Source organism: Drosophila serrata, unplaced genomic scaffold, assembly GCF_035046125.1.
Source record: "Drosophila serrata isolate PLE 108 unplaced genomic scaffold, ASM3504612v1 contig_240, whole genome shotgun sequence".
NCBI classification, from domain to species: domain Eukaryota; kingdom Metazoa; phylum Arthropoda; class Insecta; order Diptera; family Drosophilidae; genus Drosophila; species Drosophila serrata.
The window spans coordinates 5,546,513-5,668,408 of NW_028257138.1; the positions used below are offsets into that span (position 1 = coordinate 5,546,513).

At 37.3% G+C, this 121,896-nt stretch overlaps 6 protein-coding genes across 9 annotated transcripts; 3 read left to right on the forward strand and 3 right to left on the reverse strand.

Annotated features, from left to right (window-relative positions):
* Positions 1–37,473: 37,473 nt before the first annotated feature.
* On the forward strand, positions 37,474–39,165 carry LOC110183346 (lipase 1). Its single transcript, XM_020951600.2, has 3 exons — positions 37,474–37,706; positions 37,766–38,437; positions 38,491–39,165. Exons 1-3 carry the CDS (start codon positions 37,593–37,595, stop codon positions 39,082–39,084), a joined length of 1,380 nt encoding a protein of 459 aa, XP_020807259.2. The 5' UTR covers positions 37,474–37,592; the 3' UTR covers positions 39,085–39,165.
* A 1,129-nt stretch (positions 39,166–40,294) lies between these two features.
* On the reverse strand, positions 40,295–121,634 carry Trim9 (E3 ubiquitin-protein ligase Trim9). 4 transcript variants are annotated; one of them, XM_020951517.2, is made up of 10 exons: positions 120,150–121,634; positions 48,965–49,060; positions 48,757–48,888; positions 48,597–48,698; positions 48,371–48,530; positions 47,572–47,604; positions 45,963–46,102; positions 45,525–45,663; positions 43,126–43,359; positions 40,295–41,749 (listed from the first exon to the last, which is right to left on the reverse strand). In XM_020951517.2, the coding sequence occupies exons 1-10, from the start codon at positions 121,068–121,070 to the stop codon at positions 41,460–41,462; spliced, it is 2,247 nt and encodes a 748-aa protein (XP_020807176.2). In that variant the 5' UTR covers positions 121,071–121,634; the 3' UTR covers positions 40,295–41,459. The 4 variants fall into 4 exon arrangements, with proteins under 4 accessions (XP_020807176.2, XP_020807178.2, XP_086686915.1 ...); XM_020951519.2 differs by lacking the exon at positions 120,150–121,634 and adding an exon at positions 49,449–49,558; XM_086830789.1 differs by lacking the exon at positions 120,150–121,634 and adding an exon at positions 49,184–49,302.
* On the forward strand, positions 79,982–82,698 carry LOC110183291 (acylphosphatase-1). The gene is made up of 3 exons (XM_020951523.2): positions 79,982–82,247; positions 82,311–82,420; positions 82,482–82,698. Exons 1-3 carry the CDS (start codon positions 82,095–82,097, stop codon positions 82,594–82,596), a joined length of 378 nt encoding a protein of 125 aa, XP_020807182.1. The 5' UTR covers positions 79,982–82,094; the 3' UTR covers positions 82,597–82,698.
* On the reverse strand, positions 83,389–83,912 carry LOC110183292 (uncharacterized). Its single transcript, XM_020951524.2, has 2 exons — positions 83,753–83,912; positions 83,389–83,683 (listed from the first exon to the last, which is right to left on the reverse strand). The coding sequence occupies exons 1-2, from the start codon at positions 83,767–83,769 to the stop codon at positions 83,482–83,484; spliced, it is 219 nt and encodes a 72-aa protein (XP_020807183.1). The 5' UTR covers positions 83,770–83,912; the 3' UTR covers positions 83,389–83,481.
* Positions 85,083–87,068, forward strand: w-cup (world cup). The gene is made up of 2 exons (XM_020951520.2): positions 85,083–86,418; positions 86,485–87,068. Exons 1-2 carry the CDS (start codon positions 85,712–85,714, stop codon positions 86,804–86,806), a joined length of 1,029 nt encoding a protein of 342 aa, XP_020807179.2. The 5' UTR covers positions 85,083–85,711; the 3' UTR covers positions 86,807–87,068.
* On the reverse strand, positions 95,807–99,637 carry LOC110183290 (uncharacterized). The gene has a single exon (XM_086830791.1). The coding sequence runs from the start codon at positions 96,518–96,520 to the stop codon at positions 95,879–95,881; it is 642 nt and encodes a 213-aa protein (XP_086686917.1). The 5' UTR covers positions 96,521–99,637; the 3' UTR covers positions 95,807–95,878.
* Positions 121,635–121,896: the final 262 nt, after the last annotated feature.

The following is a 121,896-nucleotide window of genomic DNA, read 5'->3' on the forward strand; positions in this document are numbered from 1 at the left end:
TTTAAAATTAATGCATTTTTGGCCAAGCTATGAATTTTTTAAATTTTGATTTGTTGTAAAAAATTATCATTTAAAGATATGGACAAAGAGAATGGTATTACACTTTCAGGCAGAAGCTTGTAACTTGTGAAGGAGTCATTTCCGACCCCATAAAGCATATATATTCTTGATCAGTATTAAAAGGGGAATTGATCTAGTTATATTTTAGAGAAAAAATTTTTTTTTAATTTTTGTCGATTTTTGCAAAAAAAGGAAAGGGGTTACATCATTAAAATTGTTAAAAATTGGCAAAAAATTGAATTTTTAAAAATTTAAAATGGAGTATGCAGATTTGTTAACCTGGTAACAAAGAACACAGTAAAGCTTTCCGATTTAAAATTAATGCATTTTTGGCCAAGCTATGAATTTTTTAAATTTTGATTTGTTGTAAAAAATTGTCGGTTAAAGATATGGGCAAAGATATCTGCTCCAAGAATGGCATTATAATTTCAGTCATTTTACGTTTCTTAAATCTTAAACGGAGTATGCAGATTTGTTAACCTGGTAACAGAGAACACAGTAAAGCTTTAAGATTTAAAATTAATGCATTTTTGGCCAAGCTATGAATTTTTTAAATTTTGATTTGTTGTAAAAAATTATCATTTAAAGATATGGACAAAGAGAATGGTATTACACTTTCAGTCAGAAGCTTGTAACTTGTGAAGGAGTCATTTCCGACCCCATAAAGCATATATATTCTTGATCAGTATTAAATGGGGAATTGATCTAGTTATATTTTAGAGAAAAAATTTTTTTTTAATTTTTGTCGATTTTTGCAAAAAAAGGAAAGGGGTTACATCATTAAAATTGTTAAAAATTGACAAAAAATTGAATTTTAAAAAATTAAAAATGGAGTATGCAGATTTGTTAACCTGGTAACAAAGAACACAGTAAAGCTTTCCGATTTAAAATTGATGCATTTTTGGCCAAGCTATGAATTTTTTAAATTTTGATTTGTTGTAAAAAATTGTCGTTCAAAGATATGGGCAAAGAAATCTTCTCCACGAATGGCATTATAATTTCAGTCATTTTACGTTTCTTAAATCTTAAATGGAGTATGCAGATTTGTTAACCTGGTAACAAAGAACACAGTAAAGCTTTCCGATTTAAAATTGATGCATTTTTGGCCAAGCTATGAATTTTTTAAATTTTGATTTGTTGTAAAAAATTGTCGTTTAAAGATATGGGCAAAGAAATCCGCTCCAAGAATGGCATTATAATTTCAGTCATTTTACGTTTCTTAAATCTTAAATGGAGTATGCAGATTTGTTAACCTGGTAACAAAGAACACAGTAAAGCTTTCCGATTTAAAATTAATGCATTTTTGGCCAAGCTATGAATTTTTTAAATTTTGATTTGTTGTAAAAAATTGTCGGTTAAAGATATGGGCAAAGATATCTGCTCCAAGAATGGCATTATAATTTCAGTCATTTTACGTTTCTTAAATCTTAAACGGAGTATGCAGATTTGTTAACCTGGTAACAGAGAACACAGTAAAGCTTTAAGATTTAAAATTAATGCATTTTTGGCCAAGCTATGAATTTTTTAAATTTTTATTTGTTGTAAAAAATTGTCATTTAAAGACATGGACAAAGATATCTGCTCCAAGAATGGCATTATAATTTCAGTCATTTTACGTTTCTTAAATCTTAAATGGAGTATGCAGATTTGTTAACCTGGTAACAAAGAACACAGTAAAGCTTTCCGATTTAAAATTGATGCATTTTTGGCCAAGCTATGAATTTTTTAAATTTTGATTTGTTGTAAAAAATTGTCGTTTAAAGATATGGGCAAAGAAATCCGCTCCAAGAATGGCATTATAATTTCAGTCATTTTACGTTTCTTAAATCTTAAATGGAGTATGCAGATTTGTTAACCTGGTAACAAAGAACACAGTAAAGCTTTCCGATTTAAAATTGATGCATTTTTGGCCAAGCTATGAATTTTTTAAATTTTGATTTGTTGTAAAAAATTGTCGTTTAAAGATATGGGCAAAGAAATCCGCTCCAAGAATGGCATTATAATTTCAGTCATTTTACGTTTCTTAAATCTTAAATGGAGTATGCAGATTTGTTAACCTGGTAACAAAGAACACAGTAAAGCTTTCCGATTTAAAATTGATGCATTTTTGGCCAAGCTATGAATTTTTTAAATTTTGATTTGTTGTAAAAAATTGTCGTTTAAAGATATGGGCAAAGAAATCCGCTCCAAGAATGGCATTATAATTTCAGTCATTTTACGTTTCTTAAATCTTAAATGGAGTATGCAGATTTGTTAACCTGGTAACAAAGAACACAGTAAAGCTTTCCGATTTAAAATTGATGCATTTTTGGCCAAGCTATGAATTTTTTAAATTTTGATTTGTTGTAAAAAATTGTCGTTTAAAGATATGGGCAAAGAAATCCGCTCCAAGAATGGCATTATAATTTCAGTCATTTTACGTTTCTTAAATCTTAAATGGAGTATGCAGATTTGTTAACCTGGTAACAAAGAACACAGTAAAGCTTTCCGATTTAAAATTGATGCATTTTTGGCCAAGCTATGAATTTTTTAAATTTTGATTTGTTGTAAAAAATTGTCGTTTAAAGATATGGGCAAGATTTCTGCTCCAAGAATGGCATTATAATTTCAGTCATTTTACGTTTCTTAAATCTTAAACGGAGTATGCAGATTTGTTAACCTGGTAACAGAGAACACAGTAAAGCTTTAAGATTTAAAATTAATGCATTTTTGGCCAAGCTATGAATTTTTTAAATTTTGATTTGTTGTAAAAAATTATCATTTAAAGATATGGACAAAGAGAATGGTATTACACTTTCAGGCAGAAGCTTGTAACTTGTGAAGGAGTCATTTCCGACCCCATAAAGCATATATATTCTTGATCAGTATTAAAAGGGGAATTGATCTAGTTATATTTTAGAGAAAAAATTTTTTTTTAATTTTTGTCGATTTTTGCAAAAAAAGGAAAGGGGTTACATCATTAAAATTGTTAAAAATTGGCAAAAAATTGAATTTTTAAAAATTTAAAATGGAGTATGCAGATTTGTTAACCTGGTAACAAAGAACACAGTAAAGCTTTCCGATTTAAAATTAATGCATTTTTGGCCAAGCTATGAATTTTTTAAATTTTGATTTGTTGTAAAAAATTGTCGGTTAAAGATATGGGCAAAGATATCTGCTCCAAGAATGGCATTATAATTTCAGTCATTTTACGTTTCTTAAATCTTAAACGGAGTATGCAGATTTGTTAACCTGGTAACAGAGAACACAGTAAAGCTTTAAGATTTAAAATTAATGCATTTTTGGCCAAGCTATGAATTTTTTAAATTTTGATTTGTTGTAAAAAATTATCATTTAAAGATATGGACAAAGAGAATGGTATTACACTTTCAGTCAGAAGCTTGTAACTTGTGAAGGAGTCATTTCCGACCCCATAAAGCATATATATTCTTGATCAGTATTAAATGGGGAATTGATCTAGTTATATTTTAGAGAAAAAATTTTTTTTTAATTTTTGTCGATTTTTGCAAAAAAAGGAAAGGGGTTACATCATTAAAATTGTTAAAAATTGACAAAAAATTGAATTTTAAAAAATTAAAAATGGAGTATGCAGATTTGTTAACCTGGTAACAAAGAACACAGTAAAGCTTTCCGATTTAAAATTGATGCATTTTTGGCCAAGCTATGAATTTTTTAAATTTTGATTTGTTGTAAAAAATTGTCGTTCAAAGATATGGGCAAAGAAATCTTCTCCACGAATGGCATTATAATTTCAGTCATTTTACGTTTCTTAAATCTTAAATGGAGTATGCAGATTTGTTAACCTGGTAACAAAGAACACAGTAAAGCTTTCCGATTTAAAATTGATGCATTTTTGGCCAAGCTATGAATTTTTTAAATTTTGATTTGTTGTAAAAAATTGTCGTTTAAAGATATGGGCAAAGAAATCCGCTCCAAGAATGGCATTATAATTTCAGTCATTTTACGTTTCTTAAATCTTAAATGGAGTATGCAGATTTGTTAACCTGGTAACAAAGAACACAGTAAAGCTTTCCGATTTAAAATTAATGCATTTTTGGCCAAGCTATGAATTTTTTAAATTTTGATTTGTTGTAAAAAATTGTCGGTTAAAGATATGGGCAAAGATATCTGCTCCAAGAATGGCATTATAATTTCAGTCATTTTACGTTTCTTAAATCTTAAATGGAGTATGCAGATTTGTTAACCTGGTAACAGAGAACACAGTAAAGCTTTAAGATTTAAAATTAATGCATTTTTGGCCAAGCTATGAATTTTTTAAATTTTTATTTGTTGTAAAAAATTGTCATTTAAAGACATGGACAAAGATATCTGCTCCAAGAATGGCATTATAATTTCAGTCATTTTACGTTTCTTAAATCTTAAATGGAGTATGCAGATTTGTTAACCTGGTAACAAAGAACACAGTAAAGCTTTCCGATTTAAAATTGATGCATTTTTGGCCAAGCTATGAATTTTTTAAATTTTGATTTGTTGTAAAAAATTGTCGTTTAAAGATATGGGCAAAGAAATCCGCTCCAAGAATGGCATTATAATTTCAGTCATTTTACGTTTCTTAAATCTTAAATGGAGTATGCAGATTTGTTAACCTGGTAACAAAGAACACAGTAAAGCTTTCCGATTTAAAATTGATGCATTTTTGGCCAAGCTATGAATTTTTTAAATTTTGATTTGTTGTAAAAAATTGTCGTTTAAAGATATGGGCAAAGAAATCCGCTCCAAGAATGGCATTATAATTTCAGTCATTTTACGTTTCTTAAATCTTAAACGGAGTATGCAGATTTGTTAACCTGGTAACAGAGAACACAGTAAAGCTTTCCGATTTAAAATTAATGCATTTTTGGCCAAGCTATGAATTTTTTAAATTTTGATTTGTTGTAAAAAATTATCATTTAAAGATATGGACAAAGAGAATGGTATTACACTTTCAGTCAGAAGCTTGTAACTTGTGAAGGAGTCATTTCCGACCCCATAAAGCATATATATTCTTGATCAGTATTAAAAGGGGAATTGATCTAGTTATATTTTAGAAGCTATGAATTTTTTAAATTTTGATTTGTTGTAAAAAATTGTCGTTTAAAGATATGGGCAAAGAAATCCGCTCCAAGAATGGCATTATAATTTCAGTCATTTTACGTTTCTTAAATCTTAAACGGAGTATGCAGATTTGTTAACCTGGTAACAGAGAACACAGTAAAGCTTTCCGATTTAAAATTAATGGATTTTTGGCCAAGCTATGAATTTTTTAAATTTTGATTTGTTGTAAAAAATTATCATTTAAAGATATGGACAAAGAGAATGGTATTACACTTTCAGTCAGAAGCTTGTAACTTGTGAAGGAGTCATTTCCGACCCCATAAAGCATATATATTCTTGATCAGTATTAAAAGGGGAATTGATCTAGTTATATTTTAGAGAAAAAAATTTTTTTTAATTTTTGTCGATTTTTGCAAAAAAAGGAAAGGGGTTACATCATTAAAATTGTTAAAAATTGGCAAAAAATTGAATTTTTAAAAATTTAAAATGGAGTATGCAGATTTGTTAACCTGGTAACAAAGAACACAGTAAAGCTTTCCGATTTAAAATTAATGCATTTTTGGCCAAGCTATGAATTTTTTAAATTTTGATTTGTTGTAAAAAATTGTCGGTTAAAGATATGGGCAAAGATATCTGCTCCAAGAATGGCATTATAATTTCAGTCATTTTACGTTTCTTAAATCTTAAATGGAGTATGCAGATTTGTTAACCTGGTAACAAAGAACACAGTAAAGCTTTCCGATTTAAAATTGATGCATTTTTGGCCAAGCTATGAATTTTTTAAATTTTGATTTGTTGTAAAAAATTGTCGTTTAAAGATATGGGCAAAGAAATCCGCTCCAAGAATGGCATTATAATTTCAGTCATTTTACGTTTCTTAAATCTTAAATGGAGTATGCAGATTTGTTAACCTGGTAACAAAGAACACAGTAAAGCTTTCCGATTTAAAATTGATGCATTTTTGGCCAAGCTATGAATTTTTTAAATTTTGATTTGTTGTAAAAAATTGTCGTTTAAAGATATGGGCAAAGAAATCCGCTCCAAGAATGGCATTATAATTTCAGTCATTTTACGTTTCTTAAATCTTAAACGGAGTATGCAGATTTGTTAACCTGGTAACAGAGAACACAGTAAAGCTTTCCGATTTAAAATTAATGCATTTTTGGCCAAGCTATGAATTTTTTAAATTTTGATTTGTTGTAAAAAATTATCATTTAAAGATATGGACAAAGAGAATGGTATTACACTTTCAGTCAGAAGCTTGTAACTTGTGAAGGAGTCATTTCCGACCCCATAAAGCATATATATTCTTGATCAGTATTAAAAGGGGAATTGATCTAGTTATATTTTAGAAGCTATGAATTTTTTAAATTTTGATTTGTTGTAAAAAATTGTCGTTTAAAGATATGGGCAAAGAAATCCGCTCCAAGAATGGCATTATAATTTCAGTCATTTTACGTTTCTTAAATCTTAAACGGAGTATGCAGATTTGTTAACCTGGTAACAGAGAACACAGTAAAGCTTTCCGATTTAAAATTAATGCATTTTTGGCCAAGCTATGAATTTTTTAAATTTTGATTTGTTGTAAAAAATTATCATTTAAAGATATGGACAAAGAGAATGGTATTACACTTTCAGTCAGAAGCTTGTAACTTGTGAAGGAGTCATTTCCGACCCCATAAAGCATATATATTCTTGATCAGTATTAAAAGGGGAATTGATCTAGTTATATTTTAGAAGCTATGAATTTTTTAAATTTTGATTTGTTGTAAAAAATTGTCGTTTAAAGATATGGGCAAAGAAATCCGCTCCAAGAATGGCATTATAATTTCAGTCATTTTACGTTTCTTAAATCTTAAACGGAGTATGCAGATTTGTTAACCTGGTAACAGAGAACACAGTAAAGCTTTCCGATTTAAAATTAATGGATTTTTGGCCAAGCTATGAATTTTTTAAATTTTGATTTGTTGTAAAAAATTATCATTTAAAGATATGGACAAAGAGAATGGTATTACACTTTCAGTCAGAAGCTTGTAACTTGTGAAGGAGTCATTTCCGACCCCATAAAGCATATATATTCTTGATCAGTATTAAAAGGGGAATTGATCTAGTTATATTTTAGAGAAAAAAATTTTTTTTAATTTTTGTCGATTTTTGCAAAAAAAGGAAAGGGGTTACATCATTAAAATTGTTAAAAATTGGCAAAAAATTGAATTTTTAAAAATTTAAAATGGAGTATGCAGATTTGTTAACCTGGTAACAAAGAACACAGTAAAGCTTTCCGATTTAAAATTGATGCATTTTTGGCCAAGCTATGAATTTTTTAAATTTTGATTTGTTGTAAAAAATTGTCGTTTAAAGATATGGGCAAAGAAATCCGCTCCAAGAATGGCATTATAATTTCAGTCATTTTACGTTTCTTAAATCTTAAATGGAGTATGCAGATTTGTTAACCTGGTAACAAAGAACACAGTAAAGCTTTCCGATTTAAAATTGATGCATTTTTGGCCAAGCTATGAATTTTTTAAATTTTGATTTGTTGTAAAAAATTGTCGTTTAAAGATATGGGCAAAGAAATCCGCTCCAAGAATGGCATTATAATTTCAGTCATTTTACGTTTCTTAAATCTTAAACGGAGTATGCAGATTTGTTAACCTGGTAACAGAGAACACAGTAAAGCTTTCCGATTTAAAATTAATGCATTTTTGGCCAAGCTATGAATTTTTTAAATTTTGATTTGTTGTAAAAAATTATCATTTAAAGATATGGACAAAGAGAATGGTATTACACTTTCAGTCAGAAGCTTGTAACTTGTGAAGGAGTCATTTCCGACCCCATAAAGCATATATATTCTTGATCAGTATTAAAAGGGGAATTGATCTAGTTATATTTTAGAAGCTATGAATTTTTTAAATTTTGATTTGTTGTAAAAAATTGTCGTTTAAAGATATGGGCAAAGAAATCCGCTCCAAGAATGGCATTATAATTTCAGTCATTTTACGTTTCTTAAATCTTAAACGGAGTATGCAGATTTGTTAACCTGGTAACAGAGAACACAGTAAAGCTTTCCGATTTAAAATTAATGCATTTTTGGCCAAGCTATGAATTTTTTAAATTTTGATTTGTTGTAAAAAATTATCATTTAAAGATATGGACAAAGAGAATGGTATTACACTTTCAGTCAGAAGCTTGTAACTTGTGAAGGAGTCATTTCCGACCCCATAAAGCATATATATTCTTGATCAGTATTAAAAGGGGAATTGATCTAGTTATATTTTAGAGAAAAAAATTTTTTTTAATTTTTGTCGATTTTTGCAAAAAAAGGAAAGGGGTTACATCATTAAAATTGTTAAAAATTGGCAAAAAATTGAATTTTTAAAAATTTAAAATGGAGTATGCAGATTTGTTAACCTGGTAACAAAGAACACAGTAAAGCTTTCCGATTTAAAATTAATGCATTTTTGGCCAAGCTATGAATTTTTTAAATTTTGATTTGTTGTAAAAAATTGTCGGTTAAAGATATGGGCAAAGATATCTGCTCCAAGAATGGCATTATAATTTCAGTCATTTTACGTTTCTTAAATCTTAAATGGAGTATGCAGATTTGTTAACCTGGTAACAAAGAACACAGTAAAGCTTTCCGATTTAAAATTGATGCATTTTTGGCCAAGCTATGAATTTTTTAAATTTTGATTTGTTGTAAAAAATTGTCGTTTAAAGATATGGGCAAAGAAATCCGCTCCAAGAATGGCATTATAATTTCAGTCATTTTACGTTTCTTAAATCTTAAATGGAGTATGCAGATTTGTTAACCTGGTAACAAAGAACACAGTAAAGCTTTCCGATTTAAAATTGATGCATTTTTGGCCAAGCTATGAATTTTTTAAATTTTGATTTGTTGTAAAAAATTGTCGTTTAAAGATATGGGCAAAGAAATCCGCTCCAAGAATGGCATTATAATTTCAGTCATTTTACGTTTCTTAAATCTTAAACGGAGTATGCAGATTTGTTAACCTGGTAACAGAGAACACAGTAAAGCTTTCCGATTTAAAATTAATGCATTTTTGGCCAAGCTATGAATTTTTTAAATTTTGATTTGTTGTAAAAAATTATCATTTAAAGATATGGACAAAGAGAATGGTATTACACTTTCAGTCAGAAGCTTGTAACTTGTGAAGGAGTCATTTCCGACCCCATAAAGCATATATATTCTTGATCAGTATTAAAAGGGGAATTGATCTAGTTATATTTTAGAAGCTATGAATTTTTTAAATTTTGATTTGTTGTAAAAAATTGTCGTTTAAAGATATGGGCAAAGAAATCCGCTCCAAGAATGGCATTATAATTTCAGTCATTTTACGTTTCTTAAATCTTAAACGGAGTATGCAGATTTGTTAACCTGGTAACAGAGAACACAGTAAAGCTTTCCGATTTAAAATTAATGGATTTTTGGCCAAGCTATGAATTTTTTAAATTTTGATTTGTTGTAAAAAATTATCATTTAAAGATATGGACAAAGAGAATGGTATTACACTTTCAGTCAGAAGCTTGTAACTTGTGAAGGAGTCATTTCCGACCCCATAAAGCATATATATTCTTGATCAGTATTAAAAGGGGAATTGATCTAGTTATATTTTAGAGAAAAAAATTTTTTTTAATTTTTGTCGATTTTTGCAAAAAAAGGAAAGGGGTTACATCATTAAAATTGTTAAAAATTGGCAAAAAATTGAATTTTTAAAAATTTAAAATGGAGTATGCAGATTTGTTAACCTGGTAACAAAGAACACAGTAAAGCTTTCCGATTTAAAATTAATGCATTTTTGGCCAAGCTATGAATTTTTTAAATTTTGATTTGTTGTAAAAAATTGTCGGTTAAAGATATGGGCAAAGATATCTGCTCCAAGAATGGCATTATAATTTCAGTCATTTTACGTTTCTTAAATCTTAAACGGAGTATGCAGATTTGTTAACCTGGTAACAGAGAACACAGTAAAGCTTTAAGATTTAAAATTAATGCATTTTTGGCCAAGCTATGAATTTTTTAAATTTTGATTTGTTGTAAAAAATTATCATTTAAAGATATGGACAAAGAGAATGGTATTACACTTTCAGTCAGAAGCTTGTAACTTGTGAAGGAGTCATTTCCGACCCCATAAAGCATATATATTCTTGATCAGTATTAAATGGGGAATTGATCTAGTTATATTTTAGAGAAAAAATTTTTTTTTAATTTTTGTCGATTTTTGCAAAAAAAGGAAAGGGGTTACATCATTAAAATTGTTAAAAATTGACAAAAAATTGAATTTTAAAAAATTAAAAATGGAGTATGCAGATTTGTTAACCTGGTAACAAAGAACACAGTAAAGCTTTCCGATTTAAAATTGATGCATTTTTGGCCAAGCTATGAATTTTTTAAATTTTGATTTGTTGTAAAAAATTGTCGTTTAAAGATATGGGCAAAGAAATCCGCTCCAAGAATGGCATTATAATTTCAGTCATTTTACGTTTCTTAAATCTTAAATGGAGTATGCAGATTTGTTAACCTGGTAACAAAGAACACAGTAAAGCTTTCCGATTTAAAATTAATGCATTTTTGGCCAAGCTATGAATTTTTTAAATTTTGATTTGTTGTAAAAAATTGTCGGTTAAAGATATGGGCAAAGATATCTGCTCCAAGAATGGCATTATAATTTCAGTCATTTTACGTTTCTTAAATCTTAAACGGAGTATGCAGATTTGTTAACCTGGTAACAGAGAACACAGTAAAGCTTTAAGATTTAAAATTAATGCATTTTTGGCCAAGCTATGAATTTTTTAAATTTTTATTTGTTGTAAAAAATTGTCATTTAAAGACATGGACAAAGATATCTGCTCCAAGAATGGCATTATAATTTCAGTCATTTTACGTTTCTTAAATCTTAAATGGAGTATGCAGATTTGTTAACCTGGTAACAAAGAACACAGTAAAGCTTTCCGATTTAAAATTGATGCATTTTTGGCCAAGCTATGAATTTTTTAAATTTTGATTTGTTGTAAAAAATTGTCGTTTAAAGATATGGGCAAAGAAATCCGCTCCAAGAATGGCATTATAATTTCAGTCATTTTACGTTTCTTAAATCTTAAATGGAGTATGCAGATTTGTTAACCTGGTAACAAAGAACACAGTAAAGCTTTCCGATTTAAAATTGATGCATTTTTGGCCAAGCTATGAATTTTTTAAATTTTGATTTGTTGTAAAAAATTGTCGTTTAAAGATATGGGCAAAGAAATCCGCTCCAAGAATGGCATTATAATTTCAGTCATTTTACGTTTCTTAAATCTTAAATGGAGTATGCAGATTTGTTAACCTGGTAACAAAGAACACAGTAAAGCTTTCCGATTTAAAATTGATGCATTTTTGGCCAAGCTATGAATTTTTTAAATTTTGATTTGTTGTAAAAAATTGTCGTTTAAAGATATGGGCAAAGAAATCCGCTCCAAGAATGGCATTATAATTTCAGTCATTTTACGTTTCTTAAATCTTAAATGGAGTATGCAGATTTGTTAACCTGGTAACAAAGAACACAGTAAAGCTTTCCGATTTAAAATTGATGCATTTTTGGCCAAGCTATGAATTTTTTAAATTTTGATTTGTTGTAAAAAATTGTCGTTTAAAGATATGGGCAAAGAAATCCGCTCCAAGAATGGCATTATAATTTCAGTCATTTTACGTTTCTTAAATCTTAAATGGAGTATGCAGATTTGTTAACCTGGTAACAAAGAACACAGTAAAGCTTTCCGATTTAAAATTGATGCATTTTTGGCCAAGCTATGAATTTTTTAAATTTTGATTTGTTGTAAAAAATTGTCGTTTAAAGATATGGGCAAAGAAATCCGCTCCAAGAATGGCATTATAATTTCAGTCATTTTACGTTTCTTAAATCTTAAACGGAGTATGCAGATTTGTTAACCTGGTAACAGAGAACACAGTAAAGCTTTCCGATTTAAAATTAATGCATTTTTGGCCAAGCTATGAATTTTTTAAATTTTGATTTGTTGTAAAAAATTGTCGTTTAAAGATATGGGCAAAGAAATCCGCTCCAAGAATGGCATTATAATTTCAGTCATTTTACGTTTCTTAAATCTTAAACGGAGTATGCAGATTTGTTAACCTGGTAACAGAGAACACAGTAAAGCTTTAAGATTTAAAATTAATGCATTTTTGGCCAAGCTATGAATTTTTTAAATTTTGATTTGTTGTAAAAAATTATCATTTAAAGATATGGACAAAGAGAATGGTATTACACTTTCAGTCAGAAGCTTGTAACTTGTGAAGGAGTCATTTCCGACCCCATAAAGCATATATATTCTTGATCAGTATTAAATGGGGAATTGATCTAGTTATATTTTAGAGAAAAAATTTTTTTTTAATTTTTGTCGATTTTTGCAAAAAAAGGAAAGGGGTTACATCATTAAAATTGTTAAAAATTGACAAAAAATTGAATTTTAAAAAATTAAAAATGGAGTATGCAGATTTGTTAACCTGGTAACAAAGAACACAGTAAAGCTTTCCGATTTAAAATTGATGCATTTTTGGCCAAGCTATGAATTTTTTAAATTTTGATTTGTTGTAAAAAATTGTCGTTCAAAGATATGGGCAAAGAAATCTTCTCCACGAATGGCATTATAATTTCAGTCATTTTACGTTTCTTAAATCTTAAATGGAGTATGCAGATTTGTTAACCTGGTAACAAAGAACACAGTAAAGCTTTCCGATTTAAAATTGATGCATTTTTGGCCAAGCTATGAATTTTTTAAATTTTGATTTGTTGTAAAAAATTGTCGTTTAAAGATATGGGCAAAGAAATCCGCTCCAAGAATGGCATTATAATTTCAGTCATTTTACGTTTCTTAAATCTTAAATGGAGTATGCAGATTTGTTAACCTGGTAACAAAGAACACAGTAAAGCTTTCCGATTTAAAATTAATGCATTTTTGGCCAAGCTATGAATTTTTTAAATTTTGATTTGTTGTAAAAAATTGTCGGTTAAAGATATGGGCAAAGATATCTGCTCCAAGAATGGCATTATAATTTCAGTCATTTTACGTTTCTTAAATCTTAAATGGAGTATGCAGATTTGTTAACCTGGTAACAGAGAACACAGTAAAGCTTTAAGATTTAAAATTAATGCATTTTTGGCCAAGCTATGAATTTTTTAAATTTTTATTTGTTGTAAAAAATTGTCATTTAAAGACATGGACAAAGATATCTGCTCCAAGAATGGCATTATAATTTCAGTCATTTTACGTTTCTTAAATCTTAAATGGAGTATGCAGATTTGTTAACCTGGTAACAAAGAACACAGTAAAGCTTTCCGATTTAAAATTGATGCATTTTTGGCCAAGCTATGAATTTTTTAAATTTTGATTTGTTGTAAAAAATTGTCGTTTAAAGATATGGGCAAAGAAATCCGCTCCAAGAATGGCATTATAATTTCAGTCATTTTACGTTTCTTAAATCTTAAATGGAGTATGCAGATTTGTTAACCTGGTAACAAAGAACACAGTAAAGCTTTCCGATTTAAAATTGATGCATTTTTGGCCAAGCTATGAATTTTTTAAATTTTGATTTGTTGTAAAAAATTGTCGTTTAAAGATATGGGCAAAGAAATCCGCTCCAAGAATGGCATTATAATTTCAGTCATTTTACGTTTCTTAAATCTTAAACGGAGTATGCAGATTTGTTAACCTGGTAACAGAGAACACAGTAAAGCTTTCCGATTTAAAATTAATGCATTTTTGGCCAAGCTATGAATTTTTTAAATTTTGATTTGTTGTAAAAAATTATCATTTAAAGATATGGACAAAGAGAATGGTATTACACTTTCAGTCAGAAGCTTGTAACTTGTGAAGGAGTCATTTCCGACCCCATAAAGCATATATATTCTTGATCAGTATTAAAAGGGGAATTGATCTAGTTATATTTTAGAAGCTATGAATTTTTTAAATTTTGATTTGTTGTAAAAAATTGTCGTTTAAAGATATGGGCAAAGAAATCCGCTCCAAGAATGGCATTATAATTTCAGTCATTTTACGTTTCTTAAATCTTAAACGGAGTATGCAGATTTGTTAACCTGGTAACAGAGAACACAGTAAAGCTTTCCGATTTAAAATTAATGGATTTTTGGCCAAGCTATGAATTTTTTAAATTTTGATTTGTTGTAAAAAATTATCATTTAAAGATATGGACAAAGAGAATGGTATTACACTTTCAGTCAGAAGCTTGTAACTTGTGAAGGAGTCATTTCCGACCCCATAAAGCATATATATTCTTGATCAGTATTAAAAGGGGAATTGATCTAGTTATATTTTAGAGAAAAAAATTTTTTTTAATTTTTGTCGATTTTTGCAAAAAAAGGAAAGGGGTTACATCATTAAAATTGTTAAAAATTGGCAAAAAATTGAATTTTTAAAAATTTAAAATGGAGTATGCAGATTTGTTAACCTGGTAACAAAGAACACAGTAAAGCTTTCCGATTTAAAATTGATGCATTTTTGGCCAAGCTATGAATTTTTTAAATTTTGATTTGTTGTAAAAAATTATCATTTAAAGATATGGACAAAGAGAATGGTATTACACTTTCAGTCAGAAGCTTGTAACTTGTGAAGGAGTCATTTCCGACCCCATAAAGCATATATATTCTTGATCAGTATTAAATGGGGAATTGATCTAGTTATATTTTAGAGAAAAAATTTTTTTTTAATTTTTGTCGATTTTTGCAAAAAAAGGAAAGGGGTTACATCATTAAAATTGTTAAAAATTGACAAAAAATTGAATTTTAAAAAATTAAAAATGGAGTATGCAGATTTGTTAACCTGGTAACAAAGAACACAGTAAAGCTTTCCGATTTAAAATTGATGCATTTTTGGCCAAGCTATGAATTTTTTAAATTTTGATTTGTTGTAAAAAATTGTCGTTCAAAGATATGGGCAAAGAAATCTTCTCCACGAATGGCATTATAATTTCAGTCATTTTACGTTTCTTAAATCTTAAATGGAGTATGCAGATTTGTTAACCTGGTAACAAAGAACACAGTAAAGCTTTCCGATTTAAAATTGATGCATTTTTGGCCAAGCTATGAATTTTTTAAATTTTGATTTGTTGTAAAAAATTGTCGTTTAAAGATATGGGCAAAGAAATCCGCTCCAAGAATGGCATTATAATTTCAGTCATTTTACGTTTCTTAAATCTTAAATGGAGTATGCAGATTTGTTAACCTGGTAACAAAGAACACAGTAAAGCTTTCCGATTTAAAATTAATGCATTTTTGGCCAAGCTATGAATTTTTTAAATTTTGATTTGTTGTAAAAAATTGTCGGTTAAAGATATGGGCAAAGATATCTGCTCCAAGAATGGCATTATAATTTCAGTCATTTTACGTTTCTTAAATCTTAAATGGAGTATGCAGATTTGTTAACCTGGTAACAGAGAACACAGTAAAGCTTTAAGATTTAAAATTAATGCATTTTTGGCCAAGCTATGAATTTTTTAAATTTTTATTTGTTGTAAAAAATTGTCATTTAAAGACATGGACAAAGATATCTGCTCCAAGAATGGCATTATAATTTCAGTCATTTTACGTTTCTTAAATCTTAAATGGAGTATGCAGATTTGTTAACCTGGTAACAAAGAACACAGTAAAGCTTTCCGATTTAAAATTGATGCATTTTTGGCCAAGCTATGAATTTTTTAAATTTTGATTTGTTGTAAAAAATTGTCGTTTAAAGATATGGGCAAAGAAATCCGCTCCAAGAATGGCATTATAATTTCAGTCATTTTACGTTTCTTAAATCTTAAATGGAGTATGCAGATTTGTTAACCTGGTAACAAAGAACACAGTAAAGCTTTCCGATTTAAAATTGATGCATTTTTGGCCAAGCTATGAATTTTTTAAATTTTGATTTGTTGTAAAAAATTGTCGTTTAAAGATATGGGCAAAGAAATCCGCTCCAAGAATGGCATTATAATTTCAGTCATTTTACGTTTCTTAAATCTTAAACGGAGTATGCAGATTTGTTAACCTGGTAACAGAGAACACAGTAAAGCTTTCCGATTTAAAATTAATGCATTTTTGGCCAAGCTATGAATTTTTTAAATTTTGATTTGTTGTAAAAAATTATCATTTAAAGATATGGACAAAGAGAATGGTATTACACTTTCAGTCAGAAGCTTGTAACTTGTGAAGGAGTCATTTCCGACCCCATAAAGCATATATATTCTTGATCAGTATTAAAAGGGGAATTGATCTAGTTATATTTTAGAAGCTATGAATTTTTTAAATTTTGATTTGTTGTAAAAAATTGTCGTTTAAAGATATGGGCAAAGAAATCCGCTCCAAGAATGGCATTATAATTTCAGTCATTTTACGTTTCTTAAATCTTAAACGGAGTATGCAGATTTGTTAACCTGGTAACAGAGAACACAGTAAAGCTTTCCGATTTAAAATTAATGGATTTTTGGCCAAGCTATGAATTTTTTAAATTTTGATTTGTTGTAAAAAATTATCATTTAAAGATATGGACAAAGAGAATGGTATTACACTTTCAGTCAGAAGCTTGTAACTTGTGAAGGAGTCATTTCCGACCCCATAAAGCATATATATTCTTGATCAGTATTAAAAGGGGAATTGATCTAGTTATATTTTAGAGAAAAAAATTTTTTTTAATTTTTGTCGATTTTTGCAAAAAAAGGAAAGGGGTTACATCATTAAAATTGTTAAAAATTGGCAAAAAATTGAATTTTTAAAAATTTAAAATGGAGTATGCAGATTTGTTAACCTGGTAACAAAGAACACAGTAAAGCTTTCCGATTTAAAATTAATGCATTTTTGGCCAAGCTATGAATTTTTTAAATTTTGATTTGTTGTAAAAAATTGTCGTTCAAAGATATGGGCAAAGAAATCTTCTCCACGAATGGCATTATAATTTCAGTCATTTTACGTTTCTTAAATCTTAAATGGAGTATGCAGATTTGTTAACCTGGTAACAAAGAACACAGTAAAGCTTTCCGATTTAAAATTGATGCATTTTTGGCCAAGCTATGAATTTTTTAAATTTTGATTTGTTGTAAAAAATTGTCGTTTAAAGATATGGGCAAAGAAATCCGCTCCAAGAATGGCATTATAATTTCAGTCATTTTACGTTTCTTAAATCTTAAATGGAGTATGCAGATTTGTTAACCTGGTAACAGAGAACACAGTAAAGCTTTAAGATTTAAAATTAATGCATTTTTGGCCAAGCTATGAATTTTTTAAATTTTTATTTGTTGTAAAAAATTGTCATTTAAAGACATGGACAAAGATATCTGCTCCAAGAATGGCATTATAATTTCAGTCATTTTACGTTTCTTAAATCTTAAATGGAGTATGCAGATTTGTTAACCTGGTAACAAAGAACACAGTAAAGCTTTCCGATTTAAAATTGATGCATTTTTGGCCAAGCTATGAATTTTTTAAATTTTGATTTGTTGTAAAAAATTGTCGTTCAAAGATATGGGCAAAGAAATCTTCTCCACGAATGGCATTATAATTTCAGTCATTTTACGTTTCTTAAATCTTAAATGGAGTATGCAGATTTGTTAACCTGGTAACAAAGAACACAGTAAAGCTTTCCGATTTAAAATTAATGCATTTTTGGCCAAGCTATGAATTTTTTAAATTTTGATTTGTTGTAAAAAATTGTCGGTTAAAGATATGGGCAAAGATATCTGCTCCAAGAATGGCATTATAATTTCAGTCATTTTACGTTTCTTAAATCTTAAATGGAGTATGCAGATTTGTTAACCTGGTAACAGAGAACACAGTAAAGCTTTAAGATTTAAAATTAATGCATTTTTGGCCAAGCTATGAATTTTTTAAATTTTTATTTGTTGTAAAAAATTGTCATTTAAAGACATGGACAAAGATATCTGCTCCAAGAATGGCATTATAATTTCAGTCATTTTACGTTTCTTAAATCTTAAATGGAGTATGCAGATTTGTTAACCTGGTAACAAAGAACACAGTAAAGCTTTCCGATTTAAAATTGATGCATTTTTGGCCAAGCTATGAATTTTTTAAATTTTGATTTGTTGTAAAAAATTGTCGTTTAAAGATATGGGCAAAGAAATCCGCTCCAAGAATGGCATTATAATTTCAGTCATTTTACGTTTCTTAAATCTTAAATGGAGTATGCAGATTTGTTAACCTGGTAACAAAGAACACAGTAAAGCTTTCCGATTTAAAATTGATGCATTTTTGGCCAAGCTATGAATTTTTTAAATTTTGATTTGTTGTAAAAAATTGTCGTTTAAAGATATGGGCAAAGAAATCCGCTCCAAGAATGGCATTATAATTTCAGTCATTTTACGTTTCTTAAATCTTAAACGGAGTATGCAGATTTGTTAACCTGGTAACAGAGAACACAGTAAAGCTTTCCGATTTAAAATTAATGCATTTTTGGCCAAGCTATGAATTTTTTAAATTTTGATTTGTTGTAAAAAATTATCATTTAAAGATATGGACAAAGAGAATGGTATTACACTTTCAGTCAGAAGCTTGTAACTTGTGAAGGAGTCATTTCCGACCCCATAAAGCATATATATTCTTGATCAGTATTAAAAGGGGAATTGATCTAGTTATATTTTAGAAGCTATGAATTTTTTAAATTTTGATTTGTTGTAAAAAATTGTCGTTTAAAGATATGGGCAAAGAAATCCGCTCCAAGAATGGCATTATAATTTCAGTCATTTTACGTTTCTTAAATCTTAAACGGAGTATGCAGATTTGTTAACCTGGTAACAGAGAACACAGTAAAGCTTTCCGATTTAAAATTAATGGATTTTTGGCCAAGCTATGAATTTTTTAAATTTTGATTTGTTGTAAAAAATTATCATTTAAAGATATGGACAAAGAGAATGGTATTACACTTTCAGTCAGAAGCTTGTAACTTGTGAAGGAGTCATTTCCGACCCCATAAAGCATATATATTCTTGATCAGTATTAAAAGGGGAATTGATCTAGTTATATTTTAGAGAAAAAAATTTTTTTTAATTTTTGTCGATTTTTGCAAAAAAAGGAAAGGGGTTACATCATTAAAATTGTTAAAAATTGGCAAAAAATTGAATTTTTAAAAATTTAAAATGGAGTATGCAGATTTGTTAACCTGGTAACAAAGAACACAGTAAAGCTTTCCGATTTAAAATTAATGCATTTTTGGCCAAGCTATGAATTTTTTAAATTTTGATTTGTTGTAAAAAATTGTCGGTTAAAGATATGGGCAAAGATATCTGCTCCAAGAATGGCATTATAATTTCAGTCATTTTACGTTTCTTAAATCTTAAACGGAGTATGCAGATTTGTTAACCTGGTAACAGAGAACACAGTAAAGCTTTAAGATTTAAAATTAATGCATTTTTGGCCAAGCTATGAATTTTTTAAATTTTTATTTGTTGTAAAAAATTGTCATTTAAAGACATGGACAAAGATATCTGCTCCAAGAATGGCATTATAATTTCAGTCATTTTACGTTTCTTAAATCTTAAATGGAGTATGCAGATTTGTTAACCTGGTAACAAAGAACACAGTAAAGCTTTCCGATTTAAAATTGATGCATTTTTGGCCAAGCTATGAATTTTTTAAATTTTGATTTGTTGTAAAAAATTGTCGTTTAAAGATATGGGCAAAGAAATCCGCTCCAAGAATGGCATTATAATTTCAGTCATTTTACGTTTCTTAAATCTTAAATGGAGTATGCAGATTTGTTAACCTGGTAACAAAGAACACAGTAAAGCTTTCCGATTTAAAATTGATGCATTTTTGGCCAAGCTATGAATTTTTTAAATTTTGATTTGTTGTAAAAAATTGTCGTTTAAAGATATGGGCAAAGAAATCCGCTCCAAGAATGGCATTATAATTTCAGTCATTTTACGTTTCTTAAATCTTAAACGGAGTATGCAGATTTGTTAACCTGGTAACAGAGAACACAGTAAAGCTTTCCGATTTAAAATTAATGCATTTTTGGCCAAGCTATGAATTTTTTAAATTTTGATTTGTTGTAAAAAATTATCATTTAAAGATATGGACAAAGAGAATGGTATTACACTTTCAGTCAGAAGCTTGTAACTTGTGAAGGAGTCATTTCCGACCCCATAAAGCATATATATTCTTGATCAGTATTAAAAGGGGAATTGATCTAGTTATATTTTAGAAGCTATGAATTTTTTAAATTTTGATTTGTTGTAAAAAATTGTCGTTTAAAGATATGGGCAAAGAAATCCGCTCCAAGAATGGCATTATAATTTCAGTCATTTTACGTTTCTTAAATCTTAAACGGAGTATGCAGATTTGTTAACCTGGTAACAGAGAACACAGTAAAGCTTTCCGATTTAAAATTAATGGATTTTTGGCCAAGCTATGAATTTTTTAAATTTTGATTTGTTGTAAAAAATTATCATTTAAAGATATGGACAAAGAGAATGGTATTACACTTTCAGTCAGAAGCTTGTAACTTGTGAAGGAGTCATTTCCGACCCCATAAAGCATATATATTCTTGATCAGTATTAAAAGGGGAATTGATCTAGTTATATTTTAGAGAAAAAAATTTTTTTTAATTTTTGTCGATTTTTGCAAAAAAAGGAAAGGGGTTACATCATTAAAATTGTTAAAAATTGGCAAAAAATTGAATTTTTAAAAATTTAAAATGGAGTATGCAGATTTGTTAACCTGGTAACAAAGAACACAGTAAAGCTTTCCGATTTAAAATTAATGCATTTTTGGCCAAGCTATGAATTTTTTAAATTTTGATTTGTTGTAAAAAATTGTCGGTTAAAGATATGGGCAAAGATATCTGCTCCAAGAATGGCATTATAATTTCAGTCATTTTACGTTTCTTAAATCTTAAACGGAGTATGCAGATTTGTTAACCTGGTAACAGAGAACACAGTAAAGCTTTAAGATTTAAAATTAATGCATTTTTGACCAAGCTATGAATTTTTTAAATTTTTATTTGTTGTAAAAAATTGTCATTTAAAGACATGGACAAAGATATCTGCTCCAAGAATGGCATTATAATTTCAGTCATTTTACGTTTCTTAAATCTTAAATGGAGTATGCAGATTTGTTAACCTGGTAACAAAGAACACAGTAAAGCTTTCCGATTTAAAATTGATGCATTTTTGGCCAAGCTATGAATTTTTTAAATTTTGATTTGTTGTAAAAAATTGTCGTTTAAAGATATGGGCAAAGAAATCCGCTCCAAGAATGGCATTATAATTTCAGTCATTTTACGTTTCTTAAATCTTAAACGGAGTATGCAGATTTGTTAACCTGGTAACAGAGAACACAGTAAAGCTTTCCGATTTAAAATTAATGCATTTTTGGCCAAGCTATGAATTTTTTAAATTTTGATTTGTTGTAAAAAATTATCATTTAAAGATATGGACAAAGAGAATGGTATTACACTTTCAGTCAGAAGCTTGTAACTTGTGAAGGAGTCATTTCCGACCCCATAAAGCATATATATTCTTGATCAGTATTAAAAGGGGAATTGATCTAGTTATATTTTAGAAGCTATGAATTTTTTAAATTTTGATTTGTTGTAAAAAATTGTCGTTTAAAGATATGGGCAAAGAAATCCGCTCCAAGAATGGCATTATAATTTCAGTCATTTTACGTTTCTTAAATCTTAAACGGAGTATGCAGATTTGTTAACCTGGTAACAGAGAACACAGTAAAGCTTTCCGATTTAAAATTAATGGATTTTTGGCCAAGCTATGAATTTTTTAAATTTTGATTTGTTGTAAAAAATTATCATTTAAAGATATGGACAAAGAGAATGGTATTACACTTTCAGTCAGAAGCTTGTAACTTGTGAAGGAGTCATTTCCGACCCCATAAAGCATATATATTCTTGATCAGTATTAAAAGGGGAATTGATCTAGTTATATTTTAGAGAAAAAATTTTTTTTTAATTTTTGTCGATTTTTGCAAAAAAAGGAAAGGGGTTACATCATTAAAATTGTTAAAAATTGGCAAAAAATTGAATTTTTAAAAATTTAAAATGGAGTATGCAGATTTGTTAACCTGGTAACAAAGAACACAGTAAAGCTTTCCGATTTAAAATTAATGCATTTTTGGCCAAGCTATGAATTTTTTAAATTTTGATTTGTTGTAAAAAATTGTCGGTTAAAGATATGGGCAAAGATATCTGCTCCAAGAATGGCATTATAATTTCAGTCATTTTACGTTTCTTAAATCTTAAACGGAGTATGCAGATTTGTTAACCTGGTAACAGAGAACACAGTAAAGCTTTAAGATTTAAAATTAATGCATTTTTGGCCAAGCTATGAATTTTTTAAATTTTTATTTGTTGTAAAAAATTGTCATTTAAAGACATGGACAAAGATATCTGCTCCAAGAATGGCATTATAATTTCAGTCATTTTACGTTTCTTAAATCTTAAATGGAGTATGCAGATTTGTTAACCTGGTAACAAAGAACACAGTAAAGCTTTCCGATTTAAAATTGATGCATTTTTGGCCAAGCTATGAATTTTTTAAATTTTGATTTGTTGTAAAAAATTGTCGTTTAAAGATATGGGCAAAGAAATCCGCTCCAAGAATGGCATTATAATTTCAGTCATTTTACGTTTCTTAAATCTTAAATGGAGTATGCAGATTTGTTAACCTGGTAACAAAGAACACAGTAAAGCTTTCCGATTTAAAATTGATGCATTTTTGGCCAAGCTATGAATTTTTTAAATTTTGATTTGTTGTAAAAAATTATCATTTAAAGATATGGACAAAGAGAATGGTATTACACTTTCAGTCAGAAGCTTGTAACTTGTAAAGGAGTCATTTCCGACCCCATAAAGCATATATATTCTTGATCAGCATTAAAAGGGGAATTGATCTAGTTATATTTTAGAGAAAAAATTTTTTTTTAATTTTTGTCGATTTTTGCAAAAAAAGGAAAGGGGTTACATCATTAAAATTGTTAAAAATTGGCAAAAAATTGAATTTTTAAAAATTTAAAATGGAGTATGCAGATTTGTTAACCTGGTAACAAAGAACACAGTAAAGCTTTCCGATTTAAAATTAATGCATTTTTGGCCAAGCTATGAATTTTTTAAATTTTGATTTGTTGTAAAAAATTGTCGGTTAAAGATATGGGCAAAGAAATCCGCTCCAAGAATGGCATTATAATTTCAGTCATTTTACGTTTCTTAAATCTTAAACGGAGTATGCAGATTTGTTAACCTGGTAACAGAGAACACAGTAAAGCTTTAAGATTTAAAATTAATGCATTTTTGGCCAAGCTATGAATTTTTTAAATTTTTATTTGTTGTAAAAAATTGTCATTTAAAGACATGGACAAAGATATCTGCTCCAAGAATGGCATTATAATTTCAGTCATTTTACGTTTCTTAAATCTTAAATGGAGTATGCAGATTTGTTAACCTGGTAACAAAGAACACAGTAAAGCTTTCCGATTTAAAATTGATGCATTTTTGGCCAAGCTATGAATTTTTTAAATTTTGATTTGTTGTAAAAAATTGTCGTTTAAAGATATGGGCAAAGAAATCCGCTCCAAGAATGGCATTATAATTTCAGTCATTTTACGTTTCTTAAATCTTAAATGGAGTATGCAGATTTGTTAACCTGGTAACAAAGAACACAGTAAAGCTTTCCGATTTAAAATTGATGCATTTTTGGCCAAGCTATGAATTTTTTAAATTTTGATTTGTTGTAAAAAATTGTCGTTTAAAGATATAGGCAAAGAAATCCGCTCCAAGAATGGCATTATAATTTCAGTCATTTTACGTTTCTTAAATCTTAAATGGAGTATGCAGATTTGTTAACCTGGTAACAAAGAACACAGTAAAGCTTTCCGATTTAAAATTGATGCATTTTTGGCCAAGCTATGAATTTTTTAAATTTTGATTTGTTGTAAAAAATTATCATTTAAAGATATGGACAAAGAGAATGGTATTACACTTTCAGTCAGAAGCTTGTAACTTGTGAAGGAGTCATTTCCGACCCCATAAAGCATATATATTCTTGATCAGCATTAAAAGGGGAATTGATCTAGTTATATTTTAGAGAAAAAATTTTTTTTTAATTTTTGTCGATTTTTGCAAAAAAAGGAAAGGGGTTACATCATTAAAATTGTTAAAAATTGGCAAAAAATTGAATTTTTAAAAATTTAAAATGGAGTATGCAGATTTGTTAACCTGGTAACAAAGAACACAGTAAAGCTTTCCGATTTAAAATTAATGCATTTTTGGCCAAGCTATGAATTTTTTAAATTTTGATTTGTTGTAAAAAATTGTCGGTTAAAGATATGGGCAAAGAAATCCGCTCCAAGAATGGCATTATAATTTCAGTCATTTTACGTTTCTTAAATCTTAAACGGAGTATGCAGATTTGTTAACCTGGTAACAGAGAACACAGTAAAGCTTTAAGATTTAAAATTAATGCATTTTTGGCCAAGCTATGAATTTTTTAAATTTTTATTTGTTGTAAAAAATTGTCATTTAAAGACATGGACAAAGATATCTGCTCCAAGAATGGCATTATAATTTCAGTCATTTTACGTTTCTTAAATCTTAAATGGAGTATGCAGATTTGTTAACCTGGTAACAAAGAACACAGTAAAGCTTTCCGATTTAAAATTGATGCATTTTTGGCCAAGCTATGAATTTTTTAAATTTTGATTTGTTGTAAAAAATTGTCGTTTAAAGATATGGGCAAAGAAATCCGCTCCAAGAATGGCATTATAATTTCAGTCATTTTACGTTTCTTAAATCTTAAATGGAGTATGCAGATTTGTTAACCTGGTAACAAAGAACACAGTAAAGCTTTCCGATTTAAAATTGATGCATTTTTGGCCAAGCTATGAATTTTTTAAATTTTGATTTGTTGTAAAAAATTGTCGTTTAAAGATATGGGCAAAGAAATCCGCTCCAAGAATGGCATTATAATTTCAGTCATTTTACGTTTCTTAAATCTTAAACGGAGTATGCAGATTTGTTAACCTGGTAACAGAGAACACAGTAAAGCTTTCCGATTTAAAATTAATGCATTTTTGGCCAAGCTATGAATTTTTTAAATTTTGATTTGTTGTAAAAAATTATCATTTAAAGATATGGACAAAGAGAATGGTATTACACTTTCAGTCAGAAGCTTGTAACTTGTGAAGGAGTCATTTCCGACCCCATAAAGCATATATATTCTTGATCAGTATTAAAAGGGGAATTGATCTAGTTATATTTTAGAGAAAAAATTTTTTTTTAATTTTTGTCGATTTTTGCAAAAAAAGGAAAGGGGTTACATCATTAAAATTGTTAAAAATTGGCAAAAAATTGAATTTTTAAAAATTTAAAATGGAGTATGCAGATTTGTTAACCTGGTAACAAAGAACACAGTAAAGCTTTCCGATTTAAAATTAATGCATTTTTGGCCAAGCTATGAATTTTTTAAATTTTGATTTGTTGTAAAAAATTGTCGGTTAAAGATATGGGCAAAGAAATCCGCTCCAAGAATGGCATTATAATTTCAGTCATTTTACGTTTCTTAAATCTTAAACGGAGTATGCAGATTTGTTAACCTGGTAACAGAGAACACAGTAAAGCTTTAAGATTTAAAATTAATGCATTTTTGGCCAAGCTATGAATTTTTTAAATTTTTATTTGTTGTAAAAAATTGTCATTTAAAGACATGGACAAAGATATCTGCTCCAAGAATGGCATTATAATTTCAGTCATTTTACGTTTCTTAAATCTTAAATGGAGTATGCAGATTTGTTAACCTGGTAACAAAGAACACAGTAAAGCTTTCCGATTTAAAATTGATGCATTTTTGGCCAAGCTATGAATTTTTTAAATTTTGATTTGTTGTAAAAAATTGTCGTTTAAAGATATGGGCAAAGAAATCCGCTCCAAGAATGGCATTATAATTTCAGTCATTTTACGTTTCTTAAATCTTAAATGGAGTATGCAGATTTGTTAACCTGGTAACAAAGAACACAGTAAAGCTTTCCGATTTAAAATTGATGCATTTTTGGCCAAGCTATGAATTTTTTAAATTTTGATTTGTTGTAAAAAATTGTCGTTTAAAGATATGGGCAAAGAAATCCGCTCCAAGAATGGCATTATAATTTCAGTCATTTTACGTTTCTTAAATCTTAAACGGAGTATGCAGATTTGTTAACCTGGTAACAGAGAACACAGTAAAGCTTTCCGATTTAAAATTAATGCATTTTTGGCCAAGCTATGAATTTTTTAAATTTTGATTTGTTGTAAAAAATTGTCATTTAAAGATATGGACAAAGATATCTGCTCCAAGAATGGCATTATAATTTCAGTCATTTTACGTTCCTTAAATCTTAAATGGAGTATGCAGATTTGTTAACCTGGTAACAAAGAACACAGTAAAGCTTTCCGATTTAAAATTGATGCATTTTTGGCCAAGCTATGAATTTTTTAAATTTTGATTTGTTGTAAAAAATTGTCGTTTAAAGATATGGGCAAAGAAATCCGCTCCAAGAATGGCATTATAATTTCAGTCATTTTACGTTTCTTAAATCTTAAATGGAGTATGCAGATTTGTTAACCTGGTAACAAAGAACACAGTAAAGCTTTCCGATTTAAAATTGATGCATTTTTGGCCAAGCAATGAATTTTTTAAATTTTGATTTGTTGTAAAAAATTATCATTTAAAGATATGGACAAAGAGAATGGTATTACACTTTCAGTCAGAAGCTTGTAACTTGTGAAGGAGTCATTTCCGACCCCATAAAGCATATATATTCTTGATCAGTATTAAAAGGGGAATTGATCTAGTTATATTTTAGAGAAAAAAATTTTTTTTAATTTTTGTCGATTTTTGCAAAAAAAGGAAAGGGGTTACATCATTAAAATTGTTAAAAATTGGCAAAAAATTGAATTTTTAAAAATTTAAAATGGAGTATGCAGATTTGTTAACCTGGTAACAAAGAACACAGTAAAGCTTTCCGATTTAAAATTAATGGATTTTTGGCCAAGCTATGAATTTTTTAAATTTTGATTTGTTGTAAAAAATTGTCATTTAAAGATATGGACAAAGATATCTGCTCCAAGAATGGCATTATAATTTCAGTCATTTTACGTTCCTTAAATCTTAAATGGAGTATGCAGATTTGTTAACCTGGTAACAAAGAACACAGTAAAGCTTTCCGATTTAAAATTGATGCATTTTTGGCCAAGCTATGAATTTTTTAAATTTTGATTTGTTGTAAAAAATTATCATTTAAAGATATGGACAAAGAGAATGGTATTACACTTTCAGTCAGAAGCTTGTAACTTGTGAAGGAGTCATTTCCGATCCCATAAAGCATATATATTCTTGATCAGTATTAAAAGGGGAATTGATCTAGTTATATTTTAGAGAAAAAAAATTTTTTAATTTTTGTCGATTTTTGCAAAAAAAGGAAAGGGGTTACATCATTAAAATTGTTAAAAATTGGCAAAAAATTGAATTTTTAAAAATTTAAAATGGAGTATGCAGATTTGTTAACCTGGTAACAAAGAACACAGTAAAGCTTTCCGATTTAAAATTAATGGATTTTTGGCCAAGCTATGAATTTTTTAAATTTTGATTTGTTGTAAAAAATTGTCATTTAAAGATATGGACAAAGATATCTGCTCCAAGAATGGCATTATAATTTCAGTCATTTTACGTTTCTTAAATCTTAAATGGAGTATGCAGATTTGTTAACCTGGTAACAAAGAACACAGTAAAGCTTTCCGATTTAAAATTGATGCATTTTTGGCCAAGCTATGAATTTTTTAAATTTTGATTTGTTGTAAAAAATTGTCGTTTAAAGATATGGGCAAAGAAATCCGCTCCAAGAATGGCATTATAATTTCAGTCATTTTACGTTTCTTAAATCTTAAATGGAGTATGCAGATTTGTTAACCTGGTAACAAAGAACACAGTAAAGCTTTCCGATTTAAAATTGATGCATTTTTGGCCAAGCTATGAATTTTTTAAATTTTGATTTGTTGTAAAAAATTGTCGTTTAAAGATATGGGCAAAGAAATCCGCTCCAAGAATGGCATTATAATTTCAGTCATTTTACGTTTCTTAAATCTTAAATGGAGTATGCAGATTTGTTAACCTGGTAACAAAGAACACAGTAAAGCTTTCCGATTTAAAATTGATGCATTTTTGGCCAAGCTATGAATTTTTTAAATTTTGATTTGTTGTAAAAAATTATCATTTAAAGATATGGACAAAGAGAATGGTATTACACTTTCAGTCAGAAGCTTGTAACTTGTGAAGGAGTCATTTCCGACCCCATAAAGCATATATATTCTTGATCAGTATTAAAAGGGGAATTGATCTAGTTATATTTTAGAGAAAAAATTTTTTTTTAATTTTTGTCGATTTTTGCAAAAAAAGGAAAGGGGTTACATCATTAAAATTGTTAAAAATTGGCAAAAAATTGAATTTTTAAAAATTTAAAATGGAGTATGCAGATTTGTTAACCTGGTAACAAAGAACACAGTAAAGCTTTCCGATTTAAAATTAATGCATTTTTGGCCAAGCTATGAATTTTTTAAATTTTGATTTGTTGTAAAAAATTGTCGGTTAAAGATATGGGCAAAGATATCTGCTCCAAGAATGGGATTATAATTTCAGTCATTTTACGTTTCTTAAATCTTAAATGGAGTATGCAGATTTGTTAACCTGGTAACAAAGAACACAGTAAAGCTTTCCGATTTAAAATTGATGCATTTTTGGCCAAGCTATGAATTTTTTAAATTTTGATTTGTTGTAAAAAATTGTCGTTTAAAGATATGGGCAAAGAAATCCGCTCCAAGAATGGCATTATAATTTCAGTCATTTTACGTTTCTTAAATCTTAAACGGAGTATGCAGATTTGTTAACCTGGTAACAGAGAACACAGTAAAGCTTTCCGATTTAAAATTAATGCATTTTTGGCCAAGCTATGAATTTTTTAAATTTTGATTTGTTGTAAAAAATTATCATTTAAAGATATGGACAAAGAGAATGGTATTACACTTTCAGTCAGAAGCTTGTAACTTGTGAAGGAGTCATTTCCGACCCCATAAAGCATATATATTCTTGATCAGTATTAAAAGGGGAATTGATCTAGTTATATTTTAGAGAAAAAATTTTTTTTTAATTTTTGTCGATTTTTGCAAAAAAAGGAAAGGGGTTACATCATTAAAATTGTTAAAAATTGGCAAAAAATTGAATTTTTAAAAATTTAAAATGGAGTATGCAGATTTGTTAACCTGGTAACAAAGAACACAGTAAAGCTTTCCGATTTAAAATTAATGGATTTTTGGCCAAGCTATGAATTTTTTAAATTTTGATTTGTTGTAAAAAATTGTCATTTAAAGATATGGACAAAGATATCTGCTCCAAGAATGGCATTATAATTTCAGTCATTTTACGTTCCTTAAATCTTAAATGGAGTATGCAGATTTGTTAACCTGGTAACAAAGAACACAGTAAAGCTTTCCGATTTAAAATTGATGCATTTTTGGCCAAGCTATGAATTTTTTAAATTTTGATTTGTTGTAAAAAATTGTCGTTTAAAGATATGGGCAAAGAAATCCGCTCCAAGAATGGCATTATAATTTCAGTCATTTTACGTTTCTTAAATCTTAAATGGAGTATGCAGATTTGTTAACCTGGTAACAAAGAACACAGTAAAGCTTTCCGATTTAAAATTGATGCATTTTTGGCCAAGCTATGAATTTTTTAAATTTTGATTTGTTGTAAAAAATTATCATTTAAAGATATGGACAAAGAGAATGGTATTACACTTTCAGTCAGAAGCTTGTAACTTGTGAAGGAGTCATTTCCGACCCCATAAAGCATATATATTCTTGATCAGTATTAAAAGGGGAATTGATCTAGTTATATTTTAGAGAAAAAAATTTTTTTTAATTTTTGTCGATTTTTGCAAAAAAAGGAAAGGGGTTACATCATTAAAATTGTTAAAAATTGGCAAAAAATTGAATTTTTAAAAATTTAAAATGGAGTATGCAGATTTGTTAACCTGGTAACAAAGAACACAGTAAAGCTTTCCGATTTAAAATTAATGGATTTTTGGCCAAGCTATGAATTTTTTAAATTTTGATTTGTTGTAAAAAATTGTCATTTAAAGATATGGACAAAGATATCTGCTCCAAGAATGGCATTATAATTTCAGTCATTTTACGTTCCTTAAATCTTAAATGGAGTATGCAGATTTGTTAACCTGGTAACAAAGAACACAGTAAAGCTTTCCGATTTAAAATTGATGCATTTTTGGCCAAGCTATGAATTTTTTAAATTTTGATTTGTTGTAAAAAATTATCATTTAAAGATATGGACAAAGAGAATGGTATTACACTTTCAGTCAGAAGCTTGTAACTTGTGAAGGAGTCATTTCCGATCCCATAAAGCATATATATTCTTGATCAGTATTAAAAGGGGAATTGATCTAGTTATATTTTAGAGAAAAAAAATTTTTTAATTTTTGTCGATTTTTGCAAAAAAAGGAAAGGGGTTACATCATTAAAATTGTTAAAAATTGGCAAAAAATTGAATTTTTAAAAATTTAAAATGGAGTATGCAGATTTGTTAACCTGGTAACAAAGAACACAGTAAAGCTTTCCGATTTAAAATTAATGGATTTTTGGCCAAGCTATGAATTTTTTAAATTTTGATTTGTTGTAAAAAATTGTCATTTAAAGATATGGACAAAGATATCTGCTCCAAGAATGGCATTATAATTTCAGTCATTTTACGTTCCTTAAATCTTAAATGGAGTATGCAGATTTGTTACCCTGGTAACAAAGAACACAGTAAAGCTTTCCGATTTAAAATTGATGCATTTTTGGCCAAGCTATGAATTTTTTAAATTTTGATTTGTTGTAAAAAATTGTCGTTTAAAGATATGGGCAAAGAAATCCGCTCCAAGAATGGCATTATAATTTCAGTCATTTTACGTTTCTTAAATCTTAAATGGAGTATGCAGATTTGTTAACCTGGTAACAAAGAACACAGTAAAGCTTTCCGATTTAAAATTGATGCATTTTTGGCCAAGCTATGAATTTTTTAAATTTTGATTTGTTGTAAAAAATTATCATTTAAAGATATGGACAAAGAGAATGGTATTACACTTTCAGTCAGAAGCTTGTAACTTGTGAAGGAGTCATTTCCGACCCCATAAAGCATATATATTCTTGATCAGTATTAAAAGGGGAATTGATCTAGTTATATTTTAGAAAAAAAAATTTTTTTTAATTTTTGTCGATTTTTGCAAAAAAAGGAAAGGGGTTACATCATTAAAATTGTTAAAAATTGGCAAAAAATTGAATTTTTAAAAATTTAAAATGGAGTATGCAGATTTGTTAACCTGGTAACAAAGAACACAGTAAAGCTTTCCGATTTAAAATTAATGGATTTTTGGCCAAGCTATGAATTTTTTAAATTTTGATTTGTTGTAAAAAATTGTCATTTAAAGATATGGGCAAAGAAATCCGCTCCAAGAATGGCATTATAATTTCAGTCATTTTACGTTTCTTAAATCTTAAATGGAGTATGCAGATTTGTTAACCTGGTAACAAAGAACACAGTAAAGCTTTCCGATTTAAAATTGATGCATTTTTGGCCAAGCTATGAATTTTTTAAATTTTGATTTGTTGTAAAAAATTGTCGTTTAAAGATATGGGCAAAGAAATCCGCTCCAAGAATGGCATTATAATTTCAGTCATTTTACGTTTCTTAAATCTTAAACGGAGTATGCAGATTTGTTAACCTGGTAACAAAGAACACAGTAAAGCTTTCCGATTTAAAATTGATGCATTTTTGGCCAAGCTATGAATTTTTTAAATTTTGATTTGTTGTAAAAAATTGTCGTTTAAAGATATGGGCAAAGAAATCCGCTCCAAGAATGGCATTATAATTTCAGTCATTTTACGTTTCTTAAATCTTAAATGGAGTATGCAGATTTGTTAACCTGGTAACAAAGAACACAGTAAAGCTTTCCGATTTAAAATTGATGCATTTTTGGCCAAGCTATGAATTTTTTAAATTTTGATTTGTTGTAAAAAATTATCATTTAAAGATATGGACAAAGAGAATGGTATTACACTTTCAGTCAGAAGCTTGTAACTTGTGAAGGAGTCATTTCCGACCCCATAAAGCATATATATTCTTGATCAGTATTAAAAGGGGAATTGATCTAGTTATATTTTAGAGAAAAAAAATTTTTTAATTTTTGTCGATTTTTGCAAAAAAAGGAAAGGGGTTACATCATTAAAATTGTTAAAAATTGGCAAAAAATTGAATTTTTAAAAATTTAAAATGGAGTATGCAGATTTGTTAACCTGGTAACAAAGAACACAGTAAAGCTTTCCGATTTAAAATTAATGGATTTTTGGCCAAGCTATGAATTTTTTAAATTTTGATTTGTTGTAAAAAATTGTCATTTAAAGATATGGGCAAAGATATCTGCTCCAAGAATGGCATTATAATTTCAGTCATTTTACGTTTCTTAAATCTTAAACGGAGTATGCAGATTTGTTAACCTGGTAACAAAGAACACAGTAAAGCTTTCCGATTTAAAATTGATGCATTTTTGGCCAAGCTATGAATTTTTTAAATTTTGATTTGTTGTAAAAAATTGTCGTTTAAAGATATGGGCAAAGAAATCCGCTCCAAGAATGGCATTATAATTTCAGTCATTTTACGTTTCTTAAATCTTAAACGGAGTATGCAGATTTGTTAACCTGGTAACAAAGAACACAGTAAAGCTTTCCGATTTAAAATTGATGCATTTTTGGCCAAGCTATGAATTTTTTAAATTTTGATTTGTTGTAAAAAATTATCATTTAAAGATATGGACAAAGAGAATGGTATTACACTTTCAGTCAGAAGCTTGTAACTTGTGAAGGAGTCATTTCCGATCCCATAAAGCATATATATTCTTGATCAGTATTAAAAGGGGAATTGATCTAGTTATATTTTAGAGAAAAAAAAATTTTTTAATTTTTGTCGATTTTTGCAAAAAAAGGAAAGGGGTTACATCATTAAAATTGTTAAAAATTGGCAAAAAATTGAATTTTTAAAAATTTAAAATGGAGTATGCAGATTTGTTAACCTGGTAACAAAGAACACAGTAAAGCTTTCCGATTTAAAATTAATGGATTTTTGGCCAAGCTATGAATTTTTTAAATTTTGATTTGTTGTAAAAAATTGTCATTTAAAGATATGGGCAAAGATATCTGCTCCAAGAATGGCATTATAATTTCAGTCATTTTACGTTTCTTAAATCTTAAACGGAGTATGCAGATTTGTTAACCTGGTAACAAAGAACACAGTAAAGCTTTCCGATTTAAAATTGATGCATTTTTGGCCAAGCTATGAATTTTTTAAATTTTGATTTGTTGTAAAAAATTGTCATTTAAAGATATGGACAAAGATATCTGCTCCAAGAATGGCATTATAATTTCAGTCATTTTACGTTCCTTAAATCTTAAATGGAGTATGCAGATTTGTTAACCTGGTAACAAAGAACACAGTAAAGCTTTCCGATTTAAAATTGATGCATTTTTGGCCAAGCTATGAATTTTTTAAATTTTGATTTGTTGTAAAAAATTGTCGTTTAAAGATATGGGCAAAGAAATCCGCTCCAAGAATGGCATTATAATTTCAGTCATTTTACGTTTCTTAAATCTTAAATGGAGTATGCAGATTTGTTAACCTGGTAACAAAGAACACAGTAAAGCTTTCCGATTTAAAATTGATGCATTTTTGGCCAAGCTAGTAATTTTTTAAATTTTGATTTGTTGTAAAAAATTGTCGTTTAAAGATATGGGCAAAGAAATCCGCTCCAAGAATGGCATTATAATTTCAGTCATTTTACGTTTCTTAAATCTTAAACGGAGTATGCAGATTTGTTAACCTGGTAACAGAGAACACAGTAAAGCTTTCCGATTTAAAATTAATGCATTTTTGGCCAAGCTATGAATTTTTTAAATTTTGATTTGTTGTAAAAAATTGTCGTTTAAAGATATGGGCAAAGAAATCCGCTCCAAGAATGGCATTATAATTTCAGTCATTTTACGTTTCTTAAATCTTAAATGGAGTATGCAGATTTGTTAACCTGGTAACAAAGAACACAGTAAAGCTTTCCGATTTAAAATTGATGCATTTTTGGCCAAGCTAGTAATTTTTTAAATTTTGATTTGTTGTAAAAAATTGTCGTTTAAAGATATGGGCAAAGAAATCCGCTCCAAGAATGGCATTATAATTTCAGTCATTTTACGTTTCTTAAATCTTAAACGGAGTATGCAGATTTGTTAACCTGGTAACAGAGAACACAGTAAAGCTTTCCGATTTAAAATTGATGCATTTTTGGCCAAGCTATGAATTTTTTAAATTTTGATTTGTTGTAAAAAATTGTCATTTAAAGATATGGACAAAGATATCTGCTCCAAGAATGGCATTATAATTTCAGTCATTTTACGTTCCTTAAATCTTAAATGGAGTATGCAGATTTGTTAACCTGGTAACAAAGAACACAGTAAAGCTTTCCGATTTAAAATTGATGCATTTTTGGCCAAGCTATGAATTTTTTAAATTTTGATTTGTTGTAAAAAATTGTCGTTTAAAGATATGGGCAAAGAAATCCGCTCCAAGAATGGCATTATAATTTCAGTCATTTTACGTTTCTTAAATCTTAAATGGAGTATGCAGATTTGTTAACCTGGTAACAAAGAAGACAGTAAAGCTTTCCGATTTAAAATTGATGCATTTTTGGCCAAGCTAGTAATTTTTTAAATTTTGATTTGTTGTAAAAAATTGTCGTTTAAAGATATGGGCAAAGAAATCCGCTCCAAGAATGGCATTATAATTTCAGTCATTTTACGTTTCTTAAATCTTAAACGGAGTATGCAGATTTGTTAACCTGGTAACAGAGAACACAGTAAAGCTTTCCGATTTAAAATTAATGCATTTTTGGCCAAGCTATGAATTTTTTAAATTTTGATTTGTTGTAAAAAATTATCATTTAAAGATATGGACAAAGAGAATGGTATTACACTTTCAGTCAGAAGCTTGTAACTTGTGAAGGAGTCATTTCCGACCCCATAAAGCATATATATTCTTGATCAGTATTAAAAGGGGAATTGATCTAGTTATATTTTAGAGAAAAAAAAATTTTTTAATTTTTGTCGATTTTTGCAAAAAAAGGAAAGGGGTTACATCATTAAAATTGTTAAAAATTGGCAAAAAATTGAATTTTTAAAAATTTAAAATGGAGTATGCAGATTTGTTAACCTGGTAACAAAGAACACAGTAAAGCTTTCCGATTTAAAATTAATGCATTTTTGGCCAAGCTATGAATTTTTTAAATTTTGATTTGTTGTAAAAAATTGTCGGTTAAAGATATGGGCAAAGATATCTGCTCCAAGAATGGCATTATAATTTCAGTCATTTTACGTTTCTTAAATCTTAAACGGAGTATGCAGATTTGTTAACCTGGTAACAAAGAACACAGTAAAGCTTTCCGATTTAAAATTGATGCATTTTTGGCCAAGCTATGAATTTTTTAAATTTTGATTTGTTGTAAAAAATTGTCGTTTAAAGATATGGGCAAAGAAATCCGCTCCAAGAATGGCATTATAATTTCAGTCATTTTACGTTTCTTAAATCTTAAACGGAGTATGCAGATTTGTTAACCTGGTAACAAAGAACACAGTAAAGCTTTCCGATTTAAAATTAATGCATTTTTGTTGCAATAAAAACTAGCATAGAACAGCTTTTAGAATTAAAATTAAGGCCTTTTTGATTTAGTTATGAGTTTTTTTTAAATTTATTTGTCAACGAAATTTGTGCATAAAAATATAGATAACCATCGGCTGAAATAATGTTATTATTGTTTCAGTCAGAAGTTTAAGTCTGAGTGAAGGAGTCATTTCCTATTCTATAGATTCTATATGGTTGATCAGAATAAATAGCTAGTTAAGAGAACCCAGATAATAAAATACTTTTGAGACATTCTTATCGCTTGACATCTTTCCACATTACTTGGCCTACGTTTTGGTGTTATATTGATAAATTGATCCAGCTCTCAGCTTAATTTTAAAGGCTTCGTCCCGATGGCACTGACTGCCCCTTGGAGTTCACGCCTGTCGAGCATGAAACCGAGGCTTCAACTTCAACATGCTGCCAACTGACTTGTGCAGAGCCCACATCCACTACGGCCCACAGGCGCCCACATGCCAGGGGATGTCAAGTTGCCAGGACCTCCACTTTCGTCCTCCTCCTGATCCCTGGCGCTCCCTTGGGCTGCCTCGTCTGCACTGACATTGCCAACATGTGGTGACAACGCCGAATTAAGTTATTTGTCAAATGTCGAAACGTTGGCCAGCGCACATCAGGCCTATCGGAGGCCGGAGCCGAATCCGGCAGGCAAGGATTCCGAATCCGAATCCGATTCCCACCCAATTCCTTGCCAGCCGCGCCGCTTTGTCAGCCTGTCAGTCGTCGTCAGTCGTGACAGCAGTTGCTGCAAATAAAAAGAGCGCCAGATATTTTATGCAGAAGCTGAAATCAATTTTTGCCAATCAATTGCGAAAAAAGAATGCGATGACGTGGATTCGACTGACTGAAAGGGCCGACAACGATTCAAATGTTTGCCGAGTGGACACGGGCCACTCCACACACAAAACTGAGTTAAAAATTTAATTTTCCAATTAAGCCGGCAAACATTTCTAGGAAGTGGCCATGGCAAATCGGATTAATAGGAGTACGCTTTGATTTGGCCGGCAGTGTGGAATAGGATATAGATGGGCCCTCGAATGGATTTAAGGGCTTTGAACACATTGGCCAGTGTAATAGCCCCGAGAGTAATAAAAAATATAACAATTTAGAAAGTAACTATCGTCACATAACGCGAAAATATCTTAATCTCTAGTCAATCCCTATAAATCACAGAGAATCAACTCTGGTTAATATCTCATTTCCCTTTAAAATTTGCTAAATAATTATTTTAAACATTTTTGAATGTAATGATCACAATGCAATTTTCCAATATATATAAATTATTTCTATATCTTGTCTAGCCGTTTCGCATGATTTATCAGAGAATTGCAAACTAATTAAGTGCTGGGAGTTCCGACTACCAGTTAACACCGCTGTCCGTCCACTCTCTGAACTTTGGCCATGATTTTGATGGGACACAATTTCGATTTGCTCAAATTTCAGCGAGTTATAGAACACATTTAGCGTAGCATATATACAGAAACTGGAACTGAAATTGAGCATGCCGCGATTTTCCGATAAACACACCGATAAAAAAATATCATCCAGAAAACAGCACGTACTAATTACAGCTCTTTAGTGGCCAGTGGCTTGCCGGAGTGAGCTCGATTTAGTCACGGATCGAACGTCATGCGACACGCGATCTGGGTTCTCGCAGTGCTAGCAGGAGTGCTCGCACCCGTTCTCGGTGGCATAGAGGACACCATTCCGGCGAGTGTCCTTGAAGATGCTAGGCTCACCACGGTAAGTTTGAGGTCCATCCTCACGTGGTTTGCAATAATCAAGCTCATACCTTCGGGCAGGTACAACTCCTCGAGAAGTACAAGTACCCAGGTGAAGCTCACCAGGTGACCACCGAGGACAAGTATGTCCTGACCCTTCATCGCATTCCCCGGCCCGGGGCAAAGCCAGTGTTATTGGTTCATGGCCTGCAGGACACCTCTGCCACTTGGATTATAATGGGGCCACATAGTGGCCTGGGCTACTATCTCTACGACAACGGCTATGACGTTTGGTTAGCCAACTGTCGGGGGAATCGCTACTCCCGAAGCCATGTCAAGCTGAATCCAAATACTGACAAGGCCTATTGGAGCTTCTCCTGGCATGAGATTGGAATGTACGATCTGCCGGCCATGATCGATGCTGTTTTGGCCAAAACTGGTTACCAGAAATTGAGCTACTTTGGCCACTCCCAGGGTACCACCAGTTTCTTTGTAATGGCATCTAGCAGGCCGGAATATAATGCCAAAATCCATCTGATGAGTGCTCTGGCTCCGGTGGCTTTTATGCGGCACATGAAGACACCGCTCATCGGAATCGCTCGCTTGGGAATCGGGGTTTTCGGAGAGAACTTTGAGCTATTTCCCAACTCACCTCTCTTCCTTAATCAGTGCCTGCAGTCGGCTGGAATTCTCAAGACCTGTGTGCGTTTCTACTGGCAGATTGTGGGCAAGAATCGGGAGGAACTCAATATGGTTAGTGGCTGTCCATTACCTGTTATCCGTTTCATTATTCCATTTCTCTGCAGACCATGTTTCCGGCGGCGCTGGGCCATCTTCCTGGTGGCTGCAATGTTAAGCAACCTGTCCACTATCTCCAGCTGCAGTCCTCGGATCGCTTCTGCCAATTCGATTACGATGCCAAGGAGAACCACCGCATCTATGGACGACCCACTCCGCCGGACTATCGCCTGGAGAAAATCACGGCACCGGTGGCCTTGTATTATGGCAGCAATGACTTCCTCTCGGCTGTGGAGGATGTCCAGCGGCTGGCCAAGCTGCTTCCCAATGTCGTGGAGAACCATTTGTATCGCAAGTGGAATCACATGGACATGCATTGGGGCATTAGCTCCCGGAGTACGGTCATGCCTAGAATCCTAAAGGTAATGCAGTATTGGGAGTCGAGCGAGGGACACAAAGATGTGACCACAGGATCGCCGGTGGAAGAGGAAGTCACTCAACTGACCACAGAGACTTCGGTGGAGGGAAATCAGGAAAATGCAGAGGTCACAGATAGAGGGGAAGATGCTAAGGTAGAGGAACATACAGAGAGTAATCGGGGAAATGTGGAGCAAGAGGATCAAGTCACTGATTTTCCAGAAGCGAAGGGATTATATTATTGAACTTATATTCATTTAAATAACCTACTTTATAGGAGAATATATTATCTTTAAATATATCAACAGAGCATCCCTTTACTTAAACTTTGCCCATGTTTTTTTTTGTTTTTTTTTTTGTGGGTAAAACAGGATAAAAGATATTTGCCAATAACGTCTGAAAACCCAGCTTTTCTCCCCATTTATGAGTTGGTGCGTGAAAACTGCTGCAATCACGTGCCACATCCGCCATGTAGCCAACACCAACAACCAACACCGACAACTGGAAACGTTTTGGGAATTTGAGAGCGCAACGAGGCGCGAAAACATTTACTCAACACTTAGCAGCTGTTGGTTAGTTTTGCGGGGGCAAGTTTTCCGGGGGGCACGGAGGGCAGATGGGAAAATGTGAAAATGTGAGGCGGCGGTTGGGAGTTTCTCTTGTTCGGCGACGTGCGGCAAAAGTTTTCTTTTTTTATGATTTATGAAGCAGACGACTTTGGGAGGAGCAGCTGCTGCATGTCCTGCGTCCTGTGTCCCATGTCCTGTCCCTGCCATCACTTGTCGTCTGTCTCCCTCGGCAGGAGGCGGAAGTGGGGCCGCAGCTAAGCGCTTTTCCTTGTCAGTTTCGCCAACTGTAACCCGGATATACAAATTGCACTTTGATGCGTTTCCCGCTCGCAGGACTCTGCTCTATAAATAGAGCTCCAAACAATGTGCATCCAAAATAACAATAGTTTCTTTGGCGGTTACTTTTTCTCTGAGCACTGTGCTCATTAAAATTTATGCTTTTGTCAAAAGCAGCAAACAATTGTTGTCCTGCCCCGACTCTTGCCGCTGACACATGCCGGCTTTCTAAGCAAACGCGGCGCCAAAGTTAAGTGTGTAATTTGTGAAAGTGTGTGGGGCATTGTGGGTTGTGTGTGCTGTGAGTGTGTGAATGGGAATGCCAAAACAACTAACCAGAATTCCACATTGTTGGCGACACGTTTGCCGCTTAAGCAGAACAAACACGGGAATCCGCACAGAAATTGGCACAACGAACTCCCCGCTTGCGTGAGGCTTTTCCATTAATGCAAAAGCAGAAAACTGGGGAACATTTTTAGTTTTTGCACTCAGCTTGGCTCTAATTAAAATGTTTACTTTTCTTCCCGCTTGAAATCACTCGAATTTCCCAGATTGGCTTACCTTAAATCCATCTGTATTCGCCCGAATGAAGCTTAGGAAATATATTAAGTTTTATTATGCCTTTTTTCATATTTATTTTATTTCCATTTTTTGTTAAATAAACTCATTTACTTGTGTGTGGGGGTGTGTGTGTGCTTGTAGTTGCCTGTGCAATTACATTATTTGTTTTTTGTTGTTTTGCTCTTCGGTTTGTTTGTATATTATTACAATTATAAATATTAAACATGCATAGTACTGGTAATTAAGTTTAATTGTTGTTTTTTTACGCTGTAGATAGGCTTAAGTTGAAAAGTATAAATAGTCCGTACGTACAGTGGAATTTAATTTTATGCATTACACCTTAAATAGGAAAAAAACTAGAATAGCCGATGGTTTTTTAAGGTATTAAAAAATACATCAATATTTACAGGGAACTTAATTGTACATTAAACATTAATATTCAGATGCATATTTGATTTTATAAGCGAAACAGTTGGCTTTAAATTGGTTTTCGTTTAATGCAATTTTTGCAGAGCTCTTAAATATTTAATTTTGCAAGAGTTTACTTCAATTTGTAAGTGATTAATTTGAGGCCTTAATTTGTAACGTGTTTTTTTCTTGACGTACTTAAAATGAATACTTGCTCTCAGTCTTTAAAATAAAAAACTTCTACCCATAAAAAACACGCTGATTTTGATTCTATTTTAGCCTCAAAGAAATGCGTTTATATATATTTATGACATACAGATGCTGATTTTTAGCTACACTAATTGCTAATTGGATTTTTACCTCAGATTTTCATTCGCTTGCGTTTAAATTTGATTCGTTTTTGGTGTTTACGATTTAGGTTTAAATTTTGTGTTTGCACGGTGCTTGATTTTTGGCTTATTCTGTGTGTGGCAAAACATTCAGAGCTTCTTTATTATATTTTACACGTAGAGTTAACGATAAATGCTTTCAATTATTTTATTTCCCTTTTGGCGCAGCGTTTTTCAAACAGTGAACCTATAGAACTACGAGTAGAGATACGATTAAGTGGAGATATGTCGCTGAACCTTGCCCGAAACTACACGTACACACATATAGTATATAAGCTGTTTGAGTAAACTGTTGGTTCGTATTAAGGTAATGCTCTATATAGACACCGATAACTGTCGTCAAATGCCAAGCTCAAGCTCTCTTTCCCTCCATCATTATGTACACAATTTGCTATTTCGGATCCCATCCGACCTGCCCTAGAAGTAGTCCATCTTGGGCGCATCCAAGGCCGTGTGCATGGTCAGGGTGACGCCTCGGTTGATACTCACAGCCGGATAGAAAACCCCGTAGAGATCCCGGAAGGCCACAGATCCCTGTGGCATTTCGTTGACCAGGAAGCTCAGTGTGTGCCGCTCTAGATCGAGGAGTACTCCGATGGTGCTTCCCGTGGTAATGCCGCCCTCAACCCGCCTCTCATGCACGGAGTTGTGCTGGAACCAGGAGCGCTGTCGGTCGATGTACATGGCAAATGATTTCTCGTCCTTGCCTGCGGAGGTTTTTATAAAATAAATATAACAAATTAGTTCATTTTTCTTATACTTTTAGATATTTACTTCATACATAATATGCGTATTTTAAACCCCTATCAATATTTAAATTCAATAAATCGTTGTTTTAATTTATTGCTCATAGTCTTTACTATCATAATCTTTGCTTTCCGATTTCTCTCCCCATATTTCCGAGTTGTGAACTTTAAAGTTTAACCTGCAAGTTGTGCCCCAGGAGTCCCCCTTGCTATCCATAGCTTGTCACTTTCCTGTCCCAGTTGCTCCGCCAGTCCTGTGGAATTATAACTGACAAATGTAAGAGCAACAAGCGGCAGAGTTCTAGGAGCACATAGGGGGTTAAGGGGACTGAGTGGGTTAAGAACGCATGAGAGTCGTCGCAAAACAACTTGGAAAACTGCAACTGTTAGTGTCAATGTCAGTCGCTGGGGGCGTTACCTGCCTCGCTTTGCATATGAAAATTTAATTCGAAAACTTCAGTTTTCCGTAGTTTCCCCAGCTTCTGGGTTCTCGCTGCTGCCGTAGGGCACGTGTTAAATGGCGCGTGAGCAGCTTGGTGAATAAATTGTCTAAGTGAAAAGAAGATACACAGCGAGTCCTTCGAAAAAATAGCAATGAAAATAAATAAAAAATAAGAGCAAGCGATGCTCTGTGGCAAGAATAAACTTTTGCATTTGACAAAAGTTTAAGTGCCGCACTTTTAATTACTTTTGTCTGCATTCTAAGTCGCCTTGGGTATCTATCGAGTAGCGCCGAGAGCCTCCTTCTCCCACGCAGCCACGCACATTTTCAATCAATTTGCTGCGGCATACTTCAAGGCGCCTCCGCGGCTTCCGCTCTTTGTGCTCCTTTCCGCCTTTTGTTTGTGTTTGTCTCAGTCTGGTAACGAAAACTCCGCGCCTTCCGCCTCACGCACATGCAACAAGAAATGGCAAAAGTTTTCGTTACGCCCCCGCTCCTACTTGGCACTCGATTTTATTGGCTTCGCCTTGCGAGGCGGCAAAATGGCAAAGTTTTAAGTTCCCAGTTCCCCGTTTCCCTTTCCCCGCTCTAGTTCTCCGAATTCCCCCCTCTGAATTCGCATCTATTAGCTGCAAACTTTCCGCATACGTATTGGATCTTTTGTCAACGCCAGAATCTATTTGTTGTGCAGATTTTCCACTGCTGGTTTTCCCCAATGCCTCCCCTTTTTTTTCGATCAAAACTTCTTTTCCCTCCTTCTGCCTGCTCTGAATTTTTAATTGAATTTCCAATGCAACCAGTAACCCACTGAGCTGAGGTAAGGTACAGCCCGAGGAACAGCCAGGGGAGGAGCTGGAGGGGCAACTAGAGTTAAAGGTAAAGGGAATGCACTCACCCAGCATTTTGTTGCGGGCCACGTCGATACGTGCCACTCCGAAGGCCGGATCCGTGTCCGCCGTGTAGTTGTCGATGGTGAACTCCCAGTAGTGGACGCCGCGGGAGAAGCCAACGGAGCCGAGGGCCACACGGTGCTCCCAGCCCTCGACACTAACGGTGGCATTGTTTTTGCTAAAGATTAAGCCCGATCCGGCGCCGCCGCTCAGAACCGGATCAAACGTGAACCAGGCCACTGCAATGGAAGGAAATGGAAAAAAATGGAAGTGATGAGAACAGTGGAAAAAAATATATAATTAAAAAATAATAGTTTTAAAAGTTATATTAATTCTTGTAAATTATACCCTTGCAGGCTATTCAGAAGCTTGAAACTTATTGAAGAAATCATTTCCGGCCCTATAAGTCATATATATTCTTGATCGGGATAAACAGCCGAGTTAAACTAGGTATGTGTGGGTAAAAAATAAATTTTGAAATTTAATTAAATTAAAAAAAATAATAATAAGGGGTTACATCGGCAAAATTGTCAAAAATTGGGAAAAATGTTTATTTTTAAAGAATTTAAACTGAGTATGCAGATAGTCTCCTTTCTTGTTTTACAAGTTATTATATTTTATATTACTATACAAATCTCATAAAAATTTATACACTTATAATTTACAAGCTTACAAGTTTAATTTATTGGACATTTTATAGCCTCAACTATACTAGCTTCCTTAGGAAAATCTCATCAACTAAAATGCATTTCGAAACCCCTTCCAATTCCTACTCCCGCTTAGCCAGCTTACTTTTTGCAGTGTTTCGAAGCAGGAGAAAAGTGGAAAGAAAAACAAAGTCAGACTGGTTGCAATTTTTCCCATTGTCAAAGCTCAAGTGGCCAGTGCAATCTGGAGTCCGAGTCGGAGTCCTTTGCTTATAGTTTATGCTGTTATGCGCCGCAAAGTAGGCAACGAGTGGCGTCGAGTCGAGTGCTTTATTAAATTTCCTTTTTTATTGTTGTGGCCGCATTAAGTGGCCGAGGCTAGTCTGGAATCAGCTGGGACCAGCCCTATATATACAATATATATACATATATAGTGTATATAGTCGGGACTCCAGTTCTCGGTCTACTGACGACGATGACGTTGCCTGTTTTATTGGCCACCAAAGGCAATTGTGTGGCCAAACAAGCCACAAAGCAAGCATCTGGGCCAGGAGGACGCAGTACTCGGCTGGCCATTGTTTTGTTTACGTCGGGGATATGACTTTGCGATTAAAACTATGAGGGATTTGAGCCAAGCACTATAGAATCCTAGGAGTCCTGAATGCCGGCATTTAATTAGCTGTTATAAACTGTTCCTAGTTCCTTCATTGGATAACTAAGAGGAAGAGAGAAGAGGGACTAGAAATGTTTGCCAAATTATTTTGTCTGAAGTTGGGATTAAGGGTCTATTAAAAGGGATATAGGAAAGAGTACTAATCCGTTCTAATTTACGAGTGTTTTGTCTCTTGGCATCTCTCTTAATTTTTAAGAGATTTGAAAACTATGCTTGGTAGTTTAAAAGTTAGATAAACAGTAATTGGAGAGTGTGTTTTATTGTGTTAAAGCCAAGTTCTCTATCTTTAATATTTAAATCATCCTTAAATATCTTAACGAATCCCTTCTCCGCTACTTTAAGTAATTGGAACCCTTTCTAAGAACCCTGTCTTTGGACCCTTCTGTTTATCTGCGAGGTGTTAGAGCCAAGTCATTAGCGCAGACCGCCCGCCAGTGTCACGAGCCATAAACTGTTAACTGGTTTTGCCGTTAATTACTTGGGGACACGCGCTCGGTGTAAACACTTTATAAAATGGCAATTTGCAGTGGGATCGGGATCGGGTTCCGGTTCCGGTTTCGGTTTCGGTTCGGGTTCGGGAACCCCCGCTTCGCGTCGCCGCAAAATAATCAATTAAAAGTTGCAAATTAATGGCGGCCAACTAATAACAGAAACAGAAACCCAGAGATCCAGGCAGTAAAGTGGTCTAGGAAGCGTTCTGGCCATTTTATAAATTAAATAACTTTACGCGGCGGTTCGCCTGGCGGAGCAAAAGGAGCTGCTGTCAGGTGGCGCATGCATCAATCAAGTGAGAATTGGATTGAACAAGACATTCCCTCTACCCCCACACCCATACCCATTCCCAGGTCCGTATCCACTCCCATTTCCATTCACGTCCTCTCTGGGCCCCGGCAGGCGTAAAAGGGGTCAATGGCTGTTTGACATGCAAAGCACGAAGCGAGGGGCAGGACGGGCGGAGGAGTCCTGAATGGAAATGGGGTGGCGCATGACCGAAAAGGATTAAATTATAAAACAGTTGGAAAAGTAGCTCACAAGCGGCAGGCAGAAGGAGCCTAATTGAAAAAGCTAGTAGAGGTGGACTCACCTTCGGCAGTCTGCAGTCCAATCAGCTCCGAGTATTCACCTTCTCCGGCGGAATTGAAGGCCTTCACCCGGGCATTGTACATCGAGTTAAAGTGCAGCCCGTCCACGGTGCAAATTGTTTCCTTGCCGCAGTAGACTTCCTGTTTCGGTTCGAGGTTGGGAATCAAATTAAAGTTCTCGGTTAATAAATTGGAAGATGACAGCCATTCACTGAGCCAATCAACAGTCGGATTGTGGCACTCAGCTCCCATATTCAGGGAGCTATTCATTAAATACTAAGGCATTTACTGGGTTACGTTTTTTTGAAAGGTATTCAAAAAGGAAGTATATTTATTGGAAAAGTGGTAACGCATTTCTAAAGCAATAAATATATTTTAAAAGCTTTAACTTTGTTCCAAAACTGATCATGTACTTAATCCTTATATTCAATTCAACTTACCCTGAATTCTCCACCGCTGCCATCATCCAATTCCAGGACATAACCCTCTACAAAGGAATGATTCGGTGGCTGCCACGCCACAGTCACGGAATTATTTTCCGCTGAACAATCCGATGGCAGTATAGTTGGAGTCATGGGAGCTATTTTGAATATATAAAGAATTTTTAAAAAATGTTTCATAATTGAACAGAAAACGTGTATCAGTATTAGTGCGTTAAAATCAATAGTAGTGCTAATTAAAGGCAAATAAATACTCCAACGAAAGTGTACAAAAATATAGAAAGACCCAGTCAAAGTGTGTGTGTGTGTTAGTAGAGTGATTGGTTAATAAATAAAAGTAAGTCAAACTATCAATACAACTAAGGCAAATACATAAACCACAACCAATAAAAAAAGTTTCTGTAAATGGAAACCCGAAAACCAGCAAATGAACCCTGAAAAAAAAAGTAATGATGAAGAGGAGAGAATCTGTCAAAGGGACATCAAATGTTGGGGGCTTTCATTTTTTATTAATTGCCCGAAGGGGGATGCCACGGCCACGCCATGTCATAAAATCGAGGCATAAAACCAACGCCTGGCAATAAAAATTCATGACAACACAAATGGCAGAGAGCGAAGTGAAGCGCCTAAAATTATGCCACAAAATAAACATAAAAATGACGACACTTTCGGGCTTTCCGCTCCCTTGACTCTGCGCCATGGAGCTCAAATTAAAAAGGCGCCAAAAGCTGTCAAATGTCAAAGTCGAAACAAAAAACCTCGGAGAGTCACAGGGCTGTGAAGCCGCAGAAATCAAGGTGCCTCGACGCAATCAGGCTAAAAGTGTAAGGGATAAGCCCAGGAGCGGGCCTTGAAGAGGGTCAATTGCTGGCGAAAATACCAGAAAAGAGCATGGCTTCACATAAAAAATAATAACAATATAAAGAACGGAAACGGAAAATGCGAAATGCGAAATGAAAGCTTAAGCGTGAAATAATAAGGAGTCGGGAGAGTGAAACCCGAAGGCAGAGTCAAATGAAAAGCGACAGGCCAAAGGAAAAACGCTGCGTAAAAAATTATGTCACTTCAAGTGACATCGCTGACCGACCACGCCCACCGCCTCCGGAGGGTTGACAGGCTGCGGCAAGACCGAGGCAAGACCGAGCCAAGGCATTGGTGACATTCGCCAGGAACCGGAAGCGAGCAACGAAAATATTTGGACGCATTTTTCGGGGCACTTTGTTTTATTTTATTTTTATTTTTTGTATTCCCTGCTAGTGGCTTGAATGAAAATGAAAAATTATTATGCGTAGGCGTGAGCTGCCCGGAAGAAAGGCAAAGAGAGAGAGAGAGAGAGAGAGAACGGAAAACAAAGGCAGCAAGCAATGGCCAAATCCTTGAAAACAAAATGGCCGCCCAAGGCCAGGTTGATGTGTGAGTGCATGTGTTCTTTAATGTGTGTGTGAGAGGGGTTAAAAGCACCAAAGAATGTCCAGAAACAAAAGAAAAACAAAACTATGGCATTAAACTTTTGTGAGTTTTCTGTGTCTTGAACTTATTTTTTTATAAATTAAATTTATTTAAATTTTTGTCTTGCATTTAGTTGCGGTTGCGTGTTGTAGTTGCTCACCTGCCGGACATCTTTCATCTCCATCTTTGACGGCTTTAGATGATTTTTGTATTTTGTATTTTATGCGGACATTCATTTAAATGAGAGCACAAGCGGCACAATCAGAATGAAAGAAGCACAAAAATGTTAGAGACATATCAAAACGCAAAAGGGGTCTGTCCCGTCTTATATTCTATTTAAATCGTTAAATAAATTATGGTGCAATGAGGCTGCACTATCCGATTTCAACACTTTCACTTTTAATTCCCCTCGAAATTTGTCAGCTCCTCCTCAAATTCCCACCACTTTCAGTTCTAAATTTAGGATCACTTCTCCCACAAAAACTATTCCTGAAGCCCTTCACAGTCCCAAACTCTTCAATGGCTCTTGAAACGAGAGCCCTTCCGCTATTGTTTCAAGAGGAAAAAGAGGTTGGGGCCTTGTTTATGTTTATGTTTTCTGTTTTTGTTTGCAGGGTGGCCCAGAGTCACACCTTTGCCCAGGTGTGTGTGTGCGAGTCTGTGTGTTTGTGCGTAATTAGTGACAATATTTATGAGGCGGAGTTTGCTTAGCACATACAGTTGAGCACAATAATTCAGCCCCTGTGGTTAGGACACAATAACATTGAATTTGGGGAAAGAGACAAATTAGTTTTCTTCGAAAAAAAGGTTCTTCATTCAACTTATTTTATGTACGCCAGATCTTTGCTACAAGTACTTCCTACATTCCTAGTTTCTTTATTCAGTTCCTATTTAAACTACATTACATCTATTAGTTGTAGAAGCAGTCTCGAGTATATTAATTTTAATTAAAAACTCACCTTTCATCTGTATAAAGTTCAAGTTATCTATGGCTCGGGCCAAGGCCGCATCATCCAGGGTCAGGTCAACGATGGGCGAGACCCGAGGGGCCGCATTGGTGACCTCCTGATGCCAGGTCATGTCTGTATTGGCCACTCGATTGATAAGCATGGAGCCCACCTATTAATAATAATAATTAATAATACTTAACAGGACTCTAATTTAATATTTAATTATGAAGCATACCTGAAGAAAGGCGGCGCTGTCAGTCTCTTTGAGAGCTTCAATGCAAAACTGTATAAGTCCCGTGGTCTGCTGCAACTTGCCAGTGCAGTTCGACTGCTGGTCCTGTAAAGTGCATTTTTAAGGATATTTTTCTCAAACCAAATAAATCCGAAAAACCCACCTTGAGTATCCTGATCTTGGTGTCCTTGTCATTGCGAATTGCCTCCAGCAGATACTCGCGTCTGTCGTGAATGGCCTGGATTAGGGCCTCGCACTGGGCGTGCACCAGTCGCTCGAACTCCATGCAGGATTCCTGTGGATGACGCAGAGTATCATCAAGATGGATGCCAGATTTTAGACTCCGGGACTTCCCCTCTCTACAAACTTACCGTTACTTTGTCGCTCATGCCTTTGAGGCGCTGGATGAATTCGGTCGTGGAACGTGCCTTCTCCGACAATTGTTGCAGATTGTGCGAGAGCTCCGTCTGGAAAGTGATACGAAAATAGGAAAAAATGAATCTCCATCGCCAGGACAATGACATCAGCTCGGGAAAATTAAAAACAGCCCAGGAATGTGCACTGTATTGTGCAGAGTAATAAAAGTTTACGGTTTACGCTTTCTTCTTTTATGGCAACTTTTAGTCACGCCCGCGGTGACAGCTCGCGTTTGCCATATAATATTTTCGTTCGTTTTTTCATAGTTACACGTCAAAGTCGAGGGTTTTACGTGGCCAGAAGGGAAGGAGGGTGAAATTCATTAAAAAACAACCAAGCCCGACCACAAATAAATCGCTCGAAAAATCATTTAAACAACGGCAGGCTACAAATAATAAATATCACGCAAGCTTTGCCATTTTGCCGACATTTGCAAACCTCATTTGTTGAATGTTTTCATTTATTCGGGGTGAGAGAGAGACAACAATGTTGATGTTGATGTTGCGGCATTGGAAACATTTGCTCTTGACAGTGACATGACACGCCACGCCACCCAATGAACAATTCAATTTTCATCAGTGGAAAATTTGCTCAGCAATTAAATTGCTCATACGCCCCGCGCGCTTGCTCCTCCGAATCCAATTTTAATTCATTAGCATTCGGGCCGCCGACGCCCCTTTGGCACTTGGCACATCCTTGTTCAGGACACTCTGCCTGCGACTCCTTGGCTCCTCATTTCTCCCCCTTTCCGGTCTGTTGTTGTTGCCCGCAGGACACCCTCGCACAATTATTGTCCAGCTGGCTGTCGAGCAGCTAGCTCTGCCTCAAGTGTCTGCTCTCTGGAATATAGAAATCGGAGGAGTATAGGGTTGGATACCCTTCCACTTGTAATACCCGCCTTGGGCATTTACATGCTTTTCACTTTTCCAGACAAACGGAAAAACAGGCAGCGCCATTCCGTTTCTGTTTCGCCCCCCTTTCGGGGAGCTTCCATTGTCAGACACGGCGTATCCTCATTACCACTTTCTGCATTTGCTTTCTGATTATTTTATTCTATTTGCCAACCGGCACAACGCAGGGTTTTTCTTTCTTTTCCTGCTGCTGTTTGTCGCCATTGTTTGCTTATCAAATCAAAATAGCTGCAGGTACACATAGCTACGAGAATGTCCTTGCCACTGAGCTTCAAGAGCAGGGTTTTGTTTCGCTTTCCCGGTTTTATTATTACGGCTAGATAAAGTTAGTTATAATTGTAGAGAGAAGGTCTAGCGATATTAAAGGGGTTTAATTTAAAACAAATAATTAATCTTTATATGAATTCTAGCTTTTAAGCATGTATTCATACAACCTTTTCCTTCCATGAAAGAATTTCAAATTCTTCAAAAGACAATCCCCCAGCAGGACCTTTACCCAAAATTCTCACCGACAAACAAGCAAATCCTTACTTAGAATGAATGCATTTCCCTGGCTTTCATAATTCTTCCGAAAGCATCCCAATGAAAGCCGTCCAATTACAGGGAAATATTTTGTAGACAGGACCTCGTAATTAGTTGAATCCTGCTCGTCATCGAAAAGGGCAGCTTATGACGATTACATTCATTAGCCGAATGCCTTCTCCTCCTCACTTAAGCGCTGTCCATTTGGCCGAAAAATGAGCAGATAGACAGTTGCACAGATGGCTAAGCGTCGAGAAGTCGGCAAGGGATTTTCCGGGAAAAGGAACAGGAACAGGAGCTGGAGTAGGAGGAGGAGCATCAGCAAAGTGCTGGCCAAGAATGCGCAACGCGGGCGGCAAACTGTTGAAATTTAATCCCTCAAGGGTTGCTTCAACGCTTTCTGCACAATGCAGATGGAAATGGGGATGGGGCAAGTATGAGTGGGTTTTAGGGATGTGAAAGTGGGGGCGTGATTTCGAATATGAAGTGGACGGATGAGAGAGTAGAGTCTGTTTTGCATTGATAAGCTGCCCGCTCCTGTTGCTGCTCGTTGTCCTTTAGAAAACGCTCTGTTTTTTCTGTCCTTTTTTTGGAAGCTCACTTCTGTCTGTTTTTTTTATGACGCATCGCCATAAAAAAGAAGCACTCGAAGCGAGCGAAACTTTTATCAGACTGTAAAAAATAATAATAATAATATGACATGTTTATGCGCCGCAGACGCAACCTCTTTAAAGCCGCCACGCATGCAAGTCGTGTAAATAATTTAAGAACCCTCTTCTGAGCTCCTGACGTGGCCGTGACACATGTTCCGCGGGCGGAGGGCTAAATAAATTATTAAGTTGTTAAGAGACCCGGCCAACGATGGCAGTCACTCACATTAATATGATAAACGTCGCAACAATGTGCTTTAAGTGAGCTCCCAGCTCCCGAAACGGAAACACATGAAATTGTGCATTAAATTGTGAACATTAAAATGGCCAAGGAGAGGCAGGAATCATGCCAAGTTTGCCTATGAAAAATCTGGCAATAACCAGATGTCTATCTTGAATAATATTATGAAATTATGAGGCCATTACAGCTATCAGTGTCTTTAAATATATATTAGAGAGAGTCTTTAATAATATATTTTCTTTCTTTTTCCTTGACAATTAAATTGCAAACAGGAAATAGCTGAAGCGCTAACGAAAACTGTATAAATTGTTGCTTTATTTATTATCTTTTATTTAAATTCCTAATTACCATAAACCAGATAAATTAAATAATAAATCAAATTAATTGGTTGATAGATATCACATTCATGCTTTCAATTATTATAGCTGCAGAGCTTCCCTAAAGAATTCCAGCAATTTGGCTTGAATGTTGCCTATTTAATTTTTTATACAAATTAAGCAATACTTAAGGCTTTTGCCTTTAACATTTATGCTGTTGCCATTTGCTTATCGCCCCACATGAAAGCCAAATGAGTCTGCGACTCGTACTATAAAGATGCCCAGATACGATCTCTGGGAAATGGCAGCAGGCCAAAGGCCTGTACCCGAGCGTTGACAACGTTGTGCCCGGCTCACCTCACAACTCGCACAATTTGTATTTGGCCAAGACAGGAGTAGGGCTGGCTGGGATAGGCTGGCCAAGAGCGAAAGATTATAATCGCAGACTTGCTGGCGACGACTTGGTCGTGGATTCAACAGAATGTTGCCTGGCGCCGCAGCAATCGCAACAAGTTGCTAGCTACTGTGTGGCAGTTCGAATTTACACTAGTCTACAAGAGAGAGAGGAAGCAGTGACACTACTAAGGTTTAAGATTTCCTTTTAGTCCAGTGTTGCCTTATAATGTTGTCCATAACTTAGACTGCAGCCACGATGCAGTTCTCTGCTATAAATAAACGATATTCCGCAGCGTGGATCGTGCCACAGCCTGGGGCTCATTAGGTGCGTGTTTTGTTGGCGGAAAATTAACAAGAAGTCAGAAGGCAGCAAAATCGGAGTCAAAGCAGTCGTTAACCAAAGAGATTTTGCAATATTTCCCTGCCCAATAAGGCCTGAACATGTTAGAGCTGAAAATGCGTTTGGATTTTCCCCCAAATGAGTGCTCATCGAGAGCAGCAATTCACAAGTCTTGATGGGGATTACTAGTGGCCAATATTTATGCTGCCATGGAGTGAAGTGAGGCCGAGGAGCAGGGACGTGACAACGACTCAAATGTCCGACGAACAGGTGGCCAACGGTCGGCAGTCGGCAGTCGGCAGTCGGGCTTGAATTATAACGCATTTAAGCCATAAAGCCGCGGATATATGAGACGGGCTCAAGTAGCTCGTGTTGCGGATACTCCCGGACACATGTAAGCCCCGATCCATATACGGTCTTGTGGCGTTAACGCACATAAATATTATTTACAGCCATTTCGTGTTGCACATGCAACACGTGGCCCTGGCAATTGCTCTTCTTGCACAGCGCCAATGCACCCAAAAATGGCCAAAAGATTTAGCCACAAAAGTTATGATGTCTTAAGGTCTTACTTTTGGGGCTTAGCAGGGTGGACCAGTGATGATGAAAATTAATATTACAGGGTTTTGGTATATGAGATATACAAGATTAATATAATTTGGTCTTTATATAGCATAAGTATGATTATGAATCACCCTAATTGAAAACCTTAAGTCTCCGCTGTGACGTCTCAACTGGTCTCCTCTTACCTGGCCCAATATTTTGACTTGTGCCTCACCTTGTGGCGGCAGTTTCAGTTCCCCCTTTGGGCTTCCACTGCGTCGGATTTATCCATTCATAACCACCCGCGTCCTCTGAGGCATGAGTAATGCGGGGCGCATTGCAGCCGCCTTTTGGGGCCCGATAAAAAGCTTAAAATACAACTTACATTCTGACAAGATATGAATTTTAAGCGCGCATCCCATTGATTTATGTGGCAGTCAAAGGAAGCGACTGACGGCAATGCTTTTTTAAATTGGATTACGGGCTCCGCCGCCGTTGTCTGCCGAGTTGGCCAAGTCTGAAGTCTGCCTTCCTGCCTGACTGCTTTGCATACGAAGTTGGCGATTAAAAATAAGTCGAGATGACAGCTTATTGAGCCACTGCACTTCGTCTAATTAATTAGCAAGTACCGAGCAAATATCATTTGAGAGGAACAAAAATAAATGAGGAAGGAAATGGAAGACCAAATACACAGCAAGGAGTAAATAAACAAATGAGGGGAAGTCCCCTGGACAGTGAGAAAGAGCGACTGACAATCGGAAACCGCAGAATCTAATTTGGAAACATATCTCCACATATGTATATAGATGTAGAGCATGTGGAGGCATCTGCCACAAGAAGGGGACTAGATTCCCTTTCCTTTTCGATATCTCGGGGGTGTGTGAAACATTATTTGAACACTCACCAAGGAAACCAAGCGAAAAGGTGAGGGCTTCGAAGGGGAGCGCTGTGAATGCGCAACAATCAAAATATTTTCATGACAAATTTAAAACAACAGAACCGTGAAGGGGAACACGATGCCAGTGCTTGGTCAGGAATCGTAACGAGCTCTGCACAGGGAATAATATAATAATATTTATAAACAAGTTTATATTTACAAATAAATGTAAGCCAATATAGAAATTAATCATATGGTATGCGAAATAATAAACATATTTTAGGACTTTTGCCTAATCATTCCCAACTAATTAAAGCACAGAAATATATAGAACTATACTAAGTTTATGACCTAGAGGTTTTCTAGTCTAATCTCATATTCTTGTAAATATTGTTTTCAGTGCAAGTTAACCATTGAAGCGGAATGGAACATGGGGAAATAGTAAGTCTGGCAAAAGGGAAGTGCTCAAGTCATGACCACGCAAGAGGGTGAGTCCTTGAGAAACTTTCGATCCATCAAAGTAAACCCTAACTTCTAGACTTCCTCCGTCTTTTCGACATTCGCAAGATGGTTAATCCCCTTTCACCGAAGAGGCGACACACACGTGTCTGCGTTTACAATTCATTACGAACGCCTCGTACTAAGCCCTTTTTATTCCGACTTTTCGATGACCCAAAGTCAATATCCAGAAAGTCACAATAGCTGGTTGACAACCCCATTGTCTTCCCGGGATAACTTAGAATGCATAACGGCATCTGACTGAGGAAGTGCAACTTGAGCAAACTCTGAGCCACTTAATCTCCACGACGGCGGCAAAAGAAAGAGTCTCTGGGCAAGAAGGGCAACCAGTCTTCATCATTATTTGCGCATAAATTAGGATTAAGCCTGGGAGAGGGAATAATGCAGACTGGGTCTCACTTCTGCAGAAATCATATTCGCAATTTTGACCTTATTTGGATGTGAGCTGCTTTTGCCGGGAATGCCTTATACGGATGGCCACTGAGGGACCAACTAAGAAGCAATTCCAAGCCCGCTCCTACTTTCACTTTGTTATATTCAGCATTCAGCATCAATTTGGGGAGACGTTTCCCCATTATTATGTGCCAACTAATGCGACAGAATGTTCTGCGGAAAAGCCATAGCTTTATGCATTTTTCGACACTTTCCATATTCGCATTAGTGGCGCTGACATTTCATGTCAAATTAGTGACATTTAGTGTCATGAAAATGCGCAAATGGGGGAGCTTATATATCAAAGAAAAAGTATTATTAGAGAGCTGACAGATTACACATGTCAAGGGAAAAGCACGACCCTTAATGTCTTGTACACTTTCCCTATATTTGTCTTTAAGCTAATAAAAGGATTTAAATTTTGGTTTCCTTTATCTCTTCATAAATGAAATACATTTAAATTCTCCAACCACTTTTCTAATCTTTAAAAAATATGCATATAAACCACAGACCGGCATGAAATATGCATAAAACAACATATATTTTTATCAACCCAATCGCTGTATTTTTCGACTCTACAAAAATAAACCCGGAATGAAAACAAAACTCTGGAACTTTTTGCGTTGTTCCCCCTTTCTCAGTTGACAGTTGCAAACATTTTGGGTGCCTTCTTTTTTCGGCAATGTTTGTGTTTGGGTTCTGTGTTCCAGGCATCGGGGTATTATTATTTTTATTTTGATTGTCACAACAGGGCAACCCAAACTGGTTTCCATTTTGTTTGTTATTGTTATTGCTGTCGGATGCATTGTTGCCTTTGCTGCTGCTGCTGCTGCTGCTGTTGTTGTACCCGTTGCGGTAGTCCTCTGTTAAACATGTTTGACACGGACTCTCGTGGGATATATCCCCCTCAACCCAATTGCTTCCACAGCGCGTATAAATAAGTTTCGGCCCGCAGAGTTCTCCCCTTTCCGAGCTTTGGTGGGGCGGGGGATTCCCAACCGAAATAACCAAACAAAACCAAGCCAAACCAGACCAAACCGAGCCGAAGCCAGCGGAACAGAAGCGATCTGGCAGTGACAAGCCGCATGCCAGAGAGGAGCAGGAGCAGCCGGCAAAATGCTGACAGCCTGACAAACCGATGTCGCTCTCGAAAAGGGGCGAGTATTGGCTCTGCTCCTTAATAATTTAATTTGTATAAATTTACCCAATATGTCAGCAGTCCATCAATTAGCGGCTAAAAAGGGAGTGGACCGCCTCAGGCCCAATTAGAAGGCATTCTTTCGTTCCCATTTCTTGCAAGACCGGTCAATGACTATTGAAATATCAGAGTTCAGTGAAGATATGGGTTCTTAAGAAGGAAGGTTGCAAATGTATCCTTATTTTGCTTAATTATTATTTCATTCTTAAGTTTTCTTACATGATCCTATATATACAAGCAAAAGTGCATTAACCCAATGGGGTTTCTTATGTCCCTCGTTATTTTTTTAACCCCTAGAATAGTGTTCCGTGTTCCGTGAGATGCCACCCAACGATGCCTCAGTTAAAAATTAATATTTACACTGATTTCTCGGGCACTTTGCCGACTCCCCTCAGCTCTTCACTGCCTTATTGATGGCTGCCATAATTTGCCTGCTCGCATTCTGCACTAAATGTCCCACAAAGTGGTCTCGTCCCGGCTTCCACACGGAGGTGGGACTCTGGGTACGGCCAAGCCGAGATGTGACTTTAAGTGTTATGGGAGCGACGGTGGCCATTTAGACGACGTCTCAGCGACGGGTTAAGTGCTGGCTAACTGCTGCCAGTTTCGCATTTTGCATTTTGCATTTCTTTTTTTCTTTTTTCGCCAGCCATAAAGCCGGAAAACATGTTAATTGAGCCCGGGGTATCGAGATGGAGATCGGGTATTGTGGATGGGAAATGTAAACAAGTGCCTAAAGCATCGATGGAGCGTGTCAAAACATGGATTATGCAGGTGGTTACTAAACTGTAACGATTGTGGGATTAAACAAATATTTGCACAAGAGAGATTCAAGAGAGAACAGAGTTAATGTACAATAATTTTGAGGGTAAATAAGATGCGAAACTATTATATAATATATCTTTAAAGTTAAACTCCCCATTAGTGGCATCTTATTAATATTAATTATGGGGCTTTCAGTAGTATTTTGTACAAAATAAACTTTTCCTGTCTAACTACTCTTCAAATATTAAATACCCTCTTAAGTTAACCTACTTTTCTTTCTTAATTTTTGTGTTTGTGCCAATTTCAACCACTATTTCCCACTAAATTGATACGTTATCCTTGGGCTCACATCCGTGCAGTGTCCCTAAAGCAGCCACTAAACCCGTCGAAGCACTCTACGAAAACCTTCTCGAAACCCAATTGAGTAACTGGAGCCTAGCATCGAAAATCAAGGCGCAACTAATTTGCTGAAATGTCAAGTGGACTCAGATACTCCGGTTGCAAAGGGCCAGAGCTCCCTATCTGGTGGCACAACTGCTGTGGCCGACAATGCCACCTACGTAGCACAGTGTACCCGCACACACGACACTCGACAACAAAAAAGCTGGCGGAACAACAACTGGCAAATTTGTGAAGTGGCTGGAAAAATTTCACGTATTTCGACAACGACAACGACAACGAAATTTGTTTGTTGTGCCACGAAAATTGTTCGAGTGCCGTCGCTTCACACATGCCACAGCAGCAGCAACAACAACAATGAAGGCAACAAGTTGTTGTAGATGCTTTTTTTTGTGTATTTTGGCAACCGAAATCCTTTCAAGCCTTAATGGCATTTCATTGAGAAGTGATGTCGGTAAGGAAATTTGCTAAATAAATATTTTGTTGCATCAATTTCGCTGGAAGAGGCCAGAGAATTTGTCATCAAGAGGTGAAATCTGAACACCTTTGATGATCCGGGGACCTGACTCACACACATTTGTTGTTAATGCGAATCAATTTGTGAAATGAGTCAGCAAAGAAAGCGCTATAGAATTGGTAATACGAGAGGAGCCAGGTGAAAAATAACATTTAATATATATATATATTTCACTGAGTTTCAAGCTTCTGACTAAAATAATAATACCCTGCAAAAGGTATAAAAACTGTTGATATAAACCCCAACTGAAACTGCCTCACCACAACTGTCTGTAGATTATCCATTATGCGGCTTCATAAATTAAGAAGCTATCCATTTTAAGAGGAGCACGTGCTCCTTTTTAATGGGGTAAAGGATGTGGAAAGTCCCTGGAGGAGCAGCTCCTGCTTCATGTATAGGCATGCCACTTTCCCCACTTTCCCCACATTCACGTACACTTCCTGCGATGCGGATCGCTGGGCGGAATGCAGCCGAGTAAACAATTTTAATTGCATTTAAATACGACATTTATTTGCATGTAAAATTAACGCGAAATGCAAATGACTTTATGCAATGGCAGCGAGCATAAATACCGGGTATCCCGGAGTTGGGGAAAAAAGGGCCAAAGCAAATAGAGAACCAGACAGAGAAACTGAGGACCTGGCCTTATGTTTTCACTGCGGCTGCGTGGGCACAAGCAACATCACCAGAAAACAGCAACAGCAACATCGATTTCAGCCTGGCCAAGACAATGTTGTGGTTTTTGGCTTATGTTTTTAGCACCCGCAGGAAATGTGGCAAGAGTTTGTCTGAAATTTTAAAGGCCTTCTTCACGTGACACTGAATTGGCCACGTTCGGTACTCCGTGGGAATTCGGTAACTTGAGCTGACAAATGGTTGAGCGTTGCCTGCAGGGCCAACTGCAATTTAATAGGCCATAAATCAGCGATGAATGAAGACGTTGCAAGTCCAAGTTATCTGGGCCAAAGCCATTTTGAGTGACGTATGACAAACAGCATCGCATTGCATCGCATTGCCCGAGGCCTCAGGCCTCAATTAATTGAAAATTCTGCCAAAGTGTCAGAATGCACATTATTCATTAGGCCAGGGCAATTATTCGGTTGATGTATATGTTACATATACATAAATACATCCATCGGAGGTGCCCGGGAACTACTGACAAGCAGTTTTGACAGCCACAACTGACAGTTTGCCTGCAGTTAAACGCCCGGCTCATTTATGATTTTTGCAAAGTTTTAATTAAAACTTGGACCGTCGGGAATCTGGGCAGCTGATGCTGATCCAGAGAACTCAACCATGGAGAAGGGTTTCCTTTCCCACTGACCCGAACCCCTGCTGCTTTCCGGGATGTTGCAATTTTTCATGCCTCATCGTTGCATTTTATGTATTTCGTGCGCCACGTGACCCCGAAACACTCCGAATTTGGGTTCGATCTCTGGGACAGATCAGGAAAAAGCGATTCGGTTGGAGAAGGCGCGTGTTTCATAGATTTATGACCAAGCCAAATGGTATCGAAGTGTAAGCCGATATCGGGGTCTGGGAAATGGTAATTGAATCCTAGGAATATGATGTAATCATGATACGAAAGGAAGCAGACTATGGTAAGGAAACAGAGGTACTTCTAGAGTGATGTCTAAATTATAGAAGTTCTTGAGGAAAGATTACTAAGAAGGTCTTTTGTGCATAAGTATTCGAATTTCTAAAGGATACCTTATATTTAATTTCTACCTAGAAATATAATTTATGAAAAACATAATTTACTTTCCTTTGCAAACAAATAAACTGCAAGTGAAATATGTCCCCTTAAAATTATATATCTCCTGAGATAACGATAATTTCATTCACAGACCTTGACATTTAAACAAATTGCTGCTTACCCCGTCGTCACACAGTTCTGGCCACACCAGAAGCAATTCTTTCTAATTAACGTGAAATTCCAAAATAAAATTGAGGGAAATATTTGAAAATATCCAAAGTCTTATTCCCCGTTCGAAGGGAATAATTTCACGGCACAATGCCATAAATTTAACTAATTGAAAATTCCTGGCTGGCAGGGACTTATTGCCGGACATACTAACATATATAGTCCCCCGCTTGCACACATGTCGAGCCTCATTAAACTTTTCATAACAAGAAACAGAGAGAGTGAAAGAGGGGTCTTTAAATATGTTTACCTAGAATCGAAGTGCTCTAACAGAAAGGTATTTTCTGGTAGTCCAAAAACCACCCTCGGGATGCCGCAACAGGAGGAAACTACTACGTAGTTAGGCGAAGTGTTAATGGGACACGCCGCCGAGGAAACTGAGAAATCTTCGAATGGGATGGATGGATGGTTGGTGGAGATGGAGTAGCATTTTTTTGAAAAATGTGCGGCGTACGTTGTGTCATCAACCCTCCTCTGGAAACAGGAGCAGCGCAGGGCAGGGGAAATGGGAAATGGGAATGGGAACCCGAAATCCCGAGGTCCACATCTGGGAATCGGCGACGTGTGCATTTCAAAGCGGGATAATGTGCAGCGGCAGAGACGCGTGCTGAGGCAGCAACATCGACAGATGTTTACCAAATTGATTACTATATGTATTATATATACTTTTTTCCCAAAGTATACCCATTGAGTGATCCATAAAGTGCCCTACTGTGCAGTTAACGATATTGAAAGATTAAAGACAGATTATCCATATCAGGGGGTGACTATAGCTCGAACTTATAGCACACTTCCTGTTGGATTAATCACTGTGGAGGAACTGCATCATCTTCCTGGGTGTTCTTTGACGTAAACAAAGTTTATGCTCCTCCAAATCCATAAACAATTCCCCCTCCGACGCCATAAACACCAACTGACGCCGATGGAATCGGCAAAAACATATGCAAAATATTGCACAACAAAACTAAACAAAAAAATCCCTTTTGGTATCTCAAAAAAACACAACAACTGACGCCGTCTGCTGAGGTGGCAACGGCGAATAAGATGACAAATGTGTCTAGCCAGGGCCAAGAAAGCGGGGAAACCCCTTTCGTAACAAGACAAAGGATTAAAGTTGCCAGCTCAACTGTACTCGGGATTTTCCCAGCCACCTTTTCATGAGGATTTTCAACTGTTTTTCCCCGGGCGAGCTTCCTGCACGTGTGCTCAAGTGATTTCGTTATTAAAAACGAATTATGAATTATGTGTGTTTTTCATAAATCTTCATTTATGGCTTGCGTTTTTCCCTTGTTGTCTAGTGTTCTCTCCTGATGAGGAGAGCTTATATTTGGATTGCCCCTGCACGTCGTAGTTGTGGCACATCCAGAACACAGAGATAAGGCACATTTGTAGGGGATTATGGTAAGGATGGATGGAGGCAACAAAAAACCAGAGGGAAACTTTGGGTTAAGAGCAAAAGGTGCAAAGAAGTGGCTGGGGCTGGGGAACATATGGTATTCATACAACCGAGATTGGATAGGATTAAGCTATGCCAGGAGTTTCACTTCTTTTGTTTATTTTTTTTTCAGCTTAAGAAGTATTTTTTAATTTTAAAGAATTCCTTGTAATCAAGATTGTTGTATATCAAAACAGATAAAATCCTAGGAGGTTTTTTAGATTTAAGCATGGAAAGGAAAGTTTAATAAGAGCTATAGAGGTAGGTTTTCTTTAATTAATCAACATTATAATTTGTCGAAACCCAAACTAACCTCTAGTTAAGCCCCTAGTATCGTCTCCTATCACATTGACACTCTGTCATATCGATCCCTATAGAAACCCATTAAGAAGGCTGCCGAAACTCGTGTTACTCTGAACATGGAAAGCCATTAAAGTGATTTAATAGCCGATAAACTTCGCACATAAACCCACCGAGAGCACACTGAGAGAAAGGGGGGAAAACACTGGCCAAGAACAATAGGGAGGGGACATACAATGGGAACTAACACACACACTAACCGCATACAATTACCGGGGCATTGTTCGCCTTTTGTCCACTGAGGGAAAAAAAAGAGCGAACTATTCCGCTGCTCAAGTGCTTTTCAACACTTTTGGCTTAGAGTAGGGGGAGGTGGGGCCCCAGAGGTGTGTGTGAGGTGTGTGTGTGCAGATGGTTAGCGCAATTAGAGTGCGGTGACAATGACACAAAAGCGCGACAGAGCAGAGCCCAGGAAGTGGCGGGGGACTTAACAAGCGTCCTTTGTGAGGCAACAAGAACAGCGGACATTCCGAATCTCAGTTCGGTTTTTTCGCACAGTTGCTCAATCAGCAAACTATGAAAACAAATCGCTATCAAATCTCTCCAGCGATTTGGCATACGAACTTGTTAAATTTCCGTTTTGAAAAACCCGTCGTATCTCTCTGGTATTCTACAATATTTGCATATTCCCGGGAAAGAGTGGAGCTATAGCTTTGATTGATGAACACATGTGAGCCGCTCTCTATACATTTTTTAAACCCTTTTTTTTTGCAGGCAGCATGAAAAATTCAGTTGAAAATTCGTTTCGGTTGACATTCTGTTGTTCCTCTTTTGGAGCTCAAACGAGCCTGGCCACGTCCTAAAAATTTTTGATTACATTCCACGTTGACCAGACGGTGTTGACCATTTTCAAATAGTTGCAACGTTTAGTTGATTAATAGCCACAGCAGAACAGCAGGTCTACAAAAAAAAAACACAACACTAAGGGGGGGCTTCCCCCGTAAACGGGACTCATCCGGCAAGCTTTTAGTTTAAGCCCTGGAAAGGCTTTTAGCAATTTAACGCACAGCTTAACAGATGGCCAAAATGGGGGGTGAAGTGGGCGGAAGTGTCCCATAGGTGGAAGGTCGGAGGTCGCAGGTCGCAGGTCCAACTCTGTCACATCACAGACCCAACTCGTTCGTCTCGTCTCGTTTCGGTCTGTTTGTCTATCTTGGTGGTGTGTTGGAGTTGTGGCCTGAGTGTGTGTAAATATTGGCATTGCAGGTGGGTGTTGTGTTGTGCTATGATGCAGGTGGAAAAAGCCAGGCAACCCCAAGAGGCCAGACAGTTAGGCCAGGTTAAAGTCCATCCTAGAGTTTGTAAAACATACCTGCAAAAAGAAGAGAGAAAGTTTGGAGTTTAGTTTGGGCTTCAAAAAGCGATAATTGGGGATAAGTAAGAAGAGAAATCAATAGGATTGATAAAAGATCTTTTAATTAAATCATACAGAAATAAGGAACATATTTCTTTAAGTTTTAAATAGTTAACCATTCATTTAAATTAATCTCTCTGGCTCTGAAGTTCCTTCCTCATGACTTATTTATTTATTTCCATCAAAATAAAATTTCAAAAAGAAAATTCCTGAAACCCAGAGTTATCCCAGCGCTCTCGAAACTTTTCATTAAATCATTAAGCGCTGTCGAGCTCTGGAAATCACGGCGTTTTCCCTACAATGAGCGCATGGAATTTTCAATTAAGTCCCACCCAGGCCCCTCTGTTCAACTTTGTCACATCATCTGCATAACTATTATTAAAAGCCCTGGCCCGCCCACATTAAAGCGCCCCTCGAAAGTTCATTAAACCATTGAGAGTGGGAGGGTTCCCGCATCCCAGGGACCGCAGTTAATCGCCAAACTATGCCAGAAATCACGTAACCTTCCATTAATCAAGGCAAAGTCGTAAAAAATTGTTACATCTCTCCCCCCGTCCCCCTCGTTTTTTACGCCCCTTTAACTGGCACTTCCGCACTTCTCCGAGGCACCCATCCCGCAATCCCAAAACCTAAATGCAACATTAGTCAAGTCAAAGACTTTGATTAGATGAGATACGCAGCGGCAGCATCCAAACGCTGGCTGCATTTTCTCTTGGGGGCATCCCATTTAATTATTTTGACAGCCACTTGAGGATCTATGTATCTGAGGGATAGGGAAGGGAAGACTCCTCTAGATGATTTTTCATATTTCGCAGCCCCGCGAGCGAGCCCTGTAATTCATTTAAAGTGCGGCGACAGTCGCTAAGTGAGAGACGCGTGTCTGCCGCCGCCACTTTGGCCACCAGTGACACTATATAGATATATATTTTATACAGATATATGGTAACCAGACACTTGAAGAAATTGTGTTCTAAGTCCATGGATATGTGAATTGAATATAAATGTGTGTTTAAGATTATTAAAGATTAACAAAGTGCTTGTGTTCATTTGCTTATAAAACATAGGTCTTCACTTGTGCTACAAAAGTTATTTAACAAAGTATTTCCTTACATTTTATATACTAAAAATTATGATTTTTTTATATAAATCCTCTTAAATTTCCCCCTCTTCCTTTCAGTGTAAGATTTTTTTCACAAACTGCCCTGCAAGACGCCATAAAGAAGAGGTGGCAAAGCCAATTTGGATGCGCCGCCTTCTCCCACTCGCAAGACGTCGCGTAATCAAGAGAAATTAGTTTTCGACGTGCTCGATTGGCGGCTCCATCTCCCAGGCTCCCCTCTTCCCTGCTCATTTTCCATTTTCCACTTTTCACCCGGACGCCCCCCCATGGACGGTAACATCTTGTCTGTTGGCGAGATGCTTTGGCTAATTTTGAAAAATTGTTGAGCAAAGTGCCGGGAATCCAATGTTCGGAATGAATGACGGCAGCGTGCATCTTCTTTAAAGTTCTTTCGCTCAGCTTACAAGAGCTTTTCCCGCTTTCCCCGCTTTTCTTTGGTGCTCCCCGCTTTTCCGGCTGGTCAATTGTACAGTGTGATTAATGCCCCGATCTCTGGCTGTTGATTTTCGAGTGCATTTTGACATTTGATGTATTGCATTGCCTCATCCTATTCTCCTTCTTCACTTTGGATTTCCTTTTGGATCGTTTTGTTTTTCGTTTTCCCCTCCGGAACTCCAACTCCAACTCGGTTTGGAAAAGTCTAGAGCAGAATGGTTTGCAGCATTTGCTATTGTGCCATTATAATGAGGTTTCGATAACTCCATTTGTCTCTGTCTCGGGCAGATTTTTCGTCTAACCCCCGAGACCGGAAAATGTCTTTGGCAACAGCTGCTGGCCAAATGAGCAAATACTGCTGCAGGGAAAATATAAACTATTTGCTAAAGTCATATCCAATTGCACTAAATGGGTCATTAAGTGCGGCATAAAATATATATAAAGGGAACTTCTTGAGGTGTGGAAATTACCATTAGAAATACATTAACTGAGTGCTAGAATTTACTTATTGGTAACGTTTTGTATTTATTTATTCATCTTTCCTTTATCCTCTATTCGATTTAAACAAATTAGTCACAAGTAAGCTGCCCTTTTGGTACCACAATAAAACTGTTTGTGCTTGTTGCATTTGGCATTCAAAAACTTGGTCCTGCCTTCAGCTGCCCCGCCGCAACACTTTGGCATTACAAATGGCAACACATTTTGTCTACAACGGAAACGGATATTAGTTGCAGTCTGCCAGACGCCCCAGCCCCTGACCCATGACCCCCGAGAGGCCAGCAAATATGGCGCGACTGATTCGATATACGTACATATGTGGGGAATCCCCTTCCTGTTACTGTTCCTGATCCCGCTTCAGGTCCTGTTTCTGCTTCTGCTTCTGCTGTTGTTTGTTCGCTGGACAAACACGTTTGTCAGGCAGCCCGGATATGCAACAACAACGGCCTGCAATTTGGCAACTTTCGAGGCAACGTTGGATGCCACATGGCTGGACGATTACCCCCGCATAGGATCCTTTTAATGCGCCCTTGACAAACGAGCCGCTCTCAGTCGCAGTTACAGTCTCAGGCTTGATAATAAAAACTACAGGGGCCAGACTGATAAATGCGGAGAAAATTCTCTATATACAGGATATATATACGAACGGAGCCTGCCAAGTGACCAGGACTGCCGCCAACGCACACAAGAAATTATTTTATGGCGCGTAATGTCTTTATGGACCAACAAAATGGCATCCATTTGGCCGAATAATAATATTTAAGCACATTTAAATAAAATTGCACTCCAGAGAGAGCGGAATTACAATTTGCATAAAATTCATTTGTGTTTGGTACCTCCTCTGCTCCAGTAAAAAATTGACAAAGAATGTAAATGCTGTTCTCCGGTTGCCTAATTGACATTTTCACTTCCTAGCAGGTCCATTTGCAGAAGGAGAATGATCCCTATTCCTCTGAAAAATCAATTGATTGCCTTGTCCCCTGCTCCCTGCTTCCCCGGGGCAGCTCTAATTTGTGTTTAGTAGCATGTGGCATGTTTGTCAATTACTTGGTTCTCTGTCTCTTCTAAGCTTCCATCCAACTTTCTGTCCTGTGCTCTGTGGCAAATGTTTGCCTACAATTTTCTCAGCGGCCCACAGTGCGTATGTGTATTATTTCCTTTTGCTACGTGCTCTCACTTAGTCCTGGCCATTTTCCTTCTAGCCTCGGCCGCCGCATTACGTGTGCGACATTTTCGAATAGCCAGTGTAATTATATTGATTAGGATGCTCTCTGGCGAGGACATTTGGGGTCCTGAAAGAGGAGAAATTAATTTTTTCCTCAGGGTGGCGCATCTTTTTTTGTTTCGCTATGTGACCTGAATTTCAAGTGGTTCAATGAAGAAGAACGGAGGGGGGAGTCACTGTATTTAGGTGATTAGCCTTAATTTTTAAAAAGTATTTTGACAGCTAAATATTTTTAAAGTTCCCTTGTGGGTAATATTTTAAATTTTAATTAAAATTTAGCAAGAAGTAATTTCCGACCCTATAAAGAATATACATATATTGAAATTAATTAATTATGATCGATTTCACATTCAAACCCATGATCCTAAAGATAACTAAAATGATATACACACTTTAACTTCTCAAAGTTAGTTTCCTTTGTTGTTATCCTTTTTTTCTACCTCACAGCGGATATATAAATCCGAAAAACAATCACATGTATCATTCTGAGAAAAATTGTCTATGGTCCGTTAAAAATTAGCGACAGCCGTAATTACGTGACTTGTCAACTAATTACAATATTATGTCCATCCGTCGCCTAGCAGGAGATTCTTTGACTGTCCTCCCCTTGTCCCGGGAACACTCCACCTCCTGCAGGTAATTAACGAGTGTCATTTATGCGTATAGCAGTTCAGATGGGGGACATACAAAAAAAGTGAGCCAAGGAAGCTCATAAAAACGCCACCAAAAAGAGGAGACGGAGGCACGCGTTCATAATTTGTTTTGGGGCTCCGCCAGTCATCATCTGGCTCCTCTTTGGAGTCCCCCCCTTGGTTTCTCTGTGTCATTTTTATGAAAATTCCGCAATAAATTAAAAATTATTGCTCCCGCTGCTTTTGTTCTTATGCGGCTTAATTCTTTTCTGTAGCATTTTATGTTAATGTCTGCCATTCGCGCAGGTGATAAAGTTGGTCCATTACTCATTTCGTAGCGCCAACAAAGCCAGGTCGGCAGAGGGGGAGGTGGCAGGAGATGGTAGAATTAATACTCTCTACGGCCAGTGCCAGGAGAGGAGTTAGCAATTTATGCAGGAGCATGCTCAAGGCTTCAGATATCCCGGAAAAGACTGTTTGCAGAAGGTTGACAAAGGCCACCGACTTGGCGAGATTAAAGGTGAACCTCTCTAGGGAGTATTTGGTATTTGTAAACTATATATAGACAAATAACCAGGTCTAAAGGTATTATTATTTATGCGGCTTAAAAAATATATATATTCTTTAGATAAGTCACCCAAGGAACCTGCTAATCTATTAGCTGGTTGACTATGACTTGGAATTTCTTTCGCATGACGCTTTATTACCCTCCCGGAATATATGCTCCTCCATACTTTTCTTACCCTAATCAAAACCGGAAACGAAGAAAATAAAATGGAAACTCATTATGTGACCCTCTGCCGAGGTCCTTCCGTCGTCAAACCAATTTCTTTCCTTATGCATTACGTCTCACTTTTATCGAAGCCAGCACGCAAGACGCCACACCTCCCTGAGTTTTCCACCGAACCACTGAAAAGCCTTTTCGATTTCGAAGGGAGCAGAAGAAAAGGCGAGCGTGACAATACCAAATGTGACTTTGAAAATTTGATAAATGACCCAAAAGTTCCAGACGGGATGGCGGTGCGAAGGGTGAGGGGAAATCTGGAAATGAAATAAAACCCGGGGCCATAAACGAAAAGCCAAAAGCGGAACTGAAGGGGCTCACGCAAAAGCCGAATGAATGAATGAATGAACGAGTGAATAGATGGAGGAGACGTGCAGGGGACTTGGAAAACTCGCGACACTTTTCCTTTGACAGCCGACGACAAAAAGGAAGGGAAAGGAAAATCGAGACAAGCGCCACATGTGATTCTTGTTGATTCATTTAGGCGGCTGCGTCGTCGTCAAAGTCAAAGTCAACGCGATTGGAGGTATTTTTCTTTATTTTTTTCTCTGCCTTCTTGTTGGGCCACGCCCCCTAACGAGCCTCCGTCCTATAGCCACTGAATTGGCCTTCTCTCCGACATTTATTTTGTCCTTATTTGATGCTCTAGCTGCCGCCTGTTCTGGCCTCTGCAACTCCAACTCCAATAACAAATATTGATATTAAAAAATCGCATCACGTCGCTTAACATTTTTTTTTGTTTTGAAAATAATGTTGTGGAAAATTTATTACACAATCGTATGTCTGTGTCTTTTTGAGGAGAAGAGAAAGGGATCCAAAGAAGGCCTTGACATTTTTGAGGCAGCTGGATAAATGCGATTTAGTGAGAGATTTACGCGGCGCAAGCTTTTGAGGGGATTTTGATAATACTTCCAAGAGGCTGAGGTCTTGACAGGTGTCAATGAAAGGTGAAATGTAAAAGTGAAAGACTTTGCAACACACTTGTATAATGTGAAGTTGATTATCGAGTAAAACACTCAACAAAATCTATGATTAAATAAAAAGAACTAAGCTTTCGTCTTGGTTTTAGATTTATGTATAAACTGACAAGTAGAAGTGACTCACTATATATTCCACATTCACTCTTTTAAAAACTTACGCTAATTCCGGTTTTAGAGCCAATAACAATAGAAATCCCATCGTCATCTATTAGAATTATTCATGAATCGTAAAGGATTGAATTGCATTTGAATTATTTATGCTTTGTCAATATAAGCAATAAATTGCAAACCTGGCAGCCGCAGCGGATGCGGAAAAAATGAAAGCTAGGAAGCTAGAATAATATTTACAATATATATATATCAAGGGGAAAAAACTGGCTAAACAAATGCATAATATGCGAGAAAAATGTTTATGAGGCGACAAAGTGAGCGTAGACGAGCTAGGAAAATATGAAGAGAAATATAGTTCAGGCGGGTTAGAAAGCTGCAAAATTGAAAAGGACAAGTTAAGCGGCCACAGGACCTGCAAGCGGGGCTAATAGAAAATGGGAAAATGGAAAAGCGGACAAAGCGGCAGCATAATAAATCATGTCTGACTTCTAGGAACCACCAGGATCAAGGCGGGGAAGGACACTTGCTGACTTTCTATTTTTTTTGCTTTCATAAAAACCAACTAAAATAAATACACGGACCAGGCAGTCGGGGCAGACAGCCTGATGAGAAATAATAGCGAGAGGAAAAAGCGACAAAGTCAATTATGCAGGCGAAACAGGACGAGAACGAGGATGAGGACGAGGACTGGGACTAGCACCAGGAAGAGGAGCAGGAAACACAAAGCCAAGGCGTCCTGCGTTATGCTTTAATAAACTCAAACTGCCATTTGCAGAGCAGAGACGCCAGACAGCATTATTGAAATATTAATGACCTTCGGCATTATTAAAAAGAGGCAGCAGCCACCTCCGCAGCCGATAGCGCCCGGCGGCAAAGTTTAGCTTCTTTGAAAATCGAATTGAGAATTGCAATCAAAACTTAATCAGTTCACAGGCTTAGGACGAGTGCCATCCCGGCTGTACTCCCTTCTCTGGTATCCTAGTATGTACCCTGGGTTTTCAATTAAACAAAAACGCTTTTGGGTCAATCCCTGCAACCCCCTTTCAAGGACCAAAAATGTGAATATTTTTGCGAAAAATTAAAAGGATTTCGTGCGTCAATATTGACACAAGACTTCAATGCTCCTGCACCGCTTGGCTGGCTTGATGGAATGATGAAGTGAACTCTGCTGAGTGCCTGTTCCGCTTCAGCTTTTTGGCATGCTGAGTGAGAATAACGCAAATATGAATAGAACTTTACAGCGTTTGCGGTTTTTGATTGGTTGGTGATATGAACTAATGGAATATGGCAGCTTATATAGAAAGAGTTACTTCTGCATGGGACTTTAATAAACTTCGGGATGTCAAACTATAAATACCTTTACAGTTTCCAGTTGAAGTATCAATGAACATTAAGTAACTATGATCATTAAGTAGCTATAACCAGTAAGTATCAATGACCAATAAGTTTCTATGAACACAAATAAACAATGACTTGCAACTTTTGTTACACAACACATTTCCGAGACGTGGGCAGCAGCAGTCACTTCGTTCCGGGGATGTTTGAACCAGTTGGGAATCATATGATATGACGATTAACTATGAACAGTAAGTATCTATGACCAGTAAGTAACTTTGGTCAGTGAGTCACTATGAACATTAAGTAACTATGAGCAGTTATTAACTATGACCAGTATTTAGCTATGACCAGTAAAAACTATGAGCAGTTATTAACTATGATCAGTGAGTATCTATGAGCAGCAAGTAACTCTGAACAGAAAGTATGTATGATCAGTTACTAACTTTGAACACTAATAAACAATGACTTGCAACTTTTGTAACACAACACATTTCTGAGACGTGGCCGGCAGCAGTCACTTCGTTCTGGGGATGTTAGAACCACTTGGGAATCATATGCACAGATGTGCGAGATTTTGTTTGGAACAAATTTAAGAGAAAGCTACTTAAACTATGGAGTTATTCTACTGTATAATTTTACTAGTATATAATTCGGACCATGGCAAATCGGTGGACTATGTATATATATACATATATATAGCTGCCATAGGAACAATCGGACGATTTATAGAACTAAGAACAGTAATTATTTATGATAAGTAAGTAACTCTGAACATTAAGTATCTATGAACATTAAGTAGCTCAGAACATTAAGTAACTATGATCAGTAATTATCTATTCTTATTAACTCTGAAGAGTAAAAATGTATGACTAGTAAGTAGAAATATCTAGTAATTATCAATGACCAGTAAGTATCTATGAACACTAATAAACAATGACTTGCAACTTTTATAACACAACACATTTCTGAGACTTGGCCGGCAGCAGTCACTTCGTTCCGGGGATGTTAGAACTAGTTGGGAATCATATGTACAGATGTGAGAGATTTGTTTTGGAACAAAGAGCAAGCTATTTGAATGAAACTGTGGAGTTAATCTTTTATATAATTTTACTAGTATATAAATCGGAGCATGCCGAATCGGTGGACTATATATATACATATATATAGCTGCCATAGAAACATTCGGACGATTTATAGAACAATGACCAGTAGTTAATTATGATTAGTAAGTAACTATGAGCAGTAATTAACTTTGAACATTAAGTATCTATGAACATTAAGTAACTCAGAACATTAAGTAACTATGATCAGTAATTACATATTCTTATTAACTCTGAACAGTAAAAATCTATGACCAGTAAGTAGCTATAGCCAGTAACTATCAATGACCAGTCAGTATCTATGAACACTAATAAACAATGACTTGCAACTTTTGTAACACAACACATTTCTGATACTTGGACGGCAGCAGTCACTTCGTTCCGGGGATATTAGAACTAGTTGGGAATCATATGCACAGATGGGTGAGATTTGTTTTGGACCAAATTTAAGCTATTTAAATAAAACTGTGGAGTTATTCTTCTATATAATTTTACTTGTATATAAATTGGAGCATGGCAAATCGGTGGACTATTTATATATATAGATATATATAGCTGATATAGGAACGATCGAAAAATGGTAAGAAAAAAATTATAACTTTTCAAGTTTTCAACAGATTTTCATCAAATTTGGTAAATAGCCATTATATATAAATTTAGAATGTTGTGTTAAATTTTATAAAAATAGGACTTCTATTTCCTATAGCTTCCATACAAACGAACGTTAAAAAAAGAGGAGAATGCAAAGCGTTGAATGTTAAAATTTAAAAAGTTCTTAATTATACCAAAATAGCATTGATTTTAATTCGGAAAGCTGTCCTATTCTAGTTTTTATTAGGTTTCTAAATCTACATACTCAATTTAACAATTTAAAAAAATTAAAATTTTTATAAATATTTTGACAATTTTTATGAAGTAACGACTTAAAAAAGACTTTCAAAATTTGAAAAAAATAAATTTTACCCAGTCAACGCTTGATCGATTCAGCTTTTTATGCTGATCAAGAATATATATGATTTATAGGGTCGGAAGTTAATCCTTCAAGCGTTACAACCTTCTGACTAAAATTAGAATACCCTGCAAGGGTATAAAAATGTGTTATTTAAAAAAAAAAACATATATAAATATTTACAAAATAGAGCTAATAATTTGTAATCAATGTACTTCTTCTTTATTTTCTAACTATTTGATCCCAATGTTAAAGAACCCTTTAGTTTTGTAATCCTCTCCCTTTCACCCTTGTAAATCTGACTTTAAAGGCAGAAAACTTTTCGGAATTTCCCCTCCCTCACCCTCTGGGAAAACCGCACAGGACCAACCGTAACAGCCACACAACCGACCACAAAAAGGATAAACCAAACACAACAGCAGATGATAACAATTGCGAATGCAGCAACTATAAATAATTAAATGCAAATTTTCGCACCTCAAAATGCAAATAAAAGGTAATTGCACTTAAATGTGCTCCAAGCAGGTGCAGGATTGGGACAAACAGCCGATAAATCATGGCCTGGCAGCAAATGAATAAATGATAAGCAGCGGCAGGCAAAAGCCAGCAAAAGTTTGTGCAAAAACAGAAATAAACAAAAACTTGGAAAAACCACTTGAAATATATATATATATTAAATTCGAGAGTTTGGTTTATTATTGCTTGCTCTTAATTGTATTTTATTTTGCATTTTTTTTGCTTGTTTGCTAGCTGGCAAAAACACATTTAACCCATTAATTAAATGGTCAGCGGGGCGTATACGCGATCTGCAAACTGCAAAAATAGTGGGAAAGTGTGAAAAAGACGAGCCATTGCGTGCGATGTGTTTTTTTTTCCCGTTTTTGCTTCAATTAAATTTAATTGCATTTTGAAGGGTCATAAATCCCAAACAGTGGCAGCCAAAAAACGACGCACCACGCCCCCTCTTCTGGGTTCTTTTCCAAACCAGAAGCGGAACAAATTGCAGTATGCAAAGCGAGACAAAATGCGGCCATTGATTAATGGGGTCCGAAGATGAAAAGAGTGAAGGAACACACAGAAGCGGACAAAACGAAAATCAATCACCAAACAAATTTGGCTTTTCATGGGGTTGAACCGATAAAGAATGAATCGAATATTGGGGCTACAATCCAGAGATCATCAAGCCTATTAAATGCGGTCTCTCTGCCACTATTTATCTTCTATTATTTGAGAGAGAGGGGAGATGGGCATCATGGTGTTAATTTATTTATTGCTTTGACTTGAAGGCTATCAAAATATTGAAAAACCTAAACTTTTCTCCCGTTCATGTGGGTATAAGATAGCTTTAAAAAGCTATAAAGTACTCTTTTGGGGGAGAGTTTGGTCTCCAAGCAATTCATTTTAATTATTCACGCGTAGATTTCACACTCTCCTGGAAAACAATACCAACTTTAAGGGATATTTTTTGTTGCAGGAGAAGGGCGTTTGCTTTCCACTTGATTTATGGCCTTGGTTCTGGGCTCAATTCGAATTAGGTGATAAGAACATCGAATTGTTATTTATTGCTTAGAGTGTCCCACCCAATATGCGGTTTTAATTCAAGTTGATTGTAAAGTGAGATTGGTTTTTAAAGGGGGCTTCCACCTTTAAGGGAACTATATATGTTAGATTGAAGTTTAATAATTTTATATATTTTTCCTCTTATACTTTTGGTTTTTCTGATAATGTACAAGTAGTTTGATCTGGCTGAAGAAGCTTGACTTGGCCCTAGCACTCAAATCTCTTGGCCTGTGCCACATGGAAGTCTCTTTGGCTGAGGCCTCTTGACTTGGCCTGCAGTTTAACCAGCTGCTACATAGTGGCAGGAAGGCAGCAGACCCTTCAAAAAATCATAACGCACTTTGTGTGCGAATGGCACTGCACTGCACTGGCAGACATCTGAAAAAACCTCAAAATCTGGAAATAGTCGATGTCTGGTCTGGTTTGGTTTGGTCCTCCTCTTGCTCCTTGGCAGTTCATGGACCGTTAAATGAGGTTATGCTCGGGCTGCTGCCTCCTCTGATGTCTCCGATGGGAACATGTTACTTCTGCCGATCTGCTTCAGTCCGTTTCCCATTTTCCACTGTTGCTCGAAAGGAGTGTGTGTGTGCTGCTCGCCTTCTGTGTGATTTATGAAGAGCAATTTTAATGACATTTCCTACGAGAATATCGACACATATCGGTTATGCTCCCCAACTCTTACGGGAGTGGGTGCCAAACTTCTACTGCTGCTACGGATGCGGATTCGGATTCGGTTTCGGATGCATTAACTGCAGCTGACGACGATGCCGGGAGCAGCAGCTTTGGCAAGTCATGCGTGCCAGTCAGGCCCAGAAAGCCCAACTATTCAGCGACCCAGCCCCGAACTCACGACGATGTGGATGAGGTACTTGTACTCAAGACCTGGACACACCTCCGAAAAGCTGGCCATTTAAATGGGGATGGGGAAATCGAGGACTTGACATTTATGGAGACACGAATTGAATACCCTAAGTAGCTCTATTTTAGAGGAGACAAGTTCAAAAACTATGGAAATAATATAGAAAATATGTATGGCATTTCATAAATATAGTTTAAAGTTATGTTGATAAATTCTGTATCAAGAAACATGTGGTTGAAATTAAGATGTCATAAAAGTGTCATTTTGAAAGTGCCATAAAATCATTTGACAACTTTATGGGGATAGGAACCAATTTCGAATACAAGTATTACAATGGTTCTTTGAAACCCCAAATAATATTTCCAGTATTTAAGTTTTCATTTCGAAAAGCTAATAGTTGGATCATGTATGATTTTTTCCACAAATAATCCATATTTTACCTCAACCAAAAGTCATATATAATCCATCCTTACAGAACATATAAACATATAGTGTGGAAACCAACGATTTGGAATGGATTTACAATGGACCGCGCCCACTCGCCCACACCCTAGAGCAATCTGGTTGTGTCCAAAACACTTTGCATGAATAATCGCCGCTCGTAAATTCGACTCTGATATGCGGCAATTGACTCCCTTTGTTGCTGCAGTGATAAGCAATAGTTTGATGTTTGCTCTCTTTTTTTGGATTGTTCACTTTTTAGTGGGTCACATGAATCAGTTTCCGATGATTGCCCAATGCCGAATCTGCAGCGGCATAAAGTGCAAAATCATGGATTTGCGAAAATACTAGCCAACTTTCGGTGTCCCATTTGAGAGAGGGGACAAGAGATGATATTCCCTGCAGATGCAGTGCTTTATTTGAGTAAATAAATAACGAGCACGCAGATATACATATATTTTTTATGGAAATTTACTGAATTTTCCATTTCAATTGCCTTTTGAGTGGAAAAATATGTAAATTTCGATGAAGCGGATGGACAATAGTCGTCGAGGCTAGGCCATGGATGGGTGTATCGAAGGGAGGCATTGCAATGATGCGATATGTGCAGTAAATTGCAGTTTGCCAAAAACATTTTGCCATTTGTTTGTTGGGATACCCTTCCTCCCTCTCGGAAATTTATGGCCAGCAGCTATTTTAATGTGTGGAAATGAGAACTTTCTTGATATACGACCCATGTTTGAATGGGAACAGATATTATATTGACAGTAGCAGTAGGGTCAATAATCTGGGCAGTTATGGGTTTATAGCTAGGAGATGAAAAGATTCGATTTTAAGATTATAAAGAAGTTTGTTATGCAATTTAAAAATGTCTCAAAGTCATATTAATGTTCAGATTTGTCTAATTACACCTCCAAAAACCCTATTCATTCTCTATATCATATATATCTCAACATCTTCAATTACTTATAGACACAAAAATAAGCCAATGCCAAAGCCTCCGTTCTTGCAGTTCAACAAAAAGATTTATATTGCTCATTTTCCGGTCTAAGTAAAGAAAGGCATTATATATAGAGAGTCCCACTCCCGACCAAGTGAAGGTCTCCTCCATGCAGTCTTATTTGTGTCTTGGTCTCCTCCTGCTCCACTTGATTTGCTGCCGATGTGTTCTTTCACTAAATTCACTTAAATTCATGTTATTTCCGCATGTTTCACACCATTCACCTACCGCCTCAGTCTTGTATTCCCTCTACTCGTTGATTTTTTTCCTTTTTGGTCGCAATTTGCACTTCATGAATACGAGATACCAAGGAAGGCGAGAACTACATTCATAGGAAGGAAAGAAACTGCTGCTCCATTAGACAATTTCCACATCTGTCTCCGAGGAATGTGTTTGTGTTGTTTCGAAGTGCACTCCCCATTCTCCTTTGGCAAATTATTCGATTGAAGCAAGAAATAAACTTCCGATTGACCGTTTAATGGTTGCTCTAAAGGAAAGGAAATTTGCTCCAGAAACTGCCAGGAAATTAAGATTCTTTTTGGCAAGGAAATTGGGAAAGTTTGAGAGAACTTAAGATGGATCCCAACTAAAACTGGCTTTCTTATTAAAACCTATTTGAAATTCGCTTAATTTTTACCAGCAAAAACCTCCATTAGTACCTCTCATTGTGTTCAACTCACAATGTGTATTCTTCCTGCCACTTCTATAGGCCCTTCACTTCAATGGCTAAACATTTTGCCGACTATGCTCTTCACCACATCATTATAGTCCCAGCTCCACTTCATTAACAGATTTCCATTTCCCGCACCGCAGAAAATCGCAACCAGAGCTATTAAAATGCAATCGACCCCAGTCCGAGGCACTCAGCAGTGTTTTGGCCATGGCAACAGAATTGCCGCAGCCGCAGCTGGCCAAAAATATTCAACCAATAATGCAATTTCGACTGTGGCCAGCCGACTACAATGACCAAAAACCAAAAAGGGATAGAATGAGGGGCTAAGAATGGGAATCCCCGTTGGCAAACAGAGGCTGTGCTGTCTATTAAATGGAATTTGCAGACCAGAACTCCTGATTGACTAACTGTCCATGTTTTCCCCTTCGCACTCCTCCTCCTCCGTTGCAGAGATTTCATTTGTTCAATAAACGCATAATTATGCACAATAATTGCATTAGCAAATATGGGCATGGAATTAAAGGCCAGAGTGTAATTACAACTGCAGAGTGTGAGTGCCTTCATCGTCTTGAGGCCCTTAATTAAAGGCGTTAAGTTGGCTAATGAATGCGGCAATTGCAATTGAGCATCCAAGTGCACTCACTCTCAGCATTTGGAGGAGCTCCATCCTAGGCACGTTCCTATTCAGTGAACAGTCTTCTGGCAGTCAGTTAGTCATTCCGGAGTGCACATGCAGGATAAGTGAAAAGCATTAAATAAACAAACTGGCGAACAGCCACACAACAACTGCCAAACAACAGCCGGCAGGAATGAAAGCTTACAAACTGCACTGGAAAATGCAGGGAAAATGTGGATGGGAAAAAATCTAAAGGTGAATAAGGGATACTCTAAATAGTTATACCTATATTTAAAGTGAAGAAAATCGGTCCAGAATATAATATTTTGAATTAAAATAATAAGAAAATGATTTAATATAGATTTCGAGTATAATATTCTCAATGATTGTATCTTTAAAAAGAAAAGTTCATAAATCATATATCAATTATAGAAGCACATACCTCTTGGGCATATTAGAACACTTGCAAATTATCTATAATATAATGATAAATAGTTTGTAAAAATCAAGCAAAATGTAACACACTATATCCCCTTTTTTCGGCACTTACTCCTGCGTGCAATCCCCAATCAAAAAATCCTTGTAACCATCATGAACAGGATTTGAGCACGCTCATTGTTTGGCTTATATATAGTTGTCGGTATGTTTTATTTTCGTGCCCCATAAAAATGTTCTTTGGTTTCGGAATCTGATGCATTTGATAAGCGTCACGTTCCGCACGCCAAAAACCAAGCTAGAGCATTTTCCGCTTTTCACTGAGCTTGGGCAACCGATTGCCGAGCACTTTATTATCTATACCCCAGGTGCAGGAGCCAGGACTATGCATTTGTTTGCCACTTACACTCACTCACCCACTCACATACACATTGTTGGGGAATAACAAAATGGCGGATCGAGGTACGTACCTGCAAGGAAAGGATACAGAGAGAGAGAACATTAGTATGAAATCTTGGCAAAACACACCTGGAAAAAAAGAGACTACAAGCAACCCACACAAGCCCGTTGCAATTGCATTAGAATTTAAGATAAGTTCGAAGAGAGTGCGAGTAATGGGAATGGGATTTGGATAGAGGGAGCTCCAGCTTCCAGATTGGGATTCTCGGTTTACAAGGAAGGCTACTCCTTCCGCTTGTTGTGTGGGAACTTGTTTACCAAACTTTATTACAACTTGGCAAACAGTCGTCGCCTTTGTAGCTGGCTCGAGTCGAGTTCTGTTGCTTTGTCTGCTAACTGATTGCAGTTACAATCAGTTTATTGTACGGGCCTCTCTCCTGCAGCAGGATACACACACACAAGGCCACCTGAAGCTGCATTGTATCCTGGAACATGGTGGGAAAAGGACTTTGTAACAAGCCGATGCGAAAGTCAGCACCTGAGAGCGGATAATTCGCAAATTGTATAACTTTAAGTAGTAAACTTTGTGAGCACAAGACTAACATAGTAGGAAATGGTAATATAAATTTACCAGTAATAGAAAATAATGTAGAAACTACAGTAGAATATCCATAATTCATAACCTTTAATGAGCAGAAAATGTGAGTTTTGCAATTTAAAATCAATTCCTCCCATTTTCACATCATTTTTGTCACCCACAAAAAAAATAACTGAACCCGAAATCAATAATCAATAGAACCAACCATACACACAACCAAGGAAAAGGCAAAATGTCATAAGTGATTTCCTGTTCCGTTTCACGTTCCAATCAAGCGTAAAATAATTTTGTAAAAATATTTACACAACTCCCGGGGGCACCGAAGCCCGGAACTCTGAACCGAAAAAAAAAAAATATGAAAGTGAGGACAGTCAGTGGCAGTGAAAGATGAAAAATGAATGGGAAAATGGGGAAAATGTGAAAAGCTAATGGCTCACCCGCCTGCCCGGTTGGGTTGTTGTCTCCTCTTTGACGACTGTCCAAGGTTTTCGGTTTTTGGAGCCACTCAACCAAGTGGGTTCGCCGCCCCCGGTGGCTCATCTCATTTCGGAGCGGTGCGCTTGAATGCGTATCCACCGCTAACGCCCCCAAATAGAATGTGTACATCAGTGTCAGATTAGGGCGTGGCTGTGGGCCAAATCACAGACATAACCGCCACTACACCCGCTATGACACACAGGCACTGCCAGAGTTTCCCAAGAAGGCGCATAAATTCCAGACACAGCCGCCCGGGTGATTTGTGGCACGGAGACCACATCAAACATGGAAGATTTTCACTGGTCGACGGGCAGGAGGAGGTTTCTCAGACAGAGACTAAGTGTGGGTTAAGCACACTTGAAGTATGTGCACGCTTGGGTTAAGAAAAAGGATTTGCAGGCACACCAAGGAGATCCCTTGCTGAGCACCTCTCATTCTCTATATTCCTCGTTTTCCCAGTTGGAAGTGCACTGGGGGAAAATTTAATTTTCATAAAAAACAAGAGAGGTGAAAATTCTATACCCCTGTAGCTAAAATATATCATAACTCAGTCAAAAATGCATTAATTTCCCATCGGAAAGCAGTCCTTCGCTAGTTATTACTACGTTAACAAATCTGCATACTCAAAAGAAAATGTAAAATTTTTAAATTTTTTTGTCAATTTTTGACAATTCTAAAATGGCTAAAAAATGTTGAAAAAATTTCAAAATTTTTTATAGCCAGACATGTCTAGATCGATTCTGCTATTGATGCTGATCAAGAATTAATATGATTTATAGGGTCGGAAATGACTCCTTCACTTAGTTTTCAGCTTCTGAGTGAAACAGAATAAGGCTTGCTTAGCTTTCAGGTGATTTTCAATAAATAAGATGAATATATACAATACCCCATAATTTTTGTTCCGTGTAAAATGACTGAAAAAGAAAACTCTGAAGCCACCCAAATCCTGACAAGCAGAGCCATTCACAACTGTATGGTTGATGGTTTGGGGGGAGGAAAATATGAAAAGTCGTCGTCTTGCCGGGAAAGCTGAGAGCTGGGATCTCCTGCCAAGGTGAGGATTGTGGTCCCACTGCGGTCCTGTGGTCCTTGCGGCTTACGACATACGTATACATAAATATATCTATATATAAGGAGTGTTGATACTTCTTTCCTGTAGTTTTGCTCTTGTGCCTTTTCCTCAATGCGACAGCCACGTGTAATGCAATTATATTGAGGCAGGTTTTCTGTCACAACTTTTTCACTTTTCCCGCACACACACACTCAGATTTTTCACTCCAAGGAATTGGATAAAATGGATAAGGACAGGTAAACAGGAAGCAAAGAACTATTGAAACTATTCAGGAATTTATATAGACATCAAGGCAATGACTTGGTAAAGACTTGAAAGTGAAAACTTGCACGTTTTATCTCCGGATCGATCCTTTTTCCCGCCACAAATCCCAGTAATTTACGGCAACAGGCAGCCAGGATAATTGCCAAAGTTTAGTAACGGAAACAGCAGCAAAAAAGGGACAAAGGACCCAGTGCAGGAAAGATGGAGTTGCGGTGAAATTCGGCGCGTCCATGAATATGAAATGAAGTCAAAAGCCCAGACAAAGGGAGCAGATCCCCATTGGGAGGCACTTTTCGGAAGTCCACGGACTGCGAGGGCCATAAACAACAATTTATAAGCTTTAATGGAAATTGGTTGAGAAACTCCAAGGGGTGCCGGTTCTCCCTTCTATTTAGAGCGACTTGCAAATAAATTAACTCCGTCTAAACCGGCAAATGCAAATTAAGGGAGAGCTGCGTTGTTTACACCTCGGACAGCCATTAAATTTATGCCTATTCCCCCTGCGACTGCTCATAAATCCAGCACCTTTTTACCTCCATCACAGGCGACGGCTCTGGCAAATTGTGAGTGTCCTTTCGCTTTCGACGACAAATGCATATGGAAATTATATGCAAATTTCCATTGTGTCAGCAATTTGTAACGAATTTGGGATGTGAAATTTGCTCGCTGGCAGCAAATTTAATTTTCCCTGAGCGGTGGGTAAATCAAATTGCATAAACGTCAATTTGCTAATCCAATATTTGAGCTAAAGTTCGGCGCTTGGCGGCGTTTTAAGTGCCGCTCTTCGGTTTCAACTTTTGGCTGAAGGACTTTAAGTGGCGATTGCAAAGTTTCGCCGCTTGCTCCTGCAACTGAAGCTGACAAAATATTTTCTGATTACTTTACTCCTCAGAAATGTCCCCAAAGGAGCGGCTGTCTGACAGGAGGAGAAGACAGAAAAGCGATGGAATATTTTCAAAATAAATGTTATTGTAGCAAAAGTTAGTGCAACTGATAAAGAAAAGGGAGGGGTCCCTGTTGATGGCACTTTGATGGCGGCCGAGGACTTGGAACTTGGTCAGCTTCAATTACTCGGATCCTTGGATACTTGGATCCTCGGATCCTGGGATAGTTCCCTGCCAGGCCGTGACTGGGCCGCATTAGGAGCCACCGAGGGCATCATCATAATCAACAGTCCACAAAAGCAACGGCCAACACGTGACTACACCACAAAACTCTCAGGAATATAAAAGTTTCCCCCCGTACTTCGTCCTTGCCGCAAATGAGCTGCTGGCATTTCGGCTGCTGTTTCCATTTTTTGTGTTCTGTTTTCCCCGGTAGCTGTCTGCACTTAATGGAAAATGTCAGTTCGCCTCCGGCGTCAAACGTTTTATTGAAGTTTCCACCGAACTCGGGGCACCGAACACTCAAAACCTCACAACTCTGCGTCATCTGCTTCCCTTTGGCCACCTTTGCCGATTTTTCCCGCTCCCCAGGACGAAGTGTGGAGTCCTTGCCTTGGCCAGCCGTTAAACTTAACGAACCGGAAGTGGTAAAAGCAGAAGTGCAAGAGGCAGGATCTTCTTCGCTCTGCTCCTCAGACAAGGTGAGATGATGAGGAATCCGCGCTGCCAAATTACCGTGAAAAATTGTTGTTCATTTTAAGGGGGAAAAGTACAAAGAATAACTGATAAATGTTGCAAGAATTTAAATGTTTACAGAATAGAAATCAAAGAAATCGTCGTAGCTTTGGTAATTCCTTCATTACCTTTACTTAGTAATCGAAAATCATTAAAAGCAAACTTACATAATAAAAGAGAGAAAAGCAAAAGTTTCAAAATGAGTAGTAAAATTAATAAATCCAAATCAGCGGCCCCAAAAACGGTGGAAGCTTCTCCAAAACCTATTGAAAAACCCACTGAAGCAAACAAACAAATTTTTGGTTGCCAGTTTGAGGTGTTTGGAGTTGTGCAGGGAGTCTATTTTCGCAAGGTAAGTTTTTATTTGTTTTTAAGAATTTTTTAAAGCTTACAGAAATTAACCTCTTAACAAAAGCACACTCAAAAACAGGCCAAAGAGTTGGGCCTTACTGGCTGGTGCATGAATACAAGTCGGGGAACTGTTCAGGGTATGATGGAAGGACCTTTGGAGCAAGTCAATGATATGTGAGTGTCCTTAAAGACTTTCTAACACAATAATAATAATAATTTAACTATTCTCTATAAGGAAAACCTGGCTCAAGTACAAGGGCAGTCCCCGTTCCTCCATCGAAAAGGCTGTGTTCTCTGAAAATGAACCCCTGCCTAACAACAATTTCAAGACGTTCACAATACGCCGCTAACATAGCAACCTTATTTTGTTAATCTGACAATTATTGCGGAAAATTCCTTTGTGAAATCAAGTCCTTGTCACGTAATAAATATTCCTGTTCCTGCTCCCCAAACAATTGTCATATTAAGTGTTGGCCAAAAGTTGGCCAACTGCCTTTATTTTCCGACCCATCGGCACCATCTCTGGGGTTCTGATGGCCCTCTGCGGTGGCTGGCCAATTAGTAAGGCCATGAGCCATCGTAAATGGCTTTTCTAATATTTTTCCATGGCAATTTTTACACACTGATGCTGCGCCAATTGTCAAAACAATTTCAATTTTGTTTTTACTTTTTGTTCAGCCATCAGATCGAGAACAAAGTTTCGACTCGATGGTGCTGCTGTCAATTTTGCGACAAATATTGTGCATTCCGGCAAAAGGCAAAACAAATTTACATAAATAAATAAAAGTTGACTGAGTTCACAAATGGTAACAGTTGGCGTCTGATGGCAATTAAAAGCCTCTGCGCCACTTTCCACCGTTTGTTTTTTATTGTGTTTATCTTTTTCACCAGGGGATGGATCCAGCCTTTCCTCTCCAAGCTGGATGGGAAGCTCTCTCTGTCCTGCTGTTATTTATTTGCATTGTTTTGTGTGTCTGGCAAACACTTTATTATAAACCGTTGAAACCGCAAAAAGTGCACTGGCTAAACCAAATTGTTTTCATAGTGTCCCCGGGAATGGGTTGCCACGGAAATTAAATATTTTTTCAAATGTCAGCCATATATATATATAGATTATTAAGAACGTTAAGAGTAAAAATATATTCCTCCTCGAACTGTGCCAAAATTTATTGAAGAAATCATATAAATGCGGAAACGTAAACTCTACTGCAACTAAGGGTAATCTGTTGGTTCACTCAAGATCTTGGAAAGCGACCCATATCCTGCTCCTGAAGCACTCGATTTCTGGCCCGGATAGTTTTCTGGGCATCCCTTACCTCCTTGGCCAACTCTCGACTTAGCAAGCGTCTAAAAAGAAGCATCTTGCGTTTGGTTTCCGGAGTACCAACTCCTGTGCTGAACTGCAAGCCAGGCTTACGTTGGCCACCAGATGTTGATCTATAGAAATAAATCCAGATAGGATGAGGGAAAACAAATATATAGAACCAAAGTTATAGCTTAACTTACGCCTTTTCGTCCGTCATTTTGGCTAAAAATAATTTTATTAGTTGAGCCGATAGAGTTTACGTTACAATTTTGAAGAATTTTGAAAACGAAATGAGTAGTAAGGGAGGGCTAAAGGTAAAAGGAAAAGCCTGGCTAACCTAGATCATAATAATAATCTTCTTTATTTACCAATCTATCATTTTAGCCTGAGCATTTCTTGGTTGCTAGTATATTTATATCCCAACTTATATATACAAAGCTCAATTGTACGAATAACTACTCTCTATATACAAACATTTCTCCATTTTTTTAAGGACTTTTCTCGTGCATTTTCCACAGTTACCGTTAAACGAGGAGCTGGCAAATTAAGTCATTAAATGCCACCGAATTTGGAATGCACAACGAGCCAAACGACAACAAGGCACGCAAACAGATACGATGAATACCACTGGGAGGATATGGGCTAGGAGAGTCCTATGGAAGTCGGGAAAATGGAACATGGAATGGGGTGGGATCGGCTAAAAGCCGGATTCGGTAGCGCCGATAATCAATTCCGTTTCCGGCTGACAGTTTGCCGCATCGTGCGTGACCCAGAATACATATATGCATAAGCAGTGCAAGAAAAATAATAATAATAATAATTGTAATAATTTCGGGGGGGGCAGAGCCCAACATGGGGGGCGTGGCTGGTTTTTGAAACTCCAAGCTTGCGTGCTCGCGTGTCGTTGGGAAACCGTGGAAAAGCGTGGAAAACCCGCGCTCTATTAGCGACCAGTGAGCGTTGATAACGAGTTCATTGACGAGTTCATTGGCACATTCATTGATTCCCATTGATCCGGGAAGCAGCTCCTCGAATCGGTTATATATACATATATGTATATAGCGATTATTTCGGAATAGGAAACTATATCCTTTTCCTGTTCAAATATTCAACTGATTTCCAACCCTGGCTCTGCTCATGGCTTATTACTCATGCAGACCATGTTCCCAAGGCCCACTTCTGACTCTACTCCAAATCTCAGAGCACACACAGATAGAACCGCTCCAGACGGCTACGTGGGGCCAAACTGCCGCATCAGCCGGGGAAGCACCCAAAATCCTCTGCGTCCTCTGTGTTGTCTAGACACAAAACCCATTTCTATGCCACCGAAAAAAATTGTTCTTGCTGCGCAAATGTTGCATTATAGAGTCGAGAGCAGCAAGTGTGGCAGTTGGGTTCGAGTTTAGATATAGGAACAGCCGTTACCCCCAAGGAAAAAATCTTATTAAAATTTTACAGCCACAATTCCGGCTGTCAAAAATGAAAAAGCCAAGAGCCATTTGGCCAGTTAAGGAAATTTCTACCTTTTCGTTATTTTAAACAAATAATTCAACCTACAGCTGTTCAAAATTCTTGTATTAAAAATAACACGTCACTATTTCCCACAAATTAAGGAAAACTTTAAAATATTTCCTGTGCAATTGCATGCTTTTGCCTCGTGTTGCGTGGCAATTTGATGAATGTGTTCCTTGATTAACCCTGATCCCAGGTCAAAACTCCTGGTCGGTCATGGAATCATAGGGTTTTAGGACCTCTTTGCATGCAGTTGGAAAATTTTCAGCGGCTAGCAAACTTTGCATAATAAATGAAGGCGATAAGAATGCTGTTTGTTGCCTTCTTCGCCTTTGTTTATGTTTATGTTTTCTTGGTCCTTTATTTTTATGGAATACCTAGGTGGCAGGGAGGAAACTTTTCTCGGCCGCCCTCAAAGTGTATCCCAAAGGCTTCGGGGCAGCGGATAAAGTTTTTGGCCTGGCTTTGAAGATTGCCACACAGAAGGCCTTTTGTTTCAGTTCACTCCGAATCAAATTGGCCTTTGAACTTATCTTCAAGCTGCCAAACACAATCCCAGTTATTCATTCAGTACAAAATGTGATGTTTACTGGAACGGGTCAACTTTTTTTTGTTTGTTTAAAAAATCATAAATTTCGTCTTGCAAAATGGAGCAGTCCAAAATTATCGAAAATCATCAAAATTTGCCGGCAGATAAGATGAAAGCACCAAGTGCATATGGTGAAATCAAGGAATTGATTTCCTACACACCGGCAAACCAAGAAGAGGTTCTCAAAAAGGAGCAGGGGATCCCGATTGCCGAGGGAGAGCCAGAAGCACCGGCAACTGTCCCAAATGCCAACTACCAAGAACAAAAGTTAAACAAAACGGTGCCAGTTAAACCCACCAACACGGAACAAAACCACATAAAATTCCAAAAAGAAGAATCCAATCCCAAGGAAAACTCTACAGAGACATCTTTGAAGAGCCAGACGCAGACTAAGGAGAAAAACGGAGCCGAGGAACCTACTGCAGAGAAGAATGAGACCAGCAGCAATTTGAAGACAAAGCCGCCAATTGAGGATCATCCAGCAACAGGAGGGACGGAATCAGCTCAGAAACAAAAGGATTCCAATGAAACCAAGTCGAAAAAGCAACCGAAGAAGGACAAGCCCAAGGATACCAAGGATAAGTCAAAAGCCCCGAAGAAGTCGCCAATCACAGAAGCTCAAGAAATAATGCCGGAATTGAGCGCTCAGGAATCAAAAAAGAAGAATGCCAATGCCAAGGAAATTAAATTGGAAGAGGAGAAAAGGCAAGACTGGAGGTCTTTACTTACGGAGGTCAGTCTGGTCTCTTCCCTCTCAACTTTTAAGTAAGTTTCTTACATTACAAAAACTATAATTCATAGTTAGTAACTAACCATTTCCGTTCCTAAAAGATTATTGTATGACAAGTCAGCCGCTCCACAATCCGCGGATGCGTCTGCCCGAAAGCGCTCTGCCAAGCAACTCTATAAGAAAAAGTTGCAGATCCTGAGGGAAAACTACACATACCGCTTGGGGCTGCTCAAGCAGCTCAAAGAAGCCATGAGGGACAAATACAACAGCGAGGCCCAGCAGCTCTACTCCGAATACACTTCCGCCAAGAACAAGCACAAGCACGGGTATCTAAAGAACACTGACATACACTCGAAGGACTCCGATGAGTCCAAGGTGACAGATCCCATCGAGGACCCCGTAGCTCTGGCCACTCTGGGCTAGCGAACCAAATCCAGGACCTATATCCATCCCAGACGGGAAGGACGATAATGGCACTTGATTCCTTGCGTTCATTATGTGCACTTCTTGCTTTGCATCTTGAAGTGTGGCGGAATCTCGATCCAGGACATTCGTCCTGTTGGAAGCGACAGTATATATGTGTATGTTCTCCGGCTCCAAGCTTTAATTTGTGCCACTTCTGTTTTGCATGACGAAATGAAAAAAAGACAAAAAATAAAAAAAGACAATAAAAAATTGACCCAAATACAACCTGGCGTTCTCTATTGTAATTCAGCTTCCTTTGGCATTGTAATTTATGGACTGCCAGAGGAGGAACAGGAGTGGCATTTTTTGGGGTCGCAGCAGCTGCGGGGAAAATGTAGAGCAGTGAAGTGAACAAAAGGAGTAAAATATCCTGGTGGCATTGTTTAACTGGGCTTTAAAAATTTAAAACTAGGGAACAGTTTTACTGTTCTAGAAAATACATTTCCCTTCAGCTTTCACTTACGGAACAAATCTTGAAACTTGAACAGATTTCCCAATAGGGACTGTCATCATTGCCGTGAGTGGAAATCGTTCTCCCGCAGGCGGATAATCCGTTCAAAGCCGCCAAAAATCCCTGGCGTTTTTGTACAGGATGTGAGGCTGGGGGAAAAGAAAAAAAGTGGGCACTCGGCCGGATAGATGGACGGACGGACACTCGTGGCTGGCGCTTAGCAACAGACAGACAGACAAAAGCTGGAGGCCTAAGCTCCTCAGACGACAAAACCCACCCGCTGACACCCCCTGCGGCGGCTTACAACAAAGGCAATTGGTGAATAAAGGCCGAAAGGCAAAACGCGCCGCTGTCAGCGGGCGTTGAAATGGAAATCAAAATCCGAGTCCCATCGAAATCAAAGCAAATCAATGCGAAGCTTCCTCTCTCTCACACTCACTCCCCCAAAGAATAAATTTGATGAAAATTGAAAATTTACTTTGGCAATTTCGATGGCAGCACGGGCTCGACAATGAAATATGTCAATTTCAATTATGCCCCAGCCACGCCCCATTTGCCTGCCGCCGCTGGCTAAAAAAGTACTTGTCCAATCCCCGAATTTATTTCAACATTTTGCACATTCCCAGCAAATGTGTCAATTTCGATGTAAAGCTCTATCGATTGCAAAACTGGCAACGCCTAGGAAAATCGCCTCCAATTGGGGGGTTGGCCCATGGTAGAATTATACAAGGTAGTCTCGTCGGCAAAAGCACTCCCCTATTCATTACTCACAACAAGTGCGAGTGAGAGGAGTCTGCGTAGTAAGTGCGAGTGAAACGACAAAAGAGCTTTTAGTTTAGCCCTTAGATGGTCCATGGGGGTTAAATTGTTCATACATAGTAAAAAGAGTTGAAGTGTTTTATAACTTAATTTTTAATAGTTTGGAATTTGACATTAATCTTTGTTTTTGTTTTTGTAAAGCTATTTTTTTGTTTAAATTCTTAATTTTAAAATATATCCGAATCTTAAATTAAAATTTTTTTATATCTAAATTAATGTTTATGTTCTTAGCAGAACGACATCGCACACAAGGGTTAAAAGTAACAAAAAAATCGTCCGCACACAACAATTCTGTTTGACAAACACGAACGCACTGAAAATAAGCCGAACGGTTAGGCAGCCGACGAGACTACCTTGTATAATTGTATCATGGGTTGGCCCATGGACCCCGGTAATTATAGTTGTTACGACGGGTCATGTTAGCCGGGAATTTGCTGACAGTTGTCAGCAGCCCGAGGCTGGTGAGGATTGGGCCATGTTAGGGGAAGAGGAGGAACATTTTGCCAATAAATCGAATGTTCTTTGTGGCAGCTTATTTACTTATGTAAGTTTAGTTTGTTTTAATCAATGAAACTGACTTTTAGTTACGGATTTTGTTTTGCCTTCCTTTATGTACTTTAATTGATTGGATTTTAAATTGAAATGAAAGGTTGTCTTATCTAAAAGAATAGCTTTAGCTGTGATGCATTCAACAGGACTGTCATTAAGACTTTTCACTGACTAAAAACATAATTACCTTGCACACAAATCAATGTATAAACTTGGCTGGGCTAACGTGAGATTTCCTGTAATATAAACTCCTGCTGGCTTTATCAATGGGAACTATCAAAAGGCCATAAAACTTTCGCTCGACACTTTGCAGACAGGAAATATGACAGGCGGCGCTGCAGCACAATAAAACGGGTTTGCTGCTGCCGGTCATTTGCCAAGTCCAACTGGCTAACAGACTAAATGACGGACTGACTGACTGTCCACCAGATTGATTTGCAACTGGAGGAGCAGGAGCAGGAGCTGCAGCTGGACTTGAAATTGAAATTGAACTTGAAAAGTGCACAACAGACAGGCGAGGCGTCGCAATGACAATCACAAGGCTCTCACGATTACACAAAAGCCAGCGAGCAGCAGAAAATAAAATACCATGGCTGCGACTTCAACTCCAACTCCCGGACTCCCGGACTCCCTGTTGTCGATATGATCTCGTCATTATGTCGCCAGAGGCAGAGCCACGACCGAGGAGGGACCGGGATGAGGGTCCGGACTGCGGAGGAGCCCTGGAGGAGCCAATGGTGGCGGAAGACGTCTGCAAGTTGCGTCGTGTGGGCGACACTTTTATGTGAAATTGATGATGATTGAAAGCTGCATGGGATGGAAAAGCGAAGCATTTCTAGACATGACAGCGTGATACTCACGACAACCAACCATAAAATCGAGCGATCAAGAAAATATATGGTTGGGGGAGTAGGCGATATTTCTAATCCAATTTGGAAACAATATTATTATGTGTAGAACCACATTGAGTGATTGTTTCTTTACTTAATACAAACACAAATAGAGAGAAGAAAGATTACTTAACATATAGTTCAAGTAGTTCAACTTTAACTTACAATATCCTATTTAATATTTCCCAAGAACCCCAAGTAACTACCATCTCTAGTGGAAATCATAAAATGCCTTTGTTCCTTCCTCATGTCGGCATACGAATTAAACAATTAAAAGGAAAAACAGCCTGTATTCTTTGCCCCCATCCTCAATTGCTTCCCTTTTAAGGCTGGCCACAGATTTTTATGGCGCCACGATGTTCTTTAAGATATATGTGTCAAAACTACTTCTGTGCCATCGTAAATTTAATTCATAGGCGTCTGCGTTACCAGCTGACGATTGTCATCATCGCAATGATCATCCCCCTTTCCCCGTCTACATATGTACATATATCCCCATTCCAATCGCAATCAGTATCTCGTGTGGGACTTGGATCCGAATGCGAATGCTCATTGCATTTTTATCACTTACGCGAAATTGGTTTTTATGTGTCGGGAGTCTCATGTGCGCCTATTAAGTGGAAACGCTGCCACACCGCCTCCTATTCCCGTGGCAACCGCACTCTCACTCACCGACATCAATTCCACAAAACCCAACTATAGTAAGTAAGTGCCCTGGCGGGAGTGCTACACATATTACGTATACGCAGGGAGGGCACTCCGCGGGTCGTTTAAGCAACGATGACAATCAGCCGAAGACACAGTCAAGTGATATATGGCAGGGCACTTTCAGCCCATGGAATTAGGTCTACCAAGGATAGTCTTCTTGTCATTGTTTTATTGATTTATAGAACCAACAGCCCGCTGATTGCAAGAGACAATTTAGCTTAAACTTACGCACTTATTTCTGACGGCTTGGAATAACAGAGACAATCTTTGGAACATTACCTGTAATAAAAGAAAGAAAGAAATTTAATTAAAATGTAAGTCTTTTCCAGGGTTCCTTTAAAGTTACCAAGAGTTGCAAGGTTGCAAGCACATATTATTTTTAAAAGAAATCTATTCAGCTCCAACTTGTTTCTTCAATTTAGAAACTTTATCACTCCTTTTCAGGTATTACCTTTACCAATTTAACTTCAAATCAAAATCATAGAAATGTTGGCAAAACCAACTTGAAGTCAACATATTTTTGTTTGGAAAAAGGAGACAGAAATTATAGACTATTAAGTCCATATGCCTATCCATGACCTGGACCACAACACACAGGGCAAAACACAAACTGTCCCTCATCCCAGACCGAAGCAAATGAAAAATCTGTCAAGCTCAACAAACAGACAACTTAATGCCACAAGCCGACCGGCCAGGCAATCCAAACCAAGCCACAGGAGCAGTCACTGGACAGAGGAAGACGATGAGGATGAGAAGAAGCATGAGGAGCAGGATGAGGACCCAATGACTTGGCCAGACTGGTCTCTGTGGTAAAATTTAATTTAACATACAATTCAGAAGGCCCTGCGACAAATTCTCTGGCCAGCAACTCCGGCCGCACAATGGCAGCCAAAATTGTTGCCAGGACACACACAAAGTTTCCTTCCTGCCGGCGAAGGACAGGCTCAGGGACTGAGAAAACTCTGGCCAGAGGCTCGAACCCTTAATTATATTGAGTGTATGAAATCCTTTGGCCACACAATGGCCAGCAGGAGCAGCAGCAGGAAGTGAAAGTGGCCATGTCCTTGTCCCTGTTCGCCGTCGTGTTTAATCCAAGCAATTTGCAATTTTTGGTAATTTAACTTGACAAAACTTTTTAATGGGGCGCATTCGATGTCAACCCCCTCCGGAGAGAGGCCTTTGGACAATGGAATGAATGGCATTTGTGGCTCCCATTTTGATTCGATTCGACTCGCAACTGTTGCCAGGACTCCCTTCATAATCCCGGGAAGAACCCTTCCTCGAGCCTTCAATAAAACCATCATATTTGATTGTTATGTACTTAAAGGCGAATCTCGTCATGTGTGCGCTCTTTGAATGCAAATTTTTGCGTTTTCAATTTCGTTATCCGCCGCTGGTCTATTATATTTGATGATTTATGATTTTCATAGGAGAAAGGGTCACATTAAGCGGACTAAGGCGTTAATATCCTTGGTGCTGGCTTTGAAAAAGAGTTGTGGCAATTTACGAGATGATTTGATTTTAATCTGTCACTGCCCTCGGGGGATATTCATTCGGGAAGAGCATTTTGTTTCTGCCAAAAAAGCGGTGATGTGAGCAGATTTGTGAGCAAATATTTGGAAGTTAAGCAGATTAACTGAGATTTATGTGAATGGGAAAAGTTTGGGAAGAGGCTGTGGGGTTAAAACTTGAGGTCTAACCTGGGATAACTTTAAGGGATTTGCACGTAGTAGGTTTTAGTTGAAAATAAAATTCATAATAAAATATAAATATCTGAGAAATGGTGTGTTTTGATCTAAAAGTTAAACAAATAAACAAAATATTTTATGAACCGCTCTCTTTGGATATAAACCAGGTTAGATATCTGTCAGGAATATTTATCTTAACCAAAGTTATGAGCATAACTTGTTAGAAGTTAGCTCAGGATATATAAGATATCAAAGGCAGCTCTTTATCTCCCTTAAAATACTTTATTATCCGATTTATTAAATAGCAAACTTCCGCCTCCCTTTTCCATCTCAATTTTAACTTGAAAACTTCCGGAAAAATCCCCCTTAAGCACAACTTCAATATTTCCTGATAGCTCTAATTACAAACAACATCGCAGCAGATCGCGTTGACAACAGAAGTTGCGACGCTGCTCTGGGAATATAAGTTTAAGGGACAAAGGAGGAAAATAAATGTGCCACCATAAGCCGCAATTTTTGCACGAGAGTCGCATTTCCCTTCACCGGAAAGCAGTTTGAACTGTCAAAAATGACAAATAGTCCGTCGAGGATTTAATTTTGAATGCAGCGTTGCAGTGGAAATTAACTAAGCGTCCAGGTCGGATGGGAGGAAAAAAAGCGACTTTTCTCGTAACACAGCAACCACCGAAAATCTCGCCGAGGAAGCCAGACGGAAAAGGGAATTAAAAGCGATCCATACACACACACACACCTTTTCCGAGGGGGTGTGTTTGCCAAAGGGGGATGGATGCAGCCGGGCCTTTTCATGTTTGTCCGGGAAATTAGTTTCTCTCAGCAGCAGTAGCATCAGCAGCATCATCATTGGGAAAATAAAGGATTTTCTGTTTAGCGGGACGAGTATTTATAAATTACTCGTCCGGAGCACAATTGCTCAGCCATACGTTTTATTGCAATTTCTGGAAAATGCCAAACGAAAACGTAAAGGTTGCCAGGACTACGGCGACGACGCACGTGCACCCTTTGGGCCTTGGCTATCCTTTCCACTTATTAAAAATATTTGCTTGTTGTCTCTCTACAACTGGGCATTGTCTGGCCTTGCTTACGATTCGTTGGGGCATGTAATTACATTTTTGGATTGCACCTTTTTTCAGATAGCCAAATGCCTGGACAGGCCAAAGGATCTAGTGGGATTGTTCTCTTTTTGTAAAGAGTTGTAAGTTGTTTAAAAGAAGTTTCCTTAGTGATTTTAAATATATAAAATACTTTTTAAACCTATAGCATTTATATTTTCTTATTTTCCGGAAGTACACTCTTTGCTAAATATACTTTCGCCACCCCAAAATCGTTTAATTAATTATTCCTCAACCCCTCTCCAAATCTGCTCACCTTTTCCACCGAAACTTGTCCCATTTATCGCTATTAATCATCGCATAATTTCGCTCATCGGAGGGCTGTAAACTAAACTCATTAATTACTACAATTAGGTAGAGCACTGTTTTTCCCTTAAATTGTTTAATCTGCGCTCCTTCTGGCCAAATGCAGCGCACGCGACTGAGCAGGAAAACAACTTCCCCATTTCGGGAGTCCTTAAAGGAACCCCCGGTACCAGAATAAGGAATAAAAAATGAAACGGAATGGAAATACACAACTTATATATATAGTATAGTATAGTATATATGTAAAGCTGCCGTGCAGCTGTGATTAATGGGTTTCTTCCAGCACGTCATAAGCGAGCAGGTCCTGGAGAATCCCGAACCCCGAGGCCCAGACCATCGCTTTCCTTTCATTATCAAAGGCTGAGTGAGCAAGGTACCGAGCCGGGTACCTTTTTTTTGTATTTATTATTTCCAGAACTCTGTCGTCCAGTCAAGTATAATTAACAACTTTGTCGGTGGAATGGCGGCTTTCCTTTTGCTGTTCGTTAAGAAATTGCAAAAAAGTTGTTGCCCGTTTTATGTAAATGATGTGTAAACACCACGTGCAGGAGTGCCCAGTGCCGGAGTTCATAATAATCCAGGGCAGTGCAACAATGTTTCGGTTTTTTTTTTAGTGAATAATACTCAGTGCATGTCCATTAGGCGGGGGAGAAGGGGAAAGTCCCCTGTAACGAGAGTACAACGACACGTGTCGCCGCGATTTATTAGCATAATTTCTCTTCCTCAGGTTCCCCAGTTTACACATTTATTTTTTATTCTTAATGCTCGCCACGGAAGCATTAAAGCGAAATGGATGTTCATCTACCCGAAATGATCCGGCGGGGGGGACTCACCAAGTTTTCAATTTCCATGGCAGCCCCCGGGCATCATCTTCGTCAGCATGAATTTCCCAGGAACTACTTCTACTTCTTACTCACTTAATTGTTGTGCATTTGTCAACCTGAGCACACTCCTTGAACGGCGTCAGAGCCGGGAAAATTCACTCTCTCCAAGCAAAACACGAGACACACACTTTAAATTGTGGAAAACTCACTTCGACTCCGACTCCGACTCAGACTCAGAGTGTGGAGCTTGTGCTATTTATGTCTTACTTAGTAGCACATTTGCTGTGACTAGTTCGTAAATTAATTGGATTTGCAATTACATGCCCCACAAGAGCGAGACCGAGACAGAGGGTTGTGTGTGTCAGACGGGAAATTCAATGAAAAGCGCTGAAAGGCGAGATATATAGCGTCTGGAAAAGTGAATGAAAACTGTTTTGAAAAGAGCAAGAACATTTAGAGAAAGTAAAGAAGAGAAGAAACAAGGAAAGCAATGTTTTAATCAATGGAAATATGTACGTTCTCGGCAATTTCATAAAATGCAAAAGCAAAGAAAACCACAACTCTGTGAACTCTCTCCACCTCTTGGAAGCCTGCATTCCTATCCATCCTTTCGATCGACCATTAAACTAATTGCTGGCATACAACATTTTTATTGCATTTGCCGACGCCCTGCCTCCTTCTTTCCTGGCATTCCATGCCGTACATGCCAGCGCTTAATATGCATAACAATAAATGGCCACGACGAGTGTGTAAACCCAAACCAAATTTGACAAAAGAGCAGTCAGGAGGGGCAGACGCCAAACACCCACAAAACTCCATTTCAAACACAAACGAACAAACTGAAAATGGGGAAAATCAAAAGCAGGAAAAGCGAAAGCAAATTGCTCGAAGGCCTCACCTGTTCAAACCACACTCACTGGCAAACATTTCAATACAAATGGAGATTGGAATTGGGCAGAAGGCGGGAATAGGCAGCAGCAAATTTCATACGAAATTAAATTAGATTTTTCGGCTATGTGAGGAAATTGCAACACGCACGCAAACAACACCGGAAAATATTGAAGTTACACTCACAGAGAGCAGCACAAAAATATATAGCTCACGAATTGCCAGGACTAAAAATAGCAGACACAGGATTTGCACGCAAAATTCTCGCCAAAATGACCGCCGGCAGTTTGTAGATAAACATTCAGAATGGCATTTCATATCTCGTTTATATACAATAGTTCAAGGTATGAGGATACGAGTGAGTGAGTATCTGGGCATCTGCGAGTGGATTGCGTGTCCAGTCAAACGGAAATGGGCAAATGCCTACGCAAATGTGCGCATTTCAATTAAATTTCCGTTTTAATCGCTTTTGCAGGAGCCATAGGATAAGCACAGGGGTTACATCAACATGCCAGGCATTTCTACTCATTAAAACTGTGTCTGGGGTCCAGGTCATGCGTTATAATTTGATGGCGTTGATCCTTGATCTCGAGTTACTATCTGAGGTGCACTTGTACTGCTCTTGAAATGCTCAAATGCCTTTTCAAATCACATAAAAAGTAACCTCTTACACTTGACTATTTTAATGATATGCACAAGTATCTCTAAAGAAATAAGTATACGAGTTTTTTAATTAAAAATAATATATATATCCCCTCTCACATTTGATAATTTTGATTAAGCAGAACTGCAGATTTTCAAATCTTTTGAATTTTGCGGTTTGTTAACCGAAATAAACCTCTCCCCATCCGGCTTCAAGGTTGTATCACTGTCCGTGTCCGTCTCCTTGGTGTATTCCTTGTTGTCCCACACCAAATGGATAGGAAAGCTGATCGAGATCGAGGAGCTGGTAGGAGACTGGCCAGTGAGCGTGGTCTCCGAGTCACTTCTATCGTCATTGAACCGATTGTACGGCACCAGGGCCAGGTCTTCTTCCTCGCCTAGACACAAGGAGGTGTCACTGAAATGGGTATCCAGATCAGTGTCTTGCAAGCCACATTCCGATATAATCGGCGATGTCCTTGTTCCACTATCCGCCGACTTCCATGCCGTGCTGGCATGTTCATAGTCTCCCCCCACAAGGGCCAACATCGAGGATAGAGCTCGCTGCTCCTGGCGCCTGGCTGTACCTCCTCCGGCCTTAGACCTTGGAGTAATGTTCATACTGGACTCCACGTCAATGGGATTTCGACGTAAAAGTTTTTGAAGAGTTTTGAAGGAATCACGCATTTCCAGCAGCTCCCTCTCATCGTAGGGCTCCGTCAGCAGAGTATTTGGTACGGACAAGGCGTTTATAAGGAACTCTAGATCGTCCTCCATGGATATGGGCTTGGGCCAGGATTGTTGAAAAGGGATATGACACTAGACCTTTTTTTTTAAATTTTAGATATAATTTTGACAAGCTGTGAGTATTGAATGATGGAAAATGATAAGCCACCTATCGAGTAATATTATTTCAGAAAATGAGTATCATTTATAAGGCTATTTTCTTTTAAACCAACTTACGATAATGCAATTTAAACATTCTACCCTCCCTCAATACCCTCTTCCCATTTTCTCGTTTCCAAGGAGTTGTCCTTATCAAGTGTCAAACTTTTTTCATTAAATCCGACTGGGAGGCGACCACAGCTTTAAGAGGAGCCGGAGCCGGAGCCGGAGTAAGCCTCCGGACCCATATCAACCGCCCAAACCCCGTCCAAATACGCCACAAAGTCATTACGAACAACTTAAGATTGTGTTAAACACGCCTACATTACCAGATTTTGCATTGGGAGCCGGCAAAAAGCAAAGTTTAGGGGGAAACAGCTGGGCCCGAGAGCCAGAAGCAGCAGTAAACTGCAAGAAGAAGTGGAAAACTCCGGGTGGGAGGACCGTGTAATAATTGTAATTTCGCAGCAACATCGGAAAAGCGCCAACGGGTGAAGTCGGGGAAACACGAAAAATAACAATCAGAAAGCATTTAGCAGCAACTTCTTCTCCTCCACCGAAAGCGAGAGTCTAGCGATTCGAGAGTTAAGTTAACCGGAATGTGTGTTGTTCCTTGGCAGGTGCCTCCTCTTCCAAGTGCGTGTGATTCCCCCCTTTAAGTGAAGGGACCTTTTGCTTTAACGATTAAACAAGGAGCTGCAACGGAAACCATATATACGATATACCCTTAGCCACATAAATCTCCTTTTCGGGGGTGTTTCCATGGCCTGTTTTAATGGCCTGACCTACTTACGACTGCAAACCCACTCCCATTTCTGCCTTTTATTGAACACTTAAAGTAACTTGCTTCCTTTAATTGCGCAAATATCTACGAAAATGCCAGACAAGTTGAAAGTTTGTCCTGCCATTTGTCAGGCGGCAGCAAAATATGTTTAATAATCTGAACGCATTACCAAAACAGCAGCAACCACACAGGATAGGTTATGTAGATATATGTACATATAATATATAGGAAGGAAGCAGCCAAGGAAGGTGCTTGTGGTAGGAGTTCTGTTGCTCCTGAGCTCTGAGGGTTGCAAGAGAACAACGACAACGGGCAAACACATGTAGACTACTCTTGGAAAAAGGCAAAGGACTTCCAGACAGACAAAACAAACATCAAGGGTGAGATGGAAATCTATTTGGAGAGGGGCAGTCAAGGGAAAGGAACAGGGAGCAAACAGAAGACGTTTGTTTGACAGTGGAACTGAGCCTTGGATATTTATAAAATATCTTAAATATACTTGGATTCTTTCAGGCAAGAAATGTATTTAAAATAAACAAGACTGTTCTAATAGTAAGTTATTGCATTTACCATTAGTTTCCAATTCAAATAAAATATATGAAATATTTACCTTAAATATGGAATGTATTTTCTCTTTCTAAGTTTATAAATGTAGTTTTAAAATCATTATGTTATCACCCCACTGTGCCGCACTCTCAGGCATTTGCTGCTCGTCTTTCCACTCACAAAAGCCTATTAAATAACATGGTCCTACACATGCGACCTCTGAGAAGGGGAAAGCTAGGAAAAGCAAGGGAAAAGCCAGCAGCAACAGCAGCCAAAAGTTTGGCTCACAATTGCCAGGATAAGGCACTAGTAGCCGGCAGAAGTAAGCGGTTGCAGGCAGGAGCCCCACCAAAGTGGTAACATGAAAATATGAAAATATTCATGGCTCAAGAGGAAAAAAACCGAAGAAATAATGACGACGGAGACGACCATGACAAAGTGGCATGCAGGCAAATGGCAAAAAGTAAACAAATAAACAAATAGAAATGAGTAGAGGGGAATCGGGACGTATCCTGGTACTCCTGCAAGCGAAAAAGTTCAAGAACGATGACGACGATAGTCAGCCACCCATGTCTAAGACATTTGCATATGGACCAAGGCAGTGGCATCTTGGACTAAATTTAGGGGAAAATTCTATTATTTTAGCTGCTCAAACATAGATCTCCTTGAAAGTTCCTGCAGACCACTTGAGTCCTTTGGGCGCCATGTCCACATGTCTATGTGAAAACACTCCACCCACGGATCCCTTTGAGCTGCAGCTGGAAAATAAATGTTCAATTTGTAGTTGTCAATTGGCTACTTAGAGCAAGTTGAGAGAGATGTGCATCATCGGAAACGGAGGAAAATGGGGAAAAAGAAATGCCAATGCAATTGAAATGTAAACGAAACTAATGTACGAATTTGGCAAAGAGCCATTGACATTGAGGCTGCTCTGTTTGATGTAAGGTAGGTGAAAATATACCTTATATATATCTGAGTTATAAGCCTTATTTATCTCCCATGTCCAGCATTAACAATTCAGCAAACAAAATGAGCACGCACAAGATGAAGTCATATCATTAACTCTCGGAAACCCAGTCGAGTTATACCTTTTCTGCCTCTCGATAAGCAGCTCATTACTCAACGGTTCTGGCCCCGATTTACTGGCCAAAAGGAAACCGCTTGGATCAGCTAAAAATGGCCAAAGCATAATAATAATTTGTTACATGTAAAAAAGCACAGTGCCAAAGGAGATAAACAAAATAAATGACACAAGCATGTCAGCACAAAGAGCGGCAGCAGCCGAAAAGCAAACTAAAATGGAAATGGAAAATGGATTCGCTGCTCGAATTTGGGAGGCTTTTTCTTCCCTACTTTTTTTGTTGCAACCCTCAGCGATTTTCCACGGGACTACGACTACAGACATTTGCATAAATTATCATTTGGTGAGCCAGAACAAAAAACGAAGCCCAGCAAAGACGGCAGGAGATATACCTTTTTGGCTGACTCTCAAGGAGAGCAAAATGGCTTGTGGGGGGTTGGGTAATAAAGGCAAATGCATAAAATAACATAAAATAAAATAAGAATTTATATTGCCAACGGAGAAGAACAACGAGCAGCGGCAAATATCAAACAAATTGCAATAAAATGCAAATTTAAATAGAATCGCAAAAACTCAAAAAGTATAAATAAATTCTAGGTGCTGCCTCCTGCGCATTAAAGCACTCGAAAAATGTTCATTTTATTTTGAATTCAAATATTTTATGCTTAATTTTAAAGCATTTTATGGCCACAAAGTAACTGGGGAAAGGGGAAAGTCTCCCCGGGCTTCTGTTTTTTATTTTATTTTGTTCTTTTTTTAAGGGGGTTTTGGTGTTTTGGCGCTTGGCTCTTCCTCCTTGTTTGTTTCCGAGCAGCTGAGCACAGCTGTGAGCCAGTGGGAAGACATTTCCTTACATTTTAATACACTTTTCCCCCAAAAACACGCCCCACGCCTTTATTCGCTGGTAGAAAGAGCAGAAAGCAACAGCCAAAGGCAGGTGAGGTGGGTTTTCCCCCACCGCCATATATACATTTTTTTTAAAGGGAAAACTTTTTCTGCACAATGAATTTTTGCGCATTTTCCACCTGTATGAGCTCGCCAGAGGGGCTGAAGGGAACCCTGCCCAGGAAATCGATTCGTTGTGGTTGTTGCTCTGGTAATGAGACTTTCCACGACCAAAACGAAAAACCGCCGCAGGGATAGGGACAGGACAGCGCATTTTCCAATGTTTTTTTTAGTCTCTCTCTATTCCAGCTCTTTTCGAAGAATTTGCAACTATGCAAATACAAGGTAAATAACATAGCTTAGTCCTTCGGTTCAATTACTAGCAAAAGGACCTGCCAAAGCTTATACTCCTGAATCGCAAGGGAAAGGGAAAAGCTATTAGCATGTGTAGGAAAAAGGGGGGAGAAAACTGGGAGAGCAGCTACAAATCTCAGCTAATTAAAGTCAACAAGCGGGATCATTTGAAATGCAAATGTCAAGTGGCATAATGGTAAAATGTGGGTGTGTATGGAATAATATGTGTGTCGAAGGATTTAAGTCAAGAGCAGAAAAAAAGAGCAAGGAAATATATGAAAAAGGGAGTTACAAAGAAGTTTTCATTGGAGATTCTGAAGCAGAACTTACTTTGAAATAGAATTTTACATTTTCTTACCAAATTTCTTCTTTCCCTAGCACTTTCATTTAACACTTTTCACATGCTTCTTTCCATGAGGGTCCCCTGGCTAACCCGCACAAGGAAAACATCAATTTTTTGCTCTTTAAAGTTAAAGTACATAGAAAAATTTGATGAGGGTAATTATTGGCAGACGTCGGGGAAAAGGGTAAACCGAGATAGAGGAAGCTGAGGCTACCGTAAAATAAAAGAATAAAGATAGACAAGGGAAAGGATGTGACATCCCCTTTCGAAGCAGGGAATTTCAATTAAAATTAGCACTTTGGTCGTTAAAATAAAATATTGCTAATTAGATTGGCATAGCCCAGGGGCCAGCCACACAGTAGTAGCATCGTCTCCATCTTCTGCATTGATTTTAATATGGTCATGAATATTAAATTACCAGCACACTCTGGGTGTGTGTGTGTGTGGGTTTGGCGGGGGGAAAAGTTTGTCTGCCATAAATTAAAATCAACGCCCATAGAACACGCCCACTCTTTTCACTTCTCCCTCTCCTCGCTCGGAACAGCCGCCACTCAGAATGTTGACGGTAATTAACTTTTAGGCATTTTCTATGCATATTTATGTGGGGGTGTTCGGGAGCTCTCGCCTTGCTTGCATAACATTAGCATCAACAAGGGGCTGGTGTCCCACCCACTGACAGATGATGCGTGCAAGGACGAATCTCTCTGGGAAGAAGAAGCCTTGGAAGCCTTACATACACCTACAAGGACCTTGGCTACATTCATCACGAATTCGCATTCTGTTTTTACCAACGCCATCTGTAAATGTCATAAATAAATAATGAATTAATCATACAGTTTAGCGGATTTTTCTTTGCTCCACTTGAGTACTCTCCTCCCTCCTTTAAGACTTTTCAATTGTGAATTCAACTGAATGAAGTCCTTGAGTTTGTGCCGTTTGTGCACTCATTTATAAATTATTAATGATATATTAAAAATATAAAAAAAGAGCTTTGAAAGATTTTCTTTTATTTGTATCTAAAGAGAGCTTGTCAAAAACATAAGGAGTCCTTCCGATGCTTGATGTAAATTCCAAGGCTTTGAATTATTCCTTAATGGTTTTAAATTTTAAATTGAATAGGCAAAGGCAATTACTTTTAATATTTTTCCAATAAAGTTACGCCTGCCAGACTTTCGTTAACTTTATTTAATTTAAACCTTTGCCTCCCAAAAACAATTTGTTTTGTTTTTAGTTGTTGCATGTTAATTGAAGGAAATAGGCAAAGGTTTGTCATAGAACGGCACTTAAAACTCAATCAACTGCAACTAACCATATTAAAAGGAGCAGCAGCCCCAGGATACATATCCTCCACATGCACCTACATATACATATATACAAATATAACGTATACGCCGTGTGGTGCATAGAAAAGAAAAGAATGCAATCAATTTGTCAACGTCTGAGTGTGTGTCCTATGGTGTTGCTGTTGCTGCCACCGTTACACGGCCTCATGTGTGTCTGCACTCTGTACATTCGTCCTTCAGTCCCTTCGTCCATCCATTCATTCATCCATTCGTACGCCTGTCATCACACACGTATGCCGGCAATTTATGTGTCGTCTGAGTCTGGACGGGTTTTATTTTTTTGTAGCCTCTGCATTCGAGGGTAACCAGCAACAGCAACAACAACAAGCAGGACAAGTTGCTAGTAAATAAATTTAAAAGCGCTTAAAAGAGGGGCGTGGCACATCTGCAATTTACCATGTCGGAAGGTGACTTGACAACATTTGCCATCTGAGCTTCGGTTTCAGTTGCAAGCAACGTTGTATGTTAGTCGAGACGATGATAATATTCAAATTTACTATGACACGAGTAAATTCAATTAAAATGTCATGACCCTTACTTCAAGGGGGGGCAAGTGTATCTGGCTTACTTTCTGCCTTAAATCCTTATGGGAAAAAGTATAACTAACTAACTAACTCTATCAGGCAGCAGAAACAATGTATTTTTAGGTAAATACAATTTATTGTAGGGAATTTAAGGCAGTAGTACTTTGAATTTGCTTAAGAATTTAATCTCCTATTGCAACCTTATCCCTAATAATTTATAATATTTAATTAGCAATTCCCTATCATAAATATTCACACTCCTTGCAGAGTAGGTACCTCTATACCGACCCCTAATTTGAGGCTCTTCCCTGGGTGCTTCGTCCTTAATCACATATCGCATCTGCTCGAGTCCAGGGATAACTGGAGATTTCTGCACTTGTCGGTTTTTGTGAACTTCTATGTGTGTGTGAGGAAAAACACAGCTCGGGGCTCTAAAAAAGGGCTCAGGAAAAAAACAAACACTGCATAAAAACAGGACCAGGACTAGCAGCTAGCTTGGAGTAAGAGTGAAACGTGTTGTTCTTGCCGTTGTGCTTATGATATTATTGCACTTGTCAGGCTCAAACACACACACACGCACACAACACTCGTGCATTCCACAACAACCTGCAACAGACGCCACAAAGTATGCAAAGTTTTTCTGCCAAAGCGCAAATGAAAACAGCAAACGATACACACAAAGTTACAGAAAAGGAGGAGCTCTGAGAGTTATGATATGTGAATGGAGAATGAAGAGTGTGTATCCTGCACAGGTATGCCTACAAAGGCATACCAAGGACCCGGCAGTCAGCATCCCAGCTGGAAATATGTCAGCACACTGGGCGTATGAGTAATAAGCACGAGTGCCGAGCGAGGAGACATTGCTGCAAGTCAACTCGGTGACTCAAAATCAAATTTGCACATCAGCATCGGTATGAAATGCATTGAAATGTTAGCCACAGAGCTATGGCTGGGTTATGCATTCCCAAAGAATGCGAATCGCCAGTCAAAGGTGGGTTATGGAGCATTGTAAATCATCGCTACACAGGGGAAAATTTCTACAGATTATATGTATGTATAATAACATATGCATATTTTCTTAAAAGTATTAGGTAAGTAAGTATTTGCTAAATATAAAAATTGTGGTTTAAATTTAATAGACTTTCATCCTTATGTATTATATCTAATTAAAAAGAAAACTATCTTTGGGAGTCTAAAATTGTTGAACCCCTGAAGAGAAAATTCATCATAACTCTGCCAAAAACGCATTAATTTTAATTCGGATGGCTTTCCTATGTTAGTTTTTACTGTGGTAATTAAACTGCATACTCAATTAAAAAATTTTTTAAATTAAAATTTTCATTATTTTTTTTGACAATTTTAACCCTTTGTAAAATGTTGAAATTTCTGAAATAAATAAATTTTCAGCGGACATAGCTAGATCGACTGGGATTTTTATGCTGATCAAGAATATATATGATTTATAGGGTCGGAAATGACTTGCTCACTAAGTTTCAACTGACTAAAATTATCAGTAAGTAAAAGTATTGGACCAGTAAGTAACTATGATTAGTAAGTATCAATGAACATTAAGTAACTATGATCAGGAAGTATCTATGACCAGTAAGTTGGATGATCAGTTACTAACTTTGAACACTAATAAACAATGACTTGCAACTTTTGTAACACAACACACTTCTGAGTCTTGGCTGGCAGCAGTCACTTCGTTCCGGGGATGTTAGAACTAGTTGGGAATCATATGTACAGATGTGCGAGATTTGTTTTGGAACAAAGAGCAAGCTATTTAAATGAAACTGTGGAGTTATTCTTCTATATAATTTTACTAGAATTTAACTCGGAGCATGCCGAATCGGTTGACTATATATATACATATATACAGCTGCCATAGGAACAATCGGGCGATTTATAGAACTATGATCAGAAAGTAACTATGAAAGAAAGTAAGCTACTCTGAACATTAAGTATCTATGAGCATTAAGTAACTCTGAACAGTAAGATAATATGATCAGTAATTAACTATTCTCATTAAGAAACTATAATCAGCAAGTATGTATCAATGTATCTACTTATGTATCTATCTTATGACCAGTAAGTATGGATGATCAGTTACTAACTTTGAACACTAATAAACAATGACTTGCAACTTTTGTAACACAACACATTTCTGAGACGTGGCCGGCAGCATTCACTTCGTTCCGGGGATGTCTGAACCAGTTGGGAATCATATGATATGATGATTAACTATGAACAGTAAGTATCTATGAGTAGCAAGTAACTCTGAACAGTTAGTATGTATGATCAGTTACTAACTTTGAACACAAATAAACAATGACTTGCAACTTTTGTAACAACACATTTTTAATACTTGGCCGGCAGCAGTCACTTCGTTCCGGGGATGTTTGAACCAGTTGGGAATCATATGCACAGATGCGCAAGACTTGTTTTAGAACAAATTGAAGAGCAAGCTAATTGAATGAAACTATAAAATTTAACTAGTATATAAGTCGGAGCATGGCGAATCGGTGGACTATATAGACACACATATATAGATGCCTTAGGAACTATCGGGCGATTTAGAGAACTATGATCAGTAAGTAACTATAAGAAGTTATTAACTACGATCAGTAATTTACTATGACCCGTAATTAACTATGAGCAGTTATTTACAATGATCAGTAAGTATCAATAAGCATTAAGTACCTATAACCAGTAAGTAGCAACAACCAGTAACTATCAATGACCAGTAAGTATCTATGGACACTAATAAACAATGACTTGCCACTTTTGTAACACAACACTCTTCTGATACTTGGCCGGCAGCAGTCACTTCGTTCCGAGGACGTTAAAACCAGTTGGGAATCATATGCACAGATGTGCGAGATATGTTTTGAAACAAATGAAGGCTATTTGAATGAAATTACGAAGTTATTCTAATATATAAAATTACTAATAAATAATTCGGAGCATGGCCAAAGGAACGATCGAAAAATTGTATGAAAAAATATCATAACTTTTCTAGTTTTCAATAGATTTTCATCAAATTTTAAGTATACCCATTTTATATATGTCCAGAATTTTGTGTAAACTTTTAAGAAAATCGGACAACTATATCATATAGCTGCCATACAAACATGACAATTTCTTCGACAAATCAAAATTAAAAAAGTTCATAACTATACCAAAACACCATTAATTTTAATTTGGAAAGCTGTCCTATCCTAGTTTTTATTAGGTTAATAAATCTACATACTCAATTTTAAATTTTAAAAAAGTTAAAATTTTTATAATTTTTTTTGGACATTTTAACGATGTAACCACTTAAAAATTTTTTTAAAATTTTTAAAAATTTAATTTTACCCGGACAAGGCTAGATCGATTCGGCTGTTGATGCTGATCAAGAATATATATGATTTATAGGGTCGGAAATGACTCCTTCACTGCCTAAGATGGTTCTGACTAAAATTATAATATCCTGCTGGTGTTACTCTTTAATTTACTTAATTATTTAGCTCAAGTTCTATTTTTTTGTATATACAACTTGGGTAAACCTTTAATTATATTCCTAAGGTGTTAGACTATTTCTTTTACTGTAGGTGACTGGAGAGACAGATACACCGGGAGCTTAACCTCCTTCTTCTCGGCTGTCATCGTTATTGCTTTTGGGAATATGCACGGCATGCCAAACACTCACTCGCTGGCTCCCCAGTCCTATTTCCATTTGCATGCCGCAGCTCGAATCAGTCTTCTTCTGTTTTATACATTTTAATTTGAGTGAGCGAGTGGAGGTCCTGGCGCAGGAGGAGCAGGGCCCCGCATGGGGCTGACTGCCGCAGAAGGAAGAGACACCGCAGAGCTCCTGCTCCTCCTGCCATACATATCACACCATCCCATCTCGGGGGCCAGCTCTCTTGGTATTTCGCAGCATTTCGTTTGGTTTCGTTTCGTTCCGCATCTATTTTTTATAAGCAGACGCAATTGTTTCGAAAATGAAAGGTTAAAATGTTAAATGCGACTTTGCATGAGAACAATGGGTTAAGGGTTTGGTGGCTGCTGTCATTGTCGTTGTCGTTGTCGTTGTCCTTGCTGCCACCGAGGGGTTGGTCTGCCAGGAGTAAAAGGAAACCAGGAAATGCAGGGCCCCTTTGGGGAGATCAAAACATGAACTTTGTCAATGAACTTCACATGTAAAGTTGCGCAGGCAGAGCACAGACCCAATCCGAGCTCTGAGTTTGATAAATGGGCTTGGGGAAGCTGGGATATGGAAGTTCAAGGCATCGCAGGATTACAGAATGAAGCAGGTTTCCCCTAGTATTTTCGCTGAAATTTTCATTAAATCAAGGAAACAGAAATGCAGAAAATATTGGTAAATGCTTTTCCTTTGGTTTATGAATATTTTTCCCTTGCTTTTCTATGCAGTTTTCTGTTACAGTTTCACCTATGCGTCAGAGTTCCAAAAATGCATCAAATTAAAAATATTTGCGCAGAGATCCTGGTACTCTTTCAGCTCCCTCTCGAAATTCATCTGCAATCTGACGATAAAATTGTAGTTCTTGGCCCTTTGTTCATATTAAATTTTGATAGCCAGACAGCCACAAAGGGATGCCGAAGCTTTTTGTTCATAAACATTTTTGTGTGTGCCCGAAGGGAGGCCTCCGGAATGCCTTTCTTTGCCTCCTCTTTTGTGGGCAATTCAGGCATTAGAGATAGGCCAAAACAGGAGAGTGGTCAGAGGAAAAGGAAAATTAGGTCAGGCAAACAATAAAAATCATCAGACAACGCTGAGACTTGATGAGCTCGACGGCTCGATAATGCTGGGAAAAGGAAAACGAAAAGGAAAAGGACATTCGGCCTGAGAGCAGAAGGAATACAACAGAGCTGAGGAGACTATGGAGGCTGTCAACCCCTAATGGCATAATCTTCACTAATTTAGCGCTCATTAATTTCTAGCGCTGCCATTCTGTTTGATAACACGAAAAGCGTAATTGAATTAAAAGTGGATGCAGGACAATGGCAGTATTCGGCTTTTGGCCATCATAAACATCAACATGTCCAGGCAAGGACCTTCTTTTTCTTTCACTTTCTCAGCTTTAATTAAAATTGCATAATGAGGAGGTTCAGAGGTTCCTGTGTCGATATCTTCGACGTACTCTCCTCCTAATCAGCATGCCATTTGTGTAATTTGTGCCAAAGCTCCTGCTCCCAGCTATCGCAGCCTAATCATCTCGAGACCCATTCGTTCTTACGGCCTCTGCCATTTTCGTCCTGTCCTGAGCCTCCTTGGGTTTTATTATAATTAGATAGGAATTGCCAGGCACTCGAAGACAGAAGACTTCTCCTGTCCTGTCCTGTGTCTAATGTCTAATGCCTGTCATCTCATCAGCACGCACTCCGGTCTCTCTCTCCGGTTTTCTTATCCTTTTGCTACTCTGACTTCCTGTCGATTCTGCGGATTCTGCTGGGTCAGCAGTTTTTAATTGAATTGCACGCGGTTTGTCTTTGGTACAAAGTTCGTTTATTATGCGCATTTATTTGCATTTTTCCACCACAAATCGTGGAATGCAATTTCTCCAGCGGCTAATTGTGTGTGTTTTTCTGCGGCTGAGCAAACTTTAACTCGGAGAGTTAAGTCAGCAGAAAGTAAAGGGAAAATGGTAGATGAAAATTTGGTTTAAAATTGCTCTGTGACCCATAAAATAATTATATTTAAGCTAGGAATTTCTCAAGTGAAGCAAATATCTTAATTAAACATATTCTTTGCTAATACTTCGATTTATTTCCCCAACTCCTTTCCCTATTCCCAAACCCAGTTCTGGCTCCATCATCCTCCATCATCTCTAGAAGTCTTTCGCATTATTCTGGTCACTTTATGGGCCAGAGATAAGACCAAGGACTAGCTGGAGAAAAAATGGGAAATAATTTAATAAGGGAAAGTTCCCCCAGATCCCAAATGACCTTTTTTTTTGCTTGTCCCCCCTTCAGCTGAATGTGCAAAGCGGTTGACATAAATAAAAAATGTTACTACATTTTGGCACATTACACACAAAAAATAAGAATAAAAGAGGGAACGAAGGGAAAAGAAAAGGCGAAAGGCTATCCGGAATAAGCCTGAAAGGAGCCTGATAAAATTGTGAAAAACTGTTAAAATGTGTTGGGCAATTCTCGGGAAAACCGTCAGGACGAAATGGGTCAAGTAATCAATTCTGGTGGGAGTTGACGCCGTCAGGGTTTGGCATTTTTCATGACCCAAGCAATGGATTCGCTTAATTAGATCTCATGTTCGGTGAGCACATTTTTGGCACTCGCATTTATCTAAATTATTTTGTTAGTCGGGGTCAAACAAATTAAAATAAATGTTTGTCAAAGGTCCAAAGGGGGCAGGAAGAGTCAACAAATTAAAAATTGTTTGACTTTTTGGGTGTGTGGCACCAGCAGGAAGAGAAAAGGTATTTTCTGTTGGGGTCACTTGGCCAGGTGTTTGCCAAAAAGGTTTTTCGTGTTTGCTTTTCTTTTTTTGCTCCCCTGAAAAGTCAACCCCTGACAATTGCTTCATTAAGTGCTATGGGGATATGGGGATACACTTTTAAGGAACTGGTTCAAAAAGGTTGACAATTTTAGCTAAATAATGCTGGTTTATCATCATAGCTTTAAAAGGGAACTAAATATTTATATATCTCTACCAACTTTCTCTTAAAGAACATACTCCATAACATATCACAAAATCCCCTTTCTACCTTTGATATATTCACTGATTTATTCAGTTTTTCCTAGCCAAAAAACGTGGTCTTTCATCACTATATAGAGCTTCCTCTGCCAACAGACGACACATTGATGAATATTCACAAAAAACTGATTCCATAACAAAAAAAATCCCTCTGGCAAATGGAATGATACATAAATTTTGTATCTGTTGTGCAGGGCACGTCATAATGTTTATCAACAATGGCCTCAGGTCGTGTATTGATTAAAAATTTTCCCAACCGTCGTCTGACGTATGGCAGGAGGAAAATGGGGAGGAAACTCATACATATATACATACATACATACACTTGTTGACAGCCCCTTGCCGCCTGGGGTCATAATTTCAGTTCAAAGGCCGCCAAACTTTACAAAAATTGTGATTTTAAGCGGCTTTCGCTGATGGCCAAAAGCCACACAGTATAAGAGGCGGCCACAGAAATTTAATTAATAAAAATTATTTCGCAGTTTCTTTTTTTTTGTGATGCGGATTAATAAGCTTTTTTAAGTCCTTGGTCGCCGCTGCCACGTGTTGGAAATCTGATTATAATGACACTCGACGACAGATTTGCGGGAAAGCAAAATGGCCAAAGGCCAAATCCAGACTTACTTGCGCTTCACAAATCAAAGAGACAGGGATTAACATACCTGGAAAAAAAAAGCGGAAAATACGAGGGGATTTTATTAAAATATATTTAATGACTTCTTTTATATACATAAAATGAGTGGGAGTAATAAAATTCACATCGGATAAGATGTCAGACAAATCGAACCAGATAAGTTTGGTTACAAATTAATTTAGTTCTTATTCCTCAGCGATTATAATCACAATAAATTATAGCTATTTGGCTGACCCTCCTCCCAATAGGTTTATTTCGATTATACATCCTTTCCCATTTAGTAATCAACTCAAGTCAACGCCCTAGCACTATCTCTAAATAAATCAAATTGTTATTGCATTTGAAATCAGAAGCCCTGCATTATTAATGCCGCCCTTCTGCTCGGCACAAAGGACACATGCTAATGGAATGGCAGCAGCAGAACTTAAATCAGCTCCAAACCAAAGTCGCTGGGACATTGGGGCAAAACGCTGACAGCTGACAAGCCGCAATCCGCAATCCGCAGAGCCAGTGCCAGGATGATAGCGTAGTCCGAGTGAGATAACAATAAAATGGCCAGGAGCGGAGCACTTCACGCGCGCTGACCACAGGACATGGCTAAGACCCCAGGCACACCTGCGAGGAGCAGAAGTAGTCGCCGGCAGCCGAGGCTCTTTGAATAGTTCATGAAGTTGTCACTTTGTCGTGTAGAGCAGAGTTCATACCCTTGGACAGTGGTCTTTTACATCATGTAAATGGGCTACAACTCAAGGGATAGGGATTTATGGCACTTATGTGAGGTGGGATAAGAGAGAAGAGATTTTTAAAGTAAGCTAATAAGTTATATAATGTTACCGGAATATGCTTTCAATGAAAGATTATAGATTCTCAGTTGTTAATTAAGTACTTAAATCAGTCTACTTTGAAAATATATAGTAAAATATGAAAAATATCCAATAAATATATATCTTTTATCGATGTTGCTCCACTGTATTGTTATCCTTGCTGTGTTTCCCATTATTGTGCCCTTTTCTTTTACATTATTATTGTGTGTTCCAACTCTGAGTGATTCACTCCTAGTCCTGTCAGAGTCTCAAAAACCAACTCATCCTACCTCCCAATACTTCCCATCGATTGACACTGGTCAAGGTAATATTATTGTGGGAAAATACTAGAGAACCCTTGGTTTTCCTACGTGCCTGAAATTCGATTAAGATATTGTCTCGCCAGATATCTGACGGAATGAGAAACCATTAAATTATCTGCGATATATGATAATTGGAAACGAAGCACAATAATTTTCAGTGGCCATAAAACCAAAAAGTTGAGAGTTTGTTACGTTATTCGTTATCGATTCCCAGTGCTATGTGCTTTGATTTCATTTCATTCCCTCGTCAGCTTGTCGCTTTATCAGTTTTATAGTGTGATTCTTGTGAAATGCAATAAACTTTGGTCGTTGATAAACATCTGTCAGTCTGTCGTCTTCAGCGAGTGGGTCGATTTAGGGACAGGGCTACTCCTCCTCCTACTCCTTCTTCCTCTTGGTTGTGCGGCACTTTTATGGCTTACGTGCTGCATGTAATTGCACCCTCATGTGGCACTGAATGCTCAAGTAGCTGATCCATAACGAACTCAACGGCCAGGTGATGGAGGTGGAAGAGGGAGTTGGTGAGCGGCGCGAAGGTTAATCCACATTCGACCCATTAAAACAAGGAAGATCCATGCATGGAGTTAATAGAGTGGTTTGAATATGTTTTTGTTTGTATTTCATTACAGTGTATTTTCGAGGAGTTATATTAGAGTTATATACACAATATGATTGACTCTACTGGCCTCCTAAATGTATTATTTCAAACTTTATAAAGACATCCGCAGAAGTTGTATGTCTTAAAAATTATATACTTTATGTTGATGATTGAATTTCCCAGTTTCCATGTCCAATTTTTTACATTAAATAATTTCCATTTTTCAATTAATTTTGAAATATTAAATACCCATAGTTTCCCTTTAAATATACCAACCAAATCTCTTTCACATATCATTATCATATGTCAAACTGACATTAAAAGGATTTTTCTCCCCCACGTTTTATATTTAACCCTTTCACATGTTTGCCTTTATCTGGCTGCTTTCAAATTCCATTTGGAATATTTTTATACAAGCTGGAATTTCCCTCAGTCTGTGCTGAATTTAAAGGACACTCAGGCAAGGGATTACCTGACATTCCACGGAGCCAGCCCTTAGCCCATTGCAAATTGTTCTCCTCGACAAATCCCCCATGTAATTCCTCACCTAACTATGCCATTAACACTTGACCAGGAACCTCCTCGGACGCTGGGCATCCGGGACAGGGATCGGGGCTATATAATAACCCGACGATAGGCATCTCTGCACCCGGGAGGAGACCACACACGCAGCCAGCTAGGAAATTTAAAACGTCAACAAGCCCGTTGACAGTTGGCGCTGTGCAGGACTCGTAAAAAAGTGGTGCCTCCTGGAAGGGGTAGGAATAGGGGACAGGGATACCCTGTATACATATATATATATATATATATATATATAGCCGCAGTCGGGTGTGCACAATATAGTTTTTAACGACACCTTACAACCCAACAACGACGGCGGCTGCTGCTCGTGCCACATGTGTCATGCTGCGGGGTGACTTTTTATGCGGCGGCTAATTAAAAAATAAGAGAGAACAACGGGAATATTTTTAGTGCCCCATTAAAGGGGACAAACGTTTAACAGTCAAAAAAAAAAACAAGGTCCTTTCCCTGAAAAGAATCCACAGAAAAAAAGCCACAAATTTAATGTCGTTTAATGCCTTTACAAACAATGCGAATTTTATACAATTTTCACATTCAATTTTCACATTCAACTCTTTTTCAGCCCAAGTTCATTTAGTTGGAAAATTTGCATATTCATGTAAATTAAAAACTTCCGTTTTGACACTCGAAGGAACAACAGAAATCGTTTTGCAAAAATTGTATTGCATTGATTTTTCGTACAACATTGGAAATCCTTTTTTTTCCGCATAATTAAAAACCAGACGACGGCTGTTTGTTAACTGTTGGAATTTTCCATTCCCATTCATTTGCATATGGGTGAAAATGTGTGAAAACTGTTGGAAAATATTATTGTTAAATCGCTTGTAAATTTGTTTAAAGTCCCCCAACTTTGATTTTTTGTAATAATGGATAAATCAACCTTTTACAAGCTGCTAATTGAATTGCAACAGCCTGCGATTATTTTCCCTCATTAAATTTAATCATTTTAGACCCTGAATTCCTGGAAAATGTTCCCCTAATTTGTTTTTAAGCCTCCCGTTGCCTTGCAATCCAAAGCAAATCAATCAACAAATGGAGTCGACTCTCGGGTAAATCAAACACAGAGATATTGAAACACAACCTGCAATCGTTCCAGGTGAGTTCTGTGTCATGAACCGAAAGCTCGAAGGCAAACACCAACCAAGGAATCTCCAGTCTTATCTGCAAACAATGCTGATAGCAAAGACAAACCCATCTAAAGTACTTGTATTGCCCTGGCTAATTATGGCCACCGATAAGTAAGGTAGACACAAAGATAATTATTCGATACTTGATTAGAGAACATTTTGAAGAGGCTAAGATAATTTTCAAAACATTTAAATAATATATTTACCCTCTCATTTCTTAAATATATCGATATAATTTCCACCGACAACTCTCTCCTCTAAATTAGCATTAATTTATTTTTGGTTAATAGTAATTTTTGGGCGTATAATGTAGTCATCTCCCAATTATTATACAGACTCTCATTGTCAACCACATTCGCACAGAATAATTTTCAACAAGGCGATAATTTATTTATTATTTAAAATAAAATAAAAAAAGATACAAACGAAAGACCGCAAAAAGCATGGCTGGCACTTGTCGGCAACATTATTTATTTATTTATCATTTAAATTAGCGCTTAAATAAATGGAAAAATAAACATTAGTTGCAATTAAATACTGCAATAAAAAGAAAAACCGCCGCACTTTATTGGAGAGCAGCAATGGAATTTACATAAATTAAGTGTAGTATCGGGTTAATTTTTTTTCTCCCTCTCAATTGTGGCTTTATTTATGGCCATTCGAGTGGGCAATATGTTGCCACTTTGTTGTTTATGGTACAAGATATTTATTTCTAAATATTTGCATACATAGTTCCAGCATTAATTTATGGAAACTCTGTAAATTCTTTAAAGAGCAATAAAAACATCTCGCCCTAAACCAATTTCCATAAATAAACAAATAAAGCCAAAAAAATCCAATTTAAGGCAATTTCAAGTATTTTACTTGCACTCCAAGTTACAAATAAAATGTAGAACACGAAAATGCATTCACAGAGACAGCAGGAAAAACAATAAAATCATTTGGGGGGAAAATTCAATGCGAAGGCAATAAAATTTTAATAACTTTTTCGACCGGGTCAACCCAGACCCTCATCGATCAACGGCTGCCTCAAATGAAAATTTTTGGAAAAACTAAAAACACAAACCGAGGCAAACAAAATCGAAAATCAGTGAAATGGCCAGCGGCCACTGGAAACTAATTAAATTAAATCAATAATGGGCGTGATACGGGATGAGGGCTTGCCCTCAGAATAATGCTGACACCAACCAAAAAAAAAAGTGAGCCACCAAAATCAAATAATTTTTAACGCAATTTTCATTTCCCCCCGTCTTCCTTGGGTCCAAAAAAAATCGAAAAAGTTCTGCGGTCAAAGTTGGGGTCAGCGGTGGCAAATAAACAAAAGTAATTATAACGCCAAAAAAAAATGAAAGAGAAAATAAGAAAAAAGAAAAGCATTTACAAAAAACCTTGACAATTGCGCTGGGACATGCAAAACTCGCATAAATTACAGTGGGAGCAACAAAATTACAGCCAGAGAATTATTATATTTTCTCTGTTTTTTTATTTTTATTCTGAAGTTTTGTAATTTCGCATTTAGCGCTGAAAAGGCTCGCGAAAAGTAATTTCCAGATAAGCGCTGTAGGAAAAATCACCACTGGGTGGGGTCACCCCACTACACAGCTGGCTTGACATTTATGGTGGAAATAATTAGACGCTCTCGCAGCGGGCACTTTTCCGCGGGAAAAACCAACCAGGCTCGGTCTCGGTCTCCACATGAAGCGTGAAAGTGAAGTAAGCTCTGGCAAGTTAATGGAAAATGCGTGTACAGAGAGGGAGAGCGGGGTTAAAGTATATGAATAAACATATATTTATGAGATTGGCTTTTGTGGTTTTGGCTAAGCTTCAAACAACAACAACAGAACAGGTCCTTGGAAAAGCGTTTTCCTTTATTTGCTGTTCCATTTGCTTAAAGGGTTTGTGGTTGTGAATTACATAAAGTTAAAGGGGTTTACTTAAAGGGGCAATTTTATTTTTATTTTCATTACTACATCTGTTCTATGAGTTAACATTGACTTCTAAAAATAAAGAAGTTTTCCATCTATGTACATTTCAATAAAAATATTTCGTTATCAACTAATTTTACAATTTAAATGAGGTCACAAAAGCAAGCTTAAAACTTGACTTCTACCCCACTTTCCCTTTTTCGAAAAGGACATCCACCCATAGGTAAAAACCACCATAACAACCCCTGTGCCCAGGACCTCCTTATCAAGATCTGGAAATATCAATTACCCTGGCTTTATCTGTTCATCGCCAAAGTAAACGACGAATGCGTACCAATTAAAGTCATGATGATGGCCTGGTTCGGGGGACAAGTTGTCCAAAAGCTAAGACCCAGGGGAATCCCAGGCTGGCTGGCTAAGGACTTTTGGTCATTAAAGCCATGTAGATGGAGCTGGACACGTGACGGCATAATGCATATGTCTGCAAGTCTGGCCAGCAACATTTACGGCCACTTTAGCTTTGCTTCTTCGATCCCACTCAACTCACTCCCCTTTTTTACCAGGAAACTCCCTCTATTTTTTCGTGTTGCCCCCTTTGGGGATATATACCAAACATACACACACCCAAAAACACACTGAAAAGCCCTGGAAAATGATGCACTGGGGAAAAACGGGTTCCTTCGACCAAAACAGCCTGAGGGATGGAATGGAGAGACGTTTGTTATTATTTAGTGAGCAAACACAATTGTTGAAATTTACTCGTGACATAATAATTTTAGAGCTCCAAAAAAGGAAAAGAACAATTTTAAATGAATTAGAGAACGCGCTTGTTTCACTCCTCTCCTCTGAAGAATTTTCATGGTTTCCATTTCATTTTATTACCACGATTTTCCTTCTATTTATTTTTTATGTTGCGCATACTCTTCCCGTGTCTCCCTTTTCCTTTCAGCAATTAACTTGGCTTTCGCCAACATGTTTTTTGCGTTGATTATCCTGTTCCTTCCAGGCTTTCTCCCAACTCATGTGAGTTTGTTTGAGTTTCTGAACCATCACAGCTTTAAGTTCCAAAGCCTCGCACGCTGGTGTGTTAATTAGCCTGGCGCTGAATTTTGTTTATTAATTATGTAATTCATTTTTCCGCTTAATTATATTGAGAGCGAGACAGGCAGGGCCTCAGAAATCCAAATGTATCTACACATAAAATTCCTGTAATTGGACTGTAATTAAGTGAACTGCCTGACGTTCGTGAAGAGTTTGAGGGGGAAAAGGAAAAAAAGGAAGAAAAGGAAGTATTCCCGCCAGGTTTCCTTCAGCTAAATGAATTTGTGTATATGTATTAAGTACATACACAAAAATAACAACCAAATGACCAAGGAGTAAAGTCCTGCGTGGGTGTAGAAACATTTTCTTGGATTTTAATGAGGACTGGGCAGAAGTGAGCTTACGATTTAGGCTTAATTTCAATGGATATTGAAGGAATTCGTTTTAAGAGATAAAGGGAAGTATTTAAATACTTAATGAGAAAAATAAATTTATTTATTAAAACCTTGTAGATTTCTTTTATATAAAACATATGTGAAACCCTGATTACTTCATCGAAATATAAAATATTTTTCCCCTCTCTCTGATAGGAAAACATCAGCGAACAATTACGATTGTTTTCACTTCCCCTAAAGACTATATATATGTATATATATTTGTTGCAACCTATTTAAAACCACCATTGTTAAGCGCCTGCAAAAATCCTCTAGGCACACATACAACCTGAACTCTGGGCGGTTTCCGATGGATTCGACACACATCCTAGCCAAAGTACATTGCCCCAGGGTTGGTGGTAATGGTGGCGGAAAAACAATGGAATTTTGCCATATTAAACGGAACAAATGCAGTGCAATCATCTGACACAGGACCTGGGAGTCCACGGGGAAAAACGAGGGATGAGGGCTGCTTTTTTTTGGGTGGGGTGGTGGCCAGAGTGCCACCCCTGGTGGTGGGTACAACACGAAACATGTTGCAAAAAAAAATAATATAAGAGAAATGTGTGTTGCACTTTGGATGGTGTCATAAATCTCAAAGGAGCGAAAGGAGAGAGAAAAGTATAAACAACAATGAGGAATGTCGAGGTGCAGAAAGCAGGCCAAGGATACAGGCGACAGGATACTTGGCAAACTGCATAATAAACACACACACACATCAGAAATTAATGATTTACGAAGGAGGACAACAAGTTGGGAAAGTACGCTGCCACCACCCATCGGGCATTTCCCCGATTACCTGTCCCAAACAGGTAGAGATGAACCCTCCGTTTTGGGTGTGAAAAATGGCACAAACCCACAGGAAGAATGAAAGGACATTCCTGCAAATGAGTCTTGGAGATGCACGGAGAGAAATGATGATGGATTTCAATTACAATTTAACCGTCTGCAAACTTTGTTTATACTTTTAAAATACAAGTTTTTGTTATTTAACCCAGCAAATATATATATTTTTCCAGAGTGACTGACTCGTTGGATGACTACCACCAGTCGCTTATCTAATCAACTCTTTTTTGGGGGAAAGGTGACGGTGCCGGCGTCACTCCGGATTTCGAACGTGTGGCATCGTCATCCATGCGGGATCTGAGCGGGGAAATGGGAGGAGCTCGGGCCTCACCTGGCTTGTGCCATTATGCGGTGCTGGTAAGCAGCTGCCCCGAATCATCTGCCCCTGGGACAAGGGGACAAGGATTCCTTTTGGCATTGTTCGCCATGAGTTTTGACTCTGCGAGCCTGCAGGCGAAGGTTGGCCAAACAATGGAAATTGAAAATCAGTTGCAGGCCAAACGAAAAGATGCGTTAGGATAAGCATAGGCATAGGCAGGGGCAGGAAATGGCAAATCTGTTGAATCTCGGGAAATTCTACGCCAAGGTGGGGAGATGCAGACAGCTGCCCAAAAAATAACGTTCCCAAATGAGCCTCATTTTCGGTCAATGATAAAACCGATAAGGGTCTCTCTCTCTCTGGAATGCGTAATTTGATGGGGAAACATTCAACCCAAATAGATACAAGAAAATTGGGCCAAAAATATCTAAACAGATATGGTTATCAAAGCGGTTTGGTCTTCTATCAAGTCCTATGAAAATTCAGTGATGAAATATACAAATTATAACATATATATTTGGGCTTAAAGAGTAGGCCTTCTTAAGCTCTACCTAAAATATCAGGTTTAATTTTGAAGAAAATGTATTCTATCAACAGCTTATAGTTTTCTTCAACTCTAACCTATTTTCGTTGACAAAATCTAATCCTTGTCCACTCTCAGACTTTATGTACTGTCACTTTCTTCTGTTTCGAAATAAAACCGAAACAAACTGTGAAATATTTTTGTGCATTCATTTCTCTAAAACAAAAAATGCCATCTATTCCAGTGCTGACTTTCTTTCTTCCTTGTTTTTTTGTTGGGCAATATCCTTCTTGACCTGACTCGACGACAGTTGATTCCTTTCGGGGTTTCCTTTCTTTGTTTCGGCAGCCGCTGCAATTTGTCACTTTTCGCACTTTCTGCCCGTCGAGAGTCCTTTGTTATTGTCCTGGTCCTGACTAGATGACAGGATGTGCAGGCACTTGAAACATTTGGCATATTAAAATTGTTGGACAGTGATTCGGTGGAGGACGACAGTTGTGGAATTCATGAGTTCAGCAGGTGAGAGAGACGCAGAATTTCAGCGATATTAAATTCCCAAAAGGTTGGGGGGTGTACAAGGTATCCTGAAAACTTATCGCTGAATTAGCGTGCCAAGGATAGAAGATTGTGGCAGTTGGAAGGCTCTTCCACGTCAGAACAAAGAGATAAGTTGGACTTAAATTGTGTTGGAAATTTGTTTGAATGAAATAGTTTGCATAGCTGAAGAGTGGAGAGACGAAAGGTTGACTTACAAATACTCTTAATGTGTAAGACAAGGTTATAAAATTTACTGAATAATAACACAAAGTCATAGTTATCATATCCAGCAATATACCCTGAAATACTTGCTCTTATGTTTCCCAAATACTAGCTCCCCTAATTCCTCTATATCTCCCCTATTCCTTTCCAATCCTATATCCCCTTTTTCATAACTAAAAGAAGTTTGCTCGGCTTTTTCTTAATTAGTGCATTCACATAAAAAATTATTTTACGCCAGCGTGATGCAGATTTATCACTATTATTAATGTAGTTTTATTTAGAAAAAGTCATATTTATGCATCAATTTCAATTATTTCTTCGAAATGACATTTGAAAATGGCACAGACATGTGACATGCGGCAAATAAAATACGAAATTGATTAAAAGTTTTCATGCATTCTGAGTTTTGCTTAATTTTTGCAGATATTTTTTGACATTTTTAAAAAAATATCAGTGGGAAATATTGCCACACAATAAAAACAATAGTATTTTCATATTTTCATGGTATTTTAAGCAGGATAGGAATCCAGTCAGAAGCTTAAAACACAGTGAAGGAGGCATTTCCGACCGTATAAATGATATATATTCTTGATCAGCATCAAAAACTGAATCGATCTGTCTATGTCCGGATAAAATAATTTTTTTTTTAATTTTTTGAAAATTTTATAAGGGGTTAAAATTGTCAAAAATTTACAAAAATTTTAATTTCTTTTAATTTTAAATCTGATTATGTAGATTTAATAACCTAATAAAAACTAGCTTAGAACAGCTTGCCGAATTAAATTTAATTCTTTTTTGGCTAAGTATGAAGGATTTTCTCTGAAAGGGTATAGAAATTTAGGTTTCCCGAAACTAGCTTCCTTTCTTGTTGTATTTATTTTAATATATACTTTCCAAGTTGATTAAAGTAAATCGGTAATTAGTTAAGGAGCAATTTTGTAAAATTTTACTACCTAATTTAACCATAAATAATATTTTTAAATTATTAAAGCCAAAGATAATAAACAGTTCCTCTTGGACACTCACCTTTTGAGCCTTGCAGGTGACATTGATAGACTGGACGTCGTGGGCCTGGTGACGCTGCTCCCCGATGCACAGGCCGCAGGCGGGTGCCTTGCAGCTGAGGCAGTACTGCGACAGCGTCTCCTCGTGCTCCCCGCAGACGGACTCCCGCTGCTGGGCGGCTCCTCGTGGCTTCACCAGCGTGTGCTTGGCCAGCGGCCCGCGGGCGGGATGGCAGAGCTCCCGGCAGGCGTCGCAGTAGCGAATCTCGCACTGCTCGCAGATCAGGGAGGCGACCTTGGGGTCCGTCTCGCACATCTGGCAGCGCAGGGCCTCGCGGGCACAGAATCGATCCACAATGGCCTCCATGGCCCGGTAGGTGGGCAGGTTCCGCACTCCCCCGTCGTCGAAGAACACTAGCTTCCGGCACAGCGGACAGGTGAGACAGTAGGCGGCGCCGGGCGGAGCCACCACGTTGCCCACATTGCCGTTGGGCAAGAGTCCAGTGCCGGCATAGGACACCGGGCGGGATGTGTTGGAGCAGCAGACCACACCGGAGTCCGCCTCACTGAAGATGCTCACCTTGTCGGACTGATCCTGGTCGGAGGTGACGCTCTCGCTGCCCGTATTGGAGCTGGCCGTGCTGGCCGCCGAGCTGTGGGAGCTGTGTCGCGTGCCAGGCGGAGCACCGGAAGGGCCACCGGCAGAAGTCGCCGGTCCCCCGGCCACAGATCCGCCTCCGTTTCCGTTGTGCAGGCCATTGTGTCCGCCTGCAGTAGAGGCGCCACCTGCCGTCCCATTGGTGGTCACCGGGAGACCCGATCCCGGACTGTAGGGTGTCTGAATGTCCAGGGCACAGCCCAGGCAGAGGGCGTGGAAGCAGGGCAGGAGCACGGGATTGGCGTACAGCTGCTTGCACGTGGGACAGCGAAGTTCGTCCTCCATTTCGGTTGTATTGAATCCCTCCAAGGAGTGCAATTGGAAGCGACAATTGGCGAGGTCTTTATCCTTGGTAACTCGGACTTGGCCGGTTGGTTTTAGTTTGGTGGAAGAACTCCTTGGGACAACATGGTTTTCAATATTTTTGATGAGTTTTTTTAAAACGTTTTCCAAGCACTGTTCGAATATTTGTTATTAATATTATTTTCCACGTTTTCTTCACTCTGATTCTAATTGTTTTTAAATCTTTAGTTATTCTCACATTTAAATATTATTTTTAATTTTGTTTTTTAATGTTTTCACTTCACTTCTTGGTCACTTTCCTTTCTTAGTACTCTATATGTTTGGAATTTTTTAATAATCACTTTGGGCCAATTTTGTGGGTGTTTTCTTATTTAATTCTCTTCTAATTTGCTTAAAAATTGCACTGCCTCGGCTTTGGCTTATCTTTCATTTATACGATTTAACGGTAAAACGCGACGAAACACTTATAACGACGAACACTTCTCACGACGAACTTTAACCTTCCGCGACACGACCGACTTGAACGAAAATTTTTTCCGAATGAATGTTGTGAGCGCGCTCGCTTCACAAAGTCCCTCAGTGAAGGTGGAACATCGAACATCGAACTTCGAACATGACTATGCACTGAAAAAAAAACAGCTAAATTAGTTTTAATAAAAGCTACAAAGTGTGAAAAATACCCTGCATGTATAAATTTAGGGTCAATATGACAAATATGTGTACAGATAAATTGATAACACTTTACCTTTGGCTTTTGATAAGAGGTTTTGTGAGAAAATAGCCACCACCAACTGTTCGCTGCGGACTT

Excerpts from the sequence above, each read along its gene's own strand:
- LOC110183346 (XM_020951600.2), top strand. The coding sequence starts at position 37,593 with ATGCGACACGCGATCTGGGTTCTCGCAGTGCTAGCAGGAGTGCTCGCA. Across the intron at positions 37,707-37,765 it reads AAGATGCTAGGCTCACCACG|GTACAACTCCTCGAGAAGTA; the intron begins GTAAGTTTGAGG and ends ACCTTCGGGCAG. Across the intron at positions 38,438-38,490 it reads ATCGGGAGGAACTCAATATG|ACCATGTTTCCGGCGGCGCT; the intron begins GTTAGTGGCTGT and ends ATTTCTCTGCAG.
- LOC110183291 (XM_020951523.2), top strand. The coding sequence starts at position 82,095 with ATGAGTAGTAAAATTAATAAATCCAAATCAGCGGCCCCAAAAACGGTG. Across the intron at positions 82,248-82,310 it reads AGGGAGTCTATTTTCGCAAG|CACACTCAAAAACAGGCCAA; the intron begins GTAAGTTTTTAT and ends TCTTAACAAAAG. Across the intron at positions 82,421-82,481 it reads TTGGAGCAAGTCAATGATAT|GAAAACCTGGCTCAAGTACA; the intron begins GTGAGTGTCCTT and ends ATTCTCTATAAG.
- w-cup (XM_020951520.2), top strand. The coding sequence starts at position 85,712 with ATGGAGCAGTCCAAAATTATCGAAAATCATCAAAATTTGCCGGCAGAT. Across the intron at positions 86,419-86,484 it reads TCTTCCCTCTCAACTTTTAA|ATTATTGTATGACAAGTCAG; the intron begins GTAAGTTTCTTA and ends CGTTCCTAAAAG.
- LOC110183290 (XM_086830791.1), bottom strand. The coding sequence starts at position 96,520 with ATGGAGGACGATCTAGAGTTCCTTATAAACGCCTTGTCCGTACCAAAT.
- Trim9 (XM_020951517.2), bottom strand. The coding sequence starts at position 121,070 with ATGGAGGACGAACTTCGCTGTCCCACGTGCAAGCAGCTGTACGCCAAT. Across the intron at positions 48,889-48,964 it reads GCATGAGCGACAAAGTAACG|GAATCCTGCATGGAGTTCGA; the intron begins GTAAGTTTGTAG and ends CGTCATCCACAG. Across the intron at positions 48,699-48,756 it reads CCAAGATCAGGATACTCAAG|GACCAGCAGTCGAACTGCAC; the intron begins GTGGGTTTTTCG and ends TGCACTTTACAG.